General features: G+C 30.3%; 5 protein-coding genes across 13 annotated transcripts; 1 reads left to right on the forward strand and 4 right to left on the reverse strand.

The window, feature by feature from the left end:
• Nucleotides 1-1,344: 1,344 nt before the first annotated feature.
• On the reverse strand, nucleotides 1,345-2,382 carry LOC119610130 (peptidoglycan-recognition protein SD). Its single transcript, XM_037965275.1, has 2 exons — nucleotides 2,119-2,382; nucleotides 1,345-1,844 (listed from the first exon to the last, which is right to left on the reverse strand). Exons 1-2 carry the CDS (start codon nucleotides 2,305-2,307, stop codon nucleotides 1,464-1,466), a joined length of 570 nt encoding a protein of 189 aa, XP_037821203.1. The 5' UTR covers nucleotides 2,308-2,382; the 3' UTR covers nucleotides 1,345-1,463.
• Nucleotides 2,383-11,659: 9,277 nt separating this feature from the next.
• Nucleotides 11,660-14,291, forward strand: LOC119608880. Its single transcript, XM_037963484.1, has 2 exons — nucleotides 11,660-12,319; nucleotides 12,721-14,291. Exons 1-2 carry the CDS (start codon nucleotides 12,004-12,006, stop codon nucleotides 13,686-13,688), a joined length of 1,284 nt encoding a protein of 427 aa, XP_037819412.1. The 5' UTR covers nucleotides 11,660-12,003; the 3' UTR covers nucleotides 13,689-14,291.
• A 13,787-nt stretch (nucleotides 14,292-28,078) lies between these two features.
• LOC119599529 (peptidoglycan-recognition protein LC-like) lies at nucleotides 28,079-61,891 on the reverse strand. 6 transcript variants are annotated; one of them, XM_037949296.1, is made up of 5 exons: nucleotides 61,268-61,891; nucleotides 46,400-47,910; nucleotides 38,181-38,333; nucleotides 29,068-29,219; nucleotides 28,079-29,003 (listed from the first exon to the last, which is right to left on the reverse strand). In XM_037949296.1, exons 2-5 carry the CDS (start codon nucleotides 47,784-47,786, stop codon nucleotides 28,620-28,622), a joined length of 2,076 nt encoding a protein of 691 aa, XP_037805224.1. In that variant the 5' UTR covers nucleotides 47,787-47,910; nucleotides 61,268-61,891; the 3' UTR covers nucleotides 28,079-28,619. The 6 variants fall into 6 exon arrangements, with proteins under 6 accessions (XP_037805224.1, XP_037824186.1, XP_037805984.1 ...); XM_037968258.1 differs by having other exon boundaries at nucleotides 38,118-38,333; XM_037950056.1 differs by having other exon boundaries at nucleotides 61,580-61,886.
• Nucleotides 61,892-76,278: 14,387 nt separating this feature from the next.
• On the reverse strand, nucleotides 76,279-92,961 carry LOC119607595 (peptidoglycan-recognition protein LA). 2 transcript variants are annotated; one of them, XM_037961616.1, is made up of 5 exons: nucleotides 92,447-92,961; nucleotides 77,376-77,573; nucleotides 77,067-77,302; nucleotides 76,671-76,877; nucleotides 76,279-76,585 (listed from the first exon to the last, which is right to left on the reverse strand). In XM_037961616.1, the coding sequence occupies exons 1-5, from the start codon at nucleotides 92,742-92,744 to the stop codon at nucleotides 76,445-76,447; spliced, it is 1,080 nt and encodes a 359-aa protein (XP_037817544.1). In that variant the 5' UTR covers nucleotides 92,745-92,961; the 3' UTR covers nucleotides 76,279-76,444. The 2 variants fall into 2 exon arrangements, with proteins under 2 accessions (XP_037817544.1, XP_037817631.1); XM_037961703.1 differs by lacking the exon at nucleotides 92,447-92,961 and adding an exon at nucleotides 82,826-83,802 and having other exon boundaries at nucleotides 76,445-76,585.
• A 10,092-nt stretch (nucleotides 92,962-103,053) lies between these two features.
• On the reverse strand, nucleotides 103,054-132,020 carry LOC119608627. Of its 3 annotated transcripts, XR_005231838.1 has the most exons (5): nucleotides 131,747-132,020; nucleotides 110,165-110,788; nucleotides 109,412-110,051; nucleotides 103,467-104,853; nucleotides 103,054-103,350 (listed from the first exon to the last, which is right to left on the reverse strand). XR_005231838.1 is itself a non-coding variant. In XM_037963157.1 (4 exons), exons 2-4 carry the CDS (start codon nucleotides 110,624-110,626, stop codon nucleotides 104,630-104,632), a joined length of 1,326 nt encoding a protein of 441 aa, XP_037819085.1. In that variant the 5' UTR covers nucleotides 110,627-110,788; nucleotides 131,747-132,020; the 3' UTR covers nucleotides 103,054-104,629. The 3 variants fall into 3 exon arrangements, 2 of the variants coding, with proteins under 2 accessions (XP_037819085.1, XP_037819159.1); XM_037963157.1 differs by having other exon boundaries at nucleotides 103,054-104,853; XM_037963231.1 differs by lacking the exon at nucleotides 131,747-132,020 and adding an exon at nucleotides 114,907-114,924 and having other exon boundaries at nucleotides 103,054-104,853.
• Nucleotides 132,021-144,179: the final 12,159 nt, after the last annotated feature.

Here is a 144,179-nt window from a genome sequence, read left to right on the forward strand (position 1 = left end):
AATAATTCATGATGGGTCTTGACAAAAAGGGTATGGTCTAATAAATTGTAAAATGATATCGTAGATCAAATGTTGTAGGTAAACATATTACCCCAAGATATGTTCTCATATTCCCAATAAACAAATTTGATAAAATGGCGGTGTTGCCGTATGAAAACATTATTGATTCCAAATTGGTGGAAGTTCGTTCCATAGGTAGTAGGCCATTACATGGTTGTCGACTTACTGATTCTAAAGCAAAACGTTATAAAACCTTGCGTATAACATCTTTTAAGGCTTTCTGAATAAATTACTGCATATTTGTTGGTAATCGGCCACGACATGTGTCATCAAATAACGATTATAAAAACTAGAGAACAAGTTAAATAAATAAATAATAAAAAATCTAAATCTTTCACTAAAAAATTTATATTCAAAATTTTTCAATTTTTCACTCCTATTATTTTGAACGCAACTGTATGTTTGTTTGAAGTCTATAGCCGACTAAGTGGCTAAACCGATTTTCTTGAAATTTTCTCACAGGGTGTTCCTGTATGCCTCGCAGGAAAAATAGGCTACTATTTTTTAAATTTCAAGTGGACGAGGTGCCAGTCCTACTTACTAAATATGTAGCGGCACCTCACATATGTCTTTTATCTGGGAAACTAATAGAAATATATTCTTCAAATTTTTCACGAAGGACTTTCATATTCATCTGAATATTTTGGAAAAAAAGCAAACTTTTATCAGGGGGTGGGGGTGGCTTGGAACCCCCATATGTATTAAATAGAAAAATTTATATATCTGAGAAACTATTAAAGCTAGAATCTTCAAATGTTACATGAAGAACTTTGAAATTCATGTGAACATTTAGAAAAAAAAAATGGACGGACTTTCAATTGCGGATTGGCCTCTCCCATATGAATTATATACAAAATTTCGTACGTCTGGGCAGCTATTAGATTATTCAACGATTACATTAAAATCTTAATTAACGTTCGGAAAAATTGGTGCACTTGCAATAATTTGTGTAGCATCTCCTATATGTAACAAATGGCATATTTGACAACTATTGTAGTTAGAATCTTCAAAATCGTTAAGTGGGTTTTTTATTAATAATGCTTTTAGGGTAGCAAAGCACACTGGGTATAGCTAGTTGCAAATAAAATCTATACATTTTTGACACAAAAAAATAATTTAGAGAAAAACGGATGTTAATATTCAGAAATTGATCGGAGTCACTCTAACAACTAACCTACCGAGGCATCCTTACCCTATATAGTTTTGACAACGTTTTTGCTTGAAGTTACAGTCGTGTTCTGTTTCATCATTAATGGATTCCATGTAGTTCTAATAACAAATATATTTAATTTAACCAATTTATTTTCAAAACAATTAAATAAGAAGGAATAAAATAAACTACATACATATTATGGTTAACTTAATATTAAATGACACTGGTAGTTAATCATTATTTATTAACTTTAAATTTGATCTGACCATTTGGGCCATTTCTTGATTTCAGCTAAAAGAGCATCACCAGGACTAATTGTAGGCATAAGTTGACTATGGCCAAAAAGTTTATAGTTCTCCTTAAGCTTTTGCAAATTTACCAGTTTTTCCAATAGAGCTTTAGCGGCTGTTAATGCCTTTTCACTGGGCAACTCCTTGATAAAATTGCCCATAAACACAATACCAAATGAACCGACATTATAGCCCTTAACTAAAGCACCTTGATAGTTCCAGCCACGTCCTTCATATACATTTCCATCGTTTCCAATTAGATAATTATAAGCAATATCATCTATATGATATTTGGACATGTGATAATGTTGAATGATGCGCACTTGCCGGGAACATGAATCCTAATGGTATTGAATAGAAATTTATTATAATTTATTATTATTGAATACAAATTTATTATAATTTATTATTCCGTTTGGCATCCCTAACGTTTGCGTGTTAGAGATGCCAAACGAAAAATTCCGATTACCGAAAATCCCGGATTTTTTGCGATTTGATAATATTACGGACTATATATCGCGAAATGAAATCGCATGGTCTAATAGTAGTTTTTAATTTCACACACTTTCGCTTTTTAAATCATATTAATATTAAGATTTGTGACGATCTACATACTTTTGTACTACAATCATTTCCCGCTGTATGAGCAATAATTACTCGACCCACTGGTAATTCAAGAGGTGTTAATGCATTCGACGGTTCTTTGGCCTCCCATTCCTGACGTGTTACAATATTAACATCTGCCGAAATAAACGACAAAAAACTCAACAATGACACTACGACCACGATATACTTTTCAATCATTTTTATTAAAATTATTATTCGAAATATTTAAGAATTTTTAAACGAGATCTTCTCTATTCCAAAACAATATTTCTAATGAATTCTTTGCAATTATAAGTGAAATTTTTATATTAAGTTTCCGTAGATCTATTTTAACATTAGTATGAGCGAATGTGAGTAATAACGAATACATAGCAACTTGGCATACCCTACACTACAGATAAAGTTATACGTATCTTAATTACAATCTCCATTTTAGCGAAATTTTTTAGAAATTGTTTATTAAAATAAAATTTTATTTTTTGGAAGCCTATCTGTTCAAAATTTAAATGGAATGCATAATTAATAATGAAACTAAAACCATGAAATTATTAAACTTATACTTCATAGATATTATATGGTAGGTATTTCGTATTCGTTTTGATCAGATTTTATATTATTTGTTATGTTTTATAAATGTATGATCTGATAGCAAAGTGTACTTTTTTTGTTGCAAGAAAAAATACAATTTCTCGTCATCGTTTCAATGACAAATAATGATTAATAACATATACAATGTATTTATTGTACAGTAAGTAACAAAAATGTATTAGTGTTTTTAAAAAATATATTTTATGTGCTTATTTGGTGCTAAACTATCATTATTCGAAATCAAGTGGAATTAAATGAAGATGTTAAATATTTTTGAATTTATTGGTGCAGAAAAGTATACAAATCCGGTCGAGTATCTTTCTGTGTCGATTAAGTCCTATGTATCTGTCTGCCTATATAAATTGGATAGTTTTAAGAATATTGTGATTAGTTTTCTTCTACACAGTACTTACATACATACACACAAGCTTGTTTACTACATAATATACACATTACTTGTATATTCTGGAGAACCCAATCTCAAAATAAAATTAAACGGGGATTTCTTTTAAAAAATACATTTTAATAAGAAAACATTTATGTATGTATATGTACTTACATATGTAGTATGTTTATTAGTGTTCTAATAACGAAAACCTTTTTCTCAGGTTATTTTGGCACAAAAACCTTCCACGGCAAATCGATTTTTTCAAAACCTTTGGGTACTATACACGATAGAGGGATGAGGTGCCAACCCTCTCCTTGATTTTTCTTTGTGTAAGTGTCGTAGACCAAACAATGACACTTGTTTATATCAAAAAATTTCGATTTTGTATTAAAAAACTTAAAATTTTGTTTAGAGTAAATATAAAAAACTTTAAAGTATTTGCCGCGAAAACCCATATTTTTTATACTCTATGGGGAATGGATAGGGCCGATTTGAAATTTTAAAAATTGCTTAAAAGTTATAACACTAATATACATTGGAGTGGCCCCAAAACGGAAGTTGCTGATATTCCCACTGAAAATAAAATTCTAGTTCATACTAAAACCATTTCTCAAATTGTTTGTCATGAAGTCAATAAATAAGCTTTATGGAAAAACCTCAACAAAGGACCTAGTTTACCAAATATTGGCGTCAGGGCAAAATTGTTGAGAAATGTTATCATAGAATCAACAAAGCTTTCATTTTCGATAAGAACACCAGTACCTTATTTTTTTATAATATACTTGATATACATACAGTGTCGGTCAAAACATATTGGCCAAAAATACCATGTTATTTATGGAAAAAATCAATTATTTTCTTTTTTAGAACTCTGGGAACTCTAGACTTTTTTATCATATATAAAGATTTATTCACAAACAAAATTTTTATTTTATAAATTAGATTTTGTATGGAAATTTTGTTTTATAAACCTTATATAAAATAAAAATGTTGTTTGTGAATAAGGGGGTAAATATTTTTTTCATTACTTTATATACACTGAAAAAAATCCATGCTTAATATATACGAAAAATGTCGTACATTGTACGAATCTTTCGTTGTTTCGCACCACGAAATTATTTCGTAATATATACGAAATTGTACGAAATATTTTAGTATAATGCAAAATAATATTGGAAAAATTAATTTAAATAAATTGAAAAAAATAAATTTTGAATTAATATGGTAAAATGTACGAAATATTAATTTATGCAAACATTTTTTTTCATTTTAAAATAATTTTTCTAATTTTAGTTAAAAATTATTCTCCACACGAATTTTTAGTTTTTTTTTATGAAAATAGTTCGTGAATTATATTATATTTTTTCTTAATTTTTATAAAAATGTTTGTAGTTTTATTTAAAGATAATATAATTAATTTCATTAAGTTTAATTTCGCTAAAATTTAAGTAAAAAGTATTACGAAAGGTTTTCGTACTTTCGTAAAAATAGAAAAGGGTCTTATTAAATAATATTTCGTATTATACACGAAATTTTTGTAAATATTACGAAAAAAGAAGTTACGAAATTTTTTTTCGTAAAGTTGAGCATGGATTATTTTCAGTGTATGTATGTCGTTAAAGAGAAATTTGTTAAAGAGAAATTTCTGATTCCTTAGATATTCCATCATGATAACGCGATTCACGGGATGATTTTTTCGAATGTTTTTCGATGATTGGTGATGAGTGGGATAGAAAAAATTTTTGAAAAAAATGATGTGTGATATATGTCCTTTGGTCAACAAATTTTTAGTTTTGGAGTTATAGACCTATCTTGAAAATTGTGGCCTGTACATTTTTACGCACATTTTTACATGGACCGCCAGCCAGCCGGAAAGTAATTCTGAGTCGATCGTTATACTTTAAGATGGATGTAGGACCAATATTTTTGTGGGTTACAAACATCAGCACAATCGCATAATGCCCTTCCCACTATAGTGGTGTATGGTATAAATACTAGGTTCCATCTTCGAAACTATGATATAAGGTTATACAGAGTATTAGTTATTTTTTTAAAACCTATGCCACTACGATTATGTGTTTGTGCTGATGATTGTAATGTCCAAAAATATTCTTCCTATACCCACCTTAAAGTATAGGAAATATTTGTTGGTGTATATTTTTCACATTTTTAGTGCATATTATAAACGCATATTTTCCATTTTTTAGTGCATGAAAATCCTTGCCTTGATAATAACAAGTTTATTACCAACAAATATCTTAGAATTTCTGTTGATTTTACACCAATTTTTAACGTAAAATTCAAATATGTTAAGTTTCGTTTTTTTACAAATTTAATTGATTTTTCAACGAAATTTGCAATTTTTTTTAAACTTCTTTACATTTTCAATTGACTTTGAAGGTAGAAGTAGATAACACGCGTTGATGTGGCAACGCGTTTCATGCTTTTCACGCTTTATAAGCTAAAAGATACACACCACGCATCATTTCGATCTAACATTCAACTATTACTGCTTTAAAGATCGAAATTTAAAGTTTTTTTTAATATATTTTTCTTTCATTATTGGCAAAATTTATATTATTTTAATTTCTTTTCATTCTACGCTAAACAAAATACAACCCTTATCAGTTGCTGACGCGTCAAAAGTTGAAAGTTGCTGAACTTTTCACGCAAACGCGATACAAACTACAGTGTGTAACTTGTTAAATGAAAATATATTATTTTGACTTTGTACAGTGCGGTTTTAAAAATAGAAAATTGGGTACTTTTAAATTTTTTAGGAGTAGAACATAATAATTACATGTGACTTTCTAATATCTGCAAATGGAGCATTTGTGTAGTCAATTTTTAAAATTTAAACTCGAATACTCCAAGGCTACGTCCATATCTAATTTTATCCAGATCGAACTAGCCATTTAGAAATACCAGATGTTTTCCAAATCCATTCTGCTCAACTGTACACAGCCGAAAAAGAACTCTAACTTGTTTTATATATTTTCTTTAAAATCCTGTTTTTTAATCACTCATATCCCGCTATTGAGATGGACCGGTCATTTGACTGGCACTACTGATGTATTATTTCTATCACAGCGTAGAACAAAGTTCCCTATAAGAACAGTGACAGTCATTTAACCGGTCATTTGATTTGATTATCGACTTTCACACATATATTTGAGCTGCTCACTCTTTTGATGTTTAGTAATCAACGATGATATAAATATTAGTCACAATTGACTGATCATGCTTGATGGATATATCCATCTCAGTTACAAATAAAAAATGATGTATCTATCAGTCATTGTTGACTAATCATACTAGATGAATATATCCGTCAAATCTGACGGCTATACCAATTTATAATAAAACACAATTTATTAATATTTTGAGATATATTTTTTTTTAATTTTATTATTATACATAGTAAATTAACAATTATTTCACCATGTTACATACCTCAAAGAATCTTAAATCCTCTGATGATCCTTTTAATTTGTGGAAATAAGTTGTCTGTAAAGAAATACATATAAATATTGAAATATAAAAATTAAAATTAAGTATTCATATTACCACAGATTGATCAAACTCCGTAGTGTTTATCTTCAGCTCCACTTCCGGTACTGCTTTTAAATTCAGTTTATAATAAATCTCTTTATATTTATAAATTTGTAAATTTTTTAATTTTTTGCTTCTTGATCTTTGGCTTTCGCAGAAATAATTAATTTATACGACAAAAAAATGTAGTCAAATGTAGTTGTTTCACTCTTTCATATGCAAATGAAAGCACACATTGGGTACATCAAGAGTCATTTTACTGATCATTTGACTGTCATTATTGATGGAATTATCCATTAACTATTTTTTTAACAATTTAAAAAAAAAAACGTTGCAAGTGTGTTAGTAAAATCATTTTGTATGTGTTAGTTTCGGTCATACATTTCTTGTAGGGAATTGTTAAATGAAAATACACTATTTCAACTTTTTTTGATAGAAGTCTTTAACGCGTTGCTGCGTACAACGCGTGTTGTGTACTTCCACCTTAAATCCCCTACTATCACTTCCCTTAATTTTTCAAATAATGGGTTTAAAAAAACCAAGGAGGTTATTCCTATTAATGCATAATGGAACTTCATATGAATATTTCTTTTCAGACATTAACAAATTGTTAAAAACAGGGACGTAACGGTTAGAAGAAATATGACGAAAAGGTCTCATTTAACAATTAATAGTAACGGATTTAAAATAAGTGTTATAATTAACCATTATTATAAGATATATTTGATTTTGGTCGTCGTAACCAATACCAGAGAGAAATATATTTTTTTGGTTACGAATAACAATTATCGTAACCAAAAAATTTTTATTGGTTATATATTTTTCAAATATCTTTGGCAAAGTAAATAAAACGGCCAGTTTTGCAACAAATGTCTATTCATTTTATAAATAAATTATAATTTAAATTAATTTGCCTTTTAATTTCGTTAATATTTATATGGACCAAAAAATAAATTAAATAAATTTTGGTTATCTATTACCAAAAAAATATTGGTTGCTAAATAACAGTTATTCATAACCTAAAAATATATTTCTCATGTTAATTGGTTACGGAGACATAAATAATATAAATCTTATAATAATGGTTAAAAAGTCCCTAAATAAAATAAAGGGATTTTTTGCGTAACCTTTTCTTTCGAAAGAAAAAAATAACAATTATTTTCAGTCCCTGGTTAAAAATGAATACTTTATGAAACTTGCACCCAATTTACACGATGATTTTTTTTCATGTTTGCCCAGACGTCTGTTTTCATGTTTGTCTATGATTGGTGGTGAGCGGGTTAGAGAAGAATGGGGGGTAAGAAAACAAACATGATTTAGGATTTTCATGATTGTTTTTGAAATTCCTCTTTACACTCATTCGGACTGTTGATATTATACTCATGTAAAAAAATAATTTCGTGTTTTCTTTTAATGAAAACAATAAAATTTGCATTAAAAAAAATACTATTTATTATTTTTAATAAAACTAAATTGTTTTTATGTTAAAAATTTAATTTTATTTACACTAAACATCAAAAAAGACATGAAAAGTTGCATGTAAAAAATCACCGTATAAATGTTCATGATATTTTGGAAGATTCTCAAAAGAGAATTGGAAAAAACAGACGTCTGAAAAGTCTTAATGTAAATTGCGCCTTGCTATAAATTAGGTTTGGGCATTAGGTTTGCTATTGAACGTTTTTTAATTTATGTATGTACTTTAAGCTGAAGGTCCACACCACACGTTCTCTTCTTCACATTCTACGCGGGTGTCAAAAAAGTAGAATCAATGTATTTGCATGCAGCAAGTTACAAGTACAAAAGCGTAGTATGACTTGACGCGTAGAACGCTCAAGGTGGAAGTACACAACACGCGTTGATGCGACAACGTGTTTCACGGTTTTCAAACTTTTCGCGCTTTATAAGCGGCAAGTTGCACACCACGCGTCATTTTGATCTTTCTTTTAATGTTTTTTAAGACTATTAGGGCAGTGTCACACGTTCAATATACATATATCGTGATATTTGCTGTATTGTGATATGTATTGAACGTGTAGCACGTAATATTGACGGATCATGTTCCATATCACAGAAAACCCCAATTTTCTGAAATCCAAAATTCGTAGCAATATTTATAATGGATCGCGTGATAAATATTGAACGTGTAGCATGTTTTGTGATATCAATCACGATACATTTGTAAAATTCGGAAAAATAAATAAAATAAAAAAAAGTCAAATATTTTTTTTATGTTAATAAAATATATAAAAGATAATAAATTTTTTCTAAATTTGTATGAATTTGGAGTTTTCGCAGCATTCTAGTTATCATCGTACAACCCGTGTAGCACGAAATAATGAAAATACTGACGCGATAAATATTGAACGTGTAGCATACCGAGCTATTCATCAAACTATTAAAATGGGCCGTGATTCATATTGATCAATATATATTGAACGTGTGCCAGTGCCCTTACTGTCTTAAAAATCAAAATTTAAAGTTTTTGTATATTTTTTAATATTTTGCTTTCATTGTTAGAGACATTTATTTCATATTAGTTTATACCCCATTTACACATACACGAAATCTAGTAGATTTCATTTAAAATATTTTTCCAAATCTAGTCCGTTTACACTTACTATTCTTGACATTTAAGAAGATTTCATTTTTTCTAATATTTCTTGAAAAAGTGTGTGATATGAAAAATAAGGAGGAAAAATGGGATATTTATCAAAATTCCATTTAAAATAAAAAAAATAGATATTTAAATATAACATTACCTTTTATTTTAGATTAACTTTTCATTCATGTTTTTCAATTTATAAAAATTTTGTCGACATTTTAATTTTTTTTGTTTGTTTTGTTTTCCTCTTTTTTCTTGTGTAGTGTCGTATTTTTTAGTATTATTTAGGAAAAAAACAGAGTTGCATCACTAAAAACTATTAGATTTTGAGTAGATTTTAACGAAATCTAGTTACGAAGTAGATTTTGTTTTGTATGGGAAATCTAGTTAAAATCAAGTAGATTTGGCTCGAAATCTCATAAGTACTAGATTTCGTGTATGTGTAAATGGGGTATTATTCTTATTCTACACAAAACAAGATACAATCCTGATCAGCTGCCGACGCGTCAAATGTTGAAAGTTGCTGAAGTTTTCGCGGCAGACGCGTTGCAAACTACAATGTGTAACTTGTTAAATGTAAATACACTATTTCAACTTTTTCTGACAGAAGCCTATAACGAGTACAACGCGGCAACGTGTTGAATAAAAATTATTCGATTAATCAAGGAAAACAAATTGTTTTTATTCGAACGAATAATTGGAACAATTTTTGTCGATTAATCGAATATTCAAATAATATTTGAATGTTACTTGTTACGAATATTATATTAAAGATAGCGTTGAAATAATGTTAATATTTTGTAAAACATATCTATGTAAATGTAAATATGTTATAATTGAAACAAAACTTTTACTACTTTTTACAGTTTATGAAAATGTTTGTTTTGCAGTGTTAAAAATAAAATGGTTCTAGTTTTAAAAGTGATTTTATTAATTTTGTTTAATTTTTGCAATAAGTGAAACAGATAAACATTAATTAATTTGGTTCTTTAAGTATCTGTCTATTCACAAGAAAGCTAACAATTTCTATATACACAGAACATTGTTTCCGCGGTAAGAATATACCGGTGATAGACAGATGTAACCTGACCCTTCACCGAAAATTAAAATGGAGACACCACATAGAGGTTAGTATCAAAACGGCACATCGGTGCTCGGCGTTATGTAGGTGAACTATAGGCATGAAATGGAGTCTTAGTTCTACTATGACAGACAGGTTTTATAAAAGTGTAATTAGACTTATTCTAGCTTATGCTTCAATAATCGGGTTGATTCTTTGGACAAAAAGTGTAATATCAAACTACAACAGGGAGTTCAGCGAACATGGCTACAAGTGGTGACATAAGCACAACCTCAAGCAATGCTCTAGAAACGTTGCTAGATATTTCACACATTGAAACATATTAAGTTTTGAGACAGTACTTACAACCGAACTGCTCATAACTTTAAGTATACTGGACATATTGAAAGGCTATAAACAATCATCGAACGTGCCTGATAGCATAGCAGACACAGAATATGTCGGAAACTTTAAAACACTGAGCCCAGATAGAATGTCTTGGTTGTTTCTAATACATTAATAAATAAATAAATTTTCTTATATAAAACAGTTTGTAAAAACGTCTGAAAAACAGGTTAGTTAAACTTCGTATACTATATCATTATAAAGGCCTCAGCTTCCACTTTTAAAATAGGTTGAGATTCAACTAAGTTACTGATTTATAAGTGCATTAATATACGGAAACCGTTTTCTACCCGCATCTTAAGATTTTGAAGGTGTTTAGCAAATTTTATTAAATTATTCGAATAAAAACTTTTATTCGTTATTCGTTCGAATAATTTTTAAAATTTAATCGACTACTCGAATGAAAAAATATAGTACATTTTTATTCGAATAATTTTAAACACGAATAATTGAAAACCCTAGTATTTATAAATTTTAATAAATTGAAAGGAGTTTAATGTTGAAAAAATATATTATAAAAGCTGCAGAAAATTGCGACTTTTTTTAAATAAAACAAAAAATTGATGCTTAAAAAGCGTCGCATGTAACATGCAGCGTAGAATGCGAAGTAGGTATAAAAAGTACGCAATGCTTTGAGGCGAAAACGCGTAGGGTGGACCTCCAGCTTTAGTGGCGGTGCACACAGGAAAACTTTTGATTTTGTGTGTGGGAGAAAGAGATGGTTGATATTCGTTCTCTTTTTCTCACACACAAAATCAAAAGTTTCTCAAAAAGTGTTTGCCTGTGTGAACCGGCAATTAACTGTAATATTTCATCGAATGTGTGACATTACAATTGATTACGTTATGCTACGTTACCGCTAAGTAATTGATATTAAAAAATTGCTAAAACATAACGTTAATTACAGAGTTGGCATTACTGTTTGTCGTACAAGAAAAAAAATAAACGTAAACAAAAATCATCTGCTGTGGAAGTATACCAAGATAGAAATTGTAGAAGTGTAAACAAATTTATTGTTTTCTTTTTTTTTAATTGTTTATGTAGAACAGTTTGCAATTGTTAAATATTATTAAGATGCTAGTATAATAACTAATTTCAAATATAACTCAATATTTTAATAAATAAAAAATACTAAACTAAATAAAATGAAATAAAAATATAATACTCGTAAGAATTCGCAAGTTGTTCGTGTAATTTTTTCACAAAGAAAATTTCGTATTCTTGCCGAAAAAGAATTTCATCAAAAATCTATTTGCAGCAGATATTTGAATCAGTAATGATTGATTGCAAAAAAATATGGATAAAATAAAAATTAAAGTAATTGGTGTATTAAAAGAGCGCGATGAGAAAATTAACAATCTGGAGTGGACCAGGGAGTGGCTGAAAAAGTACCAGCATGAATTTCTCAACAAGGAAAACATACGCAAGGAACTTTTATTTCGCAGCAATGAAATTTATCACTTAAATTGTTTTTTTAACATCACGGAAAAGCAGTTTCGTTATTTGGTTAATATTCTGGAACCTCTAGTCACTGTTTTAGAACCTCATAGAAAGAAGAAATCATTTAGTGCCGAAGAACGCATTGCAATAACTCTGAAGTATTTAGCAACGGGTAAGTTCTTTTTTGCGTTTAATAAAAATTATTAAGCTGTGATATATACAAACTGGATTATTGCATATTATCATTATCATATTTTATATGACATTATTTTTAAATCCCAACACTACTGTCTTTTTTGTTACGCAAATCAAATTTTAACAACGACAATAGGTCTTTTCGCAAACAAAACTAGTTAACTTATTAAAATGTATGTATACATATGAATGTGTATAAGGAGTATAAAAAATATTTGCTCATTCCCTTAGTCATTGGAAATGCATTTATTTTAAAAATTAATGTTAAGCTTTTATTTAAAAGTACTTATATATGTATGTAATAACTATTTGTAAAATGCAATAAATCTTCATCTTGATTTTTTTTTAATAATTCTATACTATTAATATTATTTTTAGGAGAAGTCAACTCATGTCGCAATTACTGTTTTCGGGCATCGAAGCCAGTCATTGTCAAAATGATTGCCGATATATGCCAGAAAATGTATGAGCTATTAAAAGACCAATATCTCTACTTGCCAAAAACAGATGAACAGTGGCTTGACATTGTAAATAACATGCAAAAGAGTTATCACATATCCAACTGTCTAGGAAACATACTCATGGACCAGGTATCTTTTTATACACCACCCAATCAGCCAGTAAGGCCAAGATCATTCCAGAAAGACAATGGTGAGGATAACAGTATCCAAAAGCCCCCACTTATAATGACAACTATAGTGGATGGAAATTACAATTTCTTATATATAGATGTTGAAAAAACTAAAGCAAAATTTTACGACCAAATATATGAAAAGTCAAAAATATGCAAAATGATTGAGGATGGCTCAATTGCTTTACCTAGAACTATTACTGATGTGGATGGAACCTTTAAAAATTGTGATATTCATCCATATTTTTTTATGGGCAGCAAATGTCTGCCAGATAAACCATACTTACTATTAAAATCTCAATTGCCAAGTAATAGTCATTTTGACAATGTTCCCAATTCCAATTCGAATTTATCTGGTCAAGAGGTGAATGACACTTTGTGCATTCTTTCCAACTTGTTTCCTGTTTTGTCCCAACCATTGCGACTGTGTGAGGCTGATGCACAAAAAATCATCATGGGTAGTGTGGCTCTTTACAATTATCTGCGTAGAAGTGATAGCGACTACTGTAAATTAACCAATAAAATCATATTACGAGGTAATGATGATAAGCAGATCGTCGAAGATGATGACTGTATACTCATTGACAACGAAGATGAACAGAAGGAACGTGAAGAATTTACACCAAATGTATGTGTTTCTACATGCTTTCGTTCGTTGCATAAACAGCGTAATATGTCCTCCAATGATTTGCCAGAAAGTGATATAATTCTTTAATGATATTTTTCTTTCATATTAATTTAGTCTTTAAAAAACTTTTCCTTTCTCTTTATAGTAATGTATTTATTATTATCTTTTATTTGCACGTATGTACTATATTTATTAATTAACTTATAACATAAAAACATATGTATTTTCCTAAATCGTTGTACCTTTTGTTAATTTAGTTCTAATTTAGTTTACTTTCCCTATTAATAATTTTTCCTTTGTTTGCCTTGTATATATTTTGTAAAATACATATTTTTATTTATTATTGCAAGTATTAATTTTTCTTACTTGAACACGTAAATGTTCAAATTATTTTTTTTTATATATATTTTTTTATGTATTATGATTGTGTGAGGATTAATTTAAATTCTGTAGTTTAAAGAAAACAATATAAACATTACATAAATATTTGAAATGACCAAATTATTGGTAAGAAATTGTATTTAATTGTTATAATAATTCAGCAAAGAATTTAAATTTAATACAAAATGACATACATTTAAATAATTAATAATTTGCTTAATTAGCCTAGTAAAAATCTATAAATTTGTACCCCAAATATTTCTACAAGATTTTTTCATTTTGAAATAAAAATATTATAATTAAAAATCATAAATAAAAGCATCCCTAAGCAAAATAATTACTTTTATTTTTAATAGTTTACTTGTAAGTATTATGGCTTGAATTCATGTAATTCACCAGTAATTTTATTTATCCCATCGGCGCTCCATACTGAGATAGTACTGTCGAGAATGTGTCTGCTGTGAAGTGAACAAGCGCTGTAAATGCCATCAAAAGCCATAATATATAAAAACAAGTAAGAGTATTATATTCAGCTATTCGGAATCTTATATACAAGCCATCATATCATATGTCGTAATGATAAAGAAAATTTCGGAAGGTAGTCCTATATGTATATCGTCACCTAAAACGCAAACGGCCCTATCTAACATTTTTAAAATTTTACAGGTGAAGCAAAAAACTATGTATTTAAATTGAAAAGTTTGCTTCTATCAACGCGATTTATTTGTAGAAAATAAACAAATTGTTTAATGATGAAACCTATCATTTGTTATGATAGTTGACAATGAAGTATGGATAAATTGGACTTTTTACCTTCATTATTTAAATGTTTTTGTAGATATGGCCTTTTGTTTTTTCTCAATAAAATCAATAATTTTGGTCGGAGGAGTCCAATTTTTGGTATGGATATTAGTCTTAAAGCAATACATTAGAATCGACAATGAAGTCGAGAGTTTAACGTGAACACCTGCCTTAACGGCCTAATTTCACGGTGGTCTTTTTCACCCACTGGGTAGACTAGAGACGGTCTACCCGCGCCCCTGAATTCTTCAATGAAGAACTCAGGTAGCAATTTTTGTACATGGCTGAGCCGGTCCATGTACAAGTATTAGAATCGACAATAAAATCAATTTTGAATTTTTGGTTAGATAGGGCCGTTTGCGTTTCAAGTGACGATATGCACTTTGATCATTAGATTAATATCCGCGATGTTATTGTTAATTTCCGGAATAGGACATTAATTGACATAATGCTAAACATTTGAAAAGATTTATTAGCTATAAACTAAATGGCTAGATAGAAGATTCCACGATGAACTGGAATATGTAGCAGGATGTGACTTAGACGATGTCCATTTTCTTCCATTGGGCGACATTTTAGGTTTCATCAGGGGAATATCTTGGTTATTCAGGTACCGGACAATGGAGATTTTTCTTCCATGACCATTTTCGTTCTATAATTCTTTTTGGGAGGAAATTCTTAAACTTCTCACTTTTTCTTTCTCTCTCTTATTCTTCTGTTTTCTCTCTAATTTTCTTGTTCTTTATTCTTCATTAAAGGGAATCACAATGGACCCTTTAGGTTTCCGAGCGGATATATACCTTGGTATAAAACTCTTTTAAACTAGGAGGGTTTGTATGGACCGATCCTCATAAAAGTAGGTTTTATAAATATATGTCTGCTTAGATTCCTAAAAAACTGTTTTGTGTCGAATTTCATCATTACACCGATATTTTAAAGCTAGTCATAGCGTTTAAGTAATTCTCTGAACAGGGTTAAGTGTGAATTATGTTTCGATTCTCATAAAATTTTCGTTCCCACAAAACATGTTTATGTCAAATTTAATCTCTGTACTGATATTATTAAGTCCGTTTCTAAAGGGGACCTTATATGTCATTTATGGGCCGTTCCTCATAGAACTCAGTAGAGAGATTTTGGTTAATAAATATGTAACTCGTTTATGTTACATTTCGTTGATACACGGGCATTTTTAAGCCAAGGGAACCTTATATGGGGGCTAGGGTCAAATATGAACCGATCGTTATACCATTTGGTAGAGAGATTTTCCTTGATATAAAATTCAATCGTGATATATTTTTTTCCTATACTGGCATTTTTATGTTAATTATGAAAATTAAAATCATTTCTGAAGTTATAAACTGATCCTTATGAAAATCGGTAGAGATTTCTGTTCTTATAAAATGTGTTTTGTTGGATTTCGTTGCATACTAGTATTTTTAGGTGAACGACTAGCGATTAAATTAAAATTAATCCTCGAAAATTGTTTTTGAGTACTCAGTTAGTTAATTTTATTTGCTAGTTTAAGCGGCCATTCTCGGGGGAGTTTTCCCGTTTTTCCTACCGCGTCCCCGGGTGGCGAATAGTGGGTTGTGAAACTACTGAAAAAAACAACATGGGAAATAAAAAGACGAAAGTTTCGGTGCACGGCCTAAATAACCCAGTACCGGCGGCAAGTGTTGATCCACTCCCGAGTCACGTGTCGTCGTCATCCTGCAATCGTGAGCAAAATACTACTACGGAGGTGGGTACCTTGGCCTCCGTGGCGGACAATGCGTCAAGTGTACAACATGCCATTGGCAAAAACATAGGGGTGAAAGAGAAGGATGTACTCGGAGAGAGCTCTAAGCTACCTCAGCCTTTTAATATAGGTGAGGGTTCCGACTCTGAATCCTTAGAAGATAATAACAACATCATTCCAAATCCCAAAAAGGATGAAGTAGGGCAAATGGTGAAACAAGTGAGTGATAGCATAGCTAAACTACCTATTACTAAGAAAAGACTATCTGGAGCACAGAGGAGGAAGCTGAAAAAGATGCTTCAGGAAATCATAGTTAGTCAATCCAACGACACTCCAAAGGAAAAATCGGACTCTCTCACAAGATCTGAGGCAAAGAGGATCAGATCTCAAGAAGAGTTGACAACTGAGAATAAACCTAAGAAGAAAAAGAGCTCCCCGTCTTCTAATACACAACCGAAGCCAAGCCATACTTCACTCAAAGGATCCTCAAGTCAGAATCCTGAGAGTAAGGGTGACAATGCCAAGATAGATATCCCGAAGACGACCACGTCGGCGAAATCAACCTCGAAGGTAAGGGTATCTCAAAAGAAACCCCGAAAAGCGAGGAAAGATAGGCTTGACAGTGGAAAAGGAAAAGAGCCGCCATCTTACGCCAAAGTTGCCAAAAGAAGACACCGGGACGATCTCTGTTATGCAGTTTACGATGCCGGTAATCGGACAGGCCAAATTCCAATAGACCAACAGAGTAAGGTAGAAGATCTGGTAAACAATAAGATAATGGACCACGCAATCGCTTCAAAGGGCCAACAATGAGGTTGGCATCTCACCAATGTGTTAGTACCCTAAAGAACTTGGTGGAAAGTATCCCTCCTCCCTAGGACGGCGCTATGCTAGAACTGGCAAAGAAGAGTGAGTAAAGTCCACTGTCTACATAAAAGGATGGGGCAGTGAACTGGCTAATGAACGTATACTGGAAATTTTTGGTGGTCAAAATGCTGAGCTGGCCATGGAAAAATAGGATGTCTTTTACAGGAAAGAAGAACCTGAGGGAACTTTATTTGTAATAGGTATCGACCAGAAATCTATGGCTAGTCTTGACAAGAATAAAGGTAGGGCTTACTTCGCCTCTAAAGCCGTCATATTCAAAATTGGGAAGGTGCCGATTGGAAGGGCTATTACAACAATCCTCGAAAAGGACACTAAAATACATAAGACCACAGCATCAGTACCAACTACTGATAACGTTAAGGAGTCAAATACTAAAAGCGAGGAAGCTACTACTAACTCCCCAAAAGAAGGTGCAGCTGCCCTTTCCAAAACTGGGGAGGCGCCGATTGAAAGGGATGTCAAAAACGGCCCCGATAAGGACTCTAAAATACCTAAGACGGTACCCAAAGCATCATTAGCAAGTACTGGTAATTTTGAGGAGTCAAATCCTAAAAGCGAGGAGGAAATCACTCAGTCGCCAGAAGACACAACAGCAGTGCTGTCCAAAATTGGGAAAGTGTCGATTAAAAAGACTACTCTTGCTATGCCTGATAAGGACACCGCAGTGCCATCAAAGGTACCCACTGCATCAATAGCCACTTCAGGTTACCCGGAGAAGTCATATCCAACGAGCGGGGATGTGATCACTAACTCGCTGGATGACAGTTTAAATGGATAACAATGATTGAGGTTATCCAAATAAACCTTCATTGGAGCGAGACGGCTACCAACGCTCTGATGACTAAAATTAACACAGGTAAGATACATATAGCTTTAATCCAGGAACCTTGGACGATTCGCAACAAGGTTTCTGGATTAAATCACGTAAATTTCCAACTTTTCTACGCTGATACAAGGTCTCGACCGAGAACATGTATCTTGTCACAAGAACTTATGTTTTCTCCTCTCAACAGGATTATCCACATTGGATGCAATGGTGCTGAAGCAAGGTCGTGACAACATATACCTTGCATCTGTTTACCTGCCTTTCGATTCTCCGACACTACCACCAACGTCGGAGCTGATGAAACTGGTCGAAGAGGCACAAAGGAAAAATAAGAAAATTGCAATAGATTGTGATGCCAACTCCCACCATGTAGCTTGGGGTAATACAAACACCAATCGCAGAGGACAGGCCTTATGGATTTCCTTAATACTAAAGACTTGATCACATCGAACTTAGGTAATAAAGCTACCTTCGTCAATAGAATCAGAGAAGAAGTATTAGATATAACTACATGTTCAGAAGAGCTTATAAACGAAACTCAGGATTGGAGAGATTCGGACGAGCACTCCTTTTCTGACCATCGGTACATAAGGTTCAAAATACTACGGCCGCCACCAAAGCCGATAATGTTTCGGAATAAGTCTAAAACTAATTGGACAATGTTCGGTTTCTTACTAAAGAAACGTTTATGTCAGGACACTTTTCAATGTCGAAATGAAGAAGACATAGACGCCAAAGTAGAAATGCTCACAAGTGCCTTGGTTGAATCGTTCGAGGACAGTTGCCCTCTGCGAGAGCGAAGATTTGCCCAGGAGAAACCCTGGGTAACCGGGGAGATCCGGAACCTTGGTAAGACTCTTCGCTGATGAGTAAAGCCAAACGAGACTCCTGGAAACTTTTCTGTGAACAAGTAGACACCGTAAATGACGTATCGAAGATAAAAAAATTCCTATCCAAAACTCATGTCCAACCGGAATCTATGGTCGATGATACGGGCAGGAGGCTGGAGGAGACAATGAAACTCCTAATGGACTCTCATTTCCCACCTGGTATATGGAAAAACATAGATGAACCGATGGAGGAAGGGGAGGCTAACACGGAAATTGGAATTGGTTTCCGTACATCTGTCTCAGATATTTACTGCATGCTTGAAATTCACATATACCCCCATTAAATGGCAGGATGCAAGGGTAATATTTATACCTAAACCAGGGAAACCTATCTATTCGACATCTAAGTCTTATCGACCGATAAGTCTTACGTCATTCCTACTTAAAACCTTGGAACGGATAGTCGATAATATGATTAAAAGCAGTATACCCGACAAAGACCTAAAATTTAAGCTTTAAACGAAGTTGTCCACTACATAGGTGCATCCTTTGATAGCAAACTATATACACTGGCGGTGTGTATTGACATCGCAGGCGCCTTCAATAACGTGCACACTAATACTCTTATCCAAACCCTAGACCAGTTTTATGTTGACCGGGTGCTCCGTAACTGGATCAACCACATGCTAAGGAACAGATGGATAAGTTGCGAGATGTACGATATAACTATCAGGAAAAAGGTATTTCGCGGTATACCAAAGGGTGGCATTTTGTCACCTTTACTCTGGGTTACCACGATTAATAGACTCCTTAGGACCCTAACCGAGAAAGGACTTAGACCTGTCTGCTATGCAGACGATGTCGTAATACTTTTAAAGGGAAAGGATCCAAATTACTTGTGTAGAAGAGCTGAGGAGGCTCTGAATACGGCCTTGAGCTGGGCACAACCGAGAGGCCTCAATGTAAACCCGGCAAAAACGGAAATCTGTCTTTTCACAAGAAAGACAAAAATGTCTACGTATACTGAACCTTGCTTCCTGAGCAAGAAGATACAAGTGACAGACAAAGTTAAGTACTTAGGTGTAATCCTCGACCGGAAATTAAAATGGAGACACCACATAGACGATAGGATCAACAAGGTACATCGGTGCTGGGCGATATGTAGGAGAACTATAGGCATGAAATGGGGTCTTAGTCCTACTATGACAAATTGGCTTTATAAAAGTGTAATTAGACCAATTTTAGCTTATGCTTCAATAATCTGGTGGACTGCTTTAGACAAAAAGTGCGATATCAAACTACTACAGGGAGTTCAGCGTACATGCTGCTTGGGTATAAGTGGTGCCATGTGTACTACTTCAACCAAGCCTCTGGAAACGTTGCTAGATATTCCACCCATTGAAACATATTTAAGGTATGAGGCGGCGCTTACAGCCGAACGGCTCTTTACTTTAGGCGAACTGGCCAGAAGCGGTTATAGGACACGTCATCAATGTATACTGGACACATTGGAAGGTAATACACATTCATCGGACGTGCCTGATCGCATACCAGACACAGAATATGTCGGAAACTTTGAAACGCTAATCCCAGATAGAATGTCTTGGTCAAGCGGAACATTAGAGCAAATACCAGTAGGAATCCGTTGTTACACGCATGGTTCTAAATTGGGGGACAAAGTGGGGCTGGGGTTCTATATTGAAGACCCAGAAACAGAAATATACCACCGTTTACCAAACAATAACACAAGCTTCCAGGCAGAAGTGCGAGCAATAACGGAATGCGTAAATTGGATTAGAATAAATATGGCGCCCACAGCGCTTAATATATTTACCGATAGCCAGAAGGCAATTAGGGCGTTATCAGGCGATAGAACTAAATCTAAGACCGTATTGGATTGTAAGAAAGCTTTAACTGAATACTCTCCCAGAGGTAAGGTTCACATCATATGGGTACCAGCCTACTCGGGAGTAGTCGGTAACGAAAGGGCGAATGTAATAGCGTTAAAAGGTAGGGAGCTCGAGGCAGTTAACCTGACAAACGCGAAACCATTCGACGCAACAAAAGCTGAACTAAAAATATGGGTGAGAGAATCCCATAAGACCTCTTTGAATAATGTGGGTAGAACCACGAAGATCCTATGGGGTGACCCTGATGAGAGCAAGACGAAAAATCTCCTCAAAATGAGTAAGTGTGATATTAGTATGATGGTATGTATTCTGAGTGGACACACAGGATTACGAGCACATCTATGCAGAATTGAACGTGCGGATTCAGACGAATGTAGAGCATGTGGAGAGAACAGTGAAACTCAGGAGCGCTTTCTTTGCCACTGCTAGGCATTCGTCGAACTTAGATCCAAGTATATTGGAAGTGATGTTATTCCGGAAATAACATTCCTGACTAACACTGATTGGAAGATTCTTAGGAATTACGTTCAGGAAACTGAGTTTCAGAACACTGAAAAATAATTCATTCAGTTCCCTTTTTTTTTTCATGATAAGAAGCGCACAACAGGCCCGATAGTGGCCTAGGTGTATTTCTTCGGATTTGATGTAATATACATCCTCCTATCAACGTACCTACCTAAGCGCCCAATGGAGGAGCAAGTGTAAACAGCCGATGGAAAAAAATGGATTAACTTAATTAATTCACTTCCCAGATATTTATTTTTGTTATACATAAACGTTTACAAAACAAATTTGATAAATACTTATGAATAAGACCTATAGTATATAGTATATATTCAATAGTCTCTATCTGTCATTCTCATGAAATTAAGATTTTGATGACAAAATATCCAGCAAACTATCCCGCATCAGTGGCATAAATTTCAAAGAAAAATTATATTTTGTTAGCAATTTTTAAATTTCTCTATCTTAAAAAAAGAAATATTCTGAATGCAAAACTTTCTATCTTATCCAAAAATTGCTTCAAAACTCTATTATTTTGGATAATTTTCTGTGGCAAAACAAGTGTTTTTACTAATTTGGAAATCAGCCAAAATATTTAAAATCGGTTTAATAGTTTTCGAGATATTGCTCATTATAATACGAATTTGATTAATTTTATTGCCGTGTTTAACCATATAACATTGATTTTGGACCAAAACCTTATATTCTGTTGCTTTTTCAACAATTATGTTTTTATTATTTCATTAAATTGTATAAAATATAATATTTATTGATATTAAATCAAATGAAAAATTTATATTTCTATGAAAAACTCTCTGAGGTAGGTAGGTAGGTAGGTCGATAGGAGGATGTATACTACATCAAATCCGAAGAAATACACCTAGGCCACTATCGGGCCTGTTGTGCGCTCCTTATCATGAAGAAAAAAAACTGAAAGAATTATTTTTCAGTGTTCAGAAACTCAGTTTCCTGAACGTAATTCCTAAGAATCTTCCAATCGGTGTTAGTCAGGAATGTTATTTTCGGAATAACATCACTTCCAAGATACTTGGATCTAACTTCGACCAATGCCTGGCAATGGCAAATATAGTGATCCAGAGTTTCACTGTCCTCTCCACTGTCCTCTACATTCGTCTGAATCCGCACGTCCAATTTTGTATAGATGTGCACGTAATCCTGTGTGCCCACTCAGAATACGTACCATCATACTAACCTCAGACTTGCTCATTTTGAGGAGATTTCTCGTCTTGCTCTCATCAGGGTCACCCCATAGAATCTTTGTGGTTCTACCCACCGTTTCATTATTCCAAGAGGCCTTATGGGATTCTTTCACACATATTTTTAGTTCAGCTTTTGTTGCGTCGAATGGTTTTGCGTTTGTCAGGTTAACTACATCGAGCTCCCTTCCCTTTAAAGCTATTACATTCGCTCTTTCGTTGCCGACTACTCCCGAGTGGCCTGGTACCCATATGATGTGAACCTTACCTCTGGGAGAGTATTCAGTTAAAGCTTTCTTACAATCCAATACGGTCTTAGATTTAATTCTATCACCTGATATCGCCCTAATTGCCTTCTGGCTGTCGGTAAATATATTAAGGCCTGGGGGTGCCATATTTATTCTAATCCAATTTACACATTCCGTTATTGCTCGTACTTCTGCCTGGAAGCTTGTGTTATGATTAGGTAAACGGTGGTATATTTCTGTTTCTGGGTCTTCAATATAGAACCCCAGGCCCACTTTGTCCCCTAATTTAAAGCCATCCGTGTAGCAACGGATTTCTACTGGTATTTGCTCTAATGTTCCGCTTGACCAAGACATTCTATCTGGGATTAGCGTTTCAAAGTTTCCGACATATTCTGTGTCTGGTATGCGATCAGGCACGTCCGATGAATGTGTATTACCTTCCAATTTGTCCAGTATACATTGATGACGTGTCCTATAACCGCTTCTGGCCAGTTCGCCTAAAGTAAGGAGCCGTTTGGCTGTAAGCGCCGCCTCATATCTTATATATGTTTCAATTGGTGGAATATCTAGCAACGTTTCCAGAGCCTTGGTTGAAGTAGTACACATGGCACCACTTATACCCAAGCAGCATGTACGCTGAACTCCCTGTAGTAGTTTGATATTACACTCTTTGTCTAATAACACTTTTATAAAGCCAATTTGTCATAGTAGGACTAAGACCCCATTTCATGCCTATAGTTCTCCTACATATCGCCCAGCACCGATGTGCCTTGTTGATCCTATCCTCTATGTGGCGTCTCCATTTTAATTTCCGGTCAAGTATTACACCTAAGTACTTAACTTTGTCTGTCACCGGTATCTTCTGGCCCAGGAAGCAAGGTTCAGTATATGTAGAAATTTTTGTCTTTCTTGTGAAAAGACAGATTTCCGTCTTCGCCGGGTTAACATTGTGGCCTCTCGGTTGAGCCCAGCTCAAGGCCGTATTCGGAGCCTCCTCAGCTCTTCTACACAAGTAATTTGGATCCTTTCCCTTTAAAAGTATTACGACATCGTCTGCATAGCAGACAGGTCTAAGTCTTTCTCGGTTAGGGTCCTTAGGAGGCTATTAATCGTGGTAACCCAGAGTAAAGGTGACAAAATGCCACCCTGTGGTATACCGCGAAATACCTTTTTATATCGTACATCTCGTAGCTTATCCATCTGTTCCTTAGCATGTAGTTGATCCAGTTACGGAGCACCCGGTCAACATAAAACTGGTCTAGGGATTGGATAAGGGTATCAGCGTGCACGTTATTTAAAGCGCCTTCGATGTCAATGCATACCGCTAGTGTATACAGTTTGCTATCGAAAGATTCACCTACACACAGAAAAAACATCGATCGGAAATCGGGTATAGTAACAAATAATAACAAATATAGTAACAAACAAATAAAAAATACAGTGTAGGCAAACAAAATATTCGGTAATTGCTATCGATTCATGTGATAGTACACGTAACCGACCAAATTCGATTGGAAACAAATTCGGTTGTGACAACGAATCTGTTTTCTCTGTGTATGTAATGGACGACTTTGTTTAAAGCGGTTTCCACCGATCGTCCCTTTACATAAGCATGCTGCTTATATTTAAGGTCTTTGTATGGTATACTGCTTTTAACCATGCTATCGACTATCCGTTCCAAGGTTTTAAGTAGGAAGGACGTAAGACTTATCGGTCGATAGGACTTAGGTGTCTCATAGCTAGGTTTCCCTGGTTTGGGTATAAATATTACCCTTGCATCCTGCCATTTAACTGGGGTATATGCCAATTTTAAGCATGCAGTGAATATCTGTGACAGATGTACGGAAACCAGTCCCGCCTCCATCTGCAAAAGTGCCGGGAAAATTCCATCTGGCCCTGCAGCTTTATAGGGAGCAAAGCTCTTGATTGCCCCTTTAACCATGTCAGTTGTAATAACTATTTCCGTGTTACCCTCCCCTTCCTCCAATATCGGTTCATCTATGTTATTCGATATACCGGGTGGGAAATGAGAATCCATTAGGAGTTTCATTGTCTCCTCCATATCCTCAAGCCTCCTGCCCGTGTCATCGATCATGGATTCCAGTTGGACATGAGTTTTGGATAGGAATTTTTTTATCTTCGATACGTCATTTACGCTATCTACCTGTTCACAGAAAAGTTTCCAGGAGTCACGTTTGGCTTTTCGAAGATTTGAAGGTTGTAAAAAAATGTTCGTAAAAAAGCTCTATCTGATATAAATTTGTGTATAATTTTGCAAATAATGCAAAATTTTAAATTCTTTGTATGTAACGATTTAGAATATGTTCCTAAAAACTAGCGAAATAAAAAGTTTTTTTGCTTTCCTGAAAACTTTTATTATTTTAGATAGTGACTATTAAATATATATATATATATATATATATATATATATATATATATATATATATATATATATATATTTATTTATATATATATATATATATATAAATATTAAATTAAAACATAACACTTTTTCACCTAAAAATTAAATGAAAATTATTCACATTCACATCGTTAAATAATATCGCTATTTCACTTTTTATAATAAAATAATAAGGAAATAAGTTTTGATGAAAATAACTGTTCCGATTATTCAAAAAATTTACAAAAATTAACATAAGAAAATAACTTAATTGATACACGGTTTGAGCAAAAATATTGTATTACATATATCTAAGCCACAATAACCATTTCTTTAGTTTTCAGCACCGAAGCTCTGCAACTTACCTTACGTGTAATGACGATTTGGGACAATAGTATTAAGGAGGAAATACATAGTTAACAATTTTTTTTAGAATTTTTTACACGAATGTTAAACATTTTTCTGCCAACGTTGTAAGATATGTCAACCGTGTAGCACAGCTTTTAGGAAAACGTTTGTCAAAAATTCCATACAATTTTCATTCTGTTATTCAAATCTGTCATTTAACTCTTTTATTATTTAAAACATATCAATTATTACAAATCGATTACGTTCTTCCAACTTCCTCAGAAACCTAATTTTCGCAAAATTAGCAACCTTGCGATGAAAAATAAGAATGGCAGGATAGTTTTTTAAAAATCTTTCCATAACGTGCTGGATAATGCCATCGAATTGGTACTTCTTGAATTTTCTATAATAGACCTGGTCCACACTAAAACAAAAAAAGTTTCCGAGTACGAGAAGGTAGATGAACGATATGTCTTTATCTTTCTCTCACGAAAAATCAAAAGTTTCCCAAAAAAGTTTCATAGTGTAGACGGGCACTAAGGAAACTTTAAAAGAGAACAAAGAAAAAGTTTTTCAACTAAAGTTTCCTTGTGTAGACCAGCACTAAAAAGGAGTACTTTTGCATACTTCTTTAATGGTTATACAGTTAAAAGTACAATTGGTAAAAAAATACGCGTACTGCTGAAAACATTACGTCTGGCAAACCTAGATCAGAAGGACACTCATACTCACTTTACTACTCCCTATTCTCAATCCCCATTTTGAGATATGGAAAGGCTATATTCCGCACTACTTGAGCATATCAGATTAATGGAAAATAAGGGAGAATGCTTGAAATTAGAGCAATTTGCTCACTATGATCGACTGTGGACAAACAATTGGTTGTAGAAAAAGTATATTGTAATTGCAAGTTAGTGTTTAATTAATCATCAACTTACTTACTAGATAAAAAAATTAATAAAACAATTAAAATTACATTCACACCTATCATATATTTGAGGAAATTTACGTGACCCCTAAAAACGACATTTTGATTTCTCTTACCAAATAACCAATATTAGGCCCTATCACTATGTGGTAGTAAGTAGTGTTCTAATAAGGAAAACCTTTTTCTCGGATCAATTTGGTGCAAAAACCTTCCGCGGCAAATCGATTTTCTAAAAGTAACAAATACATTTATATGAATTTTTAATAGTATAATCGATGTACATGTTTGGGAACTAAAATTGGAAGAAGAATAAACCGCAGCCCCTATTATTGCTTTTTCCTTTTGTAAATATTGTGGGTGACCACTTGTTTAAATTTAAAATTTTAATAATAAATTTTAAATTCTATACACTATGTGGAATGGATAGGGATGATTTATTATTTGTTTCGTCTTTTTTGCAATTACAAAAATTCATGTAAGATCAGAAAAACATTTACAAAAATTGTGGTACCCACTATTTTCCATATTTTTCAACAAATATTTGTTAGGTGTGAACTTACCTTAAATACAATTGTTCAATTCACAATCAAGTTGTATATTGTACCTACTAAAGTGTAGTAACAGTGATTGTGAACAGATCTTTGCAGCAAGTCATAAGTTTATGTTCTCAATGAAAAAAAAAAAACAATCAAAACAAATATACATAACAATGTCAAAAGATAAAAAAAATATTAAATTAATTAAACATGCGAAATAAACCAAATTAATTTCTTTGAATTTTCAATTCTTTTATTTTCTTTATTCCATATTTTAAACTAATAAATAAACAGTTTTTAATTAAATTTTAGCTCTTTTGTTTTGGTAAACAGCTGTTTGTTTTTGATTTCAGTGTTACCACTTTATCGTTTTTTATGCTAAAATCGTTTGAATTTTTTGTCTATATGTTGAAATAAACATTTGGCAACACTAAACTTTCTTACAACATTCGAAAAACATATGAAAAATTGTCGTAGGAGTTGTATAGAGCTTTTGCATAGAAAATACCAACAACATTGTTATGACTATTGTAGCAGCTGCTGACATACAACGCATACAACGCTACAACATCGATTGTGAATTGAACAAATATGTATAAATAAATAAATACAAAAGTGAAAAATGCTACTTTTGTTTCTTTAACTTAAATTTATGGAAATTTATTACACAAAAATACAGTACTATGCTGAATGAATAAAATAATTCGAAAATAAAGCTTTAAATTTTACTTAATAATTTTCAATTTAAAAATACAAATTTACTTTTTTTTTAAATTGACCATGTAAAATCAAGAAAATTAATATGGAAATATTAAAAATAAATTGCTGTTTTTGCAGCACAAATATTAATGGCTTAAGGCGGGTTTCTCTGAGAAAGATAATATACAGTCTTTGTTTAAACCTAGTTTAATCTAAATTTTGTATTTTTCAGTAACCAGTTCGTTACTTATTGTTTTGGTTTAACCGAGTATTATTTGCCAATTAAACCTAACTTATAAGTGAGAAAACACAATCAACAAAAATAATAAAATAATCAATTCGGAGCAAGAAAAACTTAATTTTTGAAGCAAATCGTAATTTTTTTGATTTGTTTTATCAATATTATTAAATTTTTTTAAATTCTTATTTGATTTTTTTTACATTTTTTAATTTTACAAAAGTAATATTTGCAAGAACAGCTGTTTATTGTTTATATTTTTGAATGAAAAGTTGACAATATTAACAAAGTTAACTACTCTTAAATTTAATCAATCATCGGTTAAAGTTCGCATAAATTTGTTCCGAGTTTAATCTAACAACAAATTAAGCCACATTTAACTGAGTGGTAAGAAAGCCGCCCTTAGAGTACTGCCATTACAAAATCAAAGAGTCCCCAATTTACCATAATATTCCCATTGAAATTTTCAAGTAACTATCCACTTATACTAAAAATATAAACATACATACAATGACTAAATCAATATTAATTAGCTGACCAATGTGGCCAATTCTCAAAACTTTTATACAAAGCATCTGCTATAGTTATAACTGAAGTTGGATCCAATTTGTTAGCCCCAACAATTTCATAATCCGGAGAAAGCTTTTTCAAACGAACTCCTTCCTCCAGTAATAGTTTGGTAACATTAAGTTGTCTGTAGGATGGTGGCATCTTCTTAAACGATCCTATGTAGGCAAAACTTATGCTGTCATCATTGAAACCTTTTATTACTGAACCTTTATTATTCCAGCCACGGCCTTCGTAAACATTTCCATCACCACCAATAAGAAAATTATAGATAATATCATCCTGTTGTTGTGACTCGATATTGTAGGTTTGGGTTATACGAACCGTATATGTACAAGAGGCCTATATGAAAAAAATTTTATTTTTAAATTTTCAAAATTAATTAAAACAATAGAGAGATACTAACCTGAGTCTCACATTCTTGCGTTCTTGTTGGTATGACAATTACACGTTTTACAGGGAGCTTTAGGGGGACCCAATTATTAAGTGGAGGTTGGGCTAGCCATCCATCTCGAGGTACCATACGTAAAACATATCCACCACCGACATTATCTTGAGCTGAAAAATATACACCGGATAGATATATGAGTGCAATATTTAACAAAACGGACATGGCAAATTTCTTATAAAAAACAGTCACTGTTAAATACAGCTGTTATTGTAGGTATTCAAAAGTTATAAGGTAGTTCTTAAGCAGTTGAATGTAGTCATATAAGTAAGAAATATTCGCCACATTATTTTTTACTTATACCTAGATTAATTGTCAAAAACTAAAATCTGTTATCAGAAAACCACGTCGTGAGAATGCATTAGTAAACAAATATGTATTTGTTGTTGTAATTCTCGAAATTAAAGTTTTTATATGTATGTAGATGCGATTCGTGTTTATGTATTATTGTTTGTGGTTTATAATGTAGTGGAAGTAGGAGATGATAAAGATGGTACGATTGTACTTTTTGTATATAATTCCATTCTGGTCTTTATTGTCATTTCAAAATTAATTTTTAACTTAATACTCATTCATTATTTTTCATATATAACTAGAAAGCAACTGAAAATGTCATAGGCCGACAAATTTTTAATTTAGAGACCAAAGTATACTCAGAATCTGGCCCCAGAACGTCGGCATCACATCTGAGATATCTCGAAGGTATGTCAGTTGTAAAACCTTTATTTTAAAGTTGACAGAATATACTTTCGGTTGACATACGTACGACTCAAAAAAAGGCCAAAAATGGGTCTTTTTTAACTTCAGGACACGATATCTTTAGTTCCAGATGTTATGAAGAATACCAGATTTCTTTACAAAAGTATAACATGGTCTCAAGGTTTTATTTTTTTTCCAATTTTGTCGCCCTGTGTATTTAAAATAAGATTGGTACAATTAGAGTGAGTCAAAAGGTACCACTATTATTGTTAGTGATGGCAAAGAAAATGTAATAATATTTGCCACCACTGGTACACTGTAATAAAAATAAACTAATTATAAAGCTGTATGTATATGTGCATAGTGAAATCTAGCGGGAATTCCCGCTTTAAGCTAAAGTCGAATTCGGTTATAACGAACTATTGAGAATATTCAGAATTTGAAACAGGGATGAAATACACTTAGGCCTATATTATTCTATTTGTTACGAAAAGCTTAAAGAAAATTTTTTTCATAACGTACATTGGTTCTAAAATAAAATTTTGAAGGAATTCTTTAAAGAAATATATACAATTGCAGTTTTGCATAGTTTGAAGTAAACAAATTTTTAACGAATTTATTTATACTTTCGAATTCGTCATAATCACATTCTACTGTATTAAAGAAATATTTTTTCCTTTCGCACTAAAATCCATTTGTTAAAAAAACACTCATTATAGTAATTTTTTATTAGAATACATACATATAAAACGATTAAACTAATAATCGGTTGAAGTCGAATTTGTAGCACCCTACAATTTCTATAGTTTTGCAATTAACTTCGCTCCTTAGCTTTCCCTGCCATTGAACTTCAAGTAAGATTAATATAACAAATTTTGAGATTTTGTATGGAACGAGTTTCATTTGTAGGGACAGCAAATGGACTCGAGTCAGTATGCCTACAATTTATTTAAGCTCTTAAGATATCATAGGAGTGAATTCTGATTTTATATATTAAATATTCATTTAATGAAAGAATCTTCGAAGAATGAAGGACAAATTGATCATACGTTTCTAAACATTTTTTCAACGATCATTTCAAACTAATATTATCAAATTAAGTGTATTCTAGAAAGCAAAAACAATTTTTTATAAATATAATCTTTTTTCAAAGATTTTCCCATGTTGATTGCTTAATCGTTTTAAGAAGAAATATTCAATCGTATTTGTTTGTGCACATTTGATTGATGTACATATAATACTTTGAACTTTTTTATTTATTGTCATAAAAAAATTACAGTTTTACTTATAATTAAAAATTTTAAAAATGAAAATATTTAAGGGAATCACAATCCAAATAATCACATCACTTTATTAAATATTAAGCATACTTTAAGGATTATATACATACATATGTCTCTACTAGATTTCTGTAAAAATACTCGTTTTTTAATTCTCAACCAATTGCATGAGTTTTTGTATATTGTTTAATTTTTATGCAATTAAAAGTACAACAGGTTGAGAGTTGAAAAACAAATTAATCATATTATACTTCAGAAATAATTATACATTAAATAATACATTCATATTTCCGAAATAATTTTACATAAAACGTATCATTGCTTAAATTAACACATAATCAGAATTAAAATAAAGTTAAAAAATTAAATTAGGATTTTTTTGTTGCCCACCATCCAAATCATTCTATTATTAAGCTTGTTAATTTGGCACGAGTTATTTATTATTAAACATTAGGTGTTCTCTTAAAGATCATGAGATTTTTTTAATATTATTATTACCCAGCAAAAACTTCACTTACAATATTAAATGTAACAAAGTTGTTTTAGTGCGTTACTATGGAAAATTAACTCAAAAAAGATTCGAGACTTCAAACACCATCAGGATAGCCATTTTTCATGGGTTCGTCTCGTGTCACAACCATTTTTTTTCTTTTAAATTATCGAAATTATAAATTTGCTAAAACAATTATAAGCAGTTTTTTTCAAAAATGTTCAGTTATTTTTTTTAGCTTATTTTGTAAGTGAAGTTTTTGTTGCGTCTGCTGCATTGATATCGGCAGACCAGCGTTTCCATTTTTTTATCTTATTATACAACATATTGCCAGGACTCTCGGTTGCTGAAAATTGTCGTGCTCCATAAACATGATAATTTGGGGCCAGTTTATTAAGACGCAGTCCTTCTTCCAAAAGCAGAAGGCAGGCATTCAGTTGTGCTTCAGTTGGTGGTATTTTCATGTATGTTCCGATAAATGTTATGCCTACACTATCGTAATTATAGCCCTTAGTATGGGCGCCCACAGCATCCCATCCGCGACCCACATACACCCGACCATCAGAACTTATAAGAAAATTATAACCGATATCGTCCCATTCGAAAGAGTTCATATGAAATTCTTGTATTACTCGCACACGTTCAGCACAAGTTTTCTGCAAATATTTAAAGTGATATGTGGGTTTTGTTTTCTGTTATTTATATTGCTTGCTTTGGGTTACAACTACTTACTAGAGTATCGCATGGCTCGGAAGCTGTGTGTGATATGATGGCACGATGCAATGGTAGTTTTTGTTTATCCATAATATTCTTCTGAGGATGAGCACGCCAAACATCTCGTTCTATAAGACATAAGGTGCCATTACCTGAACATTCGTCGTCGTCGTTGACATGGTTGCCGTTTGTATCTAAAATACATTGTGGTTAGTTCGTAGAGCAGTGATTAGGTTGTTGTTAGTCAACTATTAATTTATTTACACTTCCCCTATGAATTATGTATGTATATTTAAAGTCAACAAAGATTGTGGTAATAATTTAATAAAATTTTGAAATACATACATAGTTATTGCGCTATTACATTACATAGTTAGCAAAATGTCCCTCAAATTTTAAAACAATCGGTTCTAAACAACGATTCCAACTATCGGACAAAAACAAGAAAAGAAAACTTAAAAAATTCTTAAAGGCATACCTAATAAAAAAAATGTGTAAATATTTTTCGTAACCCTAATGTCACATAGTGATAGTGACAATCTACAATAATCTGGTAATAAATAAATAAGATTTTTACTGCCACATATTTTGATTCATTTACACTTACATATTTCTTGGGGTATATTATTATTTGTATGTAGAAAGGTGCATTTTTAAAGTGCAAAATATCACAATATCGAAAAATTTTAAGGATCAGTTAGTTTCTACGTTCTGTTCCGTGATGAATTCGCTGATTCTTTTTTGGTTAAGGGAAACTTGTGTAAGTCGTTAGGTTGCCGTTGGGGTTTTCTACAAAAATCACTAATCAATCGATTCTTCTCGGAACGGAGGAACTAACTGAACCGTTACAATGATTATTAAGTTTTAGTGCGAATCACTTAAATAAGGGATTTAATTTTAAACAACTTTGAGCGAATATTGTATGTAAACATTATACACACATATAAGGGGAATACAATATTGTGGTCTTTCAAAGGTTATGTTATTACTATTTTAATTTAATTTGGTATTAATTATGAATGGAACTTATCTGTTATGAAAAATAGTCCGTATCAAACGTCAAATGAACGCGAAATTCTTTAAAGGCTCTTTTGTATCAGGGTTGGGGGGTAATGACTACATTTTCAATTACAATTACATTTGAAGTAATTGTAATTGAAGCTTTACCAATTACAATTACTTGTAATTGTAATTGAAGTTTTGACAATTACAATTCTTTGTAATTGTAATTGAAGTTTTGACAATTACAATTCTTTGTAATTGTAATTGAAGTTTTGACAATTACAATTACTTGTAATGGTAATTCAAGTTTTACCAATTACAATTACCTGTAATTGTAATTGAAGAATTTCCAATTACAATTACTTGTAATTGTGAATTTTGTTCCTTATAATTACATATAATTTGTAATTAGTAGTACTTTAATGACAATTACAAGTAATTTTAATTGGAAACTTCAATTACAAATAATTGTAATTGGCAAAACTTCAATTACAATTACAAGAATTTGTAATTGTAATAAAATACTTTGTGTAATCATTACCCCTATGCCTGTTTTGTATTGCTTTCCTTTGTCCTATACTTTTCAATAAGGGCCAACTGAAATGTTTTTAATTTTGCTCACAAATGTACTGTATTACTGCTCTGGCAGTGTGAGTTGGTATGTATGTATATTGTCGTATTGGAAGATCCAAATAAGTTTTAAGCTGGAGATCCACACTACGAGTTTTTGCGTCAAAGCATTGTGTGCTTTTCATACTTTATTTGCAGCCTACGCATCAAGTTACATGCAACGCTTCTTAGGCGTCATTTTTTTTTTATTGTTGCTTTATTTAAGAACTTTTTAAGTTTTTTAGCTTATTAAATACACATTAAAAATAGAATATAAATTGTCAAAATCAGTTGACATGTTCGCTTCTACGCTTCGGTAACTTGTAGCACACAATAACATTGATTATACTTCTTTGACAGCCGCGTAGAATGCGAAGAAGCGTAGAACACGTGCTGTGGACCTCCAGCTTTTAAATTGGCAAAATAATGTTGTGAATTTTCTCTACGGATCACTTTATTGAAATTAAAAATAAAACTGTTCCTATGCGAAATGTATTCGTTGAATGTTTGTATAATTAAATTCCTTATTTAAGTGGTTCGGTTTACACATATTGTACATTAGAGGCTTATCAAAATTATGGTTAATCATGATGAAGCCAAAAGGATTCTAATGATGAAAATAGCGAATAAATTGTCTGCTTATCCCCTTTAAACATTTCATTGAAATTTTTGACTTTAATTAAATTAAAGAACGTTACAAATTAAATTTACTCAATTTAGAATGATAACTTTGACCCACTCAAAGATGCATATAAATATATTTCAAATCAATATTCATGCATAAATATTTTTTTGGTCCAGCCATATAATATTTAAATCTGTCACATTTTTTGTTCTCCAATTCATTCACAACAAATACAAACAATAACAAAAGCACATTTAAATAAGAACTAAAATAAATAATAACTACATACATACATAGTTAATTTAAACAAATAAGAGTGTTATATTCGGCTATGCCGAATCTTATATACCCTTTATCATACTGTATTTATAATATATTACTTAAATTGTTTTCATTTAAAAAAATTGTTTCAACCCTGACTTCAGCCGTTAACTGTGTCAAATCTTGTATATAATTAAAACAAAACAACTAAAACACATGTTACACAGACGGACCGACGGATAGCTTAATCGACCCCTTCATCTATATGGACCCAGAATATAAGTATGTACATAACTCTCAATCGAAAATTTACATTGTGTAAATTACAAACAGAATGCGAAATTTATACCGTTATTTAAGACCGTTAATTTTGAAAGTGGTATGAGTCCACTTTTCAAAAGAAATTAGTTGAGAATGTTGTTAATTACAATTAAATGGCAACATTTGGCATAAAAATATAATCCAAAATTCTGAAAAACAACTGAGAATTTTGCAGCATCTGTGTAAAAATAATAATAATACAGTAAAAAATTCAATTTTACGCCAAATAACCTGTTATTAAAACTTTTTATTGTATGGAAAAATAATAAGAAAATTTTAAAATTATTGATTTTGTAAGTGCCAGAGCTGTAAATGAATCAATTGGAAATTAATTGCAATTCATTTTTAACAAATTCATTTTAATTGGTTTAAATTGCAATTTTCATTTTTTCTTTTCAGTGGGAATTGAATGTCAGTTGAAAACGTAAAATGATTATAATAATATTGTTAAGCATATTTATGAAACACAATTGAGTTTCGTACATTTTGGTCGAAGACATTTTCATTTTTCCATTCCCTCTAGATCTGCTCTTGAATTTGATTGATTGCAACTCATTTTTGATTTAATTCATTTGAATTGTAATTCATTGTTCTAATTCATTTGAACGAAATCAATATCAATTCAATTCAAATGAATTGGAAATGAATTGCAATTCACTTTAACAAATTCATTTGAATTAGTAACGAATTGCAAATCATTTTATATATTCATTCGAATTGAAAACGAATTGAAATTCATTTCTACCTAATTCGTTTGAATTGACCACTTTCTAAGTGGTATGAGTCCATTCAAATTTGAACAAAATATAAATTGCAAAACCTTTTAAAAACAAGTGGAATTTCAAAATAAACGATGTATATATCTATATCATTCTCACGAAGGTGAAGGGTATAATAAAGAACTAGCAATGAATATTGTATGTACAAATGTAAGTGGGTGAATTTGTGTCAACTTAAAAAAATCGATTTTGATGAAATTTGCACCAAGCTTAGTACTATTGGATAGTAGAGCAGAAACAAATTCAGCTCTATCGGTTAAGAACTGCCGTAGTTAGAGGGGGGTCAAAGTTGGACATATTGGTCATACAGGTTTTTTTAAATGAGTGTAACTCTTCACCTATTGGTCTTAGCATAAATGCTAATGGACTTTAGATAGCTATTTCTTAAAATTAAAAAAAAAATATATATTTGTATATATAGTACTAAGCTTGGTACATTTGGCCGATTTTTAGAGAGATACAACAACATATAACATATTTATGAGCTCAAAAGCCCTATTCGAGGGGTACATTTGTATGGGGGCTAGGTGAAATAATCTACCGATTTTAACAATTTTCAATAGGCTTCGTCCTTGGGTCAAAAAACATGTTCCAATTTTCATCAAATTGCGGACTCTCTCTTGTTCGTATGATAGGTAATACTGTCCTAATAAATGTCCTAATTGCAAAAATTTTAAATAACACTCTATGTTATTATAATTTATTTTTTAATTGCAACACCTCTATAATCAAACTCAAAAAAAATGTCCGTACAGAAGAAAAACAGTTAATGGATACAGCTCTAAAATATAACGGTGCATTAAAATGAGGTGTATTCTAATTTCTTATGTTATCAGGACTGCTTTAAAGGCTTTTCGTTAAATTTTTACTTTGTTTACATTTAAAATAAGTGTAAGAATAATGCCGGTACTAAAGATCCTATCAAAATCAAAGATTTAATAATTTAAATGAGTAATGAAGGAACATTTTTCGCAAAATATTCTCAAATTGTATGTAGGCCACTATCGTCTGTTTAATATATTACAGAAATGTAAAAATAACCGGGAAAATTAGTTGGAGAAAAAATTTGAACGGATATGAGAAGTGATTTATAAGTTAGTGTCATTGAAATAGCTAAGAGTTGTACAATATCTTAAAATGTATCTGTAAATGCACAAACTAGACAAAATGTTCATCATCTGAATCAATATAAGAAAGTGTTTATTACACTAAAAAATGTGAAGAATGCTTGGAGTATCTCTATATTATGCAAACAAAGTGGAATACAACTGGAAATCTATATTTTGTTTCAGATGGAAGTAAGTACAACATGTTCGGATCAGAAAGCCGAAGATTTGTGTGACGTAAACAAAATGCCGCTTGTGAATTAAAAAAAATCATATAGCAAGTGTGAAATCCGTTGATGGTATAGTGATGGTGTGGTGTATAATGTCTGTAGGATGTTTCCGAAACATCATATTCGTGGAAGGACAATGGATAATATAATTAATTAAATATTTTTAAAACATATTTGGAAGCCAGTGCAGTAAAATTAGGCTTTAGGAGACGATTTTCAGTTCGTTTATGATAACAACCCAAACCGCTCGACGAAAATTTTAAGTGAATGGTTACGTAACAACGTTAAAGAATTACTTCCTACCCTTCTCAGAGTCGAGATCTTAATCTCATAGAACATATATCGGAAATTTTGGAGAAAAAAATAGGTAATATAGAAGTAATACCAAATTTAGGACACGTTTAAGTTCTTAGCATTATGATGTACGGCCAATTTTTGGAGTTCCAATTTTTGGAGTAGAGGTGTTGCAATTAAAAAATAATTTACAAAAACCTAGAGTATTATTTAAAATGTTTGCAATTAGAAATAATTTTTTTTTGTAAGTCGGATAAATATTTTAGAATGGAATAGAATACTTTAGGGACAATTGTTTGAGTCAGTTGTCTGGTATATGTATGTATGTACCAGTCGGTTCGAAAGGGATAAATGCAAATGGACAACTTTTTTCATTTTTAGTAGTATGAATAAAAATCAAATAACAACAAAATAAATGATTAAAAAAGTTAAATATTGATGAAGATGAATCGCAGAAAAGAGAGAATAAAATTGTTTATCTTTCTGTAAATTCGTTTGTTTATCTATCTGCATATAATACGTCCGTAAGTTTCATTTGGCTGTCATTATGACACTTTATCTGTATTTAACCACACACACTTATAGAGAGAATGAATACCTATTGTTGAACTGATTGGAATAATATTTCTCGATTCTTCGCTATTTCCGAGTACAAGCTTACTTTTGCTATCGCTCAGCGCCCTGCTCCCCAAGATGGTAGCCACAATCAACATCGCCATAAAAGCCAAAACACCGGGAATGATAATTTTTTTGTGTTTTGAAATGTATCCGTAGAGTTTACCCGATTGCTCTGCTGATGAGTTTATATCTTTGGCTGAAAATAAACAAATAATATAAAAATAAATATTTAATTGATTTTTCTTTTGATGGGCACGAAGAAGTGTTAATGATATTAAACAGATCGTTTGTTTAATTGAAAAAAATCTAAGCACATATGTATTAATGCATGTATTTATTTTAAAAAAGCTATCGAAAAATATATATGGACATATACACAGAGAAAAGAAAAATATACACGCCTGGTACCAAATTGACACCAAATTTGTCAATAACATCCGTAACGAATGTGTATAAAGTTTAAATTGCGACAACGAATTGTTGCAATGTTGACAAAGTTGCGTGGTCTTCATTACATGTTATTGTTGTATGTATGTATATACTTGACAATGGATGTTATTGACAAATTTGGTACCAGGCGTGTATATTTTTTTCCTCTGTATACATACATATGTATGTTTGTAGGTATGTATGTACATATAGCATAATGTTTATGTGCCTTCATTGCTAATCACTGATGTCGGATTTACATACATACATACATACATACATACATACATACATACATACATACATACATACATACATACATACATACATACATACATACATACATACATACATACATACATACATACATACATACATACATACATACATACATACATACATACATACATACATACATACATACATACATACATACATACATACATACATACATACATACATACATACATACATACATACATACATACATACATACATACATACATACATACATACACATGTATTTGTATTTTTATGCCGATTTTCAAATGGATACTTATAATTATAAATTAGTTATGGACGGTAAAAAATTTCCGGAAGGGTATTTCTCATGGCTATGGTTGGCTATGGGCTCATGGAATAATAATTTAATATGGAATAAAATAATGGTTTAATACTACGCACCACGTTTTTTTTTTTTTTTTTTTTTTTCAAAAAACACTTCTAATCCGACTCGTTTTCATATATTTTTCATGTTCCTTTAGGACAATAATGTCCGCAGGAGTAATACTGGGCGTGACACCTCCTATATGAACTAAATAACCCAGCATAAACCCGGTAATAGGTTGTACTTCCATAACCACTTACTTTTCAATGACTACTACTTACCGTTATTACTTAGAAGTACTCTAGTAATGACTTTCTTATAATCTGACATAGAAGTTCTTTATTTTCGGCTTTGTCATTTTATTTGCGCATTTTATTTAATTGCGTGTTTTACAAAAAAAAAAAAAAAAAATTAGATTCGTTTGTGAAAACCATTATTTGACGCGCAATAAAATAGCTAAGCAGTGAGTAGAACATTTGACAAACAAACCGAAGTCCCTGGTTCGTATTCTAAACAACTTACTCAACAACTGTTTTGTAAGAGAAATTGCAAGTACTTTTTTAACTCCCTATTTGTAAGCGAGTGTAGAAGTACTTGCCTCCAATGACATCACCGTGTTAAAATAATGACTAAAAATTCTAATGAAGAAATAGTAAAACGAGGTTTTATTAGCTTTTTAACTCATTACTTTTCAATGTAAGTTTTTCCTGGGAATAAAATTCGAATATCGGTTATCTTTGACATCCCAGTTATTTTTTACGAACTAGCAATAGTGGGCGAGGCACTTCCCCTATGAAGTAAATGTTAAATTTAGGATTAATTGTACATGAATACACAACACTTTCCTAATTCAGACGACAGAACACTACTCCAACGACCGCCAGTATGGCTTTCGTAGAGGTCGAGACCTTCTGGCCTTCCTTTCGAATTTCTAAGGCGTTTGATGCATTTGGTGTCGGTATTAACTTTACTCGATTTATTTCGAGCTTTCTCAGAGATCGCACTGTACGAGTTGTTATATATGGGATCTCATCAAACGAATTCAAGATTGATTCAAGGCTACGTTCTTTCCCCTACCCTATTTCTTATATTTATTAATTATCTTCTATGTCAAACTTCCAAACTTCCTACTCTTTTGCCGATGACAGCAATATCAGACATGATTATTCATTAAATTATAGGTCAAGCCCTCTAGAACTATTGTCCTAGTTCCAGCACAATGTACCGCATGAGTAGGGATCATCACCTGATATCTGGGAAACTAAATCTCCTAGAGACCTCAAATTTTTTAAAAGTATGAACGTTTTCAGTATGAATATTTGTAATTTTAAGGTAATATATTTTTAAGCGATTTGTCAAAATAAATACGAAATTAATATGTTTATTTTTTAACATAATTTTCGTTTAAAAAAGTACCATCTTTTTTATATTTTTTGGTTGGGTTTCAGTACAATTTCAAAATTTTAATTTCCCATGCCTGGTTTCTATTAAAATATAACAGAAGTTCTAAAAAAGCGAAAAGTATCAACATAAAACAAAATTGCTAATAAAGCTATAGAATATTAAAAGTAGTTATGAAATTAGTTAATTTTATTTATATAATTTCAAAAAAATTTGGACCATTCTACAAAGGTTTAGAGAAAAAATAAGCTTTTTAGAAATACGATTTAAATGTTTTAAGTCATTTCACTACTCATTAAATTTTTCGTTCTCAATGAAGTACAGTAAAAGGGCGCTCTAGATATAAATATGAACTAAATTTTAATTGTCCTTAGTTTATCCTTTAGAATAGAGTTGCAGCAATATTTAATTTAGTTTCTGAAAACATCGTCATTATTAACTTTCTACATATTTACCTTTTAGATTGACACGCACATTTCTAAAATTCCTTTCATTTTCAATAATTTTTAAGCGATTTTGTATATCAATTAAAAGGTTTTCTTGTAATTCTAACTGTTTTATCACTTTTCCATCAACATTTTCTGTACGATAATAATTTTCTTTACAAACTGATCCCGACATAGAACAATAATCACACAACCACTTGATATTTGTAGATGATTTTAAGCAATTTATTTCATTTTTATTTAGATTTGTACACTTTTGATGAAATTGTCCTAAGCATGGTCCACTACATTTCACACTCATAAGCTGTTCGTGCGTTTCTAAGATATTTCTACACTTTTCACATATTTTCATGATTATTTTTGTGAGATTCCTTTTGGGGAATTCAATAAATTAAGTTCTTAAATATGTATTCGTTTCCTTTTAAGTCAAATAGCGAACGCGTCTAAAATGTACAAATTTTTCGAATCTACTGGTTGTACGATCATTTTTGTCGCTATTTTGTTTTCATTTATTATTGTTTTTTTACTTTAGGTTAATTTTATTCATTAAATCGCATAATTAAATAAATTCTTTGCACACATTAAATAAACCATCAAAAAATCCCCTTAATATGTTTAAAACAATATGTATATAGTGAAAAGGTAGCAATAAACAAGTTCGAATATTATATTCGGTTGTGTCGAATCTTATATACTTAATGAAAAGGTTTGTCTTATATCAATATCTAAAATTTTTTATTAATAAAGAAAATTTTCAGAAATTTTAATACCTAATGTGGCAACAATAGATACACGAACAAAGTTATGTACATACATACATAAATATGTATATCGTTTTAGTATTGGTAAAGAATTTAGAATTTCAATTTTAATGCGTTACATACAGAATGACAAAATCAATATTATCCATATATTTTTGGTAGTACATACAAATGTTTTAGTATACATATTGTAGTGTGAGTTCGTATGATCGATATAAATTGATTTATGTTAAATTATACATACAATAAAATAATTAATTAAACTGGATTTTAAATGATTCTCATCACAACAAGTGATAGTCGAAAATGGGATTTTATTATGTCGTTTGAAAAAGTTAGGTTTAAAAAATTTAGGTTCGTAATTAAAAATATGGGCAATTTCGTGTCAAGTGACCCAACTAAAAAATCGATTTGGATGAAATTTGCACTAAGGTTAGTACTACTGGATAGGCTAGACACATTTTCAGTTCTATCGGTCAAGAACTGGTGGTGTCAGAGGGGTTAAAGTTGGACAAAGGGTTTGAGATAGCTATTTTTTCACTGTTTTCTAAATTGTTTTGCTCAAGAGAAAGCTAATACAATTTTCTTTAAGGGCTTTATAGTAACTACAAAGCTCTAAAGGAAATGAACTAAGCTTTCTTTTGAAAACTATTTTGAAAAAATAGGGGAAAATGAAGTGATGAATAATGAAACAAATCTTATTTTTGAGTTAAAAAATAATTTTTATGATAGATATCCTAATCACATCCCATTTAGCGACTATAAAGCCCTTAAAGGAAATTGTATGAGCTTTCTTTTGAGCAAAAAATAAAAAAGCATTTGCCGAATCTTATATACCCTTCACCATATTTCATTTTCCCGACTCTATAATTTCTTTAGCAATAGCAAAACAAAAGGAACAACAACAACACCAAACGAAATAAAACAAAAAAAAAAAAAAACAAAATGCACAACGCAATAAAACCAACAGCATCCAAACATACCAAACAAAATACAAAACGCAATGAAACAAAATACACAACGCAATGAAACCAACAGATATCCAAACATACAAAACAAAATACACAAAAAACAAAATTCACAACGCAATGTAACCAAAAGCGTCCAAACATACCAAACAAAATACAAAAAAAAAAAACAAAATACACAACGCAATAAAACCAACATACATCCAAACATAAATCTTTTTCCAAAAGGCAGTGTTGTTTTGGTATATTTATCAAAGCATGCAAAAAATTGTCTTCTTTGATGAAATTTTCAGAGGTTGTCTCGGAAGCATCTTTGACAAAATTATTGAAGATTTGGATCTCGAAGATATCTGAGGTCTTCAGAAAACTGATTTCAACAAACACACAGACGGACGGACAGACATACAGACGGACAGACAGACATGGCTTAATCGACTCCGCTATCTATAAGGATTCAGAATATATATACTTTATAGGGTCGGAGGTGAAGGGTATAAAAAGTACTAAAAAATATTAATAAAATTTTTTTTGGAAACCTTGAAGAAATATCTAACTTCTTTGGACATCTTTTGCTAGGACCAATAGTTCAACTTTGACCCCCTCTAACTCCGGCAGTTCTTGACTGATAGAGCTGAATTTGTGTCTGGCCTACTATTCAATAGTAATCACATTGGCGCAAATTTCATCCAAATCGATTATTAGAGTTGGGTCACTTCACACGAAATTGCCCATATATCCCAGGAAAAACTTACATTGATAATGAGCTAAAATGCTAATAAAACAACTTTTTACTACTTCTTCATTAGAAATTTAACTCATTATTTTAACACGGTGATGACATTGGAGGCAAGTACTTTCACGCCCGCTTACAAATAGGCAGTTAAAGAATGAATGTGTTGTGTTAGAAAGAGAGTTTTGAATATTGTAGTCCCTCTATATGGTTCATTTCGCTATTTCTTTTTAAGTTTTCACGAAAACTACTCCATAATATTTGTTTTTTCGTACAAGATTTAGAAAATTTGGTTCACGAAATCAAATACAAAATTGAATAAGTTATGGCAATAACTTATATAATAAACAAATGTAAGATTTCAGCATGTTGTGCAATGGTATTAATTTCATGTCATACTTTAAGGCATTATTAAAGTCCCAGCAAAAACTTACATTAAGAAAGTAAGGAGTTAAAATGTAAAAATTTGCTAACACAATAGCATTTTATGGTAAGTACTTACTCGAATCGCCTGCAAATAAGGAGCTAAGTAAGTAGTTTTGTTTCTGAGAAAAAAAAAATGCCTAGGAAGATACGTTCACTGCGTATATTATTAGTTTTCAAAAAACAAATATTTTTTTATACCCTACAATATTTAAATGGGGGAGGGTATATTGGGTTTGTGCTGACGTTTGTAACGCACCTTAAAGTATACCAATCGGCATAGAATATTTTCTGAGTCGATTTAGTTATGTCCGTCCGTCTGTCCGTCCATGTAAACCCTTTAATCAAACTACAGGACGCAATTTTGAAGATAATTCAATGAAATTTGGTACATGATCTTCTATTGTCCCAGGGACGAAGCCTATGGTTAAGATCGGTCTATTATTTCACCTACCCCCCATACAACTGAACCCCCGAATAGGTGTTGTAAACTTTGTAATAAAACTACAGGTCGTAATTTTGAAGAAAATTTAACGAAATTTGGCACATGATATTCTATACCGGAGACGAAGCCTATTAAAAATGGTTAACATCGGACCATTATTTCTCCTAGCCCCCATACAATTGAACCCTTGAATAGGGCTTTTAAGTTCCTAATTATGTTTAATATACTCGTATCTCGACAAAAAGCTCCAAACCAAGTTCTATACTAACCTTGATTACCCTCATGAATTTTATAATTATATGGTGTCATTTGACCCTAGCCCTTATACAAAGTCCCCTTCAAAATTTGACTTAAATGTCGACAACTTTATTCAACAATAAATGGCTTAAGTATATCTGAGGCAAAGTACAATTCAACTTAAATGCTTTATTATGAAAACTAAATCACATTATATTTTTGTAACAGGTGTAGGGTATTATATGGTCGGCCTCGTCCGACTATAATTTCTTACTTGTTTTAGTTTGTGTTAAAATCAAAGTTCGAAAACAATATGTCAAATCTAAAAAGTAAGTACTTTCATAATATGTTATTTATAAGTCATTACTAGACACCTTCTAAGTAATGCAGATATTTTGCGATATTTTTGGCATACCACTACATGATGAATGTTGTATAATTAAGGAATATCATTTTTTTGGGCCATTTGGAATCAAAACCATCACGCACCAAGACCAATTTCTTAAATAAACCAACTTCTACCCCCTTTTTACTAGGGTGATCGACTCGGATTTTCAACCGGTTTTAAAACCGGTTTTTTCTGTTATACCAGTGTCGGTTTTTTCTAAATGTTGATTTTTCGAATATCGAACAACCCGGTTTTTCTACTTTTTAAAAACCGGTTTCGAATACTTTTAATTTGCTTTGTATTCAAAGATTACTTAAGTTAAATTTTGAAGTAAATAAAAATACAGCCCGTCTATATATTAAAAATATTGGAGTCCAGGAACTAGAGTATATTTTTCTAATGCACCTTTGGTTAAACTTTTTTGATTTTCCTAATTAATTAACAATTTTTATTTGTATAGTTTATTGGAATAACAGTTTGATAAAATTTTATCAATCTTAAGATTATATTTCAATTACAATAATAAATTTGCGGCTAAAATATTATGGAAGTGTTGGAATGACTATGATAATTGTGTAAATAGGGATTTTAGAATAAGCTAGAATTACATAGTTCCTTATGTTCAACAGAAGTGTTCCACTTTTTTCCATTTTTTACATTAAAGAAATAAAGTAAATTAGACGACTAGATCTAAAGTTATAATCTTTTAAACTGTTAAAAAACAGTTAAGTCCTGTTTTATTAATTAAATTTAAACATAAACGTCTATTTTTTCAAATTAAAATAGATTTTGTTATTTATAATGAAAAACCGGTTAACCGGTTTTTTCTGGATTTGAAAAATGTCAACCGGTTTTTTTCAAATGTCAACTATTCGAACTATTCGAAAACCGGTTTTTGGAAAATGTCGAATAATCGATCACCCTACTTTTTACCCATTTTATCCCCTAAACGTTCGAGTTTCCAAAAATCCCTTCTAATGGGTCAATACAATGTCAATGAAACCTAGTGATTCTAGATTTAACGGTTTGAGCTGAGCGATGATGAATCGGTTATTATATAAATAATTGCAACTTTTTTTCCAAGTGTGATACTTCCCTTATTTCAAATTACAAAAACAACTTATCGAAAGAATAAGATGTATTTTCCCAAAATAATTGAAATAGAAATGGAAAACTTTATAACGTTTGGTGCGTGAAGTTTTTTAGCAACCGCGAAAAAATAATACCGCAGTTTTTCATAGTTTTTAATGCTCTATTTGCTATGCCAATTTTCATATTTGCAAAAAATGCCAATAGTTATATCCCTAATGTACATATAGTGAACAGTAAAAAATATGTATAATTAAATTATCTTAAAGATTAACAAGTATACATATATGTATTAATATTAAAAAGCATAATTGAGGGATTTCATAATCTCTACTCACCATTATTACAATTTTCTCCATTATCGTTTACAAATGTGGGATTTTCCTTTTCACTTGTCTCTTTCCACTTGTCACGACCATCGATGAGAAATTGTTGTATTGTGACAGGACCTTCGTAGAAGTGCTTGTCGCCAAAGGTCACATCACTTGAATTACTAAGTGCTATACTGCCGATTTGCGGGCGTTGAGGAACAGCTGATAATGATGGGATTGGGCCTAAAGCTTGAGCTGCTCCAATACTATCACCAATAGCTGCTAAGGTCGCTAACGGTGATGCTGCAGCGTTTTCGCAATTCGGTACAATTTGCTGATTTAAAACAGTGTGACCACTGTTGATATTTGGGATAGCGGGATGTTTAGGTGGGTAAGTCACCTGAGTACCAAGCTTTTTTATCACATAATTTGAGTGCGCACCTTCAGTGTCGCCACTGAGATCAGAATCCGAATCGGAGTCTGATGTTATAATTGTTGATGAATTAATGCTGCGTATTGAGACAACAGGCGATCCACTACAGTAGTGTGTTTTTGAAGGCGGGTTGTGTTGGTCGTCACTTTGCGTAGACATAATAGATGACATAGACAATGATGATGATATTGATGCTGACCGCTGTGGTCGGTTAATGAACTCATTGTGTTTTAACGATGGTTTATCGTTATTGGTTGCTGTTGTTGTTGTTGTTTCTGGAGGTGGTGGGGTAGATACTCTTAGAGTCGGTATTGTTGAATTCCGTTGATGACTAATATTTATTACATTCTCACTTTCAATGACATTTTGATTTTGTTGATATAGAGTGTTATTGTCTCCATCACTACTGTTCTCCAGTTTTAAAAATTGTTGCTGCTGCTGTTGTTGTCGCTTTCGAAGCTCTTCACTTTTTAATTTATTATCTGTGTTTGTAGAATTGTTGTCGTCTTCATCGTCATCATCACGATCATAATTATCATTATTGTGATTTTTAAAGTGGTTGTCTTTGCTATTGTTTATATTGTTATCTCGGTTTGGGTTTTTATTGTTTTTGTGAAATTGTTTATTAAATGGTTTCGTAGTTGTTGTTTCACTAGACGATGAAGACGTAGACGGAAACGAATGCAAGTGTGAGGAGGTGGGCGAGGGTGGTATCTCGTCGTTATCACTTACATTTACTCCAGAGTCTGTCGAAGATGTACAACTTGTTGATGTATGTTCCGTGTACGTTCCAATATCAGATGCTTCATGTTGTTTTATTGTATTCCTATTCTTAGTATTCACATGAAATGATAAGATACTTTCACTGTTGATATTGCTTTTTGTTTCACTACTTCCAGTTTCCTTTGGTGTTGTCGAAGGTGTACAATTTGTATTTATTTTATTTTGAATCAAATTATTGCATTGTTTATCGTAATGCATTTTTTCATGCAAAATTCATATAAAATTCAGAACTTTTTGCTTAAAACTCAACATGAATAATATGATTTTTCAACAATCTAATTTTAAGTTATCATTATTTTTTATGGGTTCTTGGAACTCTTTTCTGAAAGAAAGAAAAAAAGATAAATATTTATTTACTTAACATTTATATTTCAGCATATATTCTCAAAAATATTATATACATATGTGGTGTATGTATGTATTATCAATAAATGCAAACGTTTAGGTAAAGATAGCAAGAACAAATTAAACGTTAGTATATTTTGCCCAGAAGCAAATTTAGACCGTTTCTTGGGCGTTTTTTCTGCTTTCTAATCACCAGACAATATTTTGGAAAAATTTCAAGCTTCTCGATCCTATCCTCATCCTTTTAATATTTTTTGGGAATATATCATCCCTTTAGATCTTATCTATAGAGTCCTATCGTGTCTTAAATAAGTATAAACGAACATAATTTAATATACTTTATTGATCTTTCGATGGCAAAATCAATATTCTAACTAAAAAGTTATGTTTTCTTTTCGCTGGGATATTAAAAACTGTTTTTGCACAAATAAGTTTCACTTAAATTACAATAATATATACATGTGTAAGTATAAATCCAAAGAGCTTATGATAATCGAGATATAAGACTATTATGGAGATCTTACACCTATTATATTTCTTTACCTTGTATATTTTTGGTACAAAATGTTTCTTTTTTTTTGTCTAAAGAGAGAAAATTTTATAACATATTGTTAATTAAATATGCAAATATTTACGATTCACCTACTAAATAAATATAACAGAATATAAACAGAAGTATATTTTACGTGTCTTAAATATGGATGCCTCAATTGATGGTTATTTCTCAAATTCTAATAAAACCGGTTAACCGGTTTTCATTATTTACAATAAAGCTCGTTTAAAAAAGTGAAACAATTGAAAATTATGTTTAAATTTGTTTAATAAAACATGTCCATAACAGCATTTTAAAAAATTATAATTACATTACATTATTTCTTTAATGTATAGAAATTTGGAAAAAAAAGTTTTATGACAAAAGTTTAGGCAATTCTCATAGACATATCAACACTTTCATAAAATTTCAGCTCCAAGTTTAAAGAATTCTTCTATCAACTTCTATTAATTTCGTATATTTATTCCAATTAATTTTAGAAATAAAATTTGTTAAATAATTAGGAAAATCAAAAATATTTAACGAAAACTCATTTAGAAAAATGTTTTTAATCCCTGGACCCAATAGTTTTCAAAATTTTCTCTGGCTTTATTATTACACAGTGAGACAAAATAAACGAAAATCGAAATACCTGGGAAGTGATGCTATTTTTCTGAAAGTTGGATCCGAGTAGAACAACAATCTGTTATTAATATTTCCCAAACACCTCCAAAATCTTGAGATACGGGTAAAAAACCGGTTTTTCATATCTTTAAGTACTTAAAGGTAAGTAACATAGTTGAATTTCAACCGATTTTAAGTTTCTCAACGGATTTAGAAAGAAGAAGCTGGGGCCTTTAAAATGACCTATATGATGTTTAAGTAACCTGGAGAAATATGTGTGTATTTCATAGGCAAGCATATTTCTAATTTAAGTTTTGCATCGTTTTTTAAGTTTGCAGAAGTTTTTTCAAAGTATTTTATATAAGAACCGTGATGTTTATTAATGTATTAAAAACTAGGTCTGTTCATGAGTAAAACGCTTTGTTTTTTAAAATCCGTTAAGAATTGACGACATTATTGAAATCTTTCCTAATACAAAACTTTTCAAAAACTGAAGGAGGGTTTGTATTCTATTGAAATGCACATATATTTTTCTAGGTTACTTAAACATCATATATGTCATTATCAGGGAAACCAAAATATGCAAATGCATGTTTTTTGTGGTGCTTCGTATGGACTCATGGATAAGATATTTACACGTTTCAGACCAATTTAAGAATTTTGGCATCGATTTGTTAGAGTATATTTTACCCATAAGAGCATAATTTTGCATAATTTGACTTTTTTAGCATATTTAAGGCATATTTTCGAGTTTTTAGAGCATATTTTACTCTTTTAGTGCATATTTTGATGTTTTCGATTTTTTTCGTTTTTTTTACATTTTCAAAACTTTATTTAAAAAAAATAAAATTTAATTTTTTTATTTTTAATTTTTTTGCCTATTTTACAATTTTGAAAAAAAAAAATCGTTTGTAGAACTTAAAAACTGCAACAAATACATTACTCTCATGAAAACCAATGTTATAGTTTTTTGTTCAATAAAGCATTACATTTTAAATCAGACATAAAACCGATTACTTTTGATTTCATGAGACCAATCCATTTTTATAGTTTAAAAAACTAATTATTGGAATTTATGACAACACCGATTAAAATGTCAGTTTAGAAGCTATGAATACAATTGGTAGAAATGTGTCAAACTTTGTCGTTTGAAATATGTTTTTTGGGGTACAAATGGTTTCATGTTATTTTTTGGTTATCTGAACGTAAAACGGAATTCTATTAAACTAGTTCTTCAAACTATGAGGTGAATCAATTATAAAAAATCTTGTAGGATGAAATATGACACTAAACATTTATTATTTCATTACAATTTCTGTCTTTTTGAGCTTTTCAATGTTAAAAAATAATGAAAAATTTTATTTTTAGAGCATATTTTTTAAATTTTAAGAGTATATTTTGAGTTTTTTACGGCATATTTAAAGCGCTTAAAACACTTTTTTTAGAGCATGTTTTCGGTTTCCCTGGTCATTATAAAGGGCTCGGATTCTGCTTTCTAAATCCGTTGAGAAACTTAAAGTTAGTTGAGATTCAACTAAGTTACTGACTTTTAAGTGCTTAAAGATATGAAAAACCGGTTTTTTACCCGTATCTCAAGATTTTGGAGGTGTTTGGGAAATTTCAAAAACAGATTCTTGTTCTACTCGGATCCATCTTTCAGAAAAATAGCATCACTTCCCAGGTATTTATTTTTGTCGCATAGTGAAACACGAAACAATCCGAACGAAAAGATCTAGATGACTGAAATTTCACATTGACTCAGGTTATTTGGTATTTAAAATGGACATCATGGATCTGCCTACTGCCTAGAACAAAAAAGTCATAACTTACTTAAAAATACCAGTACACCTATGGAATTCGAAAAAAAAAACAAGTTTATAGTTTATATACATTTTTACCAAATGTAATGAGAATTGGTACATAATTTACACTCAAAAAGTTTTACAGGAATCAAAATCTCTTTATAAAGTTTTATAAGGATAGGTTCATAATTGATCCTACCCCCTAATAAGGTCTCCTTCAGACTTAAAAATGCAATTATAGCGATAAATTTGACAAGAACAATATTTTTGGGAACCATAACTCACTAGGAAATGTTTTGAAGATTGGTTCTTGGTTAAAATTCGGAAGAACTTGGTTCATGATTGACCCAAGTACTCAATAATGTTCAAATCGGTGACTAAGGGAAAAATGCTTTAAATTTAAAATGGAATTCCTTAATTCCTTAGAGAAATACTAAATTGTAAAAAATATTTATTAGAATCATCAAAACACAGATCAAGGTAAATTTTGAGAGGTGTAACAAAAACACGATATGACTTTCGTTCAAAATTGAACGAGACCTAAATTTAAAAATTATTTTAAGTTGTTTGTTAACATTTAATGACGAGTAACATTTTCAAAACATCCATACATATATACATTAGGGTGGTTCCTTTTATATGTAGCAAAAATAAGGTGTCAATGTGTGGCCTCCGGTAGGTTAGTGGTTAGTGTTCTAGTCTGGTAGGCCGGAGGTGGTGGGTTCGATTCCCACCTGAGGCACTGGTTAAGCAGCGCACAACAGGCCCGATAGAGGCCTAGGTGTATTTCTTCGGATTTGATGTATATACATCCTCCTTTCAAACTAACTAACTAAAGGTGTCAATGTTCCCAACTAAAATTAAATTTTAATTGATTTTAAGACACCTCAAAATTTTAGTCCAAATATAAAAACCTCAAAAAAGGCCTTTATATCCTTTGATCCAGCTCACCAAATATTGACGTCAGGAGAAACATTTTGAAAATTACTATCTTAGAATGAACTAAATTTTAATTTTCGGTGCGTACATCTACAACTTTAATTTTGATGCCACCCTAATGTATATATGTATGTATGAATGTGGATTTAAATTTGTTCTCGTTGGATGAAATACGTCATTGCTTTATTTGGATTTTATTTATACATGTGTTTAATAAATATTTCTGTATAAAACATAAATGCAAAATAATTGTGGTTTTGAAGCACTTATTTTGTTTAAATTAATTTTTTTGTGGTTTTAAAACTTATTCCCTGCAAAATTTGTTGAAGTAGATGATCCATTTAGGTAATCCAAAAACTACTCCTCTGTAAATATTATTGCAGTACATGATCCGTTAAATAGTCAAATGTAATGCAAGCATGGATCATGTTTATTTTTTTTGGAAAACAACATGGTCCATAGCCTGCATTACATGGGGTCATGTTGCGGATCATGTTCTCCCATAATTTTAGCAATGTGGTAGTTTTTCGATTAGGACATCATAATGTTAAATGGATTATATTTTTTCCATATACTTGGATTTTTTTTAGGACTACTATTTACACGCGCCGCGGAGTAGTCTCTATTTTTGCAGGGTTTTTCAACACATATCCTATACATATATAAATACGATACAAATACTAATATATTTTTATTGTATATTTCAAAGAAATCTTTAAATGGAAGGCTTAAATATATTATAAGTATAACTCTCCGATCTTGAAAAAATTTATACCACGTATAAAGTTTTCAATTCTATGACTTGTGATATGTGTCTTTTGGTCAACAAATGTATAGTTTTGGAGTTATAGACCTTCAAAGTAAAATTTATATATATTCAATATCTTCTCTAATTATGAACCGATCCTGACAATATATATATCGTTAGAAAGAGCCTTTTCAAAGACAAAAAGTATTTTTATATAGAGTTTTTTGATGAAAGTGCCGTTATTTCATAAATCCATCGATATAATGGTACCGATAAATATCGAGAAAATTGTAGAAAAGATTTCAAGCTTTCATTTGATGTATAGATATGTGCTAATGTCTTAATAAATGGGGATGGTATTTAAGTTTAAAAATAGTAAAGAGAGACTGTGACAAAAAAAATTTTAAATAATTTTTCGCCTGCGCCGCTTATCATCCAATTTTCGAATGTTTACCTACAAAATTTTGTATTTTTTTTTTTTTTGGGTTTACAAATACAACATTTCATTACCCAAAAAATTTTAAAAAATTGTTCGGGTCCAGCGCTACATACCCATTTCCGAATATTTACCCAGAAAAATCGCAATTTACTCAATATACATAAATCGGTACCTTCTTATGAATGAATTTTTGATATAACAGAACTTTTATTAACAAAGGTTAATATAAAAAGCACAGTTTGTTTTATATATATATATATATATATATATATATATATATATATATATATATATATATATATTGTCCGGATGGCTTCATAAATAGAGAAGATATTGATCATATATATATTTAACTTCGAAGGTCTATAACTCCATAACTATACATTTGTTGACCAAAAGACATATATCATAAATTATAGAATTAAAAGGAGAGTTATACCCAATGTATAAACTAAAATTTTCCGCCAAAGAGATTTCTGAAAAATATTATTCCGGGAAAATTTTTCCGCTGATAAACCCTAACTAAAACTCTTCAACCGTATACTGGTGGTCCACCAGACACTATTAAGCATTTGTTTAAGTGAAAAAGACTAATCATAGATGTAATTTGTTTTAAATGATCTCTTGCATTTAGGCCATTAGACATACATTTTAACAATTCCAAGTTACTTCTTTTAATATTAATTTTTTTATATATTTTATGGACCTACAATTATCTTCTTTACTGTTTAAATCATACTGTATGCATTATTTCTGAGAATACAAAATCATATAATTACAAAATTCATATTTTACTGTGTATATCTTTTTATCACAAGCTTGATTTATACAAAGAGTTCATTTCATTTAAACGATAAATACGCGCACAAACGTTCAGTGATGTTGATAACTTTCTTGAGAAACTTCCACAAAAACAAACAAACACGATATTATTCTGAAGCAATAAATGTGATATTCGTAATGCACGAATATTGCATTAGATTTTTTAAAGTAAGTTTTAAAATCCAAAATTTTTTTATTAAGCCCTTAAGAAAGAATAATATATCAAAACCGATCTGCATTTATTACGGTTGACAGTATGAAAAAATCATAATGAAAGAAGAAGCTGAGCACAAACATTTTTCCATAGAGCTATGCTAAATATTGGATTATTCTTATACAGTTACTTAGCCAGTCTAAGGGGGTTTAACTTTATGTTTCATAATCAGTATTTATATACCCACCATCAAAAAAGATGGTGGGTATATTGATTTTATCATTCCGTTTGTAACACATCGAAATATTGGTCATAGACCCACATAAGCATATATATTCAGGATCCTTATTAAATTCTAAGACGATCTAGCCATGTCTGTCTGTCTGTTGAATGCAAGATAGAGTCCGAACGAAACGAGCTAGAGGATTGAAAATTTCCACAAATATTCTATATAGGTATTTGGTATTGGAGATGAGCAATATCGGTCCACGTTTTCAGAGAGCCCGTTAAGGGTCCACTTGTATCGGGGCTCTGGGCATATCTGTTTTAAAAGTACGAGTATAGCAATGAAATTCGACAGTTTCGTATGATCCAAAATCTTCCTACCAAATTTTTTGAGGATCGGCCCATAAATTACCCTACCCCTCATATAAGGGCCCCTTCAGAAAATTACATTAAAGCTCATTACTGGCTCAAAAATACGAGTATAGCGAAAAAATTCTACACAAGTAAGTTTCTTGCGAGAAGAAATCTCTTTACCAAATTTTATGTGGATCAGTTCATAATTAGCATTCCTTTTAAGGCATACGGTTTGATGGTGGGTATGTAAGATTCGGCACAGCCGAATATAACACTCTCACTTGTTTAATATGAAATTAATAGCCTCGTGAAATTCATCTGCGCAAGAAATAAAGATAATCCAAAAATATATTGTATTTGTTTTTATATTATAAATTCCTATTTAATTGTTTTAATCTTTTTCCTCTGAAAAAAGTTAAGCATTTATTTAAATTGTTATAAAAATTTTAATTATTTTACGCAAAGTTGTTATTAACTTTAATAAAAGTATTAAATGATTCACTCGGAAGTCATCAAATAAAAAAATCTATTTTTTTTAGTTTAATGTAGATCACGTATGATTTTTTGGTATTTTTTTTTTTTTTTTAAATCATTACAGCAAAAATTTTCATATTTACTGAATCATCTCATAGAGGATGAATTGAAACTAGTCGTCTAATTAGTAAGAAGTACTACATAAATATCATTTACTATGTATAATACTGCATAAGTCGAACCAAGTACTACAAAAAATTACCATTCTAAAGTCTTTCATACATACCCAGCAAAAACATGATAATGACTTGTACTTATTAACAACTTACTTTTCAGTGAATACTTCATACCGTCTGCATTAGTCTAGTCATAACTTACATATAATTTATCATGTAATAAGTACTTGCCTCCAATGTAATCCCCGTGTTAAAATAATGACTTAAAATGCTATTGTGGAAGTAAAATTTAGAATTTTAACCCCTTACTTTTCATTGTAAGTTTTTGCTGGGTATGTACATACATATACATAATTTAATTTTTTTATCAAAAATGTAAACTTTTTTCGATGCAAGATTAATTTTTGGTATAAAAATCAAAACTAACACAAGTGAAATAATGTAAATCAAAGTTAGCTTTAAAACGTGGTCCAATATATAGGTTTAGGTCTGCATAAATAAACGATATTCTACAAGATGGGTAATAGGCAATTGTATGTGGGATTTTGGTTTTAAAAAACAAAATTTCATTGCTATACTTGCATTTTTAATCCAATTGTGAGCGTTAAAGTTATTTTCTGAAGGTGAAATCGGACTAGGTGAAATCGTGAAACTGATATTGCTCATTTTCAATACCAAACAAATACTTTTGTGGATAAATGACCAATATTTCGATGTATATCCCCCATACAAAGTAATTTTCATCAAATTACTTAAAAGTCCATAACTCACTTATAAACACTAGTATTGTGTTAAAATTAGGCATATGCAATGAACAAATTTTATGAGGATTGGTCCATATTTAACTTATATAACACCAAATTTTTATTTTAATCAATAAATTGCTTTAAGTATGTATTTTCTTACTTAAAAAAAGTGTCAACAAATTTTGAGTAACATTAAAACGATATTAAAGAGACATCATTTAACAATATTTTTTCTGAAATCGGCGTTTGAATTGTTGTCCAAAAAAAAAACAACTTCAATTAGAATACCCTGTTTTTTTAATTTTCTTGAAATAGAAAAATGTCTGAAAAATAAACTTTGCACCAGTTATAGGGCTAATTAAAAGCTTAAAGTAACGCCTGTTGTCAAAATAAAAATTGATTTTATTTTGACCTTTTTATCAGTTTGAGTGGCGCATTCGACATTTTGGAAATAGCCATATTAAATCTGAAATAATTTCTCCGAAATGCTTTTTTATGTTTTTCAAAATTACATTTAGTTTTTGTCGGACCACATTAAGCAACTTTTTCAATTTGCGGGGGAGAAAAAAAGAAAAAATATCATCTTCTTTATTCTTTGTTATACAAAATCCTAAAAGTTGAGCAAAAGTTTTTCACTGTGAACCGTCATTTTTATTTTATTTAGATTTTTCGAAACCGATTTTCAGCTCAATCTCGTGTTAGGTCGTTAATCAAGACATATGTACATAAAAATTTCATTGATTTTTCAATTGTATTTCTCTCAAACAAGTTGAAAATTTATGGGCTTAAACTTCTTTGTTTGCGGAACATTTTTAAATTAAACACAGATTGTTAAAGTTTGTGAGAGTTCTTTGTATTGCAAAAAAAAAAAAACAACGTAGGGTATAAAAATAAAAGCTGAAATACATTTAACAAATACATTAAAACATTTAATAATAACAACGGCAGTGAGATAATAAAATGTCATTAACTGTTTTAGAATATTTTCGAATATAATAGGGGTTTTCATGGGGGAAATTTTAATGCCAAATTTCAAGAACTAAATGCCATTACAATGAACATACAAATGTAAGTACATACTTAAAAATCCACAAAAGATGCAAAAGTTTACTGATTTGGTCAAATAACACTTATTTTGCATAAACATTTTGATTAGGTTACAGCAAATATTTTTTATTTTTGTGAATCATGTGTGTAAGTACTGTGAAAAATCTAAAGAAAAAATTTCCATATATTTCGGTTCAAAACATTTTCTAATTTAGCCTATTCTAATGATGTTTTGCCACATTTTAATGATATTTGGATGGGAAATTAACAATTTATCTCTGTTTGACCGATTTTTTGGAATTGAAAAAAGCTTTAAACATTTAAAACCCTAAAAAGAAGATAATAAAGTTATAAAAGTATTAGTTGTATACTCGAATTTCATGGTTAATATGTAGTTTCTCTATTGAAACTTGTTATAATATAGTATTTGTTCATAAAATATTGTAAATAAATTAACAAAAACTGATAAGGCACTTTCGCAATTCAAATGCCAGCAATTACTATTATTTATAAGGATTTATACTTTAGTTTTCTGTCAAGATGTTCAAAAACAAAAATGCGATTACATTTTCAAATAGATTTTTTGATTGCATTTTCCACAAACAAATGCAAGGATATTTATTATGTTTGCTTATATTTTTCAATTATCACAATAAAATAATCTTAAAATATTTTAAATAACAAAGTAAATAAGGCCGTGTAATTTACTGTGTGTATATTTCATAGAAATTTATTTTGTTTACTAACATCAGACTCTTTTAGAAAATTGATCAGCGACATGAAGAACACAATAGTACAAGGAAGTCGATTATGTTACCCAGCAAACGCTACATTGAAAAGTCATAAGTTATTCATAAACATTTTAACTCATTATTTTAACACGATCACCACTGCTTTGTTAGTATTTTATTGTGCATTTCGCACAGAAAAACTTTTTACTTTCTGTGTGTGTAAAAAACAGTGCTAGCGTGTGATCAAAAGACAAAACTCAAAATGAAGTACTGTAAGTTATTAAAAACGTACTTAAAAGTAATGCAGATGGTATGTAGTAGTCATTGAAAAGAAAGTATGTATTTTTACTGGGATATTTTTCAAAATAGCATCTGCTCTGTGTAGACTTAAACGATTTTGGGTTTTGGTAAGTATTTTACCCAACGGGTTTGAGTGCAGTGATAATGTCATAGAACTCGCGTTGTGGTTCTCATACCTGTTATTGTAACATAAGATTTTTATTTATTTTAAGTCCCTATGTTCTTTCATAAGCAATCATTGCTATCTTGAAAAATGTGCAAATTTATTTCTATTGTTTTATTATTTCCTCATTAAAATTTGTATAAATTCATACACATGTGGGGGTACGCATGAGTACGTTCATGTTTTTAACTGCAAATTTTTTTTAATTTAAGTGACCTTGTAAATATACACAAATGAAATTGTCAATCAGAATTAAATAACAAATTATTAGAATATACGAGGGTGTCTCGATAAGTCCATAATACAATCTATCGCTCATTTGCCGGAAATTTCGAAAAAATACTAGTAGTTAATGGAAGCTAATTTTACCGTTTCCTATTCAGTAATGATTGTCTAGGTTTTGGTTGGTTTATGTATACTCAGAAAACGTAGCTACAAACTAACCTAAAAATTGCTCATTTTGAGAAGGATTCTCGTCCTGCTCTTGTTAGGGTAACCCTATAGGATCTTTTTCTCACCCATATTTTTAATTCTGCTCTTGTTGCAACAAATGGTTTTACGTTCGTCAGGTTAAAATGTATAACATTTTTATTGGTAATCGATAGGTTTATTTTTTATAACGAGACCGGCTGGTCCTAACATTCTGTCCATAATTTAAATTTTTATTATAAATCAATATTTGAAATTTATCGACAGACCCTCGTATAAGTATTATACGGTAATAAATATTTCTCCTTAGGCGAATTTGTTGTGACTGGTCTAAAACAAAAGTTAGTTTTTTTATTGTAGTAATATATTTTGAAATACAACAACATAGTTTTTTACAAGTTGAAATTATATTGACAATTTTTGTAATGATCGAACCTCATTTGAAACGAGCCCCCATACATAGTCCCCCATACATACATGGCTTGAACGTCCAAAGATTGTAAACTCTAAACCCATATGATGCTATAAGCTATAGTGTTCCCGTAACCGCTTTTTAAAATAAATTTTCGGTATTATATTCTATGGAATTCTATGAATCTTTTCTTTTAGATGTTGACTATTATTAAATTGAGGGCCGATTTACTTTTCTGATCTGTAAAACGTTCAATTAGAACGATATTTCGAAATTTGCAAAACTTGATGTGAATTCATGACTTTCACTAATCTCTTGTTGCACAATTTTTTTTATTTTCCAAGTGGGGGAATGAAGATGAATGCTATTTCTTTCTTCTTCACTCTCCCACGAGAGAGGGAATAAAGAAAATTGATGTTTTTTTCCATCTTATATCTCCCACAAATTCAAAAATTTACTCAGTGTGAACCCGTACTAAGAATATTTATACTATTAGGTATTTCGGTGGCTCGTAAAACCTTACCCCGATAATTGACATACATACATACATACATACATACATACATACATACATACATACATACATACATACATACATACATACATACATACATACATACATACATACATACATACATACATACATACATACATACATACATACATACATACATACATACAGTGCTTTATTACAAAAAACAAATCACATTTTTAATGTTTTTGACTAAAAACTTCTGTTAGGCTTTTAAATTTTAAGAGCTTCATCTTGAGAACCAATATAAGCGAGATATTTGAAGTAATAGTACATAAAGAGATTTACTACATATATTTTTAACTGAAAGGGCTTTTTCATCGAATTTAGAGGGAAATGTTTATTTTTAAATTTCGGTATAACTGAATTAACACTCTTAAAGTGTCGCAAATTTAACAGGACTTTACATTATGGATTGATCCCTTTGGATTTTATTACCACATACCGAGAGGGCCTTTTATTGAGGCTTCGGTCAATTATGGAACGAACTATACAGAATTTGAGTTAGAGAGTTATTTCTTAAAACAAATTATTTTGTCGAATTTTATTATTTTTATAAAAAAACAAGTAAAAAATTATAGTCGGGCGAGGCCGACCATATAATACCCTACACCTGATACAAAAATGAAATGTGATTTTGTTTTCATAATAAAGCATTGTAGTTGAATTGTACCTTGCCTCAGATATACTTAAGCCATTTATTGTTGAATAAAATTGTGGACATTTAAGTCAAATTTTGAAGAGGGCTTTGTATAGGTGCTATGGTTAATTGAGACCCTATAATTATAAAATTCATGAGAGTCATCAAGGCTAGTATAGCACTTGATTTTGCAACTTTTTGTTGAAATACGAGTATATTAAACATAATTATGAATTTAAAAGCCCTATTCGTCGGGTTGGGGGCTAGGTGAAATAATGGACCGATGTTAACCATTTCCAATAGGCTTTATCTCCGGTACTATAGAAGATAATGTGCCAAATTTCATTGAATTATCATCAAAATTGCGTTCTGTAGTTTGATTACAACGTTTACAAGCCCTGTTCAGGGGTTCAGCTGTATGGGGCTAGATGAAATAATGGACCGATCTCAGAAAATCGACTCAGAAAATGATTCTAAGCCGATTGGTATACTTTAAGGTGGGTACAGGACCAATATTATTGTGCGTTACAAACATCAGCACAAACCCAATATACCCTCCCCACTAAAGTAGTGTAGGGTATAAATAGTTTACTTCGTATTGAAAATTGTTTAAGATTTGTCCGTCCTTAGGCACTCCTCAAAAATTCCAATCAATGTTAATATACATATATACCTATGTAGATGATACCTTGCTGTAAAAATGAGCAATTGAAAATATTGCAAATAAAAGATAAAGAATCCTTTGAATTCTGGAAATTTTATTTCATTTATTTTTAGTAAGAACAAAGAAGTTGTTTTATTGCAAAAGAGACCTTTTTGTGATAGTGATTTAAAAATGCGTTTTCTTATATACGAACATGTACATACATAGTATATACATATAGTATTGATTATAGTAAATATAAGTACTACATACAACTAAATCATATATAAATTTATTGAATTTTTGTTTATTCTTTTATATAAAAAAACATTTAATATAAATACATATATGTACATATGTATGTATGCATGTAAGAATGTATAACTAGGTACGTATACATACATGTTATATATTATCCACTGAAGTTTAGTACTCGTTTCAGAGGTTGTTTAAGTTTTAAATTCTTGCCCAAGAATTATACATACATATGTATGTGTATAAATTAATTATTTATTTTTTAAACAAATTTCTCACTCATACACTTATAAGTGGGCTTTGCGACAAAAGCTTTAACTCGTGCTCATTAATTATGACGAGGTAAAAAGCTTGGATTAATATTTTTATTGTTATAAATACTACTTATTAAACAATTATTTATTTATTTTTGAATTATTTTCTTATAATTTTTGTTGTTAATTTTTTCTATTTATTTACTGATTCACTTTTTACTGCCTAATTTTTATTAGAATTATTCAAATTAACACATTCTTTTTGTTTTTTTCATCTTTTTAATTACACTTGTGTTAAGAAATAAGCATGTTGTTATTGTTGTTGTTCAATATTTTTAAATTAAATGCATTCCTTAGCACTGATTATATTATTAATTATTCCTTTCTATGTATGGATTTTGTTCAAGACAACGAATATTGATCACACTAAACAATCGCGAGTGTCACTCATTAAGTCACTTTCCGTAACAATCTGCGATCAAAACGATTCGTTTAAAAGTTTCAGATCAACTAAACTCTCATTAAAAAATTGTTTTGTTAAATCTTGAATTTCTCTTGAAAATATGCGTATTGAGTAAATGTTAGTATGAATGTACAAGAGAGTGAGTACATTTATTTTGTTTATGACAAAATGAAAACTAAAAAACAACAACACACAGTGGTATAGGAAAAAAAAAAGAGGGAAATAATTCGGTAACTTCTAAACGGTTAATCCGATTTTAATGAAATTTGGTATGCACAAAGAGGAGGTGTTGTCGAGTTTAGGTTTTGAATTTGGACCTTATAGGCCAACCAGGGGCCCGGCGGGGGGTCCTCAAATTAGGACACCTCGGCTATGTTAAATTTTTAAAACGATCCTATTTCTTCATTTGAGTTCCGATTTAAAAAAAATTTCGTATATAGAATCTCCTCATCGAGCACTATAAAAAATGTTTTTTAAGTGACAAATTAATTAGGGAAAACTCAACATCTTTTAGAAAATTTACCTAGCACTATTATTTTCATCCATATATGTAACAAATTTAAGAGTTAACCTTATGGATGAAAATAATAGTGCTAGGCAAATTTTCTAAAAGATGTTGAGTTTTCCCTAATTAATTTGTCACTTAAAAAACATTAGGTAGGCATGTTATATATCAATGGAAAGGTAATTTTGTCTATTTTTCAAAACTGTATATAATTTTTGAAAATTAAAAAATTCGCGGAATACTTTTTTTAAAAAAAATTAAAAAATGTTTTTTATTCAGTTTTTGCGAAGATACAAATTTTTCAAATTGCAATAAAAATTTTATTTATGAATATTTTTTGATGAAATTTTACAGTTAGGTAGATTTTTTTACTCAAAATCCAAAATTAAATAAAAATTTCGAATTTTCTTATTAGAAATTCCGGAATTCCCAAAAAAGTTTTAAAAAATCCCAAAAATGGGATTTTTTGGTTTTTTGCCTATTATATCCATACCAGGGGCGGGGTTATCGAAACCCGTTACAAAATGATTAAGAACTTATTGGGTCATATAAAACAGGTCACTATAATTTGATATCGACTATGCGATTTGAGAATTTTTGCTCAAAATTTAATTTTCCATAAAAAATAGGGTTTTTTTGGATGGACCTGGTCCCCTCGGTATCAAAAATTTTTAGGTTTTGTTTCATTTATCGTATTTTATGTAAAGTCAGCTTTCCAAAAAGTATAAATTCTATATACATCTTCTTAGAAACTTTTTAGATAACTTAAAAAGAAAAAGATACTTTTTTCCCAAAAAAATGACAAAAAATCGCCTTTTTTTAATTTTTTAAATTTAAATGCCTATAACTTTGGACTCAGTCATGATTTTTACATAATTCTTTCACTGCTTGGTATATAAACTTGTTGTTAAGCAAATAAAAAAAAATGGCGAAAATCGGAAATATTTGGACCTGCTATTATCAAAAAAACTAAAGTAAGGACGGTAAAAATTTTAAAATTTTAATATTCAAATGCGAATATCTCCTAAACTATAAGAGATAATTTACTGCTACGACAACATTTTTTATAGTGCTCGATGAGGAGATTCTATATACGAAATTTTTTTTAAATCGGAACTCAAATGAAGAAATAGGATCGTTTTAAAAATTTAACATAGCCGAGGTGTCCTAATTTGAGGACCCCCCGCCGGGCCCCTGGTTGGCCTATAAGGTCCAAATTCAAAACCTAAACTCGACAACACCTCCTCTTTGTGCATACCAAATTTCATTAAAATCGGATTAACCGTTTAGAAGTTACCGAATTATTTCCCTCTTTTTTTTTTCCTATACCACTGTGCAACATAGCAATTCGATTTCACACTTGCTCATTTATTTAACCGATCATCAACTAATTAGCGTATTGAAATTTTCGTGATCAGAGAAAAGTGTTGCCAAGTTATATTGAAAATTCTTTGTCTTAAGATATAGAAAAATATCCCCTAACAAAAATTAAATGATTTGAAATTTAAAAATAATTTCCTCTAAATGGGAAATTTAAGATATAATAATATTAATTTATAAATAATTCAAAATTATTGTTAAATAGATTAGAAACATGTGAGAAAAATATGCTCCGATGTACAGAATCTTTACACCCTTCGTAATAGACATGCATATATTTATACCCACTTTAGAGGGGAGGGTATACCTATTGGGTTTGGGCTGATGTTTATAACGCACAATAATCATTTTCTGAGTCGATTTAGCTATGTATGTCCGTCCGTCCATGTAAACCTTGTATACAAACTACAGGTCGCAATTTTGAAGATAATTCAATGAAATTCAGCACATGATTTTCTATTATACCAGAGACGAAGCATATTGAAAATGGCTAACATCGGTTCAGTATTTCACCAAGCCGCCATACAACTGAAACCGACCTAATAGGGCATTTAAGTTCATATTTATGTTTAATATATTCGTATCTCGACAAAAAGCTGCAAAATCATGTTCTATACCAGTCTTGATGACCCTCATGAATATTATAATTACAGGGTACATTTGACCCTTCAAAATATGGATTAAATATCCACAATTTTATTCAGCAATAAATAGCTTAAGTATATCTGAGGCAAGGTACAATTCCACTTTAAATGAAAACTATATCACATTTTATTTTTATACCCTACACCACTTTAGTGGGGAGGGTTTATTGGGTTTGTGCTGATGTTTGCAACATACACCTTAAAGTATACCAATCGGCTTAGAATCGTTTTCTGAGTCAATTAAGCTATGTCCTTCTGGTTGGCACACACGCTTTTTTTGCCCCAAGGACGAAGCCTATTGAAAAATCGGTCCATTATTTCACCTATCCCCCGATAAGGGCTTCTGAGCTCATAATTATGTTAAATATACCTGTATATTGATAAAAAGCGGCACAACTAAGTTTTATACAAGCCTTGATGACCTTGCCAAATTTCATAAAGAACGGGCCTCATTTGACCCTAGCTCCCATACAAAGTCCCCTTCAGAAAATTACTTGAATGTCCAAAATTAGCTTATAAACACAAATATCGCGATGAAATTCAGCACAATAAAATATTATGAAAAAATAAATATATTCACAAAATTTTATCGGGCTTGGTCCATATTTGCCCCTAGCCCCCATATAAAGCCTCTTTCAGAAAATTAGTTTTTCATCCATAAATTGCTTAAATGTATCGGAACAAGGGAATATTGAAGATAAATGCTTTATTATGAAAAATAAATCACATTTAATATTCATAACTGGTGTAGGGTATCATATGGTCGGTCACGCCCGACTATACTTTCTTACTTGTAATAACTGGTGTAGGTTATATGGTCGGCCTCGCCCAACTGTAATTACTTTCATTGACCAACAAAAGTACATACATATGTACATATTTATGTAGTGTACATGCTGCTTGGAAATAAGTGGTGCCATAAGCACTACGTTAACCAAAGCTCTGGAAAACTTGCTAGATATTCCACCCATTGAAACATACATATATATGATAAGATATGAGGCGGCACTTACAGCCTAACGACTCATAACTTTAGTCGAACTCACCAAAAGCGTCATCAATATATACTGGACACATAAGGAGGCTAGTGTATACGTGCCTGATCTCATACCAGACATAGAATATGTTGGGAACTTTGAAACATTGATCCCAGATAGAATTGAATTAGAATAAATGTGGCGCCAGGGGTAAACATATTTACCGACAGCCAAACGCCTATTAGGGCGTTATCAGGAGATAGGGTGAAATCTACGACCGCATTGGATTGTGAGAAAGCTTTAAGCGAATACTGAGTTTACATATGGGTACCAAGCCACTCGGGAGTAGTCAGCAACGAAAGAGCGAATGTTCTAGTTTTAAAAGGAAGGAAGTTTAATGTATTTAACCTGACGAATGCAAAACCATTCGACGCAGAGATGGAGAATCGCACAACTATATTCTTGCGGATTCAGTCGAATGTAGAGATGACAGTGAAACTCTGGAGCACTTTCTTTGCTATTGCCAGGGTTTCGTCGATATTAGATCCAAATATCTTGGGAGTGATATTATTATGGATATATTCCTTTTCCATCATATTAATCTATTGAAATATAGTATGTATAAACCCAGCAAAAACTCGGTAATGGGTTGTACTTACATAATCACTTACTTTTCAATGACTGCTACTTACTTACTATCAGTATTCCTAAGAAGTACTCTAGTAATGACTTGCTTATAATCTGATATATAATTACTTTATTCTCGGCTTTGTCATTTTGATTGCACATTTTTTATAAGAATTGTGTTTTACAAAAAAGAAAACAAAATTAATTTTATATGGAAAAACCAATAAAATAGCTAATCAGTGGTGCAGTGAGTATTCGTATTCTCACTGGCTCTTTTTATTATTAAAAAACATAACAACTTACTAAACAATTTCTTTGTAAGAGAAATTACAAGTACTTCTTTAACACCCTGTTTGTAAGCGAGTGTCATCATCACCGTGTTAAAATAATGACTTAAAATGCTAATGAAGAAGTAGTAAAAAGGTTTTATTAGCTTTTTAACTCAATACTTTTCAATGTAAGTTTTTCCTGGGTACATATGTATGTATATCCTTATTTCAATTTATAAATTTCCTCGATATGAATCACTGAAGTACATTTTATATGGCAACATTTTGGTGAGAGTTGGGATACGCATACACATAATAAAATGTTTTTTTATATAAAATTAAGTACTTAATTAAATAATAACAATAACAATCAATAAGTGGTAAAGAAAATTTAACAATGAATTTAAATAAAATAACTGGCTGATCTACTTGCTGAATCATTCGAAAATTTTATTTAAGTGTCTATTTAAATTTAAACAACTTTTAGTATAAAGAATATTTTATGAATATAAATTAAATTGTACTAAAAACAACACCATTTGTTTAGATATTCATTAGAAAATAATTTTCCATTCAGATTCCTTAACCCTTAAACCAACAAGAGATTTTCACATTACATATTTAATTTTTACAGTATTTCTAATAAAATCTATAAATTAGCAACATTTTAAATAATTTCCATATAGTTTTTAGATGTGATATATTCGATTCCATGATCCCAGAATATATGTGATATGTACTTATGTAAGTATCGCATATAGACATTTTTCCCCCGAAATTGTTAGAAATGATTAAAAATGTTCCTTAATAAATAAAGTGGCGATAAAAAATTAATTAAATTAATTCAATTGAATGACAAGAAAGAGTGTCATTCGGTCATGCCGAATCTTCTATACCCACCATCAAATTTTGTGCCTAAAATTAAAGAAAATTTTGGTAGGTCTTCGAAATTAATATAGACATCAAAGTGATTTTAGGAATAGGGCCTTTAGAGCAACGGTTCCCAAATGGGGGTCCGCGGACCCCTAGTGGTCCGTAGTAAAATCCTAGGGGGTCCGCGAAGACGAACGAAAAAAAACATGAATAAACAATATTCTGCTTTTATATGTATGTACAAATATCTCCAATTTTTGTGCAATAATCCCAAATTTTTTTGTGACTTTTTGAATTTTATTTTTTCGGTTGTTTATCAGGAAGAAGCTAGGCCCTACAAATTTATTGTATAACTTTTATAGAGTAAAGTACTGCGTGATTTGTAATTTTTATTTCCTGTGTATGTACTGAAATAATGGTTTTTATTTCAGACAAATAATACTCTGCCTTACAATTAAATTAGGGATACTGGTATTCCGGAGTATGAAGTTCAATTCAAAGACAAGCTTATTACAGATTTAAGTTTATCAAATTGTAAGCAAAAGTGTTCTCGTTTGAAAGGACTAAAATTATATATTTCCAAAACAGAGGTGACTCTTTATGCATCTCTTTATAAATATTCCAATCCGACGTGATACACAGATTTTAACTTGATTTTGTCGACCAATACATATTATTAAATTAACATCAGAAAATCCATAGCGTTTCACGTAAATATGTAGCCAAAAACCATGAAGTAAAATAATTCGTTGGTATTTTAAAATTCAAATTTAAGTTCCAAATTCACAGTACTTTAACAAAGAGTTCAAATCATATATTATGCGGATAACGCATTCCGCAACAACATAGAAGAAGTCCAACTTTCTTATATTATTTTCCCGAAAACTTAGCTCACTTACTCAGTTCACCCTTTGCAATCGCAACAAATTTTTGAAACGTGACTCCTTAAGCACATGTGACAATATTTGATAAAGAAACCTTTTCGCTACCTTGAAGAAAAATGAACATGAAAGATCTCACGATCATAAAATTAAACATGATGTTAACATATCAACAAAGAAGTCATTCTATCTTCAAAACATGCAATTGAAAACCTATCTGAAATATTATATAATCTCAATGTACGGGAATATTTTATAGATATGACATCTCTACATTTATTAGACCTAGGAATTATTTAGAACAATAAGATATCAAAGTATGTATGGGGGTCCGCGAAATTAAATAAGTTCTTCAAGGGGTCCGCGAAGTAAAAATCTGTGGGAACCGCTGCTTTAGAGAGATTTTTGTTGCTATAAAACTAGTTAATGGTAAATTTCACCACTACACTGCTATTATTAAGCCAGTTGTGAGCGTTAAAGTAATTTTCTGATCAATTATGAACCGATCTTCATAAGATTTTTTAGAGAGATTTTGACATGCGCTAGGGTCAATTATAAACCGATTCTCATAAAATTTGACAGAGAAATTTTGTCTTGTAAGAAACTTATTTATGAATGCCGAATTTCATCGCTATACTCGTTTTTTAAGCCAGTAGAGCGTCAAAATTACTTGCTGAAGGGGACCTTATATGGGGGTATTTTATGTATCAATTATGTATCGATGCTGATAAAATAGAGAGATTTTGGCTAATGGACCAATCCTCATAAGATTTAGAAGAGAGATTTTGTCTTGTAACAAACATATTTATGATATTTAGGTTTATATAAAATATGTTTATACCGAAATTTACCGCTATAATTGCTTTTTATTAAGTTATGAACTTTAAAGTCAATTTCTTAAGGGGACCTTATATGGCGGGTAGGGTCAATTATAGGCCGATCCTTATAAAATTTTACAAAGAGATTTAGATTTCTATAAAACATGTTTATGCCGAATTTCACCGCTATAGATGCTTCTTTTAGACAGTTATGTGCGTTAAGTAATTTTCTGAAGGGGACCTTATATGGCGGGTAGGTTCAATTATAGGCTGATCCCTTTAAAATTTTACAAATAGATTTAGGTTCCTATAAAACATCTTTATACCGAATTTCACCGCTATAGATGCTTCCTTTAGACAGTTATGAGCGTTAAAGTTATTTTTTGAAGGGACCATTATATGGCGGGTAGGGTCAATTATGGGCCGATCCTTATAAAGTTTTGCAAAGGTATTTAGGTTCCTATAAAACATGTTTATGCCTAATTTCACCGCCATATATGTTTTCTTTTGCCAGTTATGAGCGTTAAAGTCATTTTCTGAAGGGGACCTTATATGGGGGCTAGGCGAAATCGTGGACCAATATTGCCCATTTTCAATACCAAACAACCTGCATTAACTAAAAATATCTGTGCAAAATTTCTAGCTATTCCCGTTTGGACTCTATCGTGTTTTCAATAGACAGACGGACGGACATGGGTAGATCGTCTTAGAATCTAATACAGACCCAGAATATATATACTTTTATGGGTTTTAGACGAATATTTCGATATGTTACAAACGGAATGACAAAAACAATATAACCCCCATCTTTTTTGATGGTGGGTATAAAAAAGATGTATTAGTCCATGAGAACATGTGGTTATAAAATATACTTGCACTTTGTACCATCCTTCACTGAACTGATAATCGCAGAAATTCAATTGAATTTAATCGGAATGTCAGATGAAAACTAAAATAGTAAATAGGTCAATGATGTCAATGTTTATGTAAACATAACATCTTAAAAGATTTTTGTAAAAATTGATTTTAAAACTTAAAATTTTCCATTAGTAAGGCTATTATTATTTACTTTTAAACATTATATTAATCTAATTTTTATGGATTTAATTTATAAATAAATAAATAAATAAATATCACTATTATACAAATAATACAAAAAGGTCTAGAAACATTGTACATTTTTATGAATTCTTTAATCTATTTGTTTTTACCGAAAATACCTGTTTTTATCTATTTATCTTTCTACTTGTTTTTTATTATTTTTATATTTAAATAAAAATAAATAAAATTCTCAAACAATCGGAATTTGAAATTTCATCTCTTGTCAACAAAAAATAAAAAAATAAAAACAACACAAAACCAAAGCTCAATAACATAAACGTTAATATTGTATATTTTAAACTTTAACACTAAATTTACCATAGAATACACTTTAGAAACCTTGATTTGTTTATAAATGGCATTATAGTTAGGGTGATCATCTCGGTTATTTCTGTTTTACTACTGTCGGTTTTTTAAATGTTTTTTTCAAATATCGAAAGTATTCCACGGATACTTAAACTTAATTTTAAAGTGAACATTAAGATGTCCTACGAGGGGGTTAATTGTCACCTTTTTCATACTCTGTGGCATGTCACGGAACTTACCTCTGCGAACCTGTGTAATTTCGGAAAATTAATTAATGAAACAATAACAAAAATTTGCATAACATGCAAATAATTGCACATATTTTTAAAATACAAGGGTCCACACTCGTAAAAAGAGAACATTTCACTTAACATGTTCAAAAGTCTCGAGTATTTATCAATAGATTTAAATAAATTTGCTAAAACAAAATTTATTTAATATTTGTCACTTCATAGGCTAACGCCATATTAATGATGCGTTATGATTATTATTATAATAAATCACCATGGACTACTTTTGTGTCAGTTCCTTTAAACCAATTAGCATATATATATGTCTAGTTTTCACCTATCACTCTTCTGTACTTTTGGTAATATTATTTTCACATATGGGACAGGTATTTTTGGATCAATTGTTACAAATTTCCCACAGGGTAATAACACAGTCCGATTTAAAAAATGTTGAAATTCAGGGAATTTGTTTGATATATTCAGTTTGTATACTAATCGGCTTAGAATTATTTTCTGAGTCGATTAAGCTATGCCTATCTGACCATCCGTCCAAGTAAACCTTATAATCAAACTGCTGGTCGCAATTTTGAAGATAATGAAATTTGGCACATGATCTTCTATTGTACCAGAGGCTAGTATAAAATTAAGTTGTATGTATAATTAAGAGCCCTATTTGGGGGTTTCAGATGTATGGGAGCTAGGTGAAATAATGGACCGATATTAACCATTTTCAATAGTATAATAGAAAATCATGGTATAATAGAAAATCATGTAGCAAATTTCATTGAATTATCTTCAAAATTGCGTTGCTTTATTACAAGTTTTACATTAAAAGACGGCCGTATGGAGGGACACAGCTAAATCGACTCATAAAATGATTCTAAGCCGCCGATTGGTATACTTATAGTTAAAGTGGTGGAATACCCTCCACCAGAAGGGACTTTATGTTAATGCATGTTTGTAAAACGGCAATCAAAATGGTGATCAGACTCCAAGATCATGCGGTACGACTTAACATCCTTATAACAAAAAAAAAAATTAAATAAAATATTAAATTTGTTCGGAACACAAAATTTATTACTTACAAATTACATGTTAGCTACACTCACATTTAAAATAGTTGAGGATCCGTAAAATACTATATATTTCAGAGGGTTTAATGTATATTCATCATAAGTAAATTAGGGAAAGAACCTCTTATGAAGCAATAGTAACTTATAAATTAATACCCAGAGAATTTTTCAGAACAACAGATTCAATTAAATTCATCAAATTGGGCTGTTCTTTTGTTTAATCGTATTTGAAAAAAGTTTATAATTTTTAAATATGATCAAATTTAGAGTTTTAAACATTCTATTAGATTCACTGACTAGTTTAAAAGTAACAACTTCCTTAACACTATTGTTATAAATTAAATTAAATATGCATAAATATGTATGTATTTCCATACACCTTTTAAAACTTAATTTAGAATCTCATATAAGAATCTGAATTCTATGAATTGTAACAATCGGTTTTGATACCTTTACGAATTAAAAACAATTTTTTCTTTGTATCATAATTTTGTTCCTCTTGTTTAATTTTAAATATCCTGTATAACTTAATGATCATTCAATGTAAAATAAACGTTTGTGATCCAAAGAAGTAAATTATAAAAATTAAATACAACCGACCGGTATCAGTTTAGCGCTAAATATTCATACGTAGTTAAATATCTTTGAGGTTAAACCAGTCGTTTTAAAAACTAGAAAAAATCAAATGAATACAGTAGTCGTAGCCCATCGTATACAAAAATCAGACAAATGAAAAAAAATATACAAAATAAAAAAAAAAAATCATATTGATAAACAACAATAAACCCGTTTTAAAATAAAGTTGAAGTGGAAAATCCAAGCTTTTTGCAAAATGCACTTGTTGTTTTTTCTTCATAAATATTAAACATGTGTTTGCATATGTATGTAAAAATGTATCTGTATCTATGAGTTTTTAGTTAAGAGAGCTAAATAAAAAATTATTACGTAGAATGAAAAGAGATATTATTATAGCATGTATGTACGTACTTATATACATATATATAAAAGCACTAAATGCTCACCGAAATAGAGTTTCCATCGTAAAATAATTCTCCAAAAATTGTAGTATAATATTCTCTGGGGAAAGTTTTGTGGTCATTATACCGTTTAGATATTTGGCAGCTTTCAGTGTACCATATCGAAATATGTTTTATTTATTTATTCGCATTATTTAATTAAAATGACTGGAGTTTATAGTAAATAGTCCGATATTAAGACAAGTATGAAAGTATACTCGGGCATGGCCGACCATATAATACCCTACACCATGGGTATATATTAAAAATTTTTATTTTTCATAAAGAAACTTTTATGTTGAATTTTACCTTAATTCCAAAGTATTTAAGCAATTTATTGATAAAAAACAAATTTTCTAAATGAGGCTTTATATAGGAGTATAGGTCAAACATGGACCGATCCTCATTAAATTTGGGAAAAGGATATATTTTTAAATAACAGTTAGTTATGTTGAGTTTCATAGCGATACAAATGGTTACAAGTCAATTTTAGACGTTTAAGAAATTTTTTGAAGGGGGTTTTGATGGGGGCAAGGGTCAAATAAAGGAGGATCATTACGAAAATCTGCAGTGTTATTTATACGTATATAAAACTGATTTGTGCCAATTTTTGAAGAGATAATAGCATACGGTTGTGTGGGGGCTAGGTGAAATAATGGACCGATTTCAACCATTTTCAATACACAGAAATAATTATCAGTAGTTTATTTTCAATTAAAATGTTTTTCTCTTTCTTTAATTTTAATTTAAGCAATTTTTTATTTGTCTTAATTATCTCGTTGTTTAAAACCTAAGTTAACAAACTGGATTAAATTTTTAATTGATTCAATTAGTTTTTTAATTGATTGAAAAAAATTTTCTGGCCAACTTTTCTGTTTTAGTTTTTTTGAAATATTTTATTTTGATTTCTGATGCTAACAATGTTTATAATTCTTAAATAGTCAATAAGATTTTAGGCATATATTACTCAAGTTTCTTGACAATTTATAAAACACATTATATGTTCAAATTTGATAATAAAGTGATATGTTTTGTAAATACTCAACGCATTATTAAAGGTCAAGCATTTCTTTAACATTGTGAGTAATCAATTAATAATTTGATTATTTTAATCATCAACTTAATTGGTTTTTAATACATTTTCTACCAAACAAACTAATTCATTTGATTAATAAATTAATAAAAATTAGATTTTATTTTTATTAAATATTTAATTTATACAATTAATGAATTAATCAATTTTAAATTTTGTCTCAATTATTGATATTAATTGTTTTGATTAATTCGTTATTTGAAAAAAAAGTATTTTTTTAATATTTTTACAAATTTGATAATTGATATCATCATTTTGGTGATAGGTGCAAAACTTGCTTGATACAATTGTTTTGATAATTGAAACATATTTTTAGTTTTTTCTGTGTAGGCTTCGTCCATGTATGAAAAAACAAGTTTGGTCCAAATTTCATTTTACTATCTAAAAAATGGACAGCCACCCATACAGACGGACGGACATGTCTTAATAGGCTCAAAAAGTGATTCTAAATCGATCGGTATACTTTAAGGTGGGTGTAGGACCAATATTTTTGTGTGTTACAAAGCTTCGAATTTCAAGTGCAACTTAGAATATCTAGTGACATTTTGAGTTTTCAGGGAATTCTAACTAGAAATGCGAATTTGTAGTGAAATTTCTAAAGAAATTTTAATTTTAGTGAAGTATCGCGTTTCTTTTAAAATAACGAATTCCTAATGATATTCCAGAGAATTTAAAAAATATTTTTAGTAAAAATTCGAAGTAAAATTTAGAATTTCTGATGACATTTCGAATTTTTGGTAAGCTTTTGAATTTTTAGAAATTTCGAATTTCAGATGAAATTTCAAATTTCTGGTGAAATTTCGAATTTCAAGTGAAATTTCAAATTTCAAGTGAAATTTCAAATTTCTGATGAAATTTCGAATTTTTTGGAAAAATTTGAATTTCTTTTGAGATGGCAAGTATTCTTTGAAATTCTAAAATGAAAAAAAAGTAAAATTTTGATTTCTAGTGCAAACTTTAATTTCTAGTGTATAGTGAAAACAAATTCCAAATTTCAACTGAAATATCAAATTGTGAATTTTTAGTGAAATTAAAAACTTCTTGTGAAATCTCAAAATCAAGTGAAACTGTGAATATCTAGTGAAATGTAAATTTTTAGCGAGATTACGAATATCTATTGAAACTGCAAACTTCAGGTGATATTTGAATATTTAATTTAATATAGTCCATGTGAACATTTGGTTAATAAATTGGCGGACTAGTAATAGAGGGTGTGGTACCTCCCATATGAACTAAATATTAAAATGAGTTTATCTGGGAAACTACATATTAGAGCAAGAATTATCAAATTTTGCACGAAGAACTTTGACATTTAGGGAATTCAAATATTTCATAGGTTCCATTAAAATCCAAAAATCCACGTTTAGAACAAATTGGCGATCATGCAAAAGTAAATTCAAAACAATTTATATCATGGGAAACTACATATTAGAGCTAGATTCTTCAAAAATCGTAAAGTGAGTTTTTTATAGTTTACAACAATAGCTATCAATATAAATAAATGCACCGATGCAGTATACATACATACATATAAATAGTCTAAAAAATTTGTTACCGAGGATAACAGAGTCTTCCAAATATTCCTATCACAAATAGTTAACTTTTTTTAATGGTTGAATATGAAATTGGTGGTTGAATATTAAATCGGCGACCTAGATTATCGATAAGTTAGAAGTATTGATCTCACTATACATATATTAAAAAAAGAAAAACAAGTACGAGTGTTAATTTTTATATCTCGAACCGGAGGCACACAACCTAATGACATGCAATGACATGCATGCATACATACACATAGGCGAAGGGTATAATAACATAACATAACATAACATAAACCAATACAACAAAATATTTCTATTATTTCCGTAATGTTTTTCACGGGAATTCCTGGTATAAAAGCAGACTTGATCACCATTTTTATGAAATTTATAAATTAACATTTGAAAAAATGCCAAACATACCGATACAAATGATGTCAAAATTTAATATACAAAATAGTGCTCAAACATTTGCCAATTACAGCTAGCTACGCATAAATTAAAAAAATCTTTTTATGTATATATATGTACATTAGGGTGCCTCCATTTGTATGGAGAAAACAATAAAGTAATGTAATGTTTATTCCGAAAATGAAGTCTTGGTTCACACCACGCGTTCTACGCTTTCTCGCATTCTGCCAAAAACGTAAAATCAATGTATTTGTATGATGCATGTTATAAGTACGAAAGCTTAGGATGTCTTGACGCGTAGAATGCTTAAAGTAGATCTACTTTCTACTTTTATAAGTGTCATAATTCTCTATTGTTATTCTATTGGGCCAAAATTTTACACCAGTTAGTTTTAGACACTAATGAACAAAATGAGACCCATCCAATAAAAATTCATATTTTTTTGGGCACCTCTTATGTACACTTACATCAAAATATTTTGATGTAGTGTATTTTCAAATTAAATTGATTTGTAGTTTGTAACGCAAAGTTCAAAGGGTATTTAATTTGTCACTGTAGTTTACCTTTTCATGGAATTGCCCATATACAAATTTTTTAATTTATCATTTTATAGCAAACAGCTCAAACAAACTTACTTTCTCCGAAGTTTAATTTTTTAAACAAATTTCATATTGAGACAAATAAAAACCAGTTTAAATGAAAAGCTTAAAACTATTTAATTTTATTAACAAAATATTTAATACATGTCTCCATATTTACTAATATAAATATGTAGGATTGTAAATGGTTGTACATATGTAAATAGTATATAACAAAATGAAAAATAAACAAATCCACATTAAGTCTAGTTATTTGTAGTTTAAATTTACATATTCCCCTCCCAAGGATATGGCATTCCCAGTTCGGTGCCGCACTTTGGATTGTCATCCATGCTGCAGGGATAAAAGTGTGGCCAGTTCTTAATTATACGATATACATTGGCGCCCGGACTCTTTGATTGCTTTGTCTAAAGAAAGATAAAGATAGAATTTAGTTACAGTTATTTTATTGTTATTTTAATTAAAAAAATAAATAAAGATTAGAAGTTTTACCTGATTTTGAGCCACCAATTTGTAATTTAAATCAATATATTTGTTGGTAGAAGCATGTGCCAATAAATATTGTGTGGCTTCGATTTGTTTGTCGTTTGGTTGGTAACGTCCAAAGTCACCCATAAATGTGATGGCCAACGAATTGTTAGCGTATGTGTTTGCCCAATTCCAACCACGTCCAACATAGACATAACCATCCGAACCCACCTGCGAAATGTACAAGTAAATTTGCAAATACACATAAACACACTTAAAGATAGATTGATCATTTTAAATTGATTAGTTGAATTATACATAAAATGAATTATTGACATTGAAAGTTCAATAACTATTATAATTCGTACTAATTTGCGTTTATATATACATGTACATAAACTACATATATTTCTTACTCACGTAGAAATTTGATTGTATGTCGGGAAGACCTTTTTCGGCAATTGCTGAATCTTGTATTGTGCGCATTTTAATTGAGCACTTATATATTGTATAACAGGGTGTTGACTGAACTCCAATGTGGGTTATCATCACGTATGGAATGGGATGTTTCAAGGGTATTGTCAGTTTATTCGCCAACTCTGAAGCTCCCCATTGCAAGCGATCAACTACTAGATGACCATTTCCTAAATTTGGAACTGAGATACTTGAAAATTCAAATCGAATCACATCTAAAGAAAAGAAAACCGAAAAAATTCTCGGCCAACTTACATGTATCGTGCTCATAAGTGTTTCCAAAATATATGGGTCCCCTCGGCAGATGAGGTGTTTTTTCTCGTGTTACCTCAACATAGATTATTATGCCAGCTACGATTAAGACCAGAGCAATAAGTACCGAAAGTAATTTCGATGTGGTTGTGAGTCTTTGTGAAAATGATGCTGTATTAGTCGTTCTTGTTTGATTGATTCCTTGAAAGAGTTTAAAGGCAAATGTAAAAGTCAGTTGTTAGAAATAATTTTGTTTCCTACAAATGGGAAGATATAATTTATAGATTTTATATACCCACCATAATGGTGGATAGTTTCCCTACATATCGATTTTGGTCAATCATATCTGAACATAAAAGTTGGAAGAGCTTTACTACGAAAGTGCTGTTTTCATATATACAAATTTGTACTAAAAATAAATATATCACAATTGGGAGAATTCATTTAAAAACGGACAGAAAACTGTTATTTTCGGATTTGACATCTTTGATTTCAAACTTACTTCAAATATTATGTTTTGAAAGAGTTCTTTATATCAATTATCTCAGTCCAAAAATATAGCGATTTGAAAATTGAAAAATATGCTACAATTTCCTAAAACTATTTAAAATCCGAAATAAATTTTAATTTAATTTTAAAGCCAAAGATATTGCCTTTAAAATGGTGCAAATAAAATAGATCAGACATCCCCGCCTTAAAAATTATAAAAGGATAAAATATGAGCACACCTTAACTCTCTTCGATATTCTAGTGAACATTCGTTTAGTTCAGGAGTTATTACCCATTACGTAATTTAAAGCATTTTTTTATAAATAATCACTATATTATAGAAGAGAGTTTAGGTATCCTTTATAATTTTTAACACAGGGCTGTCTGATCTATTTTTCATTGAACTATACACAATGAAAATTTACCTTTAACCTATTAGAAGTAATATAGTTTATTCACTCGATTTTATAGACAATATTTTTGGCTTTTAACTTTTAGGAAATTAAAAAAAAATCAATTTTCGAATCGCGATATTTTTACATTGGAATGAGTTTTCATTAATTTTTATTTGATATGAGGAACATATTATATGTTTTATACATCTCAAAATATGATGAATTTCATCAAAATTTGAGATGACAAATCCGACTGTTGTCCGCATTCATATGGATTCACCCAATTGAAACTTTTATAATTCAGTACCTAAAAAACCATTGGTTGAATGTTTCTGCCTGTTCCTCTAAATGCGAACGAAAATTTCTTTTTCATTTTATATTGGAAACAGTAATAATTTTTCCAATTTATTTGTTGTTTCCAATATAAAACTAAAAAACTTGTTCGTTCGCATTCACGGGAACAAGCTCTTAATGAATTATTTTAATACAGGATTTCTATAATTACGACTAGTCACTAGTAATATGAAATTTTTTAATATATATAAATCACTACACCTTCAAATAGCTTGTAGTCATTCATAAATTTAAAATAGAAAATTGTTTGCAATATTATATATTAATATTGGAAACAAATTGAAGTTGATTATTTATATTAGAGCTGGTTGAAACCGTGGTATAATTTTAATGGAATTTGTTGGGTATAATCTTCAGATTGTGTATATTATGTGGAGTAATTGTTTTCAAATTACACTATACAACAAATTTTGGGTTTTGGAACCCTTCCCGAAAAAGATCAATGGGAAATGCAAGAAGACAATTAATAGACCCAATTCCCCAAAGGGTTTTAAAAAGTTATCTCGTGTTGTTAATTTATAGGCATTTTAAACTTAGTTTTCTTCAGGAAAATTTTTTTATATGTAATATCAAAAAATTTTGATCATGATCCTCTCTGATTTTCGTGGAATTTGGTACACACATTCCTTTCATACATACAAAATTTAAAGTTCTCAAAAATTTTCAAATTGGTACGGTTTTGATTTTATCGAGGTTCAAAGTTCATATTTCTAAGATTTTTTACTAAAAAGCATTAAATTTGATATTGTATATATTCTAACATACATATTTATCCAATTTTAATCATTTTAGACTGTATTTAATGCCTATGTGTTGTTTGTCTATACTTTATTTGAAATATTATGGTTTTTAAATAAGAATAATGATATCAAAAAATGTTCTTGAGTCAAGGACATCTTAAAAACGGTATCTCCAATTTTCATTGTTCCTTTACTAAAATTAGTTTATAATATATACATACTAGCTATATCCAGTGTGCTTTGCTACCATAAAACCCACTTAACGATTTTGAAGATTCTAACCACAATAGTTTTCCAGATTTATAATATGTTACATATGAGAGATGTGAAGCAAATTATTGCTATTGAACATTTTATGCTATGAAACATTTTAAAAATATAAGAGTTTCCAAGGTAAACGAAATTTTGTATTTAATTCATATATGTTGTGCCAAGCCACCCATTGAAAGTCCGCCCGTTATGCTCTAAATGTTCACATGAATGTCAAAGTTCTTCATGTAAAATTTAAAGATATGCGATCAAAGAATTTTTCTATTTGATTCATGTGGGGGCTTCAAGCTCCCCAGATGAAAGTCCGCGCTTTTTCCTCCAAAATGTTCAGATGAATATTAAAGTAATTTGTGCAAACTTTTAAGAATCAAGTTCTATTAGCTTCCCAGATAAACGAAATTTTATATTTAATTTATATGGGAGGTGCCAAGTACCCCATTGAAAGTCCGCCCGTTATACTCTAAATGATCAGATGAATGTCAAGATTCTTCAGGTAAAATTTAAAGATTCTAGTTCTAATAATTTCTCAGATATACGAATTTTTCTATTTAATTCATCTGGGGGCTTTAAGCCCCCCAGATGAAAGTCCGCTTTTTTTCCTCCAAAATGTTCAAATATTCATCTGAACATTTTGGAGGAAAAAAGTTCTTCGTGCAAATTTTGAAGAATTTAGTTTCATTAGTTTCCCAGATAAACGAATTTTTGCATTTAATTAATATGGGAGGTGCCGCTCCCCTCATGGGTCGTCCGCCAATTTATTACCCAAAATGTTTAAATGGATGTTAAAGTTATTCGTGCAAAATTTGAAGATTCTAACTGTAATAGTTTCCAAGATAAACGAATTTTTGTATTTAATTTATATGGGAGGTGCCACGCCCCCTAATGCTATTCCGCCTACTTTTGTCCTAAATAATCATATTGACAATAAAGTTGCTCCGACAAAATTTGAGGACTCTAACTGTTATATGATCTCAAATATACGGATTTAATATTTTCTTAATATGGGCGTGGCTACTCGCCCACCTAGAATTTCAAAATAAAAAGTAGCCTATTACCTATTCTAGACATACAGGAATACGCTCCGAAAATTTGAAGAAAATCGGTTCAGCCGTTTAATAGTCTATAACGTTCAAATATACAAACATACAAACATATAAACATACATACAAACACACATTCATTTTTATATATATAGATTATAAGAATAAGTTTTTTTCAATATTTGTCACTTAATATTCCCATATTTTTTCAAAATTGAAATTTTAGTTGTATTTTTTTTACTCAATAGAAAGATTAGATCATTTCCTTTAAGAGCTTTGTGGTCAATTAAATTTCTATTACCTATATTACTTCTCAAATTTTGCGAATTTTTAACACATTTTTGTAACTCTTTTCTGATTACGCAGAATTCCCACACAATTTCACGGGTTTAACAAATCTCTGAAAATCCCGGAATTGTTAAACTTGCGTAAAACACTAGTTATAAACCCAGCAAAAATAAAACGAAGTACTTCCAAAAGATGTTATTCTTTTGGAAGTACTTTATCACCACTTCAAAAGTAGCACTAATTGATTTTTTTTAGCTTCTGAGGAAGTGATGTTTAAAGACTTCCGAGAAGCGAAAATAATTCTATTTTTTCAATGCTTTTTTGTTCTTAAATTTTTATGGGATAAAAAATTTTATATTTCGGCTTTTGTATTAAATGTGTCAATTACCCAAATTAATGTTAATATTATTTAAGTCAAATTAGTTGTATTTTATAATACTTCCAAAAAAAAGAGCATTAATATTACTTCTTGAGAATGACTTCAGAAGTAGTGAATTTATAATCAAATAAATAGGACATCCCTCTTATGACAAGCCTGTGTTAAATTCTACTTCTTTTTCGCTTCTTTGGAAGTTCTTTTTTTGCTGGGAACAAAATGATAAATTGGATATCCAAAACGAACATTATTTCTAGATTTGTGATTTTAAATAGAATTACTTGTTTTATGAAAATAATCAGTTTTGTCATGATTCTGTAAAGTTAGGTCCATAATTGAACCAAACCCCCCATAAAACGCCCTTTTCCTAAAATCATCCTTATGCTCATTTTAACAGCCATATACGGGGATTTTTTAAGATAATTCAACAAAATTTGGTATATGATCTTTTGTAGCACCAAAAACGAAGACTGTTGAACATTTTTGAAATCGGTCTTATTTTACACCTCGCCGCCATACAAACGGACCCGCAAATATCACTTATTAGCTCATAATTCTGTTAATTATAATACTATCACTTCAAAAATCGGCAGATCTAAAACTACTTCTAATTACTAGTATTTATGATAAAAATTGGCACAAATAATTGTATGAATAAAAATCTCACCCCCAAATTTAATTAGGATCGGTACATATTTGACCCTTAGTCGCTATATAACTCCTGTTTTTTTATTTTTATCTATAAATTGCTTAAACATATATATAGTTTGGCCATGTCCGTCTGCTCTTTCCAACTGTATTTGTATATATATATATATTTTAAAAATATATATTTTATAACCTAAAAAAATCAAGAGAAAAATCGGTCACATACGTTGAGTCACGTACGATATTCAAAAATGTTCATTATAATATTATATATATATTTTTTTATTTAAAAATTATAGATTATGAATGAAAAATATGTCCCATAGTGTAAGAAATTAAAACAAAAAGGATACATCTACAGAATTCGCAAATTTTTGTAAATATTTACATGGACTTTAAAAACACATCCGTTGTCGCCACGTATGATATCGCCATATTTTGGAAAACAAGGTTCCGAATGGGATGATTCCTTTTGCTAATATCGTATTCTGTGAATAGAACAGAATGACAAAATTGTTTTCCAAGTACACCTATTTTTACAAAATCTATGCCACTCTGAAAGCGTACGAAAGTCACACATGGAATTGCCCATATGATAATACGATTCAATCGGTTCAAAATCATCAAATTTAAATAAATATATATATTTTGTTATCTAGTTGCAAATAATTTCTAAAGGAGATTTAGGAAACACATTATGCGAAATTCCTCACATGGGAAACATAATCATTTAAGTGAGTTACATTTTTTTAATATTAATATACATATTTACTTAATTAAAATTAATATGTATGTAAATGTAAACAATTCATAATTACATACATACATTTAAATATCAAATTCTCATACATACGTTTCTTTGGCTTCGATGGGGAATCACTGATTTGTGAGTATTTGTGACGTTGACGAGTCTTTTCTGAATTGACTTTTAATAATAGTTTCATAATTAAATTTTAACATTAAATTCTATTACTCGAAATTCAAGTTTTTGTAAATGCAGAACAATTTTTTTAATTTGTTTAGCAAACAAGTTTGTTTGAAAACCGTTTTTTTAATTATTCTTTATTATTTTACAATATTAAAATTACTAATTTACAGTAATAAAATTAGTTTTTTTTTCAACTCAATAATATTTGCAACAGACACGTTCTAACACGAAATACTTTTGCCATAAATTAATTGCAGTTTTGATTTTTTTTTTCAATACAAATTTCAAAGTAGGTAAAATATGTATGTGCATATGTAAATCGTTAATACTTTGTTTGCTTGTACTGACTGGTTGATTAAATATCAATATTTTCTAATAGTAATTGTGTTTGTTTGCATTTTAATTTATTTATTTTATTTATATTTCTTTTAATTTGTATGAGTCGCTGTTTGCACTTTTACATTGTTATTAGTTGGTCATTTTGTTGTCTGAATGATCATAAAGCTTCAAAGATGATGGGTGTGACGTTTTCTGTATTTCTTTTTATTATTTATTCAGAAATTTCAATAGAATTCCACTTGATGACTGATATCACATTCACCAACCACATACGAAATTATCCGATTGAAATTTAACTCAAATCAAGTTTTAATTCAATTACAATTAAAAATTATTATTTAATTTAATAAAAAAAATATATATATATGATGAGAGTGCAATATGTTCGAATAACGCGATCTTTGCCAATTGTACACTGAAGCGAATTTAAAAACGATTTAACTTTTCGATACAAGTAATTTGTTGATAAATGACATTTTTGTTTAACCGGCGATTAAATTATTGTGGTGCTACTCGACGATTGTTGCGATAACAGACGCTGGACTACACGTTTACTACTAAATAAAAGTTGTATATCTTTTTTTGTTTTGTTTTTGTTTTTACAATTTAAATAAATAATATATATTTATGTACCTAATAATATACATACAACGAGAGTGTGGGGGACGACTCAGTGAGAAGTATTTGTTTCGGGTTTTTTCAGGTCTGCTTGGTTCTTTTTAATATTATTATTTATTTTTTGTTTTGGATTGGTTTATTCCCTGTACTCTTTCATAAGTCAGTTGAGTGAGTAAACAAGTTACTCACTCTTTATTTTGTCGTTGTAGTGACATGAATGTCAATTGCGAATACAGTCCTTAAAAATAATTTATTCTTTTAACTTGCGTTTTATATTAACATACTTTTTTATCTTTAACTTGTGATGGGTTTCAACACAATTTTACTTCGTTTTAGAAATATTCCATAATACCGAGTAACAAATCCTACAAATTATCCCATCAGATTTCTTCAGTATTTATATATTCACATAATTATCCCATTTGCCCGACTAAGGTTTATCACGTAGGATCTTATTCCCTGACTAGAAAACGAAAAAATAGGTACTATTATTATATAGTAACTCCACTACTTTCTTTCAAAGATATTTTTTGGAATTTTAGAAAAAGTATTGCTTCTCTTACAGGCAATATATGTTTAGTAAAATAATTGCAATTGAAACCAATCGATTTTGATTTGAGCCGATGAATTTATCTGTTCAGATTACAGCTGTAGTTGTACTTTTCCATAATTAGTCGTTAGCTGGCCGAAAGTTGAAAAATGTATGTATCTCTTCGTATTGTATATCTTAGCCTCTCTCAATAAGTTATAGCTTTCATATTCATATTTATTGTCTTTGGGATTAATTTTGTAATTTCCCGGGATTCCGGGAATTCATGTCTAGAACAAATTATTAATTTTAAAGAATTAATAGCCGCCATTAAATTAAAAAAAAAATCGTATTCATTTTGAAATATGTACTCATACACACATATGTAAATATTAATATACAAATAAAAAAGCTAATAAAAATTAAATGAAAAAGAGCAAAAACGACACGATTTATACTGTATTGTATATTACACCGTCCGACAAAATGAGAAAAAATTTGTTAAACACGAACGGTAGAAAAACTGCGTTTTTAGTTTTCCATTTCATGATCCTGTGTTTCTTTTTAAAGGACTTCAAAGTTTTAAAAAGATAATTTTTCAATAAATATTTTAAAATACTTCTATTCATCAAACAATGCCAAATTTTTAAAGTATATATATTCTGGATCCTTATAGGTAGCGGAGTTGATTAAGCTATGTTCTGTCTGTCTGTCTATCCGTCTGTCTGTCTGTCTGTCTGTCCGTCTGTGTGTTTGTTGAAATCAGTTTTTAGAGGACCCCAGATATCGGCTAGATCCGAATCTTCAATAATTCTGTTAGACATACATTCGAGAAGATCGCTATTTAAAATCAGCAAAATCGGTCCATAAATACCGGAGATATGAGCAAAAATCCTAGTCAAACTCTGAAAATTTCATAAAAAAGACAAATTTTTCCATGCTTTGATATAAGCAACAACAACAACACTGCTTATTCAATGAGTATTTCGTTTCATATGTTTGGATGGCTGTGTGTTTCATTGGCTTGAGTATATTGTTTTTGTTTTGCGGTGTATTCAGTTTCGTATGTTTGGATGTATGTTGGTTTCATTGCGTTGTGTATTTTGTTTTTGTTTCTTTGTGTATTTCGTTTCGTATGGTTGGATGTCTGTTGGTTTTACTGCCTTGTGTATTTTTTTTTTTTTTTGTGTTTATTTCGTTTAGCGTTGTTGTTGTTCGTTTTTTTATTGCTATAATAATGATATAAACGGGAAAATGAAATAAATTAAAATTTTATAGAATTGATATTTTTTAAATACACTGTGGTGAAGGGTATATAAGATTCGGCACAGCCGAATATAGCATTCTTACTTGTTTTTATTTTATACTGTCAGGATAAAAAGATTTCAAAAATGTCTTTTAAAATTTGTATTCTTTAATATCTTTTTTCAATATTAGGTTTTCAATATTAGTTTTTCAAAAAATGTTTGAAATACATTTTTCATATCTTTTGATCCTGAAATTGATTTTACAAATCTTCTTGGTCATTTGACATCAAATTCGAATAAATATTTATAATTTTTTTTTAATGTACTCCTTTTACAGGGAAACAGGATCACGAAATAAAAAAACGGTGAACGCAGTTTTGCTTCATTCAATCTTTTGTTTCAGACTTATAATATCTGGTTCGTGTCTAATTTTGAGCGTCGGACGGTGTTATAATATAAACGTTAATTTAGTATACTTAATAGCCCAGGAAAATTATGGTTGTGCTCAAAACCCGACTTTTAAGTTCGAAAATTTAAAAAAATATTTAAAGATAACATCTGATTTTAATAAAATTTGGTGGGAATATTGCTCTAGATATGTGGATTGTATAATACTAATCATATACATACATATGTATATGACCTGTGATTATATCTGAAATTATGGATAGACAGACATTGCAATATGGATCGAAGAGCGATATTGAGATGAACCTGTGTATAACAGTGCATATACATATTAACTAACTCCTACTAACATATGAATGGTTATGGTTAACATTATTAAACCCTACACCACTATAGTGGGGAGGGTATTATGCGTTTATGCTGCCCAAAAATATCGGTCCTACACACACCTTCAAGTATACCAATCGAATCGAATCAGAATCTTTTTCTGAGTCGATTTAGCCGTCCGTCTGTCTGTGTGTCCATATAAAGCTTGTGCGCACGCTACAGGTCGCAATTTTCAAGATAATTTTAGCCCAAGGACTCATAATTATATAAAATGTTCTAGTATGTGAAGAAAAATTGGCAAAACTTAGTTCATTTAACCCTAACCCCAATACAAACACCCCTTCAGAAAATATCTTGAAGATCAAAATTCACTTATAAACACTAATAACACGATGAAATTAATGAAGACGTATATTCCTCTATCAAAATTTATAAGGATAGGCCCATGATAGTTCCGTGGACTATTCATTCACAATAGTTAAAATTTCACAGAAAAAACTAAATATGTAAATAGTAGGACTATTTCTATAATTTTTATTAGGGTTAAATCCAATTGGTTGATGTAAAGTAAACAATTGATTTTATTCCTTTAGTGAAATCACCTCGTAAGTTCAATCACCGTAGATCGTCGATTACATTAACTAAGTTGTCAACGGTATTGTACATTGCGAGACATTTGAATGACCAATTTATTTGACGATACACATACACAGAAATATATGAACACATAATATTTTCAGTACAAAACGAAAACTTATGATTGAGATTACAAAAAGTGATGAATAAGTATCAGATGCAGGTACAAAACATGATAATAAATTGACATACAGTGGGTGTCAATACAGAGGGGACATATTCAAAGCAAGTACATCAGTTTTATAGTTAAATTATACCACTAATTTATCTATTCTTAAATGTAAATAACTAATTTAAAAAATGAAATCAAAATGAACAGTTTATATTGTTATTCACTGTTTGAAAATAAGTGTGCTAAACACATGAACACAAAAAATGTTTTTTAAATATCCCTGCCAGCAATTTTGTAGTCGACTACGAGAAAAATTCACTTCTAGTTTACTTTTACAGACTGACTATAAGCTAACTACAATGTAATGCAGAGCTGTCCCGAAATTTTGTATTTGGCCACGTAAAGAACCGACTTTTAAATACTAACTACAAGCTAACTATAATGTGATGCAGAAGTGCCTCAAAATTATCTGGAGAGAATTAATTGTATTTCAACATGTTTTCTCTTGTTTCTCTATTATTATGATTTTATTTGTTAACTTTAGTAGACTGACTATAAACGAACAACAATGTAATGCAGAAATGTTCAAAAATTTGGTATTTATTAACATAAACAACCGACTTTTAAAGACTAGCTACAAGCTAACTATCACATAATGCGGGAGTACCCCAAAATTATCTGGAGAGCATTTTGTTTCGACATGTTTTCTCATGTTTCTTTATTATTTGGAATTTTGTTTTACATTTTTTTCATTTTCTTGTATACGTTGTGAAATTAGAGTCAGTAATTTGGAAAAATTTATTATGAAAGGTTAAATATTTTAAAACTCGGTCCCTAAATTCTAAATTCTGCTGATTAATACTGTAAATATAATACATTAACAGTTAACATTACACATAACATTTTAAAATTTATTTTAGATTTGGATCAATGGGAATCATGGAAATAATGAACAAATCATTCATAATTTTATGAATGAATCCCCTGCAGAAAACTGATGTTTATTTATTTTAACGAACTAATATCATCACTTGTATTAAAGCGAAATGTAATTTAGTAGTTAGTAGTTAAATTTTAAATACATATATTTAATTAATATGTAATTAATTAATACAGTAGGGAATACAAAAGAAAACTATTACTTGACTTTTCTGCAACTAACTTTAAGTTAGTTAATAAAGAGTTACCTTTAAGCTAATTTTTTAGTAACTAACTTTAAGCTAGTTGAAAAGTCATGCAGAGTCGGACAATTGACTACTGCGTAGGACATCGCCATGTTAAAATAGTCAGTTGGCTCCATTAAAAATAATCCAAGAATCAACCATAACTAGTTGATGAAAAAGTCGGCTTTTAATGCATTTAAAGTTAGTTGAGTTGCTGGCAGGGATAGTATACATAGTACATATACATATGTATATTTTTTAATTATTTACTGCATTAAAAAAAAACAATAATAAACAACGTAGTTACTGCTTGTTTTGAATCTTAATTATTTCCAGTGAATTAAAATTAATACGTTCTTATTCCAGATCTTTAAAACTAAAGCCTGCTAGAATGCGAATGTAACAAGAATTAAGAGATAAATATTTCATGCAACTGTAACAGTTTTATTCGTTTTCATATCAAAATATTACTAAAACTTATTCGCACTAATGTCTGATTTTATGCAAACTGCTCTTCTCTTCTTTAAAATATTACTAAAGGTACATTCACACCTATCAAATATTTGACAAAAAAGACGTAACCTCTATTTATTGTAGATGTTTTTTATTTTTAATTCTTTTAATTGCAAACTAGCAAACTTCGCTACCCTAATCAAAATTAAATACATACAAAATTTTGTTTACTTTTATAGCTTCTACATTATAGAAAATTTCGAAAGTACTATTTGAAAAAAGAACTATAAAATACCTCTCATTTAATTTATTCAAAAAGAATGGAAAAGTACCAAAGAGTTCCCACTCACAGAATATTATTTTGTCAAGACCATGTATGTTAATATTTATGTTCCTAGGTTGAATATTTTAGAAAATTCAAAAAGTACAATTTATGAGATAAAAATACTAAAAAGTTCTCTCTTAAAGAATCTTATTCAATAAGAACCGTGTATGTTTAATAATCATGTGTTTTGAATTCATATTATAGAACATACAAAAAGTATCATTTGAAGAAAGAAAAAGTAGCAAAAGTGGAATAAATTCTACCTTAGTGGAGAGTACCAATAAAAATAGTACAATTTTTCCTCTTTTCGCTTAGAAATATACTTTTTGAGAATTAAGTTTACAAAATGTTCCGTATTTACATCTACGTATCACAGATAAAACTCAAACGATTCAAATTTGCATTCATTTGTTCCAGAAAATTGTGCTTTCAAAAAGTACCAAATAATTTTCCCGAATTTAGTCCTATATAGGCCATAGTACCGGAATTCCAAAATAACATACCAATAGCTTATTTCGTGTGAGTAAATAAACTATTTTTTAAAATTTTATAAAAATGTGCTCAATGAGTTTGAATAAAATACAATTTCCCGTTTTCCCCTTTTTGGTACTTTTTTCCCCAGTGAAATAGCAAAAATTTAGTTTCAATAAATATTACAGAGTTATTACGTAATTTAATAGAAATACAGTGGACGTCCACTAGTACGAATTATATAGTGTCAGGCCCTTTCGTAATACCGAAAAATTCGTATTATTGAACAACACATTTTGTATGTTTAAATTCAAATAATACACATAAAATATTGGATTTTATTTATTTTTGTTTTATTTTTCATGAAAAATTACATAACGGAACAAAATATAATAAATATGTATTATTTTAAATAAATTTCTTGTACATAAACAGGCATAAAAGGGACATATTTACGTATATGAATTGTTAATTTTGAAAGTATTGTGAGTCCAATGGTTGAAATGAGATATATGTAGAAGGTTTTAAATTTTAATGTTTTTAAAAAGATGTGTGCCAAAGACAATTTGCAATTTACATATGTGTTCTAAAATGTATTAAAATGTTCAGATTACATAAAACTTTTATTAGAAACTTGAATGGAATATACCACAATTCTCTAATTTATAATTTTCTCTTAAAAATTAGAATAGTTATCCTTAAACCCATTGTTTGGAATGTGGAGTCACACTACTTTCAAAATTAACAGTTCATACATAGATATGTATGTATATAAATATCATTTTACTTATTAAAAAATCCATCATTTAACATCGATGTTTATTACATTGTAAAATGATTCTTACGGCTTTTTCAATAACAGCGCTTTTGAGGCTTCAATATTGTTCTCAGCAGAGTTATTGTCGGGAACTAATAAAATACTTTCCTCATTGGCGTTATCATCCAATTTAATTTCTTCTCTTGGGTATTCAAAATTCCAATAAAATAAATTAATAACACTAAATAATTGTTGATTTGTAAATATACATGCAGTAAATTGTGTGTATAGGATTTTTAAAAATACAAAACACTTGTAATAAATACAAAAAAACTTCAAAATTACTGAGCTTAAGGTGAATGATACCGAAATAATAAAATAAAAACATAATAAAAACTTCATTCATACGTAAATAAAACCAAAATTCCCATAAAAAATGCGTTATTCGTACTATCGAACAGAAAAATTGTGACTTTATTCGTACTATAGAGTAGACAATGCAACAATTTTGCCATTCGTATTATTGGATATTCGTAATAAAGAGTGTACGTACTATTGGACGTCCACTGTACTTCAATAAATTCAAAAAGTTTTCTTAATGTGCTAAAAAAAGCAGTTTTCTTCCTTTTACACCCAAAAAGGACTGCATTTTAAAAAGGTACGAAACAGGTGTCTTCTAATTTTGGAATATACATATATTTAAAATATTTACAAAAGTGTTATCTTGTTTATTAGTTAAAAAGTTATAAAGGGCCAAAAAGATACCAAAATCACCTTTGTTACACATTTTCACCCCTTAAAAGTACGAATTTCAAAAAAGTACCAGACACCCATTTGCTTATTTTAAGAGTAGATACAGGTACATTTTTCTTGTACCACTAATATTAGGTAAGATAATTAAAAAAACCAGTTTTACCCGTTTTTCCCTTTTTACCCCTAAATGTACAAATTTCCAAAAATCCCTTCTTAGTGGATTTAAATAACCAAAAACACATCTACTGTCAAAAATTCATGATTCTAGGTTCAGCCGTTTGGGCTGTGCGATGATGAATCAGTCAGTCAGTAACGCTACTCTTTTATAGGTGTGAACGTACCTTAAATATCTGTTTAAATAAAAATTTTACAAATTAATTGAATCAAGAAGTACGCTTTTTTACTACAAGAAATTTAATTTTACAAATTTGTATGTGTTTTATGGCATTTACACTCCAAGAAATTTTCGATGTTTTTTGTAAAAAACTTGAGAAATTAACAAGTTAGAGTACTTATTCGGCTATGCAGAATCTTAAATACCCTTCACATATATATGGGTTTTTATTAAAACCCATATGAATATCTTCTTCGCTGACGGAGAATTTCTTTTTGCATATATGAAACTAATATTGATTAGGTCTAAAAAATTTATATTAAGTGATTTTCGGATATGGAACTTTTACGGGTGCTATAGTCGATCCTGCCGATGCCAAAGAAATTCGGAGAATGATTTGTTTATTTACAAAACATACAAAACATTTACATACAAAACATATATTTGGTTTAAATTTTAGTCCAATCGAATGACGGGAACCCATGCCAGAATTTTACACTTTACAATCGATTTCCGGCACGGATTATCGTTATCCGATATAACTAAAATTTAACACCAGTTAGTTTTAGACACTAATAAACAAATTCAAACCCTGAACAAAACCGAAATTTTTGACACCTATAATTAACATATTTTCCTTAATAATAGCAGCATGGTGTTCTGGAAAATGTTATTATACAGAATGGAAACTTGAACATTTGGTTAATCCTAACTTAAACGGTTCATTATATGCTCACACCTTTTTCGCATGAAAAGTGTTGTTTGTTGACTTTTTAATCAGTCGTGGTTTATATTTAACTTGTTTTTGCACAATATTGCTAAAATTTACTTGTTATTGGGTCTGTGTGTGCATGCATTTGGTGATAAAAGTTCGGAAATTCCAAACTTTAATAAACGTCTAACGCAACAAGCTTTTAATTAACACATACACATTCATTTGCGTTATTTACACTATTTGTATGCGACTGTGTAAAATGTGGAGTCTTTGTTTGGTTTCTAGTAAATGTATTTACAACGAATCGGTTGCATGTTTGTATCTATTGACTATAATTAGTAATGTCATGTGACACATACCACCTCCTCCATTTGCCTGCATTGATCGTGATTCAACTGTTGCGTCCATGTACTGGTAAATAGTGACTGGACCCTGGTACTGGGTCATTGGACCAATGACCACATCGGTTGAATTTGACAAGTTTACAACACTGGTCGGTTGCAAGGCCGGACTACTGAATATACTTTGCGGTAGTGAAGTTGGCAAGGACGGCGCGTTCGGCGTCTGACGACCCGATAGATTCCATAGAACATTGTTTGCTGCACTATTTGCCGCAGCACTGTATGACTGTTGTTCGCCACTATTAGGTTCTTGCATTTTTCCTTATAACAATTTCAACAAACTACTCCTTTGTGTTGCACATGCGTAATTTTAAGATTATTCATAAGAAAGTTATGTTTTGCATCTACGGCATTATTGCAATAACTAAATCACATTGGCATGTGAATTAAATTTTAAGAAAAACTTAGTTTCCGATGAAATATGTTCAACACTTTAACCATCGACCGGACCGTAAGCAATCTCAATTGGTACTGAGGAGAATTGCATTCAACTACATTTCATACTTGAATATAGAAATTCAATTTACTGTCATTCAGTTACTTACTACTAATAATATTCGTAAAAGTGCTCTCACATACACTCAGCTCGAAATAAAAAAATAACCAGTCATACACATACATACATTGGAACATTTATATTTACAAATGTTTGTATTATTTTTAAAATTTTTTATTTAAACAAAAAACAAGTGTTGAGAGAAAGAAGATTTAGGTTTTGAAAATCTTCAGAACACTACAAAAGAATAGAGTAGCGATTATGGGAATTTCGAGGACTGCGAGTGTGATTATCACTTGATAAAATAGATAAATTCTCAAAATTTGAGTTAAATCATAAAATGTTAACCGTGTCATAATGACTCTGTCTGATCTTTTAAAATGTATGTACTAGGGATTATAGGATTGTATTTTTAATTTGTTGAAGTGTTGGAGGGATTCATGTGATGTTGTAGTGTGGTACATGAACAAGGCATTTTTAAAATCGAAAACATGCATTTTTAATCGGTTTAAAAACCAAATCGATTACCCCGTAAATACTTGCAACGAGAGAGTAAAATAAAAATTTTGAAAAATTACTCTTCCAATACATACTCAGAAATACTAAAGAAATCATGCAAAGGAAAGATAAAATTTGTTGGATATTTCCCCAATTGAAAGATATGTATATGGTTAAATCCAATCATTTTTTTTATCTCAATGAAACTGACTTATATCCTCAAGTTTTTCCTTTTTCAGCAAATTAAATAATATTTAGTTTAGTTTAAAAGGGTTGTATACCAAGATATACATCCCCTCGAAGACTCAAAGGTCCATTGCGATTCCCCCAAAAAGGTCAAAGTAAGAAAGTGGAAGGGAAATCAATAATTGTCTGTTCTCTGAATAACCAAAAAATTTCCAAAATGAAGCCCAGAATGTCGCCTAAGTTACACCCTGCTACATATCCTAGTTCATGGCGGAATCTTTTGCCTAGCCATTTCAGTCTCAGACTCTGTGTTCTGGGACAGTGGCATAAAATATGCCCTTTTGTTTCCAGTTCCACTTCGTCCCTACACAACCTGCTAAAATCCTGTGTGTTACCGACCCTATTACGCCTAAAGGTTCCAATTACGCAGAGTCTAGTTTTTGTTGTTGTTGTTGTATTCTGGTTGCTTTTGGGTTAAACTTCGGCCTTAATATCCTTGAAACCCTACAGGATCGGTTGGTGGAATTTTTGAATGTTTCGGAGATCAGTCCATAGTAATAACAAATGGGAGTTTTACCGAACCAACCCTACTATCAAACTCCAGATCCGAGCCCTCTCTAGCCAATTGATTTGCGATCTCAATACCCTGTGCTTCACAGTATCCCGGTACCCAACACAGCCTTACTGTGCATATCCTGACTACCACTATTTACCGAGCTAGAATGTAACGTTTTACACTGTAAAGCTTTAAGAGCTGCATGACTATCCACATAAATCGTTACTTCCGACCCCCTAGTAATGTGTCTTAATAATGTCCACGAATTTCCATATTACCAGGACCTCCGCCGGAAAGACGCAACATTATACCAAACAAACCCCAGGCCCTGTACCCGATTCCATCTTGGATCCATCAGTAAATACTGCATACCCTTCAAACAGTTCTTCGGATCCAATCCTCTCATCCCTACTAGGAATCACTATTGAAGGTGTCACTCCAAAGTCCATGGTGGTAACAAAATGATCAGAAATAACCTCCGTGGCCCACCCGCTTTGATCTTACTATAGCTGCTTATCCTAGTCCCTACCCACCACACAGTACAACCATAGGTAATAATGGGCCTTACTACCGACGAGTAACTCCAATTTACCATGTCTGTTCGCAAACCCCAATTCTTAGATACTTGTCTCCTTCCGATAATGTCAGTCCAACGCCTTTTAATTACGACAAGCCAAAACTCTCCACTTTATATTTCCTAGCGAAGATAACTAGCTTCGTCTTAGATAGATTTACACCCAGCCCATTCCTATTTGCCTAGGTTGATAGATTGCATGCATGACCTCACTGATTGTCGGGAGAAATTTACCCTTGACCACGTCATCCGCATACGACTATCTCCTTTATATTCAAAGATCCTGAGGATAGAGTTGAACGCCAGTAACCATAATAGAGGCTATAACACACTTCCTTGTGATGTACCCCTGGTAACTCTTTTCTGTATCCTATCATCTCCTAAGGTTGATAATTCTGCTATCTAGCATCGATATTATCCAACTCACTAGGAAATCCTGAACACCGAGTACGACTAGCGACTTCCTGATGGCCTCTATTCTAATATTGTTAAAGGCGCCCCGTTTGTCCAGAAACGCGGCTAAAGTATCTATCTATATTGCTCCTGAGATAAAGATCTATCAGACGTTCTAAGGACTTCAGTAGAAAAGACGATATGCTGATACGCCTGAAATCCTAAGGTTTCGAGTGACAATATTACCACCTTCCACCTTCTTGGAAGGTATCCCGTGAGAAGACATTTCTTGAAAATATCAGCTAAAATTACCAATGCGTCTTCAGAAATGTTATAGAGCATGGCCAGAAAACACCATCCAGACCCGGCGATTTATACGGGTCAAAGGTCTTCAATAGGTGAAAAACTAGAAGCCCCATTCCTTGGACCCCCTGAACTAAGTCCCGGACTCCATCCGAGTTGTTTTCACGTTGAATGTAACCTAATGCCTTGGGGCCTTTGGCTAGAATTCTAAGGAATCTAGACATCTCATTAACGTTGCCAACAGTAGTTACTCCATGATATCGGTTTTAATCCCTTGAGATCTCCCATATACTTATTGAAACTCATATGAGTTGTTCCAATCTTCTGTAAATCTAGTAAGCTTGGTCCTATTGAACAACCTTCTAACCGTCGACCTTTGATCACGTAGTTGGTCCACCACTTAGGTTGCTTATGCTTACCTCTTTTAACACATTGGTACATTTGTCTCCAACTTTATCCAAGTCGAAGGACCGCAGAATATTTGTATCCATCTGCGAAATAACTGACGTAACCCTGTTGAAGAATTTTAACCAGTCTGTTTTTCTTCGATCCCTAAAGAGTTCCTGCTTAGATTTATTCAAATTCACTGTGAAAGTAATCCTGCTATGGTCGGAGAACGAATAGTTGGTATTCACTTTCCAATCCCTAATAAGATCCCCATTTTGGTTAGTAAGAGTAATGTCTTTATTTCTAAGCGTAGGCATATTGCCCCTGTTACGAACGGGACGAACAAAGTATATCCCGTGATAGCTAATCCGCAAACCTTATTGTTATTTATCCAAGGTTCTTGGATTAGAATGGGTGACGAATTTTGCCAACTCTGCTGAAGCTGCCTCATAACGATGAAGGTTTATTTGCACCACCAGCAGCTTCCTTGACTCTGTCATGTTTATAGTATCTAAGCCATACAGTCCCAAGTCCAAATTTGGCAATAATCCAAGATCTATTAAATAATATAATTCGTACAAATTTTAATTTATAACACTTTGACTACAAGCAGTCAAAGTTAATATTTCTAAAAAAAATTGCTTGTGACAAACCAAAAATTCGACTTTCTTCGAAGTAGCTTAATATTTTAATAAAGTTTCTTTTACAATTTGGTTAAATCTTCCGAGAGAATCATATGAGTTATAACCAATTTGTATGCCACCACTTTTTTGCAAGGTAAACTTATAATATCATATTATTATAAGTGACACATGTTTCAACTATTTTTCGCAAAAAATAAAAAATCTGCGAAAATTTAGTTTTAGATTTTTTTTTTAATATTTTGCACCAGAAAATAGGAACAGTAAAATTGATCATCTAGATTAATTATTAATTAACTCCTATAGTAACTCCTTATCAAACATTATCTTAAAATCAAATCAATTTCAAAGTTGCACTAGCAGCAGCAGTTTAAATTTTGTCATAGGATGAATAAGATATTTCAAATTACCGTTTTTCTTATATACAAACATTTATTAAAATTGGCAACGCGATTAAATTGCAGACATAAACCATTTCATTTTGTTTAAATTGACATATAGACAGCGCTTTACAATGTTAAAAAAACTGAACACCAAGAAGTAAAACTGTGACGTTTTTTTACAACAATAAAGTTACGCTCTTCTCACAGATGAGTTCTGTGTAACTCCAACCAGTGTTATCAGAAAAATTTTGACTCATGTCCCCAATCTTAGGCTGGAAGTCCCAAAAAAAATCCCCATTTTTATATTGAAATCCCCATAGTTTTCTCAAGGAAAAAACATCATCATTGTATATATATAGCTGAGACATGTCTCACAAACTGTGTCATCTAGTAGTCAGTGTAAAACTAAACCAATAAAAAGTGTCTTTGATAAGCGTACATTTAATTTTTTAACGAAACATAGAAGGCACACAATAATATAATTATAGTTTTTTCTATAACTATAACAATAATTTTCCAATTTTGTAAAAAATAATAATGATAATAAGTAGACTTTTAAGGGCCAATTTTAGGTGAAAGATTAGCGACTAAATTAAAATTAATCCTCGAAAGATGTTTTTGAGTACTCAATTAGTTAATTTTGTTTGCAAGTTTAAGCGCCCAATGGAGGTGGTTTAATCTTAAGCACGAAATGCAAAAGTGTAAACAGCTGATGCAAAAAAATTAATAAAATTTTTATAAATATAAACATTAAAATGTTCTATTTATTGATTAGTATAAATTATGGACACTTCAAAATACATTTTTTTGTTTTTAATTTAAGTTTTCATTAATTTTCATATTAAATTTACAATTGTCTTCTTCTTTTTTATAAAATATGCATTGTTTTGATAGCAAACAGTGAAGTTTTCTGTTGTTTTGTATGGCAACATTGCGAAGTTTAATCTTGTACTCAAAAACATCAAAGGCAAGGCGAATTCAGATAAGGTGGTGTTATTCAATCAGCTGATAATTTTTTGCTTAATTCGCCTGGTTTACGTAGCTGTCGAAGTTTGTTATTGCTTACATTTTTATATTTAAAAATTTCCGTTAAACGTAGAAAAACTTCGTTAATATTTTGAATTATTTATGTAAACAATCTAAAAATACCAAGCATCTCGTAAACAAATATTATTTTATATAAATAATGGCATAATTGGTATGTATACAAAAAATTTAGGAAAAATATTTTTTTCTATTAAATGTTAACATGTTTATTCTTTGGTTAACATATTAAACAATATTGTTTTATATTTTATATTAACATTGTGTAGATAACACTTTATATAAAGAAACACATATGAAGAATTTAGCCGAACAGCGGCAGCTTACTTTTACATATCGCTTAATTTTGAAATCTATTAAATGTTAACAAATTAAACAATATTGTTTTATATATACACTATGTAGATAAAGAGATTAACTAAAAAAAGTCTGTTCCGGAACGCTTTATATAACAAAACCCATATGAAGTATTTACCCGTCCGGCGGCTGCTACATTATGGCCAAATATTGAAAATTACTCCGCCGGAGTAGAATTATCCATTCGCAACAAATATTCATTCATTCGTAATATAATATTTTCATGAATATGTACTTTTTTATGTTTATTTTTCACAAACAATTAAGTTTTACTTAACTTCAGGCACTCACTTAAATTTTGCAAATTAATCTGCCGGAATAGAATTTTTCGCTTGAAACAAACATTATTCAATTCAGAATATATTTTCTTCACAAATTTTAATATCTTTATCTTTATTTTTAATAAAATATAAACATTTTACAAAAATTTTGCATGAAATGAATTCGCCGTACTTATGGTTTTTGACATCTACGTAAACCAAATGCAAGAACAAAATACATGTAAAATGTTGTTGTTGCGGAACTGCCACCACCTTATCTGAATTCGCCTTGATCAAAGGGGATTAACATAAGATTCAATTTATTTTTAGATTAACTAATCTGATTATTAATTGGCATTTGATTACCATCTCAAAAACCCGCTCTAAGTCTATTTATTATCAACTAGTTTGTCGTGCCAGAATAAGAATATTTAACGTTAAGTTTTCAAACAAGTGTCAAAACTATTGTCCACCATTGTTGTATTTTCATATTGAAAGCTGTACGTTTGTGCTAATGTTTGTAACGCATAAAAATATTCACTTTCTGAGTCGATTAAAACATGTCTGTTCGGCTGGATGTCCATGTAAACCTTATACGCAAGCTACAGGCAACAATTTTCAAGATATTTGGATAAAATTGGGACCATATAAGTTTTTCTGCACATGACGATGCATATTTAACATTGTTGAAATCGGTCCATTATTTCACCTAGCCCCCATACAACCTGACCTTCCGATTTTGGGGTTTTAACTGATAACTATGTGAAATATAGTACTATCTTACTAAAAATTGGCACAACTAAGTTTTATATAAGCATTTTGTCATGTCAATTTTTATAATGATCAGCCGTCGTATGACCCTAGCCTCTATACAAACACCCTTTAAAAAATATCTTAAACGTCCAAAAGTTTACTTATAACCATTAGTATTAGCAATGAAATTCAGCATAACTAATTTTTATATAAAATTACATTCCTCTTCCTAATTTTTTGAGGATCGGCCCATATTTGACCCTAACTTACATATAAAGCCTCTTTTAGAAATTTAGTTTTTCATCAATAAATTGCTTTAATACATCAGAATTAAGGTAAAATTCAACAAATTTTTTATGAAAAATAAATAATTTTTAAAATATACTCATGGCCATGTCCGACTATACTTTCCTACTTGTTGTGTCTAATACAATTTTACCACGCTCTTTTCCCCTCAATACTTCGTCCGTAGTCCAAAATCTAAGATCCGACTACTTCGGTTTATGCTCCCTTTTTTGGGCTATGTGTTAGGCATTTTTCAGCTCCCTATGTCATTAGGGGGCTTTAATATAAGCTTAAATGTTAAAAAATTGAATTTTTACACGCCCCTTTATCCTCCTAATTCTCCGCCCACAGGCCAAAAATCAAAAATGTCTACGTTAGGCGCATGACCCATGTCTTTTACTATATCTATGCCAAGTTTCAGCTTTCTAGCCCATTTTTGAGGGATAGGGGAACAAACATTGAATTTTGACACTACCCTTTTTGCTCCTAATTTACCGCCCACGGGTTAAAAATCAAAAATCCGGTTATGTTAGGATTTGTCCCATGTATCTTACTATATCTATGCCGCCCTTTCTAGCCCATCTTATGGGCTTCAAAAATCTCTGGATAGACAAAAAAGGGGAACAAACAATTAAGGATATTATATATACACAATATATAGAATATAGATATACATAGATATAGATTTTTGCACTTGGAAAATTTATAAAGACAGTATCAGCTATCATTAATCAGTCAAATATTTTAGAAAATATTACAAAATATGTTTTTAAATACATGCTGTACGGACAATTGTTTGAGTCAGTGTATATAGTAACAGGTACCGACTGACATTAGACTTAGGTCCTTTTTGACAGCGTTTCATTTCTTACTTATTCTTTGGTCATTTCTTACTTATTCTTTGGCCAGAAACATCATAAAAACCTTAAATGTATGTACTGTGTGATACAGACTGACTGTATCATACTTGTTGTTTGATGGATGGTGTATAATTTTCCAAAATATCAAGAATCCTCAATTTTCTAAATAAGTGTTTCGTACAAAAAAACCAACACAAAAAATATTTTTTGCTTTGGGTATACTTGTTTTAATAAATAAACTAATAAATACGCAGAAATTTTTGCTTTAAATTCTACTATTATTAAAATCTAAATTGATTTTTTCTGAAAAATGTTTGTTTAATTAGGAAAAAATATATAAAATAAAACACTCGTTTGTTACTTGAAAGCTCAATAAGAATTTTTATTTACAAAATGTTTCATTAAATGTAATTTTTCTATTTAACTATTTTTTTTTTAATATTTGTTTATTTTTTTTTTTTTAATTTATTTAATATTAATAATTCTATTATATATTCATACATATAAATTTGTATACATATTCATAAAAATGTATTTATGTATGTATGGATGTGTGTATTTCATTTTATGCAATTACATATTTTTTAAATTTCATTTATTTATTTTTTTTTTCTATGAGTTTCTGTATATTTCGTTAACAATTTTCTTTTATTTAAAAACAATTTTATAAAATAAACTTTCAAAATATTAACTAATAGGAAAAAATAATAAAATAAAACAGCAACAATAATAGTTTGACTAAAAAACCCACTGACTATCGGCATTCAATGTTAACAAATTTGACTAGTTGTTAAATAATATTTAATAAAATTTTTTAATATATTTCTATATATTAAAACAAAATCATAGTTTATATTTTTTTAAATAATTTAAATGTACATATGTATGTGTTTTAAAGTGAGTTGTGGATAAATATGTATGCATGTAGGTGCCTATTTAATTCATTTTATAATATTTATGATTCTTTGAAAATCTGGTTTAACACGTATTGTACTTTTTTATATAATTATTTTAAATACATAATTGCAAACTTCCAAATCTCCAAACATCTTGTCCATGTTTAAACTTTTCGTTCCTTCTAATATAAAAGTTACATGTCGCTCATTTACTTAAAAACTGGCATAACTCATAAAACATCGTTTCGAGAAAAACGGTTTTCAATGTTTTATGATTGTAGGATTTGAGAAATGAAACCTGATTTACCTAGAGGTTAATACCCAGCAGAAATAAAACGAAGTACTTCTATAAAATTAACATTTTTCTGTGGAAGTGATGTTAAATGATTTCCGAAGAAGCGTTCTTACATTTTTATGAGATATAAAATGTTATTTTTGTGTTTTGTATTTTGTACCCATATTAATGTTAATATTCTTTAAGTCAAATTAGTTCTATTCTATAATACTACAATTTCACTCCTGAATAACTTCCAAAAAAGGGCATAAAAATTACTTCTTGAGAATGAATTGGAATTTGGAATCAAATAAAAAGGACATCCATCCAGCCTGTCTTAAAATCATCACTTCTTCGGGTCTTTTTCAGTTCTTTTTTTTGCTGGGTAGGTACATATCGCTCATTTTCCACAAGACTGGCATAATCCAGAAAACCCTTTCGAGAAAATTGGCTTTGAATGTTTAATGTCATTTTACTATTTAAAAAAAACTTTTAAACAAATCAATGAATTTGAAAAATTGAAATAGATTCAGATAGTAGTGGTTAATATGTTTTTCATCTAAATTAAAATTTAATTATTATTTATCTAATATTCGTGAAAACATAAGATTTAGTTATTACTTTCACAACAAAAAATCATTATCACACCGAAAATATCAAACAGATTTTTAACCCAGTGGCCAAAGAATACTTTTCTAAAGGATTGAGTCGCGCTAAATCCGTATCTGACATCTTTATTTATTTATATGTTTTATGCTAATTTAAAAACAAGTAAGAAATTATAGTCGGGCGTGGCCGACCATATGATACCCTACACCAGTTATGAATATTAAATGTGATTTATTTTTCATAATAAAGCATTTATCTTCAATATTCCCTTGTTCCGATACATTTAAGCAATTTATGGATGAAAAACTAATTTTCTGACAGAGGCTTTATATGGGGGCTAGGGGCAAATATGGACCAAGTCCGATAAAATTTTGTGAATATATTTATATTGACATAATATTTTATTGTGCTGAATTTCATCGCGATATTTGTGTTTATAAGCTAATTTGGGACATTCAAGTAATTTTCTGAAGGGGACTTTGTATGGGAGCTAGGGTCAAATGTGGCCCGATCTTTATGAAATTTGGCAGGGTCATCAAGACTTCTATAAAACTTAGTTGTGCCGTATTTTATCGATATATCTGTATATTTAACATAATTATGAGCTCAGAAGCCCTTTTCGGGGGGTTCTGTTGTATGGGGGCTAGGTGAAATAATGGAACGATTTTAACCATTTTCGTCCTTAGGTCAAATAAAACGTGCGTGCCAAATTTCATCCAATTATCTTGAAAATTGCGACCTGTACCTTGCGCACAAGGTTTACATGGACAGCCAGCCAGCCAGACGGACGGACGGACATAGCTTAATCGACTCAGAAAACGATTCTAAGCCGATTGGTATACTTTAAGGTGGGTCTAGGACGAATATTTTTGTATGTTACAAACATCAGCACAAATCCAATATACCCTCCCCACTAAAGTGGTTGGGTATAAATACCATGAATATACCGAAAAACATGACTTTTCAAGATTTAGGTTCAGGTATCTCGAAGATGGCATACAACATTTTATGTTGTACGCCATCTTTACGGCTTAATCATTTAGAAACGTCTAACCCGGTCTCAGGCTTTCGACTTTATTAGTCGGCCATATTTGAAGTTTGTTAAATCTATATGAAAGACTTTAGCATGACGAATGTTTTTGTATGAAATAATCGTGAAAACATGAGCTTTAGTTTTGAAATTTACCAAAAAAAACGTCGAAAATAGATAAAACTATATGAACGACTTCAGAACAGCACGTAATTTGAAGTAAAATTAAAAAAAAAAAAAATAAATTATGTATGTAAGCCAGTCTTGAACAGAGGTATGAGGACTCAATTTAATACGGTAATTGCATTTTTTTGAAGAAGTCATTAATTTAAATTTAAGAAATGACTAAGGCTTTTCCAAATTTGGAACGACACTCATAAACTTTGCTAGAAAGATTCATTAAGATTCACTTAAAACTTATTTATTTCAAACATTACGGCCATTTTCTAAAGCACCTTTTATGCGAGCATGACCCAAATGTCCGATTTTTACAATAATTTAAAATAAGATTTTAAGAACTTAAATCAAACTCCAATGGAAATGATTTTATCTTTTATATTCTCTCTGTTTAAATGTGTATATTAATAATTAGCTATTGATTTACTAATATTGTTTCAGATAGAAATAGACTAGATTATATATTTAGTCTCAAACTCATATATTTTTGTAAAGAAAGTTTAGTTGAACTTAAGATTCTGTTACTATTAAATTAGAAAGTTAATATCTGTTAAGTATTCTGAAACTCAAAATAAAGGAAAATAAATACTCAATTCGGATAACAACTTTATAAAAGAAGAATCAAACTATCTCAAACGTACAGACATTTACTGAGATTGTAATTCTCCAGAATTATTTCCAAACATTATTTTATCGCGAGTAAATTCCGTTTATGAATACTTGTACAATAAATAATTATATTTTGGAGAAATTTGCAGACATAAGTATGTATATAAATATAATTTCAGTATCTATATACTATGTATATTTAGTTTAAACAGATAACATATTGGTATTTTAATTGTGACAGCTCACTATATCCAATTCTTTCGATTTAAATAAATAAATTTGCAATTTATATATTCAACTAAAAATTATTTAAAAACTTCAAATAACAATAAAATCAGCTTCCACAAATCTGTAACAATTTATACATACATATTTGTTGCGTATTTAAAATTCATTGCTTGTCACCTTTAAATTAATCATATTTTTGTAGTGGTTGTTATAAGGCTTCATGGACTAGTAGCGTTATGGACTTTGCAAAATGAATTAAATTATAAATAAATATTAATTGCAAGTTCAGTTAAGTGTGAAATTCGTAATAGGAACCCAACGCTGTGGGAGCAATAACTAGTCTCAATCGAATATACAGGCAAATACGGCCAAACAATTTAAGCCGAAATTTTCCCAGCAGCTTTCCTCAGAAGATCCTTTTTCGGCTCGTCTCATTTTCTTGGGATAATTTTTCGGATTACTGCGATCACTTAAATGTATTGGCATTTTGGCAAATTCTGGTCTTGGTGTACGGAATTTTTCCATTAATTGACTTTGCTCCGGTGTTAGATTTTTAAGTTTTTTGCCTGGAATAAACAAATTTCAAAAATTAAAAGTGGAATTTTTAAATTGTAATAAATATAAATATTAAATGCGAAGAAAACTTAAGAAAAACCCCAACATAATGCAGAATTTCAATTTCTACTCTGTATTTTAGACAAATTTTGCTTTTAGGATAAAAAAGTTTTTATATCCTTCACCTTCGTGAGAAGGGATGTTTATACCCCTCACCTTCGTGAGAGGGAGAAGTTTATCATTCCGTTTGTAATTTCAACAATATAATTTTCCGACCCTATAAAGTATATTCCGGATCCTTATAGAAAGTGGAGTCGATTAAGCCATGTCCGTCTGTCTGCCTGTTGAAATAAATTTTCGTAAGACCCCGGATACCTTCGGGATCCAAATCTTCAATAGTTCTGTTAGGCATGCTTTCGAGAAGTTTCCTATTTAAAATCCCCAAATTCTTCATATGGTATATGACAATTTTATGTATGCTGTTATAAAATAGCAACAACAACAACTTTGTTTATTAGAAACAAATTAGATAACTTGACAAAATTTTTGTTTCCGTAGTGAGGTTACTAACATTAATGCATATGTGGAACTAATTTTGATTAGGTCCAGAAAAATGTATATTAATAGGCCAGAATGATTTATCTATACCAGAACATACTCATTTCGAATTTTATCCGGATATAATCATTTAATAACGAATTATGTAAGTGGAATTAAGTGATTTTCAAAAGTAAACCTTATATGGGAGCTAAAACAACTTATGGACCGATCCGGAAAAAAATTCCGTATAATGATTTATATATACAAAATACACATTTTTTATCCTGATAACTTTGATTGTCAGTGTGCATTTAAGTAATTTTCGGAAATTGTAATTATATGGGAGTTGCGACCAATTATGGACCGATCAGGAAAAAATTTCGTGTAATGTTAAAGAAGAAAAATAAATCAAGTCGAATTTTACTCCAATAGATTTATTAATTAATGAAATATGTGCTTTTCGGAAGTGGACTTTATATAGTAGCGGAAGTGGACTTTATATAGTAGCTATGACCAATTACGCGCCTGTCCGGAAAAATTTCGTTGAGTGATTCATGGTTAGGTTAGGTGATTTTTTTGAAGTGGACCTTATATGGGAGCTATTACCAAATATGGACCGATCCGGAAAAATTTTGGAGAATGATTTATATGCACACAAAACATATTCAAGTCGAACATTATATGCCATTAAGCAGAGATGGGGGTAGTGCACTAAATTATTAGTTAAATCAATATTTAACTAGCACTAAATATTATTTCAAAAAATATATTTTTCACTAATTTTCTGGAGCTTAGTGGTAGTGAAGCTTATATTTTTAGCACTAATATTTTTAGTGATAATTGTATTTTTTTAACTATAACTCAATTGAGTGATAGTGTTGAAAAAAGCACTACACTCAAATAGTTAAAAATTTGAACAGTCACTAACAAAAGGCTTCAATAATTTTCTTTGCACTATTTTTTTTATGAAAATGAAAGAATTTGTAAGACAATAAATGAAGCATGGATGCGAATAAGGGCGTAAAGACCACCTTTTCAAAATCGCGTTTTTTCGCATAATTATATTAAACTAACCTTTTTACATCTATTCATAAAAAAATAAATTGAAAAATATAAATTTTTCGCTAAAATAGATAGTTTTAAAAGCACGATTTTTAAATACTATTTATTTTTTTGGGTAAAAAATATTAGCAATTTAATGTATTTTTCTGTAAAAAATCGTATAAATTTTAATTCTAATTGCACCAAATTTGCAGAATGGTTGGAAAACATTTCAAATTTATTGATTTTTTAATTATATTGCAAAAAAGATTATTATTGAATGAATTATTTAAGTATGAAAGTGTGGACAAGAAGAAGGGCGTATATCCATAACTATAGATATATTTTAAAAAATTATTATATCTTGTTATTTTCGGATTATTTTAGTTAAAGAGGTCCTATCCAATTTGATAATGAACTAAGATAATAATGTGGTTCGCTGATTTTGACAATAACGCAATAAGGTGCGATTTAAAGATTTTTCTAAGTACAATTTTTACTATGCTATTGTTATTATACTATTTTTATATGCATATTAATTGATTGATTAATATACCAAAAAAATCTGAAAACCGCTTATAGCAAACAGTTTTTTAAATATATAGAAAAATTTAACTGTCCTTACGCCCTTTGAATACTTTTAAGCCAGAATGAATAGGTGGGACTTTTTAGGTAAATATATGAGGAAATACTGTCGTTTTCTTCATTCTATATAGGTACACTTGATTATTTTGTCTTTAAAATCAGTTTTACCTTCAAGTTGTCATATAGTTGGTATAGTAGGCGTTTTTAATATAAATCTAGTAGAGAAATATCTAATTTGGTGTTCCTGTTTAATAAATTAAAAATACATATAAGTATGTATGTATAAAAATACTAAAAAATATATTTTTTTTGGTTTTTGTTTTAATTATTTATAAGGATAATGAAGGATGTCCTTGAAACTTTAGCAAATAATGCTCTAGACTGTTATGTTGAGGCTGTCCAAGTTTTATATAATAAAATAATTAAGAAGTATATAAAAATAACATTTATTTATATATACTTTCAACTAAAATATATGGATATATGCCCTTATTCCATTTTAGCAAAATTTCAAGTATTAATTTTGGCAAGTTGTGACTCGAATTTTTTACTGAGTTTTAGCACAGATGTGAGTTATATTTATGCATATATGTGAAAAAAGTAGGAAAAAATGCCGATTTTAAAGTTTTATGATGTTTTTATCGTCTCCTGTAAAATTTCCCAAATGGTTTATACGCCCTTATTCGGCTCCATGCTTCAAATGATTAAATTTTTTAAAAGGCACATCTATTAAAATGGAAAATACAGATTTTGGCACTATGATAGACCCTACATATGCAGTTACCCCAACAACATCTCATGCTTTAAAAAGAAATGGTTGAAACACCTAAATTTTAAAACTTTTGCCTTCTTCTGCTCAAGTATAACGATTTTTTCTTTAGCGGAATGATGAACTCTCCTCGGAGAATTAAATTAATTGGTTAATCATCTGCGTTGCCAGTTGCCAAAATGATGTGGTTACTGGATGTTTTTTAGGCAATAGCTTGGAACCTTTGTAAATAATGAACGTTTTACTCATTAATAATATTCGTCCAATGAGGTTTTGATTGACTTAAACCATTTCTAGACTGTCCTATTAACTTAAACTTTCAAATGAGTGAAACATTTCTCTGTTGAAAAAAAATAGTGCAGGAATATTTTTTGAACTAATAATTTAGTGTAGAAAAAATTATTTCACTAGGCTGTAAAAACAAATATTTTAACTATTTTTAAAATATTTTTAGTTAAAAATTTTAAATACCACTATCACTATTATTGAATGAGGCTTATATTTTTCAATTCATCACTAAACATAAATAAAAGTAGTGAATAATTTTGAACTACCACTAATAATTAGGGATAGTTAAAAATTAGTGCACTACCCCCATCTCTGCCATTAAGTGATTTTCAGAAATGAACCTTATATGGGAGCTATGACCAATTACAGGCCTGTTCGCTAAAATTTCGTAGAGTGATTCATATGTACACAAAACATATTTGTGTCGAATTTTATCAAGATAGTTTTATTTGATAATGTAATATGTGCGTTTAAGTGATTTTTTTGAAGTGGACCTTATATGGGAGCTATTACCAATTATGGACCGATCCGGAAAATTTTTGAGAATGATTTATATGCACACAAAACTTATCCCGATAGCTTTATTATTCTAGGAAATATATGCATTTAAAGGATTTTCGGAAGTGGACCTTATATTGGAGCTATGACCAATTGCGGACCTATCCGGAAAAAATTTCGTAGAGTGATTTATATATAGACAAAACATATTTTTGCCGAATTTTATCAAGATACCTTGAAATATGCACGTTTAAGTGATTTTCAGAAGTGGGCCTTATGTGGGAGCTATGACCAATAATGTACCGATTGTGGACCAACTAAGATCTACGTTGGTAATATGATTTCTGTTCATATTACATTTGGATGTACACCTTTGTATGGGGGCTATGGGAAATATTGGATCAATTGTTATGAGTTTGAACATACTTGATCCCTGGCAAAAAAAAAATAATGTGCGACAAAATTCATATCTTTGTTAGTTTCTTAGAAAACTACTTAAGAATTTGAAAAAAAAAGTATTTTTTTTCGAGGGAGTCTGAAATTTTTACTCATAACTTTTTACGTCGTGAACCGATTTTGCTGATTTCAATAGCAAACTGCTTAGGATAATAACAAATATTTCTGGTGAATTTGGTTAATCTCCTTTTCTTAGTTTTAATCTGACGGACATAGCTAAATCGACCCAGAATATATATACTTTGTTAAATCTAAGATAAATATTTCTTGGTGTTACACACGGAATGACAAACTTATATATGTATACCCTCTAACACCACAGATGGTGGTGGAGGGTATAAAAAATATATGATTGGATATAGACTTCTTCCTAGTTTCAATATTAATTTTACCTTCAATACAATCACTAACTAGTGATGTTTCTAATGGATTCAATAATTCAACACGATCACAAGCCTTCCGGAATTCGGAGGCACTCATTAAGCAATAACGAGGCGTCAAACATAATGGGCCTAATACCCGTCGTCTATTCTCGGAAGTGGCATCTAGTTTTTTACGTTTACACTCCGCTACACTCCAATCAGCGAGGCAGGTGAATAGTGTCAACTCTGTACTTAATTGTAGAGCATCACGTTTTGCAATCATTTCCAATTCTTCAAAACGTAATTCAGTCATTTCTGGCTTAGTTAGAATCAATTCAGCGTGCATATCGATCAGCTGGAGAGCGTTATTCAATAGGGCAACACCATAGTCTTCTGCAGTGAATGGATTCGGATTAGGGGCGGGAATATTCGATGAATTTAAATTAGTATTGGAATTTGTAGTATTTGCATTGGCATTCGCAGCCGCAGCTGCCTGTTGGGCTTTACGCTTGATTTTCTTGCTAGCTGATGTGTCTTGCGTTGTTATGACGGCGCCCAATTGATGTTGATTGTTTGATGTCATGCCTTGATAGAACCATAGCGAACGAAAAACATCAACAACTGTGGCACTGCTCAGTTGCAGATCCAATTCACGAATGCAGTGTATAATCTGATCAATCGGTTTTGAGTGAAATAAATAATAAAAAAATACAAAGTTCAATTATTTTAATTAAAAATCTAGTCCAGGATTTTATATAGCATTATTAATGGAATAAAACATACCAAATCGGGACAATTGTAACGATCAGCCAATTCTAATATTTTCAAAATATGCAAATGATCGCGATATTTGACAAATTTTGTTTCCAAAAATCGTATGACAAGTTCAAAATCATGTTTATCTACATTTGAGATCTGAAAATGATTATCACCTTTGCGTCCACTATTCGGTCCAGCATGTATCAATTTGGCCAACTCTACACTATTCTCCAACACGGCTTTACGTTCACAACGTATCATCGAACGGTCATCACCATTGACCACAATAAAATCAATGTAGGGACTGGGTATTATTGGTATTCCTGTTGAGACATTCGTATGGGCTCTCATAAAATATGGCGGTGCTGTTGGTGTATAAGCGGCTGTTCGACTTGAGGTAATAGTATCGACACCGCTGCCACTAACACTCCCGCTACTCTCTGGATTATGTTGGCCATCAGAGGATAGTCCAAATGGTAAAACCATTTTTTTGAATGCGCCGAATGCACGTTTAACTTAAACTAAAGAAAAGTCTTTGAAATTATTGCTTCTTTCTCTCTCTCTCTCTCTTTCGGAGTTGGAAGGGTTGAAAAAATCGGAACTGATTTAGGAGTATTTTGGCATTAAAGGCAGTGTTGAAGATGGAATCTATAAAAATAAGAAAAATAATATTTTATAGTTTTTTAGAAAAAATATGATTTTTGGATTAAAATATGTACATACTTATGTACATTAGAGTGTCCCGAAGAACAGCCTTTTTCAGAATTTTATGTAGAAATACCTCTCAATCGATGCGTATTAATGTACTGAACACGAGAAAAATATGAAATATTTTTTTTTTTGAATGGTCCCCAATTTCCTACCAGCGATTGAAAATCCTGACCTCAATATAATTTTAGAAAATTAAAATATCTTTGATTTTTTGGAAATGGACGGATTGCGGGATTGGTCCACAAAATGAATTTTAGTGGGTTGAAGAGGAATATTATGCATCAAACCAAATACCAAACTAAAAATCTATATCAGATTTTTTTGAAATTTATAATATTTATATATAATACACTAAAAATCGTTTTACACACCATAAATGCACTAACAACAATTTTAATTATTTTTACGGAATTTTTTAGATATGTACATGTCGAAAAGATTGCAGAAATTTTGTTTGAACATATTGTACAGAGATCAAGTTTTTCAATCGTTGGTAGGAAACTGAGGACCTTTTCAAAAAAATGTTTTATTATTTTTCTCGTATTTAGTACATTAAAACGGATCGTTTGAGAGGTATTCCTCCACGGGTCCACGGGACATCCTTATGTACTTCCTTACTTCTTTAGTTTTTTTGCTGGGACAATTAAAAAAAATGTATTTTAAAGCATATGTTTACTGCACATCAATGTGTACTTTTGAAAGCAAATTTTTGGTTTCTCTGCTTATCACTATGACGAAGGGTATAAATAAAGTAAATATTATACAATTAAAATACCGGTATTTGGATAATAAATTGCTGCACGATATTTTTAAATTCAATATTCACTTATAATGAATACATGCATGTATGTATATACATATGTACTTATCTATATATGTACATAGTAGGTATAAAATATAGGAAAATCGCTTGTATTTTATAACTTGAATTACATATTAATTGTATCTACATAAAAAGTTATAAACTAAACAAAAGTTTGTACAACATTTATGTATAAGCAAAAGATACAATAGTTATTATCGTTAAGCAAATAAATATTGAAATGAATATGGCCATAAACATGGTAAGTAAAAATATTATAATATAATATTAATAATATTTTCAAAAGTATTAATTCTTATAAAAATGACCTTAACTTTGTAACAATTTTAATTAATTAAAAAAACATTAAACTAATATTTACAAATATTTATATGAACTTGAAATATAAGGATTATTTTATACAGAACGGTATATTAATACAATTTGAAAATTGTTTCTTTTTAATTAAATTTATCAAGGTTAGCAGCCGCTATGAAATGATTAGTTTCTGATGTGCCTGTCGTAAATAAAATTAAGGTAATTCGAAAGCGTCATTTCTTAAAAAATGTTTCCTGGCGTCAATATTTGATGAGCTGTGTCAAATGATAAGACATATATGATACCCTACACAACTCAGTATGTTAAAAATGTGGAATATTTTTAATAATAAAGCATTTATGTTGTTTACCATAATTCCGAAATATTTTAATAATTTGTTGAAAAAAGTGATTTTCTAAAAGAGGGGCAAGGGTAAATATGGGCCTATCCTTATACATCTTGGTACATGGCTTTACATTTACATTAGAGTTATGTATGCTGGATTTCATCGTTATACTAGTGTTTATTAGTGAATTATTGACCTTCAAGTCATTTTCTGAAGGGGACTTTGTATGGGGGCTAGGGTCAAATAAAGTCCTATATTTACGAAAATCGGTAGTATTATTAAGACGTATGTATATTTAACATAATTATGAACTCAAAAGCCCTTTTTGGAGGGTAGGGTTGTATGGGGACTAGGTGAAATAATAGACTAATGAAATAATCAACCATTTTCAACAGGCTTCGTCGTTGGGCCGAAAAAAAACGTATGGTCCAAATTTCATCAAAATATCTTGAAAATTGCGACATGTACCAAGGTTTACATAGACAGCCAGGACAGGACAGGACATGGCTTAATCGACTCAGAAAGTGATTCTGAAAAAATGGAGAATACGACTAAATGAATTAAATAGTAAATATGTTACGTTCGCAATGAGGAGAGGAAATTGCTCACACTCCAGTCGGAGTATGTCACATACCTTGGAATTCATTTAGATCGAAGGCTTACTTGACGTCGACATATTAAAACCAAGAGACTTTGTATGAAGTTATAAGCTTCTAGTATACACTGGTTATTAAACCATCAATCGAAATTAAGTCTTGACAATAAAGTCATCCTATATAAAACTGTATTAAAACCTATTTGGACTTACGGTATCCAATTATGGGATGCAGCCAGCAAGCAGATTCAATAAAATAATTACAACGTTATCAAAATAAGTAAGATGTATCTATATTCGGCTTTGCCGAATCTTATATACCCTTCATCATAATGTATTTAAAAAATTTTAATTTTATAAAATTTCAATTTATTTAATTTTCCGACTCCATCATTACTTTAGCCACAGGGTATACAGGGGCGTTACGAGCAAAAACCTATTTCCCTCTCTTTCGCACGAAACGATTTCAATGATTTTTTAGCCGTATTTTATACACCTCTTCTCTCCAAACAATTTCAAAATCAAACAAAAGCTGATTTTAAACTTTTTCAAATGTCAAAAGGGAGACAGACCTCTATATACTTTGTGACTTTAGCAATAGCAAAACAAAAGGAACAACAACAACGCTAAACGAAATCAATCTTTAACTAAAATGAATCTTTAATTAATATCTACATTTTAGAATAAATCGTGTTCCGAAGCTAACCCCCTCATTTTATAAAACGAAACGACAAACGTTCAAAAAAATTTGTATGGAAAAAATTCAAATTTTCAAAAATTTTCCAGTATTCTTCATACAAAATTTTTACGTTAACGAGAGTTTCGTTTTATAAAATGAGGGGGTAAAAATGAGAAATTCGATTTTAATTTTACGCAATTTATATCAAAATAATTCTATAACAAATAATATTTGTTATAGATTATTTTTAAATGTTTAACCATTAAACATTGTTTTAACAATATTCATCCTTTTTGACTACATCTTCAGTAATTGAGATAAAAATGGGCGGAATGTTAGTGGGTGTGGCAATTTCTTTGAAAAGTGACTATTTCATTGCAAAATTTTGTGTTAATAGATAACTGCATTTAATATTTAATTTAATTCCCTAATATGAAGTTAACTTTTTTTTTCTTCATTTTATAACATTTTGTAATGTTTTTTGTTATCTTCCATTATGGATTTGTTTTGTTATTAATAATTTTATTTGTTTTTGATATATTTTTTTAATAACATTATGAAATTTGCAATAAATCTTTTTAACCTTCCTTCATAATAATAATAATCAATAAATAATAAAAATGAAAGAGCGTCATATTTTGAAATGCTGAATCACCATCAATGAATTTCATATATAGGAATAAGTCCTTTAGAGAGTACTTGGATATTTTATGGACCAAATTCTATCGAATTTTAAAGAGTAATTCCTTTTTAAAAACATATAACATAGTCCACATTCTTCATAAACATTTATAACTATTTATTAATAATAAGTACAATATTTTGGTCAATTGGGACCGATCCTCAAAACATTTACTAGAGAGATGTGCTATAATAGAAATCTTAAGCCAGTTATGGGGTTTAAAGCCATTTTCTGAAGGGGGCCTTATTAGGGGGGTAATGTTCATTTTTATAAATATGTATATTGAATAGCCCTGGAAAATAAGGGTTTTGATGTGGAGTTTTAGATAGCTAAATGAAAATTGGCAGAAAAGAAGAAGCAACAAAGTCCACTTTAGACGATAAGCGTTATGTATGGAAAATAAAATGAATTTCCATCCGTATTTACATGAGTTTAAATTTTAATTTTATTTTCCATTTCACTTTACGTCCGTAAAATCTTATCTCCTAAAGTAGGCTTTAAAAGAATAGGGTACCAATTAGTCAAACGGTCAGTCAAATTTATAACGCAAGACAAATTCACATGTAAGTAAAAACAATCGCCTTGAACTTGCTCATAAAAGTTCACATTGAATTCGAATTCAATCATTCATACCTTAAAAATTATATTTATTTGTTTTTACGTTGTCTTTTTTTATTATTTTTCACTGAAAATTTATTAAATTTTATCAAAAAATAAACATATTAATAAATAATTATTATTTATTTATCAATTATCTATTTCGTTTGTGTCAATCACTGGTAAATTTTGAAGCTTTAATACCGTTAATCAATCTTTTTTTAACGAAAAATTGTCGAGCAAATGACAACAGCGTAAAACCCGAGTAATAAAGAGAAGTTTTTTTATAAAATTTATATTTTTCTTTATTTTAATGTTGTTAATTTATTTGTTCTACAAGTTTTTATTTATTGTACATAGAAAATTTAAACTTTTCCGCACGACTTTAGAACTTCGACTGTGAAGAATTTTTAGCAAAACTCGTAATTCTTGTACCAACAAATAAATACACTCCCGCTATAATAATCGCGTCGAATATATATTTTTTTTGGTATTTTACCGGTGCTTATGCGTACGAAATTGTAAAATTAAATTAGTCTAGTATTCGTTTGCCAATTCGCACACATTTGTAGTTCCATTTTACACTTTAAGACTTGGAGTACGGTGGTCGTCTGATCATAAATATTTACTTAACAAATATTTTCATGTACACACATATGTACATATGTATGTTTGTAGGTATGTGGAAATGATGGTTTCTTTGTTACAAAGATACTCTAGTAAATTCTGATAATTGGGGGAATAGTTTAATATTTGTTGTTATTATATTAATATACAAATGTTTGCTACCGATTTCAACTGATGTAATATTTTGTTATTATTCTACTTTATATAAATATTTTACAAATACACTTGTAAATATTATTTATAAAATTGTGTTTGAATATCGAAAATATTGTTTAAATGCGAGGACTTTTAAAAAGTTTTTACGTAACAATATGTGACAGAATGTGGAATCAAACAAACCACAAAAGAACAATTGCATGATTTTTCCTATGAGTCATTTACAAAGATAAAATCTATCGTTACTAGTGTGAACTAATAAAACTAATAAAATCTTACTCCCACAACATTTCGTTTTATAGGAGGTTTATTTAACAAACAAGATTTGATTTAAACAAAAATTTGTTTATGAATAATAGGTTTAATATTTATTATACCGTAAACCACGATAGTGGGGAGGGTATTATACATTTTTGCATGGGTGGGTCCTACAAATGTTCTATTCAGCTAGAATTTGGAATTATGTTGGATGATTAATCAGTAAACTGAGTTATTTTTGACTCCTTTTGATGACCTAGAAGTGGTTAATAAGTTGAGCGCTTTTAAAAAGATTCCAAAAATGATACGGATATATGATGAAAAACTGATTATTTGAAAAACAATAACAAAATACATAGCAATCTTAAATGGACCATCCTGGTGTTTAAAATATGATATGAGGTTTAAAAACTTATTTTGTGGTCATATTTCAAGCTGTTGGAAGATCAAAAACCTTTTTCTGTATTCCCAGCTAGCATTCGGAGGATTGTTGGATGATTAATCAGTAAACTGACCCATTTTTTACTCCTTTTGATGACCTAAACGTGATTAATAAGTTGAGCGCTTAAAAAATGATTCGAAAATGATCCCGATATATGATTGAAAACTGATTATATGAAAAACAATAACAAAATGTATAGCAATCATAAATTGATCATCCTGGTATTTAAAATATGTTGGTTTTAAAAACTTATTTTGAGATCATATTTCGATCTTCCAGGTGTTCGAAATGTGATTGTATATAAATTTATTTTGTAGTTACATTTCGAGCAGTCGGAAGATCAAAAAGTGTTTTCTGTTGTATTGTATTTATCTGTAACAAACATAAAAATTACTAAGAAAAGACTCAAAAATTACTATAATATAATTCGAAAATAATTATAAAACGACCAGTAAGTCGGTTCATTAATGACTCAAAAAATATTAAAAAACTAGTCAGAACTGATCATAAGTGGGGCTCATAAAAGACTCGTTTAGAAGAGTCGCGGGTAGGGTACCATTTTCTCCCGACGAATGTTTCATTTATGATCAGAAAATGAGCGCATATATGATCATTTTTATTGTGCAGAAGAGTCTTAAATGACTCGAATGTGATCAAAAATTTCAAAATATTCTAGCTGGGTAATATCTCTACAAAAATCGACACAATTTATTTTTTTATATGTAAATCTAAATGATTTCGCAATGATTTTTTAATTTTGGTTCAGCTCACGAACAGTCATCGAAAGACTTAGAATATTTTCGGAAACATCGTAAAACACAGCAAGGCAAATTTAGAGAGGGGTAACAAAAACACGATTTAACTTTCGATACAAAATATGTCGTTCATATTTTGGCTTCCTTATTACATTCTAAGACATCAGTCTGTCTGTTGTAAAAAAGAAGGACCCAGAATACGCTTGAAACTGTTGTAAATATGTTAATTATAAAACAGTCGCGATTTTAATGCAAAAAGTTTCCTTGATAAAATTACTTTTTGATTCATAGCAGATATTTTTCCAATACACAAAATGTTTGATTTTTTTTTTAATAATTTAGTTCGATTTTTAGGCAAACTAATTGCTTATAATTTCATACAAATTAGTAATGCTATTAAAACAAGTTATTGGTTACATCTTATCACATTCAGTACAATTCAGTACAAGTAGGTGCTTCACATTAACAAACAATTATTATTTATTACCTTTATCTATTCTTTTAATATTAAAAATATCGTTAATATTATAAAACTTAATGAAAATCTTGCTCAAAAAAGCAATTAACAAATTATTAAGATTTTACACAATTATTTAGTACTTATGATAAAAAAATCGAGATTAATATAAAAATGTAAAAAGTGAAAAGAAAATTCCCCATAATGGCACATATTCACTAAGTGTAATAAAGTAATAAAATTTTCAAAAAATATAAAAATTAACAAAACACAAAATTTAATTATTTCTTTTTAAATAATTTTCTTTAACAGTTTTTTTTAATATTCCATAAAACTTCATTGTTGAAAAATATTTTATTAGTATTAATATCGAAAAAGAGAGAAATAAGAACAACAATAAAAAATTTAATATAAAAAACATTAATATTGTCCATTCTACCGCTTTCATAAAGCGCTTATTCACACATATTCAATAGATAACAAATGTATTCGAATAAATATAAATCGTAATAACTTTAGCAAATATTTACAAATATAAATATTTGCCAACAGACAGAAAATCTAATTAAATTATCAAAAAAAAAAATAATAATAATAATAACTTCTGTGGATAGAAATGTATCTTACATATTGTACATATGTATGTATGTACATTTGAATTTATATATACTACATATGTATGTATATGAATATTAAAACGATACATATCGCCACCTGAAATGCAAAAAAAAAAAAATCAAATCGATTTTATTTTTTTCATATTTTAGAGCTATTAACGGTTGGCTCGTTAATGTAAAAAACGTCATGATATCCGATATCTAAAAGTAAGTTTATTCCAAATGCAGACAAAACAGGATTATTTTTTTTAAATACGCAGCAAATCGAACAATGGCGTTCAAATCCGAAACAAAGCGGTGGAAAACACAGTACAAAACAAGTAGGGAAGTATAGTCGGGCATGGCCGACCATATAATACCCTACACCATGAGTATATTTTAAAAAATTTTATTTCTCATAAAGAAACTTTTATGTTTATGTTTTACTCCTATACTTATAGGAGTATAGGAGTATATGGGCCGATACTCATTTAATTTGGGAAAAGGATATATTTTTAAATAATAGTTAGTTATGTTGAGTTTCATTGCGATACAAATGGTTACAAGTCAATTTTAAGACATTTTTTGAAAGGGGGTTTGTATGGGGGCTAGGATCAAATAAGGACCGATCATTACGAAAATCTGCAGTGTCATTTATAATTATATAATAGTATATTTGACGTAATTATGGCATAAAAAGCCCAAATCGGGAGGTACGGTTGTATGGAGGCTAGGTGAAATAATGGACCGATTTTAACCATTTTCAATAGGCTTCGTCCCTGTGCCAAAAAACATGTTTGGTCCAAATTTCATTAAATTATTAATTGGGGCCTGTACCTTGCGCACAAGGTTTACATGGACAGCCAGCCAGACGGACATGTCTTAATCGACTCAAAAAGTGATTCTGAATCGATCGGTATACTTTAAGGTGGCTGTAGAACCAATATTTTTATGTGTTACAAACATCAGCACAAACGTATAATACCCTCCCCACTATAGTGGTGTAGGGTATAAAAATTACACAGGTTTTTAAATAATTTTCACTAATCCTAATATTATTTGGTGTGCTGATCCCGAAAATTACAATAAAAAAGTCGTATCACCCACCAATGGACAAAATGGACAAAAACAACAACAACTAAAATAAGTAAAATTTACAAAATTGACAAAAACAACAACAACTAAAATAAGTAAAATTTACTATAAGGATACAGACAACCTTATAGCAAATTTTACTTGATATACCCTCCACCACCATTAGTGGTGATAGATGCTATATATAAGTTTGTCATTCCGTGTGTAACACCAAGAAATTTTTATCTGAGGCTAACAACAAAATATATATATTCTGGATCCTTATGAAATTTTGAGTCGATTCAGCTAGTCCGTGTGTCTGCCTCAAAAACGCTCACGTTAAATCTTAGCAAACGAAATCAGCCAAGTTCACTGAAAATATTCACTATTGTCCTAAGCAGTTTGGTATTGAAATCAGCCAAATCGGTCCACAACGTAAAAAGTTATGAGTAAAAATTTCAGACTACCTCGAAAAAATTAGTTTTTTTTTCCTAATTCTTGTGTAGTTTTCTCAGAAACTACCAAAGATAATTGGATGAATTTTGTCACACGTTATTTTTTTGCCCAGGGATCAAATATGTTCAAACTCAAAACAATCGATTCAAAATTTCCCATAGCCCCCATATAAAGGTACATATTCTCGAGTTTTTTGAAAAAAATAAAAAAATCTTTAAATTTAATAAATTGTTTTTGGAAAAAAATGAAGAACTAGCTATTTGAACTCCTTAGGAAAATTTTTTCTATGACCAATATGTTGAAAATTTCACTCATTTGAATTAAACTCTGTATGACCAAAATGTCCAACTTTGACCCCCTCAGGCAGTTCTTAACCGATAGAGCTGAAAATTTGTGTCTGGTCTCATATCCAATAGTCCAAAATTCCCCATATATTGAGTAAATTCCACATATATTAAGTAAATACGTTCACAGTAGATATGAAAACCCTGCAATTTTTTTCGGATCGCTCCATAATTGGTCACAGCTCCCATATAAGGTCTACTTCCGAAAATTACTTAAATGCACATAACTAATTAAGAAGTAAAGATATTGGAATAATATTCAACATAAATATGTTTTATGTAGAATTTTTTTTTGTAACATAAATTTTTCGATTCGGTTAATAATTGGGCCCACTTCCGATAACTAAGTAAACGATCCTATTTCATTGTGGAACGAAGATATTGTTATAAAATTCGTCACGAAATTCTTTGCGGATCGGTCCATAATTGGTCATAGCTCCCATATAAGGACCACTTCCGAAAATCACTTAAATGCACATAACTAAATAAGAAATAAAGATATTGGAATAATATTATACATAAATATGTTTGGGTATATATATATATGTATATGACTCTACCAAATTTTTTTCGGATCAGTCCATAATTGTCATATTTGTCATAGATGATAGACTTCAAAAAATCGCTTTGGTCATAGCTCTCATATAAGGTCCACTTTCTTAAGTGGCCAATAATTGGACATATCTCCATAAAAGGTCCATAAATTAGTTATGGCAATTACTAAATGATATATAAACCAATTACTAAATGATAGCACCCTCATCACGGAAGCAAAATTTAAACTTTCACAATTCATTAAATACGCGCTATATACAAAAAAATATTTAGAAGGGTCTTAGTAAAAAGTACCTTTCAGGTGGAGGGTATTTAAGATTCGGCATAGCGGAATTTGCTTTTGTCAGTTTTGTCCACCGACCTATGGTTTTAAAAATTTGTAGTCTTATACTTTTGAATATAGTTTGAGACTTAAGTTCGGTCCCATAAGGGTGAAGCAAAATAGTGAATTATTCAGTGTGCCAATATCTTAAGTTCTATAACATATATTTTTTTAAAGGGATTTCAGTACAGACCAGTGATATTAATGCAGTGGAAAAATAATGCGCTATAGGTCAAACAAAAGTTTCGGAAATTTAATTGTACACAGAAATATGAAGTCGTGTCACAATAAACGAGATATTTGTAAAAAAAAAACCTGACCTGACCTACAATATCTCGCTTACCGTGATTTTTTGGTTTAGGTAATTTTTTCAACTAATTTATCTGGGCTAACTGTATTATAAAAAGAATGCAAGAAGTCTATATTCGCCTTTGCCAAATCTTATGTACCCTTTACTATAGTGTGTTTAAAAAAGATTAATCTTATAATATCTATAAGAATCCAGAAATTATAAACGGACTGACAAACTTGTATATGTATACCCTTTTCACGATGGTGAAGGGTATAATAATCAAATACATACAGTAGTACTTAATTTATATGCCGAATCATCTTCACATCGTTTTAAACTTATTATTATTTTTTGCTATTTATTTAAAATTTATTTAATTATTTGTTCTTTTTCTCTGTTAAATTTTCGAAAATTAAATCGTTTTGGTTGGTACGACTAGTAAAAACTATGCGGGAAATGATTAATACTAAAAGTCAATATTTGTCAAAATAGTAATTACGATAAGAAATGCCAAAAGTGGAGAAACAAATGCATTGATTACTCGTATTACGATTATAATCATTTTTGTAATAATATACAAATATACATACATATGTATGTATGTATGTACATATTTATATATGAATGCCGGTATGTAAGTGTAAATTAATATGTAGTTTAGGTGCTCAAGTCACACGGTTTGTTTATCAAAAAAATTGGCATTAGTTAGAGCTCAATGTACTCTAGATATCATAGACAAAAGTAGGGGCCATAATATAAATTTCTGCATGTGTATATATTATTCGCTAATATTGTCATAATATATTGATTATATTCATTTCATCGTTTTTCTAATTCAAAAATCTTACCCAGAAAAATACATGTTGGACAAAACGTTGATATTCATATGATATTTTGATACATACTTATGTTTATAAAATTAACATAAGTATGTATCTTCGTGGATATACTGCAATCCACAATACGGAGAGATGAATCGTAATTGAACTGAGTGGATGTCAGTTGTTCGTAGAGTTTAGATACAAACCCGTATAGTTAAAGAAGGTGTTCCTCAAGGCAGAGAATTCTCGCCGCTCTTGTTTAATTTCAACCACAAGGATTGGATGTGATTTCATATGTGGACGATTGTACTATGACGGTGACGATCCATGACGTTGATGAACGTCAAGGAGGAAACGCAAATTCCGAAAAATTGGGGGACACCCTTGACAGCTTATTTAGGTTATTTTGATAGGAGGATGTGTCTACTTCAAATCCGAAGAAATACACCTAGGGGGCCTGTTGTGCGCTCCTTTTCATGAAAAAATTTTTGTTGTTAAAAACAATAACCTTAACCGATGTTAAGAAACTGAGTTTCCTGAACGTAATTCCTAAGATTTTTCCAATTTGGACCTAATTTCGGCAAAGCCTGACAATGGCAAAGAAAGTTCTCTAATCCAATTTACGTATACCGTTATTGCTCGAACTTCTACTTGGAATTTAGTGTTGTGATTAGGTAAACTGTGGTATATTTCTGTTTCTGGGTCTTCCATGTATACAGATCCCCAACCCCTATTTATCCCCCAATTTAGAGCTATTTGTATATGAACGATTCCTACGAGTATTTGCTCTAATACATTGCTCTAAGGCATTCTATCTGTGATCAGTGTTTCAATCTTTCCGATATGACAGCCTATTTAGTTCTTCAACTCACGCCACTATAATCACGCATATTCCGAAATAAAAACAAGGCTCTTAAAGCGCTAGCCGGCAGCACGTGGATAAAGACCCCATGTTGGGGTCTGTCAGAGGTTCAAAATGGTACTCAGATTACTCAGATTTTTGTTGTTTTTATGAAATGAAATAATCAGAAAGTTAACAAGATTATTAATATTATTCAATATACATAACTGATAACTTCTTAAAAATAAATAATTAGCGTTTGGAATTAAGTCACGTATACATTATATGCATACCTAGATTAATACGTACATACATACATGTAAGTAAGTATCTATTTTGAAAAATCCGGAAATTGTATTGAAATTGATAGATCAAAACATTACTTTCAATTAACACATCGAATACGCATATTTACATCTATACTATAGATACTCTATAGAGTCGTCTAAACACACACACATCCCCACGTACATACATATGTAAATTGACATGTAAAACTTTAGTTTTTCTCAAAATAGACCTTGACATTGAAATCTGTTATTTTTGTTTACATTTTTTATATGTTCATTGTTGTTGTTTTGATTTCAAATGCAAACAACCAAATGCATTCTTTACTGAGGGATAATGCTGTTGTTGTTGTTGTGTTTGAACTTTTATTTGAATTTTACAACAAAATAGAAAATAAGAAATGCTGTTTGTCACACATGTTGATCATTAATTTGTCAATGTTGATACTGATGATATTGATTTAAAATACGAACACAACATAATTCTTTGTTTTATTTATTTATTCAGAAGTAGTAAATATTTATGTTTGTAAGTAGTTGTGGCTTTAAGTGTAGTATGTAGTTAGTATTGTTTTAAATACAGTCTATGGATATAAAGATTTACCCCTTATTCGTAGGATTATTAATGCCTTATTTTTGGTACATTCATCAGCTTTTCTATGCACAATTCCACATCAACGTCATAAAATCCAATATTCCGTCAATGTTGTTTCGAAAATTTAAAAACTTCCAAAAAGTCCCCTTTTATAGGTTCTCATTTACTCTATGCTCTACTTGGTGTTATTGCAATCCGGCTGAAATGAGATGCTACCATACCGCTAGTCTGCCGGAATTATTAACTGGAGGTGTCAAATATATCCTCGGCATTTCATTGGAATTGTACCACACCCTCCTGGGCGTTACCTTGATGATCTACCCCATCATGGTGTAATCCGGGTGAAAGGAGATGCTACAAATAACTCTAGTATGTCGGGGATATAAACTGGTGGTGTCAAATATAGCCTTCGAATTTCCTTGGAATGATTTGACCTGGGGTCGAACCAGGGAACCGGTAGCCCACAGGACAGAGTTTCGGACTTTGTCTTGTCCCGGTCATTGAGACCTTTACGGGAAGAGAATGTTAGTTAAAAGACTGATACACGGCGAAGTCTATAATTTAGGATATGTTCGGTGCTGTTGCCGAGATAACAGATACCCCGCAGACTAAGCGTTGAAAACGAGTTGGTGTCAAGTGTATATAACAAAGGATGGATGGAGTGTGAATATGTCGGATGTTTTTCTCATTAAGCGTGTCGCATTAATGAGAAGTGTCTTGGGTTGCATTGTGATGGATGTAAGGTATCTTATACAAGTGATACCATTTTTCTTCCTTGTCAGGGCTTACTCTGTTTATATCAGATTTACTACATTCGGATTCGTATTTTGGTCTACTGATTACGTTTTTAGATGCTATTGCCGAACCAACCCATCTGCATGGTTGTAAACGGAAGTGATATTTTAGATATCGGAAGATACGCAACAGGGCTGCAATGGCCAGAGATTATATTGCTCGAGTACTTGAGCAAAGTGCTTATAAATGGACCGGCAGAACCATGTACAAAAAATTTGTCACCGACTTGTAAGAAGCACAAAGGGGCGGTGAGTCGTCTGACAAACTCTCCCTTTGGTTGTAAAAGAACCACCGTAAAATAAGGCCAACACGTGAAGTGTTCACGTAAAGCACTTCGACTTATACACATGGGCAGACGGAAAATTATTTTATAGAACTGTGTGATACCCAACAACATTTTTGAGTATAAAATGTGACTTATTTTTTGTAATTATGTTGAATATTACCTTGGTTCCAATATATTTCATTTTCTGAAGTGGCTTTAAATTTGGAATAGGGCCAAATATGAACTGATCCTTATTTAGTATGGTAAATTTATAAGTAAATTATAGACATTGAAATCATTATGGGCTTTGTATGGGGGCTAGGGTCAAATGAGGCTCGAACGTTTTGCTTTCTGAAGATAGAATAGGATATTTAACATAATTAAGAGCTTCAAAGCTCTATTCAGGGGGTTCATTTGTATAGCGGGTAGGTGAAATAATGGATTGATTTTCAATAAGCTTCATCCTAGGACCAAAAATGGTTGCGTTCCAACTTTCATCAAATTGTATTGAAAATTGCTTACCATATATTGGATCAATATTTTTATCCTATATTCATCCGCAAAAAATTCAAGTTTTTTGTAAGAAAATGGATTGTGAATTCGGATACAATATTTCTTTCCAACAAGTTATACATAAATAACTCGAAGAACAAACAACATGTTTTAAACCACTTTGAGTCCATTAACTTAATTTTAAATAGAAGATGTATTAAACAAATAAATTGATATAGGGCATAAAAATTCACTCTTAAATTGTCTTCAAAAGAATTTTATTTAAGTTTAAAAGTTCAGCAGGTAGTTGCATTATTTTAAATTTGTTTATTTTTACACTATTCTGAACAAAATTCATTACAATACATACCATATACATACATTCACATATATATTCTGTGTGTGTTACAATTTAAGAAGATTTCCTCATACTTAAGATGTTTGTTTGTAGTCTGTCGTTGGGTGCCGATCTAATCACTGGTTCACAACTCTTTGTACATTTCACATTTATTTATAGTTCTGTGTTATAAAAGTGTTCGAACTCTGTGTATGTATGTTGGTTTTTGTATATTGACGCGAAAAACGCATTGCATACGGTCGGCGTTTATTTCAGATAGTTCAGATTGGGCCTAGCAATTTATAGAATAAAACAAAGAAGATTCATTGCCCCCTGTTAAGAGGTGTTGATGTGTCTAATCTGCTAAATTATATGTATTTTATATGCATCTGTTTTTTAAACTAATGTCTTGCGAAATGATTTATTTTTATTGTGATTAAAAAACGCCTACCAGCTATTCCTAATGAAATTTGGAAAAATATAATTTAAAAGAGAATTTTCATTTACTTAAAACAATTTATAAAATTCAATATTGAATTATTTTTTTACACACATGTTACAAATAGAGTTTGTTTAAATATATTCATAATGAGTACATACATACATATATAGTTTATAATATAAATGATTATTTCATACATTGCGTGTATGACTCATTTTGAAATTATGATTTCTTTCAGGTTTATACTGTCGTCTGACTCACAGGCAATAGAAATTTGACTACAAATGATCCTATTACTATTACAAAAGTTCAAGACATTGGCGCCAAAGGCCATTCATTTTAAATCCTAAAGTTTCCACAAATGACGAATGTTTTGTGTATGTTTGTAATAAATATAATTATTATTTAAATATTATTGTTTCTGTTACAAAATGACATACGTGTGAAAGTATTTGTTCTCAAATACTTTTGCCATGAATTATTATTCATCAAATTTCATCACCACCTCCATCAACTGCCATAAAACATTTTCCATTTTTTTCTTTCACTTTTTATAGTAAACATTTTCACAAACTCTTCCGTGCATTTGTCTGAAAATTGTCTGTATTGTTTATTGGCATTAAGCCAATTTTGGGTGAATTCGTTTATGAAGAAAAATAATTAAAATCAACTTGTTATTTGGAAATTTTATTATTTTCTCAAAGTATTTAATACTCGGTTTGTTATGTTAAATTCATGAGAATATCCATATACATGTATGCAATCATATGATTCATACATTTTTCTTTGTGATTATCGTTAATGTTTTTATCAACATTAAAAGACCGCTTATAGTATTTTGTATTTAAATTGAAATCGATATTATAGATATTAGTTTACGGATTAAAATTTAAAAATGAAATCTGTCTAATCCCAAAAAGAAAATAAATGTATACACTAATTTCAATGTTAATCCTCTTTGCTGTTTAAGAGCTAATTTTCAGTGAACGATTAGCGATTAAATTAAAATTAATCTTCAAAAGTTGTTTTTGAGTACCCGATAAGTTAATTTTGTTAACTATTTTAAGCTCCCAATGGAGGCAGATTAATTTGGTTAAAAAAACACAAAGTGTGAACAGCTGTTCCGAAAACATAAATAATATGTTAAACGTTACAATACTTTTTTTCTAGAGTTCTATTTTGGAAAAAAGACCTTTTTGTTAGAACTTTGGAACCGATTCAGTGGATACGTTATACTATTTTCCTGAAATTTCAATCTTTAATTCAGTGAAATTTTAGTGAGTTTCTTTAGAGTTAAAAGTTTATATAAAAGATATTTTAGATTGCTAAATGAAAATTGGCACATATCTTCTCCATAGAGCAAAATTAGTAAGGAATTAAAAGTCACCGAACACTTGCAATTAACACTTTAGTATCAAAATTATCATTCTTGCTTATTTTTTCAAAGATTGGAAAAGTGAAGTATGATTTTGAAATATGTATCTATGTACATTAGGGTGGCTCCGTTTCTATGGAGGAAAAATAAGGGGTCGATGTTCACAACTAAAATGTAAGCTTAATCTAAGATACCGTTTCTCAAAATTTTTGTTCTGACATCAATATTTGCCGAGCTGGGTTCTGTTGTATGGGTCAAATAATGGGCCGATTTTAACCATTTTCAATAGACTTCGTCCTTGGGCCGAAAAAGCACGTGTACCAAATTTTATCCAATTATCTTGAAAATTGCGTCCTGTACCTTAAACGTCTAAAAAAATGATTCTAAGCCGATTGGTTAGGATATTTTTGTATTGTACAAACATCAGCACAAACCCAATATACCCTCCCCACTAAAGTGGTGTAGGGCATAAATAGTCCAATTGGTTTTAAAAGTTTTTACAAACCTTCATTTCGTTGGCCTGTTTAATTATTATTAGCTTTAGTTGCAGATTTGAAGGTGAAGGAGATTAGAATTATTTTTTATTTTTTTTTTTTTTTTTTTTTTGTTTCAAACTGAATTTTAAAACGAAGTCTAATATAAATAATTATGTACATACATATTAAATTTGTACAAAATATTTTTGCATTTAAAATAATAGACTATAATAAGAGAAGAATAAACCAATTTTTTTTATAAAGAACGAAAAAAAATAAACCAAAAAATCCATTACAAATTCATATTTATAAAAATAATACTCATGGAACGTATGATTGATTCACATTAGATAACGAAATTACTCATACGCCCTAAAAAACAATAAAGCCACACACTCCACCGTTTAGTTTGACACAAATTTCGTATTTGCAAGAAACATCAATTCAAGTTCAAAAACCAAGAAAGCAAGAAACATCAATTCAAGTTCAAAAACCAAAAGCACAATATTTTTACCCATTTTTTGTTTTTATTGCATTTAATACTGATAATCCAATAGTAGTCCGCCTAACGCAACAAATTTTTTCATGTCATTTAAAACTACTGGCACATAAATGGCAATAAACAATATCAACACACAAAAGAAAACAGAACAAATCAACCACCAACGAACAAAGCGAAAACGTAAAATGAAAGACTAGGAGAAAAATATAATAATAAAGCCATTTTTATTGAGACACACTAACGAAAATCAACCCCTGATATGTAAACAGCTTTTCTTTTTGGAAATTGGAGCAGTACGAGCAAATTGAGAGTCAAAGTCAACGAAAAACATGTTAAAAACAAAATATGAAAAACCAATTTGAAAAGTAAACAAAAACTACAGACCACAATACAAACGGCAATAAAAAAACACAAAAATAATCTAAAAGAACACGAATACGAACTCACGAACAAGATTGTAACAATAACCTAAACGAACAAATTTTTCTTTGAACCCACATACATATGTACATATGTATGTTCATTAGGGTGCTTCTAAAACAAAAGTGGCTGATGTTCCCAACTAAAATAAAAGTCTAATTTCAACTAAGAATGAGATTCTTAAAATATTTGTACTGAATATTTAATAGGAAGGGCCTGAACAACATTTCATATACGCTATTCAAGGCGTCTTTAAAAGAAACGTTTGATTTTGGAGCCATTCTAGTATACAAACAATACATGTTTAGAAATTTTATATTTTCAGAGAACAAGTTTCTGCTAATAGAGTAGAGAGAGGAAATGAACATGATTTGTAACAAGTGCCTCCCTCCATATTTGAACTCGATAATATTAAAAACGAGAACGAGTTCAATCAAAATGGAGACACACATTCCATTTTTCCTCTCTAAACAAATAAATATAAACAAATAAATAAACAATTGTTACAGTTGAAATTTCCGTTATAAAATTTAATTATATTCTTTAAAAAGTCTATCATTTTGATTTAATTTAATTAAAATTTTGATACTAATTTACCATAAAAATTGCATACTAAGGATTTTACTAGAATCAGCAAATAGCGTTTATAACACAGGCGAAAAAATTTTGAAAAACGTCAAAACCCAGTGAGATATTTTAAACTAAAAGTCTCAAAAATGCCCAAAACGGTTGTTTTTCGCCAGATTCCATCCTTAATAAGAGTCTCTAGGCTTCACTCAGTTGGGCCGTATGAATATTTCTGCAGAAAGTTGGGCAGATCGTTATTGATTTTTTGAAGGACTGTACTACAATTGTGAGGATCTACGACAAATATATTTCATTATATATATTACAAAAGGATTGATATAATCAATGAAATACCTATTTTTATAAATCTAAGTAACGATTACACTTATATTTATGTAAATACATATGTATAAAGAACCATCTATCTATCCATGTTATTTATTATGTATATAAAAATGTATGTATGTGTTTTGGTATGTTTGTTTGTATATATGTATGTTTGTTTGGACTTTATAGACTCCTAAATGGCAAGACCGATTCTTGAAATTTCCACAGCGTCTTCCTGTATGTGTGGAAGGAAATATAGGCGAGGTACCAGGCCATCATACAAAATAAGTATTAAAAGTCGCTTATCTCAGAAACTGCAACAGCTAGAGTCCTCAAATTTTGTATTGAAAACTTTGACATCAATATAAACATATAAACAGCCGTTCTATAGTGGGCGTGGCACTTCCCATATATAAAATCTTAAATTAGAGCATCTCAGAAAATATAACAGCTAGAGTCTTCAAATTTTTTCGTAGTCACTTTAGTATCTCCCATATGGATTAAATAATAAAATTTTTGGGGAAGTATTAGAGCTTTAAGTACTGCAAGAATAAATTTAACATCTATGTGAACATTTGGGGAAAAAATGGGAGTCTTGGAACCTCTCATATGAATAAAATACAAAAAATCGTATATCTGAGAAACTATTGGAGCTAAAATCCTCAAATTTTGCACGAACAACTTTGACATCCACATATGAACAATTGGGTAATAAATTGATGGGCTAGTAAAAGGGGACCAAAATTTTGCACGAAGAACTTTGACATTCATTTGAACATTTGAGGAAATAGGGGCACCTCTAATTATGAATTTAATACAAAAATTATAATATCTATATAAAAATTTTCAATAAAATCTAAATTAAAGTTTGGAAAAAATTGACGGAGTTACAATGGTTGGAGTGTCATATTCCATATAAATTAAATACAAAATATCTTATATCTTGGAAACTATTAGAGCTAGAATCTTCAAAAATTGTAAAGTAGATTTTTTATTTATATTGTTTTTACGGTAGCAAAGCACACTGGGTATAGCTAGTATAAGTATAAAGGATTTCATACGATAGAGAAAAGTGAAAAGAGATTTTTCAATAAATTGTAACACACATAGTTTATGTCAATTCATAAATTGTTTGTTCATATTCACATATTTCATGAAAGCACAATTACACAACTTATTTATAACAACAAACAACACACAAGAGTGAAATGATGGCAAATGTCTAGAATGGATTTTACCCCGTAGATGGAAATGCAAGTGATTGGATTGCTATTATTAAATGAATAGAGAAATGGCAATATGTAGGAGAATGAATCTGTTTGTATGGATCCAAATGATGTGAGTGTGTGAGGATGAATTACATGGCAATTATAAATTGTATCCTTTTGCGCTTATTCTTGTTTTCTTCATCATCATTCATTAATGGATGTTTGTATCTACTGACACACTTTTTTCAAGTATCTATCTGTGGCTGTTTGTGTATAAAACGTACACATTGACAGTCACAGCACACTGACTTACTAACAAACATATTGTACGAGTTGTATTTATAAGCAGTTAACCACCAACAATGTTGGTCGGTTGGACGTTCGTTTGGTTGGTTGGAATGGTAATGGTGATGATGTGATGTTTGGAATACCTATACACACATTTAGTCACTCACATGTATACATACACAGATACCTTCCTTCTGTTACATTAGATTACTTTCATTTGATGGAAAATCATTTTTCATCTTTTGTGAAAAATTATTAAAATTCGATTTTTTTTTTCTTTTAAGAGATACACACAATACACATTTTATGAAAAATCAGCTTTTTCACTTCATAACAAATATTGAAAAATTGCAAAATTAATAAGATTCATTTGAATATTTCGTTTTTGAAATATTGTATACACATTTTTTCCCAAGATTACATGCATATTTAAAATATATGTAATTTATTTTTCGTAAAAAAAATATAAAACTTTGCACATTTCTTTTAGTTTTGCTCACTCACCAATGTTTTGAAAAATTTTGTTTTTCTTTCAACTCAATTTAATTCCATGAACAAAAAGATTTATTCCAAAATATATTAGATTTCTATGTAAATTTTTTATAATTATTCACACAATAAATTTGTAATATTTTTTATTCTTTTAGTTTTGTTTTATTTTCACAATAATTTCATAAATTGTAGTTTTCACAATTCCCGTGCTTGATTCCACTGCGTGCAGTTCGGTGTGACCGTTGAAAAACGTATACAAGAATTTTTCTGTTGTTGCTGATTTCGAAGTTGCTTAATCGCACAAAATCTACAAAATATAAACGACACTCACATACAAACAACAACAACAACAAAAATGAAAAGCGAAAATTCAACTACAACAAAAACTGAAAAGAAAAAATATAAATAAGAACAATATTGTTTTTTCTATTCGAATCGTTTGTTGTTTGGAAAATTCGGAAAAATGTTTATGTACCTAGAAACCAAAACAAAGTGCCAACTTGCTTACTCTCTTTCATTCCTTCGTTCGTTCGTTTAATTGTTCCGCACATACATATGTGTGTGAAAACGATAGAAAAAGTTCTCAATGAAAGTTCGGAAAATTTTGCATTCAATAGACCTGCGCATCAAATTCTTTTACGTTTAAATATAATATTTTTGTATTGTTCCATCAAAAGTTTAACATTTTCATCCTTAATCATAATCGTTGATAAGTTTTAATGAACTTTTTTCTACATTCAATTTAAAGCTTTTCTGATAAAACAAAGCTTTTTAATGCGCTAAAAGTATCAGAAATTCAATTAAATTTCTTAAATGGTCATATTTGTAAATTTTATTTAATTAATATTATTACTAGGAATATCCTTTTTTATTATGTTGCTTAGAGTTTTCTAGTACTAATAAGTTGTGATATAAGTTTTCCTTTCTTTAGTAGATAGCTGTGATTTTTTCGAAACCTAAATCTATTACTTTAACAACTTCCTGAACATCGTTATGGCTGTTTAACATGAATTATTTGAAGGAATTTAAGTTTTAGCTTAGTTTTAACACAAACTAATTAAAAATAAGTTTGAGCAAGATATATTAGACCCAAATATTCTTTATTATATTTAAAATTATATGTATACTAGATATACCCAATGTGCTTTGCTATCTTAAAATCAATATAAATAAAAACAAGTAAGAAATTAAAGTCGGGCGAGGCCGATCATATAATACCCTACACCTGTTACAAAAATAAAATGTGATTTAGTTTTCCTAATGAAGCATTTATGTTGAATTGTACCTTGTCTCAGATAAGCCATTTATTGTGGAATAAAATTGTGGATATTTAAGTCAAATTTTGAAGGGGACTTTTGTAGGGGCTAGGGCAGGGGTCGGCAAACTACGGCTCGCGAGCCAAATGCGGCTCTTTGGATGTGGAGCTATGGCTCTTTAGTTTCATACGCAATTTTTTTATTTTATAAAAAAATATATATATACATATATTAAAATATTTCTGAATAGATTAACGAGCAGTGTTAAAACTAACAAAACAATTCGCAAACGTTTCTACAATATACACAACATTTCAACTTTGTTTAATCCTTCTGTATGTGAAACAACTAACAATTGAATGTTTAGAGTCGTTTGTGAAACTTTAAATAACAAGTTATGATCCAAACTTTCTAAAACTATACAAAGCTATCTCTCCTATTGAATTTGTTCCATGTACAAGTTAGTATTGTAAGAAAATTTTTAATTCTTTAAATTTTTAGTTGAAAAGTTCCTTATAAACGATGGGGTATCATGAGCGCTCCTACGAAGTGTCATTAGATAAAATGTAAAACAAGATCATACATTCCGAAATTTTCGTGTTTTTCGAATTAAAAAATATTTTTTGGAAATTGAAAATATAGTAATTAAATAATTACTTAATAATGAAGAGAGTTTGGACACAGTTACCCAGGAAAAATTTACATTGAAAAGTAGTGAGTTAAAAAGCTAATAAAACCTCTTTTCACTACTTCTTCATTAGCATTTTAAGTCATTATTTTAACACGGTGATGTCATTGGAGGCAAGTACTTCTACGCACGCTTACTAATATGAAGTTAAAGAAGTACTTGCAATTTCTCTTACAAAACAGTTGTTGAGTAAGTTGTTTTGTTTTTTAATAAAAAAAAGAGCCAGCTAGAATACGAACCAGGGACTTCGATTTTTTAGTCAAATGTTCTACACACTGCACCACTGCTTAGCTATTTTATTGCGCATCAAATAATGGTTTTCACAATCAAAATTAATTTTGTTTTATTTTTTGTAAAACACAATTCTTAAAAAGCAATTAAATAAAATGTGCAAAGAAAATGACAAAGCCGAAAATAAAGTACTTCTATATCAGATTATAAGAAAGTCATTACTAGAGTACTTCTAAGTAATGCAGATGGTAAGTAGTAGTCATTGAAAAGTAAGTGGTTATGGAAGTACAACCCATTACCGAGTTTTTGCTAAGTAAATACTAAAAACTTGTTCTATTTAAAAACTTCAATATTTAAATATTGCGCGTTTTAGAAACGTTTTACAGTGTATTATGGACCGACCCATGCTTACAAAATTTGGTTTGGTTTTTCGTCGTTTTCGAAAGTGGACACTATATGAGTGGGTAGGGTCAATTCTGAATCCATCCTTATTAAATTTGGTACAGATATTTTTGTTCCTATAAACTTGTTTATGACGATTTTCACCACTATGCTGGTATTATTAAGCATGTTATGATCGTTAAAGTCATTTCCTGAAGAGGTCAACAATGAACTGATTCTTAAAAAATTTTGGAAAGAGATTTTCGTTCCTATAATACTAATACTGCGTCATCAATTTTCGTGATTTTTACATTTCCTGATATGTTTCCAAATGCCTTTTCAATGATAACACCGCTCTACTCTAATAAACTTCTATATTTTTATATAACGAGTGTTTAAAAAATGCATTCGAATGACCCACAAAAATTCAAAAAGTAATTGTAGTCAAAAATCTATAAGAAAGGTTCCTTGCAGAATGTCCTGTAGATAATTAAACCAAATTTATGTTTTTGAAGTGAATTCATAAAGTATTTGTAAAGTTTTAATAAACAACAATTTTGTGGCTCTTTTAAAACATATGTTTTGTAAACTGTAAATTTTGGCTCTTCCGACTCAAAAGTTTGCCGACCCCTGGGCTAGGGTCAAATGAGGCCCTATAATTATAAAATTCATGAGGGTTTCTAAGACTAGTATAGAACTTGGTTTTACAGCTTATTGTCGAGATAGGAGTATATAAAACGTAATTTAGAACTTAAAAGGCCTGTTCGGCGGGTTCAGTTGTATGGGGGCTAGGTGAAATAATGGACCGATGTTAACCATTTTCAACAGGCTTTGTTTCCGGTACCATAGACGATCATGTACCAAATTTCATTGAATTATCTTCAAAACTGTAGTTTGATTACAAGGTTTACATGGACGGACAGACGGACGGACATAGCTAAATCGACTCAGAAAATGATTCTAAGCCGATTGGTATACTTTAAGGTGGGTATAGAACCAATATTTTTGTGCGTTACAAACATCAGCACAAACCCAAGTGGTGTAGGGTATAAATACACTTTACGATTTTTGATGATTCAAGCTCTGACAGTTTCCCAAATATACTTCATACTAAGGTGCCTCCGAAAAAATGAGGACTCTAGCTGTTATATTTTTTTCAGATATATGATTTTCTTTATATAGGAGGTGACCATGGCAACTGTAACTAGACTGCCCATTTTTCCCATTTATTCCACATGTATATAAAATACATAAATATCAAAGTTATCCATACAAAATTTGATGACTTAAGCTCTTGCAGTTTCAGAGATATGCGACTTTTAATGCTTATTTTGTATGAGGGAGTTGTACGCCGGCCACTTGAAATTTTAAAAGAAATAGTGAAGTAGCCGATTTCAAAATTCATTATCATTGCCCCTCCAGGGGCAAGACCCCATCTTTGTGTGATTGCAATCGCAGAGAAATGAGATGCTACCAATACCTCTAGTATGGCGGGACTATAAACTGATGATGATCAAGTGTATCTGGTACTAAGGATAGCCAATTGCCCGCAAGACTTTGTCCTGACTGGTCAGTTGGATGAGGTTCCATCGTGATGCACGTAATGGCTGTGGTTTAAACCAAAATTCACGGGATGAGAATTTGTCGGTTAAAGGACTGAAATTCGGTAAAATCTGTAAAATGGATAAGTTAGGTGCTGAAGCAGAAGTCAACAGATACCCAGCAGAGGAGTAACTGTGGGACTAAGCGTTGGAAATGAGTTGGTGTTATGTGTATGTATGTATATGACATAAAATTAATGTATACCTAGAGTGTGTCGGATGTTGTTCTCTATTGAATCTGTCGGATGAATGAGAAGTGTGCTGGGTTGAATGGTGATGGATGAAAGATATATTATACAAGTGATACCATTAAATTTTCCTTCCTTGTCCAGGTATGTTCAGGGAAAACTCTGTTTATATCAGATTTACCACAGTGTGTTCTCTGTGACTAAGAACAAAGTCCTCGGCTTATTTGATGGATTCGTGTTTCGGTCTACCTAATAACGTATCTAGGTGCTGTTGCCGACTCAACAGAAGCCATCCCATCTGTGTGGTTGTAAACGGTAGTAATGTTCTCGCATCTTGGAAGATAAGCAACGGGGCAGCAATGGATAGCTCAAGTACTTGAGAAAAGTGCTTGTACATGGAGCAGCACAACCATGTACAAAAATTGCCACCTGCATCGAAGATACACAAAAGGGGCGGTGGTGAGTCGTCACAGAAGCTCACCCAGTGGTTGAAAAAGCCCAGCGTGAAATAGGCCAACACGGCAGGTGTTCACTTAAAGCACTTCGACGTTCATTCCGGATATTCTGTCTTAGCCCAGGAAAATTAATCGATAAAAATTAGCAAACTTGGGAATTTTATATAGTTAATTGATTGGAGATTTTTTCTGATATTTTTAAATTCACTTGTAATTATATATATGTATATATATTTGATTTTTGTCAATATTTTATTCATTTCCAATAAAGTTTTGTGTCACTATCAAACCCACCAATTACCTTTATATGAAACTGTTAAAAGTATACCATACGAATAATGGACTTAACCACTGCATACGCAACGATTGTTTCCAACGAATTTAATTGGAGAGGGTAATGTTCAAAATTGCACAATTGCCCACAGAGAAATTTTAAGAATATTTCCATTAATCTATAATCTATATGTATATATAAAAACTAGCTATACCCAGTGTGCTTCGCTACCCTCATCGTAATGGAATAAAATAAATATTATTGTAAATATATATATATCTGCAATATCAAAAATTCCCCTTTTAGAGAACTCTTTAAGTTTGATTTTATGATTCTAGTCTCAATATTACAGAAAATTAAAAAAAAACAGTTGAAGAACGAAAAAGTACCAGACAGTGCCTTTTTATATATTTTCATTAAATCAGGATGACGCATGTTTAATTTTCAACCAGAAACCAAAAAAATCGCATAAAGATTTTTATACAATCAGGAAGCTACATGTCCAATTTTATGTTTTTAGGTTCAATATTATAGAAAATTCGAAAAGTATTAGTAAAAGAACAAAAAAGTACCGGAGTATTCTTTTTCAATTTTCGTTCAATTGGGATATTGCGTGTTTAATTTTATTTTTATATATTCAATATTTTAGAAAGCTCTAAAAGTACCAGTACCAGTGAAGTACGAAAAAGTACCAAAAAACCTATTTTATTTAATTTCATGTTCCTAAGTTCAATATTATACAAAATTCAAAAAGTACCAGAAAATATTCCAGTTTAAATTTTCATTCACTCAAGTCCCTGATTGCTTTTATAGATTCTAATTAACTCCGGGCTCCACATGCTTAATTTCATGTTTCTAGGATCAATATTATAAAAAACACAAAAAGTACCTTTTGAAGAACGAAAAAATACCAAAAAGTGCCCTTTTATAGGTTCTCACTTAATGCAGGCTCTAAACGCTTAATTTCATGTTTCTAGGTTCAATATTATAGAAAATTCAAAATGTACCTTTTAAAGAACGAAAAAGTACCAAAAAGTCCCCTTTTATAGGTCCTCACTTAATCCGGGCTCTACATGCTTAATTTCACGTTTCTAGGTTCAATATTATACAAAAATCCAAAAAGTACCTTTTGAAGAACGAAAAAGTTCCAAAAAGTCCCCTTTTATATGTTCTCACTTAATCCAGGCTCTACATACTTAATTTCATGTTTCTAGGTTCAATATTATAAAAAATTCAAAAAGTACCTTTTGATGAACGAAAAAGTACCAAAAAGTCCGCTTTTATAGATTCTCATTTACTACGGGCTCTACATGCTTAATTTCATTTTTATAAAAAACTCAAAAAGTACCTTTTGTAGAACGAAAAAGTACCAAAAAGTCCCCTATTATAGATTCTCATTTACTCTGGGCTCTACATGCTTAAATTCATGTTTCTAGGTTAAATTTTATAGAAAACTCAAAAAGTACCAGTCGAAAGACGAAAAAGTTCCAAATAGTCCCCTTTTATAGATTCTCATTTACTAAGGGCTCTACATGCTTAATTTTATGTTTCTAGGTTAAATTTTATAGAAAACTCAAAAAGTACCAGTCGAATGACGAAAAAGTACTAAAAAGTCCCCTTTTATAGATTCTCATTAACTAAGGCCTCCGCATGCTTAATTACAAAAATCCAAAAAGTACCTTTTGAAGAACGAAAAAGTTCCAAAAAGTCCCCTTTTATATGTTCTCACTTAATCCAGGCTCTACATACTTAATTTCATGTTTCTAGGTTCAATATTATAAAAAATTCAAAAAATACCTTTTGATGAACGAAAAAGTACCAAAAAGTCCGCTTTTATAGATTCTCATTTACTCCGGGCTCTACATGCTTAATTTCATGTTTCTAGGTTAAATTTTATAGAAAACTCAAAAAGTATCAGTCGAAAGACGAAAAAGTACCAAAAAGTCCCCTTTTATAGATTCTCATTTACTAAGGGCTCTACATGCTTAATTTCATGTTTCTAGGTTAAATTTTATAGAAAACTCAAAAAGTACCAGTCGAAGGACGAAAAAGTACCAAAAAGTCCCCTTTTATAGATTCTCATTTACTAAGGGCTCTACATGCTTAATTTCATGTTTCTAGGTTAAATTTTATAGAAAACTCAAAAAGTACCAGTCGAAAGACGAAAAAGTTCCAAATAGTCCCCTTTTATAGATTCTCATTTACTAAGGGCTCTACATGCTTAATTTTATGTTTCTAGGTTAAATTTTATAGAAAACTCAAAAAGTACCAGTCGAAGGACGAAAAAGTACTAAAAAGTCCCCTTTTATAGATTCTCATTAACTAAGGCCTCCGCATGCTTAATTTCATGTTTCTAGGTTAAATTTTATAGAAAACTCAAAAGTACCAGTCGAAGGACGAAAAAGTACCAAAAAGTCCCCTTTTATAGATTCTCATTTACTCCGGTCTCTACATGCTTAATTTCATGTTTCTAGGTTAAATTTTATAGAAAACTCAAAAAGTACCAGTCGAAGGACGAAAAAGTACCAAAAAGTCCCCTTTTATAGATTCTCATTTACTCCGGTCTCTACATGTTTAATTTCATGTTCCTAGGTTCAATATTGTAGAAAATTCAAAAAGTACCTTTTGAAGAACGAAAAAGTACCAAAAAGTCCCATTTTATAGATTCTCATTTACTCCGAGCTCTACATGCTTAATTTCATGTTTCTAGGTTTAATTTAAAAGTACCTGTGTAGAACGAAAAAGTAGCGAAAAGTCCCTTTATTATTAATTTCATGTTTCTATTTCAATATCATAGAAAACTCAAAAAGGACCAGTTGGAGAATGAAAAGTACCAAAACATATCACTTGGTACCGGGGTTCCAAATAACACCCCATTAGGATATTTAGTGTTTCTAAATTTAAAAATTTTATCTAAATTGGATCATTGTGGTTGAATAAAATCAAATTTCCCGTTTTTACCCCTTTTGGTACTTTTTTCCTCCCCATTAACGAAATAAAAATTCTATTCCAAAAAGTTGCAACATCGTAGTGGGAGCCCGTTATTATGTATTCATATGTATAAGTTAATAAACCAAAAACAATGTTTTATGAAAAAAGTACCAAAAATAGGTACAATTTTAACCCCTTAAACGTCCGAATATCCAAAAAGTACTAAATTCATATTTTTATTTTTTCGTTAAGTTATGAAGGAGTCAAAAATATTTTTTGAATGTGCACTGGTTTAAAAGATACATGGGGTGCGAAAAAAGTACCAAAATACAGTTTTTACCCGTTTATTCCCTAAAGGGGCCGAATTTTAAAAAAGTACCAGACACCTGTCCGTTTATTTTTTAAATGAACGGCGATAAGCTTTAAACTTTTTTGTATCTTTTCTAGTTTAGGAGATATAAGGTTACCGAATTTACCAGTTTTTACCCTTTTTTACCCCCTAAACATTCGAATTTCCAAAAATCCAAAAATCGTCTTAGTGGATCTATTTGGCGGGAGACCAACCTCCTGTCCAAATTTCAGCTCTTTAGCTTCAACCGTTTAGGCTGTGCGATGATGAATCAGTCAGTGAATCAGTCAGTCAGTCAGTCAGTAACGTTAGAATTTTATATATATAGATTAATGTGTGTTTGTTTGTATGTTTGAACGTTATAGACTACTAAACGGCTGAATCGATTTTCTTAAAATTTTCACAGCGTATTCCTGCATGTCTGGAATAGGGGCGACTTTTTATTTTGAAATTCCAAGTGGGCGGGGAGCCACGCCCATATTAAGAAAATATTAAATCCGTATATTTGAGATAATATAACAGTTAGAGTCCTCAAATTTTGTCGGAGCCACTTTAGTGTCAATATAATTGGACTATTAGAGTATCATCTGAACAATTAGAGTATAACGGGCGTACTTTCAATGGGGAACTTTGCACCTCTCATATGAATTAAATATAAAATTTCGTTTATCTGGGAAACTAATAGAAATTGATTCTTAAAATTTTGCTTAAATTATTTTAATATTCATCTGAACATTTTGGGGATAAAGTGCGGGCTTTCATCTGGGGAGCTTGAAGCTCCCACTGAGGAACTATTAGAGCTAGAATCTTCAAATTTTACATGAAGAACTTTGACATTCATCGGAACATTTAGAGAATAACGGGCGGACTTTCAATGGGTGGCTTGGCACCACATATATGAATTAATTACAAAATTTCGTGTATCTTGGAAACTCTTATATTTTTCAAATTTTTCATAGATAGATAGAAATTGGCGATGGATAAAAACAGGCGAACTTGCAATAATTTGCTTGACATCTCTCATATGTAACATATTGTAAATCTGGAAAACTATTATAGTTAGAATCTTCAAAATCGTTAAGTGAGTTTTTTATTTATACATATTGCTTTTAGGGTAGGAAAGCACACTGGGTATAGCTAGTAAATTATAAATTACAAAAAAAAAAGACACACAGAAAAGCTGTTTTCGTGTTTGTAACCAATAAAAGTTTAAATATATTCTAAATATTAAATTCGAATTAACAACTTCGCCACTACAAAAGCTTTGAAAAATCTATGTCATCTTCACCAAACACACAATTTAAAAGCTTTTATTAACTTACTACTTGTGCACAAACAACTTATAAAATGTTGTGTATTGTCTATAAAAGTAAAGCATGCATTGAGGTAGGAACTTTTTAAATGAGAAACGATTTTGTAAAAGCTTTTCTTTACATAAACAATAAGCAAAAATGTGATATGTATGAGAAACATCCTAAAAATATGTGAATAGTTTTTTAAAACATAACTCTGCATATGTTTAGTAGGGAATGGTCTAGAGGTTGTTTGTGCTGATATTTGTAACCACACCCCATATGCACTATATATTTACATACATGTGTATATTGATAACTATAGTAACTCAGGTATTAATTCTAAACGGTATATTATTCTGTCTGTTATATTCCGTTAACTTCTTAAAATATTATCTTCTATAAATATAAAAGAGTAGCGTTACTGACTGACTGATTCATCATCGCACAGCCCAAACGGCTGAACCTAGAATCATGAAATTTTGACAGTAAATGTGTTTTTGGTTATGTAGATCCACTAAGGAGGGATTTTTGGAAATTTGTACATTTGAAGGTAAAAAAGGGAAAAAACGAGTTAAACAGATTTTCTTAATAATCTTACCTAATATTAGTTATACAAGAAAAATTTTAAATGCACCTGTATCTACTCTTAAAATAAGCAAATGGGTGTCTGGTACTTTTTTGAAATTCGTACTTTTAAGGTGTGAAATGTGTAACAAAGGTGATTTTGGTACCTTTTTTGATCCTTTATAACTTTTTAACCAATAAACAAAATAACATTTCTGTAAATATTTTGAATATATCTCCCAAAATTATGAAACACCTGTTTCGTACTTTTTTAAAATTCAGTCCTTTTTGGGTGTAAAAGGGAGAAAATTGTATTTGTGGTACTTTTTTTAGGACATTAAGAAAATTTTTTCGATTTATTGAAGTATTCCTATTAAATTACGGTCTAATTCTGTAATATTTATTGAAACAAAATTTTTGCTATTTCACTGGGGAAAAAAGTAACAAAACGGGAAATTTAATTTTATTCAAACTCATTGAGCCAATTTTTATAAAATTTGAAAAAGTAGTTTATTTACTCACACAAAATAAGCTATTGGTATATTATTTTGGAATTCGAGTACTAAGGCTTATATAGGACCAAATTCGAGTTAATTGTTCGGTACTTTTTGAAAGCACAATTTTTCTGAATCAAATGAATGCAGATTTGAATCGTTTGAGTTATATCTGTGATATATAGATTTAATCATACATATTTTGTAAAACTTAAATCTCGAAATGTATATTTCTAAGCGAAAAGGGGAAAAAAGTACTCTTTTTATTAGTACTTTCCACTAAGGTAGAATTTATTCCACTTTTGGTACTTTTTTTTATTCAAATGATACACTTTGTATGCTCTATAATATGAATTCAAAACATATGATTATTAAACATACACGGTCCTCATTGAATAAGACTCCTTAAGAGAGAACTTTTTAGTACTTTTTGTCATAAATTGTACTTTTTGAATTTTCTAAAATATTCAACCTAGGAACATAAATTTTAACATTCATGGTCTTGACTGAATAATATTCTGTGGGAACTCTTTAGTACTTTTCCATTCTTCAAATGGTACCTTTTGGATTCTCTATAATGGTTAACCGGAACACATGACACACGGTCCTTATTAAATGAGAATTTATTGAGAGAGATTGTTGTTCCGATGGTACTTTTTGATATTTTTACGATACATATTAAACAAAGAAATATAAAATTTAAAATGTAAAATGATCGATTATCTTGAAATTTTAACAGTACCTTCCTGTGTATCTGGAAGGAGCTATAGGCTACTTTTTATTTTAAAATTTCAAGTAAGCGAGGTGCCACGCCTACTTATTAAATAACTATCAAAAGTCATATTTCTTGGAAGCTGGTGCAATTAGTGTCCTCAAATTTTGCACGGACAACATTGACATTCATAAGAATATTTTTGGACAAAATGACGGAATGACTATAGTGGGCGTGGCACCTTCCATATTAAGATAATATTAAATAAGTATATCTCATTTAAACATTTAAAAAATTTTAAAAATACTTAAATTACACACATTTTATATACAGTGGAGACGGGATAGAGTGAACTAATTCATGCAAGGCCTGATCACTGTATGCAGAAAGTTCACTTTAAAGAGATCATAAAAATGTTAATAAACAATGTTATTTTGTGCTATTTCACTATTTTGAAGAGTAATTAAATTGTAAATTAATTTTTTAATTGATTTTTAGAAAAGAACTATTAAAATTTAGATTTTCATTTGAAATTGGGCAAATAATAATTGGAATTAAGACTTAATTCATTCGAAATTTTAATGTACTTAGCGTAGAGAATGATATGTTTTGTTTGAAATTTAGAAAAGAGAAATTGGAATTGAGATTTTTCATTTCAATATCGGAAGACCCAAAGTTCGGAAAAAACAATAGATAATAGAAATGTTAAACTTCAAATTGTTTTCCGAGCTTGCTCTTTTCAGAATTTACAACGAAGAAATCAGATTTATGATTGATTTTTCTAAATATCAAATTCAATTGTTTTTTTCCGAAATCGAAATGGAAAATCTTAATTTCAATTGGATTTCTCTGAATGCAAAACTTCAGAGTTTCAGTTATGCTTTTCTGAATTCGAAATGCAATATTAAATTTTAAATAAACATGTAAAATAACACAGAAACATATAAAATAAATTGAGATATTTGTTCAGCCAAATGGTGTTGGATTATTTTGTTTTTCAGAGCTTTTTCTAACGACAAAAAACAT

This window comes from Lucilia sericata, unplaced genomic scaffold, assembly GCF_015586225.1.
Source record: "Lucilia sericata isolate MDLA Ls3-8-SP2 unplaced genomic scaffold, ASM1558622v1 Contig000000F_arrow, whole genome shotgun sequence".
NCBI lineage: Eukaryota > Metazoa > Arthropoda > Insecta > Diptera > Calliphoridae > Lucilia > Lucilia sericata.

Bases quoted from the DNA above. Each gene is read 5' to 3' on its own strand.
- LOC119610130 (XM_037965275.1), bottom strand. From the start codon at position 2,307: ATGATTGAAAAGTATATCGTGGTCGTAGTGTCATTGTTGAGTTTTTTG. The intron at 1,845-2,118 runs GTATGTAGATCG...CAATACCATTAG, and splicing joins GAAATGATTGTAGTACAAAA to GATTCATGTTCCCGGCAAGT.
- LOC119608880 (XM_037963484.1), top strand. From the start codon at position 12,004: ATGGATAAAATAAAAATTAAAGTAATTGGTGTATTAAAAGAGCGCGAT. The intron at 12,320-12,720 runs GTAAGTTCTTTT...TATTATTTTTAG, and splicing joins TCTGAAGTATTTAGCAACGG to GAGAAGTCAACTCATGTCGC.
- LOC119599529 (XM_037953141.1), bottom strand. From the start codon at position 47,786: ATGCATTACGATAAACAATGCAATAATTTGATTCAAAATAAAATAAAT. The intron at 38,334-46,399 runs GTGAGTAGAGAT...GTTTATTTTCAG, and splicing joins TGGAGAAAATTGTAATAATG to CCAAAGATATAAACTCATCA. The intron at 32,235-32,310 runs GTAAGTAGTTGT...AAATATTTGCAG, and splicing joins CCGAGCCATGCGATACTCTA to AAAACTTGTGCTGAACGTGT.
- LOC119607595 (XM_037961616.1), bottom strand. From the start codon at position 92,744: ATGCAAGAACCTAATAGTGGCGAACAACAGTCATACAGTGCTGCGGCA. The intron at 77,303-77,375 runs GTAAGTTGGCCG...CAAGTATCTCAG, and splicing joins CACTTATGAGCACGATACAT to TTCCAAATTTAGGAAATGGT. The intron at 76,586-76,670 runs GTAAAACTTCTA...ATCTTTCTTTAG, and splicing joins AATTGGTGGCTCAAAATCAG to ACAAAGCAATCAAAGAGTCC.
- LOC119608627 (XM_037963157.1), bottom strand. From the start codon at position 110,626: ATGGTTTTACCATTTGGACTATCCTCTGATGGCCAACATAATCCAGAG. The intron at 110,052-110,164 runs GTATGTTTTATT...CCGATTGATCAG, and splicing joins GTTACAATTGTCCCGATTTG to ATTATACACTGCATTCGTGA. The intron at 104,854-109,411 runs GTAAAATTAATA...TGTTTATTCCAG, and splicing joins AGTTAGTGATTGTATTGAAG to GCAAAAAACTTAAAAATCTA.